This window comes from Tasmannia lanceolata, unplaced genomic scaffold, assembly GCF_043159265.1.
Source record: "Tasmannia lanceolata isolate RefF3 unplaced genomic scaffold, GAP_Taslan_0.1 ptg000007l, whole genome shotgun sequence".
Taxonomy (NCBI): domain Eukaryota; kingdom Viridiplantae; phylum Streptophyta; class Magnoliopsida; order Canellales; family Winteraceae; genus Tasmannia; species Tasmannia lanceolata.
The window spans coordinates 20,497,574-20,641,752 of NW_027518684.1; the positions used below are offsets into that span (position 1 = coordinate 20,497,574).

Consider the following 144,179-nt stretch of genomic DNA (forward strand, 5'->3'; position numbering starts at 1 on the left):
TCGCCATCCATGGATATGCCATGGAACCCTAAAATCAAATCCTCTGTGCAATGGATAACCAGAAATATATATGGGTTCGTGCCTGGTTACGAATGGGGAAGGTCTGAGAGCACCCCCAATTCGTCCGAGTGCAAGCACTTGGTCTCTTATGCCATTTTTAGTAACTCCAAAGAAGTTTGAATAAAAATCATGTGAAATGGGAACAATCCTCAGGACTCGTCTACCTAAGCATGCATTTCCTGAGAATAAAAATAATAAACACATATAAAATAAAATGAAAGATGTGTCACCTAAGCATAGCTAGGTTATGAGTGACAAGCCTAATGGGTGTCTAAGTTCTGATGTACAAACACATGCAAGCTATAGCTAAAGGTATAAGATCAGTACAAAAAAGTAAGAAAACATATCAAATTATACAATAACAACACAACAAAACCTAAGACTCTAAACGAATTAGCCCGAGTCCTCGGATGGTCTGGTATTCATCCAAAGAAGCCTAAGTATCCCCGCCTCCACGAGAATCAAGGCAACGTAGTTCTTCGCGCCTATTCTAAGCTAGGATGCCTAAGACACCTAGACCTCTATCCTAGACTCGATCTAAAAGACCGGACTAGTTATTAAAGTTTATTATATGATTATTTAAATTCCGATGAATTGTGGATTTTATGACACCCTATATGCCATAATTAAATGCAGATTAGCCCCAGGCTAATGCAGGAGGTTCCTACAACCTATGTGTAACTAGGCTGCGTTTCCTAAGGAAAACAAAGGGTGGACTAACGCATCATATTCTAGTCATCAGTCGGCGATATGGATCGCCAGCTGACCGGACGGAGGCGCTCCTATAACTCTAGGACATACCCCTAACTCTAAAACAAGCACACAACAGACAAACAATCAAGCAACCTAACAAAAGAAAATCCTAACTCTAAAACTCTCTATCTAGGAGAAACTCCTAACTCTAGAGGAAGATCTTTTGAAAACAAGATTAGAAAGGTTGCTTATTCAAAGAAAAAGATTTTAAAATGTTATTTACCAAAAGTTTGGCTGGACTTGGGATATAAATCCCAAGCTGCACTACGTACCTCGGAAGAGGATCAAGCCAACGTAGTTCGAAACGAACTCTCTACCTAACAAACACTTACAGCAAATCAACTATTTTTTATGTTTTAAGTTTCTAATGTTTTTGAGATTTTTAATGATTTCAATGTTTATGGATTTTAAAATTTCTGATGTTTTCACCCTTTTGGCCAAAGACCGGAGGGAAAATACAAAAAACAACACCCTAGGGACAAACCCTAGGGTGAATAAGGGAAACTATGCTCTAATAATACCGTTATAAGAGCAAATGAGTCAAAGACTCTCTAATAACAGCACAAAGGAAGCAACCGAGTCAAAGACTCTCTAATAAAAAACAACTAGAGGATAAATGAGTCAAAGACTCTCTAATAAGAGCAACTGGAGGATAAATGAGTCAAAGACTCTCTAATAAGAGCAACTGATAACACTGAAAATGAGATAACGGAGTCAAAGACTCTCTAATGATACTGCAAAAGGAAAGGCGAGTCAAAGACTCTCTAATAAATCCAACTGAAAGAACAAATGAATCAAAGACTCTCTAAGAAAACTGCGAAAAAGATAAATGAGTCAAAGACTCTCTAATAACATCACCAAAGGAATAAATGAGCCAAAGATTCTCTGAAAGAAATGGAAACACGATTCGAAGACTCTCTAAGAGAGAAGAACACACGAGTCAAAGACTCCACTGACAACAACTAAAGGATACACGAGTCAAAGACTCTCTAAGAGATGAAAACACGAGTCAAAGACTCCACTGACAACAACTAAAGAATATACGAGTCAAAGACTCTCTAAGAGATGGAAACACGAGTCAAAGACTCCAAAAACACCGACTAAAGGATAAACGAATCAAAGACTCTCTAAAAGAGAAAGAAACACGAGTCAAAGACTCCACTAACACCAACTAAAGGATAGATGAGTCAAAGACTCTCTAAAAGAGAAGGAAACACGAGTCTGAGTCAAAGACTTTCTAAAAGAGAAGGAAACACGAGTCAAAGACTCCACTAACACCAACTAAAGGATAGATGAGTCAAAGACTCTCTAAAGAGAAGGAAACAGGAGTCAAAGACTCCCCTATAACACCACCTAAAAGGCGAATGAGTCAAAGACTCTCTAATAACACTATCTAAAGGATGAATGAGTCAAAGACTCTTTAATCAAGGCTGACTCCTATGCGAATGGACTATCGATTAAGGAGAAGCTTACTAAAAATGGCATAAGAGACCATGTGCATATTTGGCAAAGGTAAAACACCCAACCGGGCCGGACAGCTACCTAGCCCTAGGGTGCAACAAATGTGCAACCTAATACCCATAAGGGTAAGGGTATGAAGCCAAGCCGAGTAGGGTGTTCTCCCAAAACCAAACAACGCACAAAGAGGAGGTTTAGCAAGAGAATGAGACCGGGCGGGTCTCCTAAACACACACAGAGATGGGCTCTAAACAACCTTATCATTGCCCTCAAGGGGTAAGCAAGGCTAAGACAACTAATTGACCAAATTGGTCTCTAATTAACAAAAGAACAAACTGAGGTGCAATCTCAGAGAGGATTCTACAAATGAGGCTTGCCTCCAAAGGAGGATTGCCTAACGAGACAGAGTATGTCTCCTAGTACAGGTTCTAGTATCTAAAGAAGTCTAAAAGAAATCTAGAAGACTGTGTTAGTCTAATCAAAATAGAGAAGAAAAAGGCTATCAGGTAATCTCAAATTTCCATTCAATTATTATAAAAACAAATCAAGTATTAGCAAAGTATGATTTACAGCTAAAGAGTGCACAATCTGTAAGAATAGCAATCATAAAATGATAAACAACATTAATTAGTCCAGACCAGCCGCTGGATAGCCTAATAAAGTAAAAACAATATCAAACACTTCAATGCCAACCACAAACCCCAATACGGGGACTCCAATGAAATCAGATGATGCCAAAGTAATCATCTGATTTCCTACACGTATAATATTTCTACAAACCGCCTTGAAATCAGACAGTACTCATGTCGATAATATCGAATAGAGTAGTCATCTGTTTTCCTCTTTCAATTAAACAATTTATTGAAATAAAAGAGAGATGAATATAATGAGCTTTCAAGATAATCTCACCTGAATAATCCCTTCATAACCATCTTCATAACCTAACTCAAAACTTTACATAAAAGAAGAGTATTAAAAATATCAAAAGATTATGATAATTCAAATTCGTATTAATTGTAGTGCGTAGCAGAAGGTATCAACTTGTGCAGATTCAAGTGCAAAAAAAAGAAGGTGAGCCACAAAACACAAAGACGGGCTCCAAGTAACCTTATCATTGCCCCGAAAATGATTAAAAACAAAGGCAACTAACAGACCCTGCAAGGACTCTGATAACCGGGATCCATATATAACATAAAGGAAAAGAATAAACGAGCTACACATCCAAACACATAGAGAAGTAAATCACTGTTATTTTGCAAACGTACCCCATCTCATAACCTTTATCATGGAATTACCATTTACCATCCAACCTCAATCAGTATAAACATGGATCTTAAATGCCTCTACAAAAATCTGTTACTCGTATGGGGCAAGCAGAGACGCACAAAATTAAATAACAACATGGACTCACATGCACCATAAAGAAATGATCTCAAACCATATACCCAAAACATATAAAAAAATGACATCAACATCAAACATTTGCAATAACCTTCCTTATCATTTAGTATTCATAAGACCATCAACTGATTCTTAGGATTTTTCCCAATGAACTATAACCAACTGAACAAAGAAATGAGCTTAACAGGAGAATGAATCTAAAGCATGTCATCATTCTTATGTAGAACATTAGCTCTTCATCTCATCTTATTCCTTTCATAAAACAACAGTACTATCAACTAATCAGCTCCTTCACTTGATGAGAGCTGCTATATCTCAAACGGGATAGTGTCCATTTATATATATATATATATATATATATATATATATATATATATATATATATATATATATATATATATATATATATATATAAATGAAAGCTAAAGGGTGTATAAACTTGCAGGAACAGCAGTTGTACGGTTACATAGACTTAGAGATGCACACATATGTACATTTTCCTTTTCAGTTTATCTACTATTACGGGTTCTAAAAAAAATCTAAAAACATGCCATCAACGATAGCAACCAAAGATCATGATTATTTTTAACGAAATTCAAACACGAGTTCTGCAAAACAAGGGATTAGAATCTTAAGCATTCTATCAATTGTAATAAGCACATCATTCTTAATATTTTCCAAACCCAAATTCTGAGAAAACCTTACATTCACACAATACCCTGCAGAAATTTCTTAGATAATTGTGTAGAAATTAAATCAACAGATCACACAAGATTATCAAAATTTTACACAACCATGACTATAAAGCATCAAAATGAATGCCCAGATAGAGCTTTCCTCTAGGTTACTGAAGCTCACGCACTGATTCTAAACCAACCACAGCCACATCTCACGCAATACCTCATCAAATGCCAAATAACCACAGAGCACAGGATAAGTAACACCAATTCAAAGAAAATTTCAATCACACAGTATTGAGTAGATTTCTAGAAGAAAATCATTACAAACCATGGAAATTATATAAAAAAAAAATAGAGTTTAAATGCCATTACCTTCTTCTTTTAGACGATTGAACCAAGATCTACTTGCATTTCCAAGAAGCGATGATATTAGCTTGAAGTGATACGAAATCGCTCAGATCTCTCTTTGCCCTTGCTTTGCCAATCAACAGCCTAATCCCTTGAGAATTTTCCATAGCTCCTTATTCGGATTTAGGGTTTGATGTTCAGGTTTGAAAGGAGAAGAAAAATAAAATAAAATGATGAACATCAAGATCTGAGACGTAGAAGATTAGAAAGAAAATAATTCCTGCAGAAAATAGAACAACAATGGAGCGGATTATTAAAAACCAGACAGAGCTCAGGTGAGTTGATCTGAAAAATTGATCGGAAAAGTATGACGATCTGCCGGAAGATGACCGGAGAAGAAGAGAATAGCCGGGATCCTCGAGGAGGATGATCGAAAAAATCAAAGGAATCTTGGAATTTTAGTTCGGGCCAGAACTAGGGTTTGAGAAATTGCAAGAATAAAGCTAAAAGGAGTTAGGGTGAAGAAGATGAAGAAATTGAGGAGGAATGGACAACCGGAGCTCCGGCAAGCTTAGCCGGAGAAGAAGATATCTCAGATCTGAGATTTCAGATCTCAGATCTGAGAATCTAGTAATGATTGGCCGGAGATGGCGGTGGATTTGGGGAAGAAGAAGATGTAGAGGAGGATCGTTGCCGGAGAACAAACGGAGAAGAAGGATGATCGGATCCGTGCCGGAATTTTGCCCGGAGGAGGTTGTCGGATTGACGAGAAAATGAAAACCCAAATCTCTGCAATTTCTCTCTCTCGGATCTTTTTTCTGTGAATGAACCCCTCTCTGTCTGTCTCAGATCTGAGATCCGAGATTTCTCTGCGAATGGGGTTTTGGATGCCCGGCTAGGTTCCGGTGGGATTTGCCGGAGGTGGAGGAAAAGAAAGAAACCCAAATCCCTCTCCCTCTCTCTCTCTCTCTCTCTCTCTCTCTCTCTCTCTCTCTCTCTCTCTCTCTCTCTCTCTCTCTCTCTCTTAGTCTCCCTCTCTCTCCCTTTCTCTCTCAAAACTTTCGATCGGAAGTAGGATCTCCGGCAAACGGTCGGAGAAGACGATCGGCGAAGGAAGAAAACGGAAAAGGAAAAAAAACCCACTCTCGTTCTCTGATTTCTGTTTTCAACGAGAAAAAAAACCACCGTGATTTTTTTTTTTGTTAATATATATCAAAGCATACAGGTTGATATTCGCACCCTCATTTGATGAGGCGCGCGGATTTTGATGAGCGCGCGAATCAGCTCCGTCTCAGACGAGCTGATTCACCCCTCTTATACACCAAAATGATATATTTACCTCCTTTTCCTCCATGGACAGCCCCCTTTTCATATTAATTCACTCCCCTCATACGCTCATACTACACCTCTTTCCTGGCTCGTCTTATTTGACCAATCGGATCGGATTTTGATGAAATTCCACGGGGATCTTAGGGAGACCTTAAGCTACCCTAGGGTTCAATTTGGAACCTCAGCTCACTGATTTGACAAAGCTTCTCACAAACAATGCAAACCTGGGTCTGGTCAAAATGGGGTGTCTACACTCGCCACCGGAATTAAGTAAATCTGTCAAATTCCATAAACTCGAAAGTTGCAGATTTCGCCGGAGAAGACAGAGTCACACGGAATTGCAGAAATTGTAACTTATGAAAAGGATCGTAGTCTCCGGAGATAGATCTGAAGGAATTGAGGTGCTAAATGGAATTGAAGCCGGATCTCTGGCGAAAATAACTGGCCGAAGAAGAAGGAAAGGCCGGAGGAAATGAATTCAGGTTTCAATTGAAGAAGGAATAGATCTCGGCCGGATCTGAGATTTGAAGTTGATTTAGAGCAGGTATAATGGTGATAAACAAGTGTGGAAGCCACGCCGGAGCCCTGATTTCATGACTGAAGATGGAAAAGCACCGCCGGAGAAGATGAAAAACCCTACTTTGGTGAAACCTCCAGATTCCGGCGAGTTGCCCGGAGAAGATGAAGCAAATACTCAAATTGATGAAGATATTAGGATTTGCCTAGTGAATGACGGTTGGATCTCCGGAGAAGAAGACCGTAGACCTCTCTCTCTCTCTCTCTCTCTAACACTCTCTTCTTTGCAAGTCTCGAAAATTCTTCCAATATTCTAGATCTGAGAAATTTCAAAAGGATTTGAAAGGGATCTAAGAAATATGGATGATGATATTTGATCTAGGGTTGAAATCTGATAAGTAGAGATGAAAAGTGAAGGATGTAGAGGTTCATGAAATGACCATCCCTTCCTTTTTATAGCTAATGCTTTCCCCCAAAAGAATCCTAGCCCTTCATCTAAAGAGATAATTGAGGAGTTGGCCCAAAAAAAATGATTAATCTACATCATCGATTATAGGTTATGGATCAGCCTATGTAGATGAATTGGGGCATGGCCCTCTTGATTTTCAGCCCAATTACCAATAGATGGTTTGGATCAACCTATGTAGATGAATTGGGGCATGGCCCTCTTGATTTTCAGCCCAACTAACACTAAATGGTTTGGAATGTGAATTGGCTGTAGTTGCTTGCATGGACATGTGGCATTATATCAAGCTTATGATTGTCTAATGCAAAATGATAAATTCACACCACCCTCCTTTCAATGGACAGCCCACCCTAATGCATTTTGACCACATTTTTACACTATAGGGGGGCTGAAACAACAATAGGGGTCTTTTTTTTATTTTGAAAAAAAACAAAAAACAGTAACAAAAGGGAAGATAATAGACCCTACGCCTTCTGTACTCGGGACAGCCCTCTCTAATAAATCTTGTTTAACTAATTTCCAAATTCTAGGAGGGTCTGTGCAGGAAATGCGGGTGAATATTTTCTTTCCCTCTTATTTTCCTTCCTAAAGAAATAACCTTGGTATCATTGTGCGTTGATATTGGCACCACCACTTTATTTTTTCCTTTTGATTGCTTCTTGTGAGTCACGTACTAATATAAGCACAACCATATTCTAATATTTGCACCATTTCATCTATGTCTTTTCAAAGAGGGCAGAAATGTAACAATCTTTGATAAAAAATTTAACACTAAAAAGACAAGATGAATTAGTGACAATATCAAAATAGGGTTAAAATCAAGCTTTTGGAGCTTGGGAGTGTGAATAAAGGAGTGCCACTACCAAAACTCAGGGTGTTTTGTAATTTTTGCAAATTTCAAGAAAATGAGGGAGGGAACTAAGGCAACTTGACGAGCGTCTCAATAGAGGTTCAGGGATCATTCGAGCTCCACAAAGGTTTCAACAATAATATGTAAGTGGACATTTTTCAGGTTGTTAGGTTCTTTCACGCTTGGAGCTCGATTCTTCGGGAATTTCAAATTTTTGCTTGATTTCGAAACTTAGGAGTTTAGGGTCCGGTCAAAATGGGGTGTCTATAGTATGGTGCGACAACATCAGTGCCATCTCTCTTGCCTCTAATCCAGTCTTCCATGCACGCACTAAACACATCGAGGTCGACTACCACTTCATCCGAGAGAAAGTTGTTCCTAAAGAGCTTCATGTCCGATATATCTCCACCAAAGACCAAGTTGCCGATATTTTCACTAAGGGGCTCACCGCCATACGTTTCATCTTTCTATGTGACAAGCTTCAGGTTCGTCTCCTCCCCATAAGCTTGAGGGGGCATAATAGCGAGACCTCTCCCACAAAGGAGATCTTGCTATCATAGGCAACTCTTTGTAGTTATGGAAGCAATTTTCACACAGCTTTCCCTTTCCAGTTCTGCATATTCTTTTTCTATATTTATTGCGCAATTACAGATTCCCCGCAATCAAGGGATATACCAGCTGATTGTAACGTATCCACAATGTCTATTTAAAGACACCAATAGTAAAGATCAAAGCAAGGGTTTGTTTGTGATTTGGGTTTACATCTTTTGCTCTTCTCTAAGTTTTCACAATCCACATGGACATAAAGCTTAACAAGGTTATCGGTAGTGCTTACTTTCCCTGGATCACTTGCCAAGCCTTGAAGGAGTGACTAGTGATGTAGAAGATCTTAAAGGAAACCTTCTAAATTTTTTTTTATGTGTTTCAGAATACAATTAACCAACATGTTAACTAATCAATTATGATATACTAGATTGGATTTTGCAGTTTTTTCTTCTCTACTACCACGACATGACATGAACATGAAAAAGGTTCAAGAATCAGTTTTCTTTTTGTAAGGGTTAAATAGTAATCACTTATTTTTGCCTTTTGACCCTATATTGTAGAGTTAGATCTCAAAAGATATGGAACATCTCCCACCAAACTGTGCATATGACTTTCATCGAATACGGCTATGTACATAACTCCATATGTATCTATGAGATTTTACTCACTTTAAATTGAGTATCCACTTCCATCGTTTCCCCCTAGGATTAGAAATCTTTTATTTTACATATCCACACGATTTACTGAATCAAATGAGGTTAAAGCAATCGAAAAGGGGGCTGGTTCTTCCTACCGATTCCGAACACTAGCCATTGAATAATTGCCATCAAAAGTAGCTAGGCTTCCAAAATACATGACCAAAAGAGTTGGGAGGAAGAAGGATCCCTCTTCCATAATCATCACATTATTAATAGCAGATTTGACTTGGAACTCATGTTGACATTTAATTCAAATCCATTTAGCCATATTACCACAAATAAATGAATGCATAAGGCAAAAAAACTTAGGGTACAAATCATGAAAAGATATATAAAATGTAATTCTCTTGAGGGAATGACACTACCATTCTGAGTTGTGAGTTTCTCTCTAAAGGGGTTGAAGGATGAGAGGTATCCCACAAGAAGGTCTGAGAGAGAGCATAATTGTAGGGGAATGAATATAGCTTGAGGAAATAGACATGGAAAACCTAGTGAGGATGAGGCTTAAGACAATCTTGTATTCCATCATGGACAAGTTCCTACCCACACATATCCTTTCCCCAAACCCGAAAGGCAGGAACCCCATCCTATGCCTGCAACCCCCATATAGCTCATCCTTAAACCTATCAGGTCGAAACTCATTAACATCATCGCCCCAGAGCTTCAGATCATGGTGCATTCCCACAACATCAATCCACATGTTTGTTCCCTTAGGGATGACGACATCTCCAACATGAATGTCCATTCTTGCCTGCCTTTGGGCGTTGGGCGCTGGTGAGTATAACCGCAAGACCTCATTCATCACCCATCCCATCTGGATAAAAGTTATTAGAGATAATTAGCTCATCACAAAAGACATTTTAAAGCTTAGCTACAAAGAAGTTTATCAACAAATTATATATTTATTGCTCGATTTATCTACTATAATTTGGTAATTATCGGTCACATACACACACACAATATTAAGGGCAATTTATCTACTATATCTGTGTGTGTATTAATATCGATATTTAATAAATAAATAAATATAATACTATAAAGATTTAATGAAAATAGTAGCAAAATGAAATATAATTTTAAATTATAAATCTATCGTTGTAAAATGGCTTAAGAACCTGTATATGTTGTGTTCTATAGGTGATGTGCTAAATAATCTTACAAAATGACCTTTCAAGTTGATTAGAGCCATCCCCAATATTAAGGGCAACCTTTTGATTAATGCTCAAAGGTCTAAATAGGGCTTCCATGCTAACCCTTAATTCATTCAAAGTTTTTCACAGAGAGAGAAGATACTACCTCCATGGCTCCAAGTAAGAAATATTTCTATCAAGAGGATATATTTATTTATTTTATTTAGAGTCATTATTGGTTTTAGAAGTTGCAAAAATGATAATGATAGAAGTAAAGGTAGTTGTAGCAACATCAACAATAGCAACTACCACAGTAGCAGCTGCATTGGAGGCAATAACAACATAAATATCTTGTTCTTCTCCTCATCTATTCTTAAATTAAAGCTTACCTTTTCTAGTTTCCCAAGCATGGCAAAATCCATAGGCCCTCCCCCTGTGACTTGCATTATCTCTTCCCTGAGAAGGATCTGCCATTCTGGGTGCAATGCTAGGAGGAGCAAGGTCCAAGAGAGAGCCAAGGCTGTGGTCTCGTGACCACCAAAGAAGAAAGTCTTACATTCGTCGACGAGTTCTCGAGCAGTGAGCTTTTTCCCCCTCATAGCGAGCAGGAGGCCCAACAAATCATGTTGGGGTTCACCCTTGTTTGCCTTTCTAGAAGATATGATGGATAGAAGAAGTTGGTCTATCTCCTTCCCAAGCTTTCTTGATCCTAGGGTTTGCGTGGCATAGATGAACTTGCTAAATGGGACACCAACCCAGCGATTTGTGTTGAAGAGCATGATTTGAAGAGCTTTGAGCTTCTCAAACACTTTCTGGCCATTTTGGTGGCTCATTCCAAAGCTTGTTTTTGCTATGATTTCAGCTGCATTATTTATGATGTCTTTCTCCACGTCTATTTCTGGATTGTTTGAGGCAGCAAGTCTACTCCATTCATCTAACATCTTGGTGGTGGATTCCACCATTAAGGTTATCATAGACTATATCAAATGAAAAAAAGAGGTTAGTATTCAATAGGGTAAAACAACAATTTTAGCATAAAAAACAGTCTATAACTTATGTATCCATGTGCGTGTGAGAGATAGATGGAGAACGAGGTCCCTGCTGGAATGTAATTAAATGGCAATCTATAGAGACAGTCTTACCATCCTAAGTGGGGGCCAGCCTAGATATGAGACTAGGTGGGACCCATCCTGGTATGGAACGAGTTTAAAGAGCAAGGTCTCAGCTCTAGAGCTTTTGGTACCTAACATTTGGTATCAAGAGCAGGGTGATCAACTTGTGGAGAGTGCTTGGAAAATGGTTACGTGGTAAAAAAAAGCTGCTAGAGTTAAGTTACCACCAAGTGGGTCGTCGAGGGCGGCGAACGCGAAAGTGTGATGGGGAATGTTACAGTCCTAAGTGAGGCACTGCCTAGGTATGTGACCAGGTGGGACACATCCTGGCATGGAACATGTTTAAATGCAAACTTCTCATGCATGAGAGAGAGAGAGAGAGAGAGAGAGAGAGAGAGAGAGAGAGAGACGTGGTATCATCCTAACAAAGAAGAAAAAGAAGAAGAAGTCTACCTTCAAATTGGTAGCAGTAAATGCTGGTGCAATGATATGCCTGTGGTGAGCCCAATCCTCTCCCTCCACCATAATCAATCCTTTTCCAAACATGGGGTTTCGATCACCCTTGAACACAGTCGGCTTACCCCATGTTTTGCTCAGGACGCCGGAATTTACTTGTTTCAAAAATTCCGGGTCTGCGATATACAAAAATGGCTCCGTCCCTAGCCAATAAATAAACACTTTTCCTGCAAAAGATCCTTCTAAGTTAGATTATACAGTTATGTTGAAGTATAAATGATTAAATATCACCAATCCTAACAGCTTAAGCTCTTGGAGTTATTGGTTGTTTCACATGGTAACGGAGCTATTGCCTCGCAGCAGGTCCTAGTTCAAAATCCACAACTCCTTGATATTAAAAATCCACAACCCAAGAGAGAGGCCACATGTGCCACGTGTTCGGCCAACCCAAAAAAGAAGGGCCACATGTGTGAGGGAGTGTATAAATGATTAAATAACGCCAATTCTACCCACTTAAGCTTTTGGAGTAATTGGTTGTTTCACAAGATATATCAAGAGATACTGTAGATAAAAACATGATTTTTTTTAGAATTTATCTAAAAAATTTAACCCCAACTTACCATATAAGCTTCTCCATTGAGCAAAGTAAGGGGAAACAGTTGAATGGATATCATGAGAGATATCCAAAGAGCTTTGAGTAGAATCAAACGGAGCTTTCTTTTGCTTCTTCATTTCATTAATGTTCCCTAAGGGGAAACTTGGAGTAGGGCCTGTAAAGCCATTCCTTCGGATTCTACGATACGCTTGAAGGGGCGAAAACCATAAAGCATAGAGAAGAATAGAGGACCCAAAGAGGAGAAGGGCTGTGATGGCTAAGCTCAAAGTTTGTAGAGATTGAATGAACTCCATGTTTCTCTATGTTGGAACTTGGATGGAATGTTGAAGATAGTGATTTGAATTTATAGAAAATGAGATGTTGCGTGGAAAGAAATGGGTCGAGTGGGATAAATAATTAAAGAGTTTCTAGACTAAGAAAAGTCATTCAAGAATGTCGGAATTTTGACCAAGAATTCGTCTCGTCGTTTTCCTTGCTTTTACTGTAAATAAACTTCATCAATCTAGATCCTGACGTGTGGGGCCCAACATAGATGGGGTTAATTCACCGTAATAGATGATACTAGCCGTCCAATCAATGCACTATGTGGGAAGTGTGCTTTTTATATGCAACACTCAAAGGGTTAAACAGATAGAGAAAGACATACCCAAGATAAACATAATCAAGGCAAGAGATAAATACAGAAATCCTATAGTAGATTAGCCTAATTGCTAATTTACTCTAGCTACATAATCTAGCTCAGCTGCCCCATGCAACTCGAAATCCTACGCACTACAATTAGCCCAATTGCTAACTTAATCTAGCTAAGTTACCCTATTTTACCCACTTGCCTAATTTACTACTAAGATGATCCAACGGTGAGATCTACACCAAATTCAACGGTTGGATCTTACATATCCTAACATGCCCCCTCATTCAATAAACATAGGTTTGATTGGAATGAAACTTGGCTCAGGTCGGGTCTGAGGTTCCTCAGACCCCTTGCTAATAGTCTAATAGCAAAGGGTGTGGCAATATCAATTACTTCTGAAAATAAAAAGTAAGCATGGAATTGATATTTCCAAACCCCCATACTCTTTGCTATTATAGGGGGTCTGAGGAAAGTTCCTCAGACCCCGACCTGAGCCAAGTTTTGTTCGTTTGATTGGAAATGAAATTATGAAACAACCAGTTTATCCAAAAGCTTAAGCTGTTGGATACGGCGTTATTTAATATTTTATACTTTAACACTCCCCCTCACGTGTGACCTCTCTTTTTATGGTTGGCCTACACGAGGCAAATGTGGCCCCTCTTTTTTGGGTTGGCCATGTGGATTTTTTTATATCAAAGAGTTTTGAACCCAAGACCTTTGCTCTGCTACCCATTGTTTAAAATTTCGGTTTCGGTACCGGTTTCAGACCCTAGAATTTCGAAATTTCAAAATTTCGGTCGAAATCCAGTACCACAAACAAAATGGTATTTTATTCAATATTAAATTTCGGTAAAATATTAAAATAATAATAATAAAAGGTTTTTTTGGTTTAAATTTCGACCGAAATTTCGGCCGAAATAATTGTTATGTTATCTGTTTCCAACGTGTGCCTAAACAAAAAAAACAATGTTCTATCAATTCAACGGTTGACAAAAATTGTCTACAATTGGATCAATCAAATCTTGATATGGATTTGGAATGGTTCGGGCTGATGAATCCATCCGTTTATATCAATGCGCAATAATGATAAAGAAAAGGAAGAGAGCTATTTCGGCTTTTGTTGATTTCGGTGTCGGTCTCCACCGAAATCCTCGAAATTTAAAACCATGCTGCTACCATGCAAAACAACCAGTTGCTACTTGCTCCAAAAGCTAAAGCTATTGGATATGGCGTTATATAATCTTTTATACTTTAACATTTTTAAACGTATTGTACGGCCCACAACATAAGATGATCCAAACCGTCCATTTGATGGGCCACAATGTAAATATATAGGTTGCGCCCCATAAGTCATTTCCATAGGATGATCCCAACCCTCCAATCTATAGAAATTTCTATAACATGTGGTTCCTCTAGTGTATTTACTTGGGACAGCCCCCACTTGTGTATTTATGGCAAGAGAGGGCTGTCCCAAGTAAAAAAAAGAAGGGGGTGAATACATCGTTCCCTAGAGATTTTATTATGGGCCCACTTTGTTCTTCAATCCGAACCATTCATGTGGATAGCCTCAAGGTAAATAGGCTGGGCCCAAAAAATTCATCTCCAAAGGATTTCTATAACGTGCCCTCCTACAGATCAGAGGGATAGGATCAGCTTTTTGAGATGGTTTTTTGGGTCTAATCTACGGTTAGGATGGTACAGATTGTCCCACCTAGGATGATTAGGTAATCCTATCGGACGGTACATATTGTCCCATCTAGGATCATAATTCTTCACTTCCGTTATTTTCTCTCTCTTGGGGTAGAAATATATATTTGCTTTCCCTTGTTCTGATAATAGTACTTCCTCTTTCTCTGATAGAAATTTTTATAAGTGCAAAATAAGAGTGCCATTATTAAATTGAGGGAGTACGTGATATTATTTGCCTTATACATTCTGTCAAATGAAATGACTAGTGTAGTAGTGTTTGACTTTGGTAAACGTTTTTGTAAACGATTGTCTCATGTATCAACTTTCGAAAGAGCCTCTGTCTGGGCTTATCTTTTCTACTGACGAAAATACCCTTCTGTTTAAGTTTACCGCGTCACTGCATGGGTAACCAAAGAGGGCCCTACCGTGGAAAATATGAGGTCGATTAGTAGGTTTACATGAGATAATGATGTTGAGTTTTAATTTCATCCTGATGCTTGTTATGTTGAGTATTCTCAGTAGAGGAGAGTCCTCCTTCATGAAAAGAATAAAGTCCAAAGATTAATATACTTGATTTAGGAACATTTTCCCTAAAGTCCAACCTCTGATGGCCCCACACGCTTGACGCAACTCTGTTGCTTTTCATATGCTCACGATCTCCAAGCATTCGAGCACATATGTGCTACTAGGCTTGCACTTGTCATGCACCCTATTCACCCAACTCCTCGTGATGGGAACAATAAGACTCATCATGTTGCTAAGCATTTTAATCAGCAATCAACTGTAAATTATGGTGAAACACAGTGCTAAAACCCACTACTATCCATAATGTTCTTAGCCTTGCTGTATCTTTTGGCTAGCTTAGTGGTAAAGCCTGTTACTATCTTTTTATATATAATTTTGAGTCCAATAATCGGATTTGCACTTACAATCGGTTCTCACAATCTAAAACAGACAGGGTCTAAGTATGCTCATGACATTTTTGTTCCACACGATTCCAGCCAACATGAATGCAGATTGGGCATCCATCAAATAGGAGGATCGATCGTCCTCAGCCTGCACATATATTATAGAAGCCTTTATAGATTGGAGGGTTAGGGTCATCCTATGGAGATGATTTACGGGGAGAACTTATTTTAGCTGTTGGCCATCAAATGAATGGTTTGGATCATCATAAAAAGTGCGCCCTATTGTGCTGCCTAGAAAATATTGAACTTCCCACCAAGACATCATATAAAATCACGAGCAAATAAATAAATAATATATTTTTCCCAAAAAAGGTCTATAAATAGTTTAAAATATTATGTTTTGTGGTCGGTACAGAGGCCATTTTGGTCATCTTAAAATGGCAGGCTTGTAAGTGGGTGCATGGTTTTGCTGTGGAAATAAATAAACAAAAGCACCAGCTTTAGGTCAAATATTTGAATATCCGTGGGTACTCAACTCCTCTTTGGCTGCTACTTTTCCACGCACGTTAGAAGAAAATGAAATGGGAACAATATCCCACTTCGTTGTTCTAATACCCGCACCCCTTGAATCATTTTATACTATATATAATTGGCTATTAAAGGGTGAAAAAAAACTACAAAATGTTGGGCCCCACACATTGCTGATGCATGGGCATAAAATGATGGCCTCACCTTATTAAAGGGTGATGATATTTTCACCCCCCCCCTGCAGTACTTGTACGCCCCCCTTATAACGTGATTTGACATAAAGTTGCCCACTTTTCACGTCAAATCAAGTTATAAGGGGTGTGCACGTAATGCGGGGTGGGGGTGGGAGGTGAAAATATCATCTCCCATATTAAAACATATCAAAATGATGGCCCCACCTATGTTATACATGAGGCGTAAACAAAATAATCCATCCTAGAAAAAATTCCGTTAAAATTTTCTATGGAAAAGTTTTCCAATACAAATTTTCGATAGAAAGATAACAATTTACTAACGTAATAAACAAAATTAGAAACAAAGGAATTGCGTGGTTTTAAACATCGGATCGAAGCAAATGATCTATAAGTTGCTGTCGCAAATTCAAACTTGAGTTTAGTATAATATTATCCACGCATGCTATGCATGGGCGTAAAATGGTGGGCCTCACCTTATCAATACATGTGTTTTAAAATGATCGCCCCACCCCATGATGTGGACGAGGTGTAAATAACAAAAATCCATCGTAGAAAAATTCCAGTAAAAATTTTCTAAATCCATGTGCTGTAAAATGATGGCCCCACCCATGCTATGCACGAGGAGTTAAGGAAAAAAAATCCATTTCAGAAAAATTCCTATAAAATTTTTCCATGGAATAAGTTTTTAATAAAATCCATGTTGGCATTTATTTAGAAATAAAATCTTTGTATTAAAATACGGGTCAATAGAATCACTAAATTGATTAGTTGAAAACCGGGGCCCAATTGGTTTGAAGATCCAAACCGTCCATTTGTTGCGCCTCAACTTAAATGAGTCATCTCCATTAGGGCACACTCATATCTACGTATGGCCCAACAAATGAACGGTTTGGATCACCCAAACAATGTGGGGCCCTCTTGTCAACTTAAATGAGCCTTGACTATAAAATTAACTCTTCACTCTACATATACTTATGATTGGTGACCATACAAACCGGAACTTTTCAAATAATAATGGTACCGCCCACTCCATAGGTTGATCCAAACCGTTCATTTGTTGTGCTTGTGGCCCAAAATGTATCTCTATATGATAATCCTAACCCTCCAATCTATAGACGAACTGAACATTATGGAAACTTCAATAGTTCGGACGGTTAGGATTATCTGTTTTCAACAGCTGATGCAACAAATTTAAAGTCTAAAGAAAGTCCAACCGCCAACAACTCATTTCAAAATTTAAGTTACATATTTTGAAAAGTTTTCGTTGGTTGACTTAGTTTCTCTGGCCATTCAAACTTTCCTTTGATGACGCACTGGCTTGCATAAGCTAACCCATCGGTTTTTTTATTTTTTTTATGGGTAAGCTGGGGTTAGGCAAGACCCCGACCAGATTTAATAAGAACAGATATAAATGTGTGGAGCCCCGCCTGGAGGATCCCGGCATGCACCCACGGGGTGTGTTTGTTTGTTTGTTCGTAGGCATTGCAACTTGTATGTCGGCGTTTGCTCGATCCGAATGTATTTGTATTTGATTTTCCTCGCTTTTCCGTGAACTAGGAATAAAAGTATCCGTATTTCACGCAAAAGGCATTGACCAGAGTCGCCACCTAGGTTGAGGCTTAGGACCCATGAATTACTCTGCGATCTAAGTCCGCGTTCCGATGAGATTGGGTTAGTTGCCTGGTTACGAGAACGGAAGGTGCTAGGCACTGTTCTCGCCCGGTCGGTCTTTATATTTGAGAACTTATTTATTTAAATGCTAACTAAAAGGGGTTAACGTGATTTATTCAGAGGAAATTAACTAACCTAATATTTTATTGGGTTATTTTAGCCGTTCACAGTTTATACTCATGCGGGCCAGGAGTTTCAGTCCTAAATGCCTAGCTAAGATGCCTAATGCCTAGCATGGGTCCTATGTAGCTAAATGTAATTGACTGAGCCTGAGAATTAGATGTTCTGGATACTAGAAGCTAGTGAAAGCTAATTTCTATATGCCTAATATGCATGTTCTATATGGTCCTAGAACTAACGCAAGGAAGTCCTAATGAGCCTAAGCTAAGGCTTGGGTAGATTTCTGGAGAGGGATTGGACGTCCTGGACTTCAGGGTCCTAGGTGGGAGGTTCCTAAGATAAGGTGTCTAGGATAATGGTTTTAGGATAAGGGATCTTAGGGTAATGGTTCTCGGATAAGGGTTGGGGTTTGGGTTTCGGTTCAGATTCGGGTTCAGGTTAGGGGTTTTGGTTTCAGTTGATTCGGTTTAGATCCGGGTTGGACCGGGTTGAACTGGGTTAACTCGGGTTGCACTGGTTTGGATTCGAGTTGGACTCGGGTCCAACTTGGGTTTTGGGACAAGGCCGAATGTGCTCTAAAGAACGTGGTTAGGAATTGTAAGGCTACTGTTAGCATATTTGCATTTTTCTTTTATTGATTTCATCATTTTTTTTTTTGCAAAGCTGCTGCTTGCGTTTGAAGTGCTTGATTACTGCCTTGTTCTAGTTTACCAGAGCATATTAATTTTTGGAAACTAGACAATTGTTATGCACCGGAGTGAGCAAAGCATTGAGGAATGAGACTACTTAATGCGGGTGCTTAAGAGGGAAGAAGAAGAAAATTATAACACAACTTAGAGAAGAAGAAGAAAATGGGAGCAAACCTCAACCCAATTGATATTCCATCAATTACATAAGTTTATCAACATCCAAAATCCCCTCTAAAGATGGTTTCTAACTCTTTAAATAAAAGAAAACCAAAGCAAATTCATTCAAGATCCTCCACTAGCAAGCTTAGGGACTAACATAACATTAATTGCATTGGAATTCACTAACTTTGACTGTTTTGGGAACCTACAGACACAGTCCACAAAAACTACCATAACTTTCTACCCTCTTGTCCAATTTTCAAGCACAAATACTTGTTGGAAAGATCTCAAAGAGACCTACAACTTTATAGTTTACCACTTTCCATAATTCTTCCATTTTGAAGCTCAAAAATCAGGTTCAAAACAGGCCAGCAATATTAATGAGGGACTGCACCTTGGAACTCCACCAAAACCACATAGGCATGACATGGCTACCATGTTGGCACTGCATCATTATTTACGGGTGAGAAAGAACTCGCCCACGAGTTCTCATCAAGCTCTCCATGATAAGTTGTCAAGTCTAAAACATTGAAGTTGGGTGAGTATTAATATTTGGAGGGAGCTCAACCTTGAATGCATTATCCCCAATTTTCTTAAGCACTTGAAAAAGGGGCATCCGCACGATCTTGAAATTTGCTAAACTTCCTTGGTTCAAGAAAACTCGCCCTCGAACCTTGAAGTATCGAAGAATGATCATCAATTGAAACTTCCCAAGATCAAACTCCGCTTCATAATCTCCATGAAGAAGTGATAACTTGTCTAGATTTTGAACATGTTTGAATATATATAAACATCAACTGTGAGCTTCAATGTATAATCGAATAAAAATGGATCGATGTAATTGGATGAAAAAATCGATGTAATATTTTTTCATTCACCCATCACTTCAATATCCATCGGTTCACCTAATATGCAATCGGATCCAATTTCTTTGGTGATGAATTTATTGAATTGCCGTTGAAGTTCCTCGTACTCCTCGTTAGTTTTAACAACAAGTAGAGCATTGAATTTACCATTATCATTGGTCTCTTGATCAAATTTGTTCTTGGAAATAAAAAAGTTACACTCATATCCTTTCTTGAACCATGCAATCCGATACTGCTTTAGATGTTGTTCGGTTTTGAGCTTGTGCTTGTTCACCATTTTATGAGATACGATGTTCTCACAACTCCCACCATCAATCACAATGGAGCAAACCTTGTCATGAGATTCGCATCGAGTCTTGAAACTATCGGAACGAAGCCAATCATCATCGGATTCAACCTTTGGTGTAGCAAGTGCTCTTTGGATCACCAAACTTTCTCCTTCTTCAGGTTCGATTTCTACATTTTGTATGCCATCCTCCTCATCATATATGGGTTGATTTGAATAGTCAATAAGATCCTCATCATATATGGGCTGATTTGAATCATCAACAAAATTATCATCATCGAAGGCAACTACTTGCCTCTTTGGACAATCTTTGAAACGATGGCCAACTTGACCACACTTGAAACAAGCATTTGAATTGTTGGGACGATTGGGCTGATTTCCAACTTGATATGTAGGGATTGATTTTGTAGAATTTTTGTTGAAATATTCGGACCTTGACTTTGTACCTCCACCATGTGAAGATTCGCCTTCGGAAGAAGGATAGAGACTACGAACATCCACATACTTTTTAGCACCACGACGAGAAAGCTTAGCCTCCACCTTCAAGGCTAGTTGATAAGCATCATTGACGCTCAATGATCGATGCATTTCCACCTCATCACGAATGAAAAACTTCAAACCATCAACATACCTTGCCACAAGTTGATATTCACCTTCTTGAATATCATTACGAGCCATGAGTTTGTAGAATTCTTCGGTGTAGTCCAACACACTCTTGTATTCTTGGTGTAGGTTGTTGAATTGAGAAAAGATAATTTGGGAAAAATCCAACGAAAGAAATTTCTCCTTAAGCCTTGACTTCATTTTCTCCCAAGATGAAATCTTACGCTTTCCTTTCCGGATTCTCATCTCTTGAACCTTATCCCACCATGTTGAAGCGTAGCCACGAAGCCTTGTAGCCACAAGCTTCAGACATTGGCTTTCGGGTGTCTCCTTGTAATCAAAGAACTTCTCAATGGCACTAAGCCATTCAAGAAACTCTTCGGGTTGTAGACGACCATGGAACTCCGGCAAGTCAATCTTGACAGTGTTGAAATCACAATAGAACCTTCCCAACCTAGCCTCTTCACGAGTATTGGCGAAGGGATTCACATCGGATTCATCACTAGAACCTCCACGGCTTGATCTACCATGCTCACTACGAGCCTCTTGGCGTTCAAGTAGCATGGTAAGTTGCTCAACTTGTCTTCGAAGTGCTTGAAGTTCATCATCTCTCAAATCTCTCAAATCTTCCATCATTTGGTTACCACGCCTTCCTCTACCTCTTCGTGCCGCCATGAAAATCAAATCGAAGCTAGCCCAAGAGAGTAACGTTAGCTTTGATACCAGATAATGCGGGTGCTTAAGAGGGAAGAAGAAGAAAATTAGAACACAACTTAGAGAAGAAGAAGAAAATGGGAGCAAAGCTCAACCCAATTGATATTCCATCAATTACATAAGTTTATCAACATCCAAAATCCCCTCTAAAGATGGTTTCTAGCTCTTTAAATAAAAGAAAACCAAAGCAAATTCGTTCAAGATCCTCCACTAGCAAGTTTAGGGACTAACATAACATTAATTGCATTGGAACTCACTAACTTTGACTGTTTTGGGAACCCACAGACACAGTCCACAAAAACTGTCATAACTTTCTACCCTCTTGTCCAATTTTCAACCACAAATACTTGTTGGAAAGATCTCAAAGAGACCTACAACTTTGTAGTTTACCACTTTTTATAATTCTTCCATTTTGAAGCTCAAAAATCAGGTTCAAAACGGGCCAGCAACATTAATGAGGGACTGCACCTTGGAACTCCACCAAAACCACATAGGCATGACATGGCTACCATGTTGGCACTGCATCACTACTGTTATGTAAACCATGACAAAAGCACAATAGTTCTTTAGAAATGAAACTACTGTTATGCATAGCATGACCAAATCATATTAATTTCGGGACAAGCACGACCAAAGCATATTAATTTCGGAAATGAGACTACTGTTTTGCATTCTCTTTGTTGAGTGCATCTTTTCACTTTGCCAAGAAATTATCATAGGTAATTACAAAGAGAAACTACTCATTCACTTTTTGCGAAGGAAATCATGGCATCTTGTTGCGCAAGCAGGGAGACGATAGTAGGCTTGTACTGATTCTCCCCCATATGAAGAAATGGGGCTCTTATTTATGGAAGCATCCACACACTCCTGCCCACCTTTGGACTCTTTGGGAGAAGATTGACTTTTCCAACAAAAAGACTTCCTATTAGTTGGAAAAGGATGAAGATGGAGAGTCCTTATCATTCTCAAGTTGGGGTCCATGGAAAAACAAGGTTTTAAAGTAGATGGTGCAACTGGCTTAAAGAGTGTATCAATTCCCCTTCATTTTCTATTCTGGTAAATGGTACTCCCCAAGGGCATTTCACATCCTCGAATGGGCTTCGGCAGGGAGACCCTTTGTCCCCCCTCCTATTCCGCATAGCAATGAAAATTCTCTCTAGAATTCTGGATGAAGCTTCTCTCGAAGGTAAGATCAATACGCCCTTTAAGCATGGTGCTGTCTCCATCACCCACTTACTCTTCACTGATGATTTAATGATCTTTGTAGAAGGTAATATGAAATCTGCCAAAGCAATTCTCTCTTGCCTTCAAAAATTCTACAATTGTACTGATTTACAAGCTAATTTTGAAAAATGTGAGATTTTCTTCTCTAGTACAAATTCCAGGGACAAGCGAAGAATTTTAGATACGCTTCACATGAGAGAGGGCTCCTTGCCGATCAGGTATCTTGGACTTCCTTTAACTTCTACAAGGCTTACAAAAAATGACTGCTACCCGATCATATCCAAATTGACTCAGAAAATCAATGGTTGGAACAATCGTTTCCTCTCTACAGCTGATCGGGTGGAGCTAGTAAAATCTGTCATCCAGTCTTATCAGATTTTCTGGTCTTCATCATTTAACATTCCAATGGGCGTTATCGACCAATTGGAGAAAATTTGCAGAGATTTTGTGTGGGCCAGGAGTGAAAGAAAGAAGAAAATCCATACTGTTGTGTGGGAGGTTATTTGTAGACCTAAGGAGGAAGGTGGGCTTGGACTCTGCGGATTAAGAGATATCAATTATGCTCTTCAGAATAAATTGTTTTGGAGGCTTCTCCAAGGAGATACCTCTTTATGGACGGACTGGATTCAAGCGAAGTACATCAAGACGAAGAACGACAATGAAGTCCCCTTCCAAACCCTCATGGGCTTTCCGAAACATATTGAAAGCAAGGGAGACTGTAAAGGAAAAGATCTGCTATATTGTGGGGAAAGAATCAGAAATTGATTATTGGACCCAACCTTGGCACCCGGATGGCATCTTAGAACAGAAATTCTCCAAGACTGAGTCAGATTATTCCCTATCCTCTGTAAAGAGCCTTGACGAAATTCACCACCACTCTTGTTGGAACCCAATTTTGAACAAACCTTCGCTCAAGGAGGATAAAATCTTTCTGAGGAAAGCTTTGTTTCAAGAGGAATGCAGTAACAAGGTCATTTGGAAGCCCGCTGTTGATGGTGAATTTTCTGTGAAGAGTACTTGGGACAGCGTAAGGTCTAAACACAGCAAAGTGCCATGGGCAAAAACAATCTGGTTTGTGGGCCACATTCCGAGACATGCTTTAATAGCCTGGAAGGCAATACAGGGGAGATTACTCACAAGAGATCATCTGATCTTCAGAAACATCTCTCTTGATGAGAAGTGTCCCCTCTGTAAAGCTGAGAGATAGTCTATAAATCACCTCTTCTTTAAATGTGGGTACTCCTCCTATGTATGGAGGTCTATTCTCTGCCGTTATGGAACCCGTAGAAAAATGAAGTGCTCTGTTAATCACAAAGAAGAATGGATCAGAAATGAAAGAAGAGGACGAGGTCAATACGCCACTGGTATTAGAATTGCTTTTGCTTTTGCCATTTACCACTTGTGGAGAGAGAGGAATCAACGAATTTTTGAAAACAAATCCGCTCATAAATCCGTTATTTTGAGAAGAATTCTTCAAGATGTGAGGGCTCGAATGAACTTTCTAAATCTTAAAGAGGATGATATGGAGTTCAAAGTTATAACAGCCAACCATTTCGGATACAAGCATATGGGAAACAAAAAAGAAATTAATTGTTGCAGGTGGACAGTATCTGGTGATCTTGAGTATAAATTGAACACTGATGCTTCCCTCACAGACTCTGGTGGTGGGTTAGGGGGGATCATCAGAAATTGGGGTGGGGGGAGAGGCAATCTTTGCTTACTCTATCAACACTAATAGTGCGGCAATCTTCGAGCTCAAATTTCAGGCAATATGCTTTGGAGTTCGGGCGGCAAAAAATCTGGGCATTTCAAAGCTGTGGATAGAAGCAGACTCTACTTTTGTTGTCAATTGTATCAATTCAGTTCTCTCCCCCCCCCCCCGGAGGAAGTTGCCATTGATCTGGAATGCTTGGAAGGATTTGGAAGACACAAATTGGCGAATCACACAGATTTGGAGAGAAGGAAATATGGTAGCAGATTACTTATCCAAAAGAGACTACATATGCAAAGGCAAAAACGTCCCGATTTCGAAATTTCCCACTGATCTGCTGAGATTACTCGAAAGTGACAAGAGAGAGATGATTTACTTTTGAAAGCCTAAGTGAATTTGTTGTCTGCACAATCCTCTTTTATGTATATCTCTGTTTAGGATTACTGATCACCTGTAGTTTGTATATTGTTGTTTTTCTTTAGCCCTTGGCGGCTTGTAGCAGCATGCTAAGTTACGTCCTTGGTGGCCCGTTCTCTGTATTTCTCCGTTTCTTTTAATAAATCTGGTGGGGGTCTTGCCTAACCCCAGCTTAATCATCAAAAAAAAAAAGGTGCCTTTGATTATTAATCTAATGGTTGTGAGGAGGGATTAGCTTAACCAACTTGAAAAGTGGATAGGAACAAGTTATTTGGTGGGGCCCACCTAGGTTGGACGAATTTTGGAGGGTGGGTAGAAATGGACAAAATTTGCTTTTTGCGGATCTACGGTTGTTGTTTTGGATAAACACAACTTTATGATCCCTTTGTTCAATCTTGATCCAAGGGTCTAGATTTGGTTCTACCAAAACTAACCTAGAAAGGGATGAGGATCACTAAGATTTTGTTGGCCCCACCATGGACGAATTTTGCCTTTTCTTTTGTTAGACCTATTACTCGAACCCTCTTCTTTGAGACCACATGGCATGCGAGAGTAATTTTGCCATTTCAAAAGAATCAGGGATGGAGACTGCAAACGTATTAAAAGGCTATTTGTTTGGTTATGGGGGAAAGAGAGAGAGGTGATTGTGGCTGCCATCAAATGGGTGGTTTGGATCATCCCATTTTGATCTGTACAAGGACTTCAATAATTAATGGATGGGCTCACAACTGAATGGTTCGAATCATTCTAACCCATGTGGGTGGGACCTACCTTGCTTGAAGAGCTTAAGAAGTTAATTGTGGGGTCCATATGGGGTGATCCAAACCGTTCAATTGGTGAGTCACAACATGTAAACCGGTTACGCCCCGTAAATCACATCCGTAGGGTGATACGAACCGTCCAATGAATGGGCCATATTGCAGATTGGCCGCACCCAGCAAACCTTTTCTATGGGACGATCCCAACTGTCCATTTGGTGAGCCTCAAGGTGGATTAGTCACGCCCCCTAAATTGTTTCTCTAGGCAGATATGAGCTATCCATTTGATGGGGCTGCGGCGTGAATTGGTTGCACTTCTTAAATAATTTCCTTGGGATGATCCGGACCACTTAATGAATGGGCCATATTGCAAAAGGGTTGTATCCTCCAGCCTCTTCTATAGGATGATCTGAATTGTTCATTTGGTAGGCCGCAATATAAATTTGCCGCATCCCTTAAACCGTTTAATAGATGGGTCACAATGTGTGGTGCAAAAATAAGGATGGGGGGCTACCTTGTCCGAAGATTTCAACAAATTATATGGTTGGGCTACCAAACGAATGATTCGGATCAGACATTTGACTGGACAGAGCATTGGTGAGCTATGCCCCTCAAATTTTCTTGAAATATTGACAGTTAAAAGGTAGCAAAATGGGGGTGTCTACAACATGAAGCAGGAAAAGCAAGCCTTCTACATGCAGAAGGCAACAACAACAACAAAACTAGCAAAACAAGACCCAAGACCGAGAGGGGAGCAGAAACAACCCCAATCACATATGAAGGGGGGAATAAAAGAAAGACAAATCGGGCAAAAGAGATAGCACCAGAAACTGGCCAAGCCCCTAACAACAGCTCCAAAACAAGAATCACACAAGGATCAGCTGCCAGCAAGGATCCACACCATTAAGACTTGAATCTTCTCTGAATGAAATCATTGATAATGATGGGGGATCGAGGGAAGAGAGGGAAGTTTTTCCCTTTTTTCCTTGGCTACAGATTGCAAAGGGCCATCCCCGGTAGAGTCGGAGATCAAAGGTGAACTTCTATCTTCGGGAGGGATCTCATTTTGAGATTTGGAACAACCTTCAATTATATCGGAACAGCCTTCTAGAGTAGACAAGGCAGCAAATCTATTTGCAGAAGGTGAGCTAATATTTTTTTGCCCAGCTTTAGAGTCATTGCAGACTCCCTCAACCGGAGGTGAGCTTTTAACTTTAATCGCTTCTTGAACAGAACCTTTGTGCTTTGGCTTCCATACTTGCCTATTTGGTTTCTAGTGAACATGATCATTTGCCGAGCTAAAACTGCAATTCTCAGGATCATGACTGAAGTCTTTGCAGAAATTGCAAGCTTGATGGCTTCCAATCGTACTCCACAGGTTGAATATAAGTACTTGTAGGGGTTTCAATTGTGATCGAATCAAGGAGGGTCTTTTCTGCATTTACTTTGAAACAAACTCTTGCATACAATATAATTTAGATGCTTCCGCTGACTGGGTATCCATGTATAGAGGGCGACCAAAGTGACTAGCAATCTTGCTGAGGCCTCTGTGAGTGCAGAACTTGAGATGAAGACCAGGAAACCTGATCCAAATTGGAATTTCTGAGATTTTTAGCCTTTCCATTTTCGATTCCGACGACCATTTTTGGAGGATCAAAACTCTCCCTCCGAAAGTGGTAGGGGGGGCTTCGAGGACTGAAGTGTAGTCCTCTTCGTTTTGAAATTTGAACAGGAAAAAGCCGTTGTTGAGGGAAAAGAGCTTGAATTCCCCTTTTAAGTTCCATTTGCAATGGAGAGATTCTTTGAGGGCAACAAAATATGGCTTTTTCCGTGGAAAATAACCTAACAAATAGTAACTCCATTTGTCTTCAACTTCCACGAAATCCTCATCTTTCAGAACAATTTTCTCTTCCTCATCAGCTAGCCCATCGTTGGTCTCACACTACTGAAAATGGCAGCGTTGTGACACGACATTTGTTTCAAAGTTTAACTTTATTTCCAAGGATTTGCTAGCGTCCATCGCAAAAGGCATTTTGCGGATGCCCTGTTGCATGTGAGAGCAGCCACCTCATGAATGAAGACTAAATCTGCCGAAAAGTGAGCCTATGTGGCTGTCCTCACATGCAAGTATGCAACAGGCCATATGCGAAATGCCTTTTATGATGGATGCTAGCAAAACCCCTTATAGCATGTTTGGCTACCATGAATTTTTTTTCATGATCAACTAGTGTCTCCAAACGGTGAGATAGGGGTAGGGCAAGTGAAGTGGCTAAAAATCATGACACAAAAATTAGGAAACCAATGTCTCCAAGTGGTGAGAAATGGCTAAAAATCGGGAAACAAAAAAAGTCTACTCAAAATAGCATCGATTCTCACCCTTGTCTCAATCATGCCCCCTTAAATTTCTCTCCTTCTCCCACCCGCCCCACCCTATCTCACCACTTGGAAACATTTATCATGAAAAAAATTCCTAGCAACCAAACATGGCCTAAGCTACATCCAAACTATATCCATTGGATTCTTATCTTAAGGTCCAAAATAATTTCGGACCATGACTCTGACGTAACCACAAGATCCAATGGGGTCTCCTAGAATTTATTTATATCAATTCATGAAGGATGCTTTTGCAATATTTGAAAACTCTGCTCGGAATGACAAACCACATTTCAATTTTTATTTTTTATTTTTGTTTCAGCGACGTACTTTATATGAGCCTTACTTGTGAAACTACCAGTTACTCCAAAAGATTAAGTTGTTGGAGAAAGGTGTTTTTAATCTTTTATACTATAACACTCTCCCTCACGTGTGGCCCCTCTTTCTTGGGTTGGCCTACACGTGGCACATGTGGCCCCTGATGGTGCCGGAATCAGGGTCTATCATCGTGCGGTGGGTAGAGGGCCTCCGTCCAGTATCTACAATCACAAACAAAAGGGTCAAGGGGTCAGGGGGTCCGGAGTGGGTCCCGGACGACCACTTCGACACCCAAGTCAGATTCCAGCTCAACCGTGTAAATAGACAGCAGGAGTAATGAAGGGGATAGCTAAGTTACCAGGATCAACACAGGGGCTTTTTCTATTACTTAGGTGGTCAAGTTGGCTATGGGGTCTAGGAGAGGAGGTAGCGGGTGTCCACACCCTTTTTTCACCCTCTTTCCTTGGATATGGTGGCTTTAATGGGCAATTAAAGCTTGCTTTTAATGGTGCCCTCTTGTCTGGTTGGATTTTTCTTTCCTCCCAGACCAGAAAGATCGGATCCCCCTTATGGGGGGCTTAGCAACGTATTTATCCTTTTTCTATGCACGCAATTCCTCTTTGTCGTGTGCCACATGGATCTCTTTAATCATTTGGGAGAAAAGGCCTTCCTTCTGCGGATTGGGTTGCACTCTGGTCGAAGCAGCGGCGGGCATGGCCTGTTAATTTTACGTGTAATCTTCCCCATAATCGTGATGATGGGTGATTATGACTGATATTTAAGTGATAAGGAACTGACATGTGGCGGGATCCTGTGGACATGCCGTGTTTAACACCCTTTATAATGACAAACGATCATGGACAAGATTTTGGTGATATGGAGATGCCACGTGGCGAGATCCTACAGTCGTGCCGTGTTTAATACCTATCAGCCCCTCTTTTGGGTTTGGCCATTCAATGTGGAATTTTGCTATCTTGGAGAAAGGTGTTTTTAATCTTTTATACTATAACATTACCTTTGTATATTGTAAGTATGACCTAGGGCATTCCGATGGACGGCGTAATTCGAAATGAATTGTGACCAAGACTCGGAGAGTAGGATTCAGAAACCATCCGAAAAGGGATCCCACCGACAAACAGATGCTAGTCAAGATAAAGGTGGATCTGATACTGAAATCCCACTAGGCAACCTAAGAGGGGGGTGAATTAGGTTTCTTTAAAATGCTTATCCTCTTTAAAAACTCTTCACCATAATTATCCTAGTTTTAACTTTTCTCAATTAAGTTAGTTTGATTAATTAAGTTTAATAGTAATGTTGTAAACTTTATTCCCTAGTTGATTTTATAACTTGATTAGAATAATGAGAGGCTTAATTAGCAAGAGATGAATATGCAATTTCAACTTAAGTGCTAATCACTCACTCAAGCAAGGATATGAATATTAAAGAACATACAAGAGAGAGTAAGAGGGATATGTACCAATCACCAATCAAGAGAAGGAGGTAGAGAGACACGAGGCTTTGACACAAGGATTTTTACAGTGGTTCGATCTTAACCCCAAGACTTCCTCCACTCTTTCCAAGTTGATCTCTTTAGGAATCCACTAATAATCTTCTTCGTCACACCGGCCGATTACAACGAGCATCACCGCTCCAAGGGACTTAAATACGGCGCCCCTTTTGCAAATACAATCTGAGTACAAACGCTCCAAGGAACTTAAATACGGCGTTCCTTTCATCAAAATACAATGAACAAGATGAAGAAGATGTAGTAGAACACTTGGCCTCTTTGTACGCTTGATACAATGTAAAGCTCACAAAATTCTCTCAAAAAATAATTACAAGTAAGGCTTAATCCACTCTCAAAAGGGTTTAATCAAGATCAAGGCACAAATAAGATGGAGAGAGATGTTCAAGGCAAAGAAGGTTTGCAAGTGTTTGTATGGGCATTAGATATGTTGGAAAACCTTTCTCTTGAGTTAAAATGCAAGTTTAAACTCATATATATAGCTAAAATGCAAAACTAGCCGTTACAGGGGCATTGCTGTAATTCTAGGCAACTTCCCAAAGGATCTATTTCCAGGGCATTTTTGGCATTTTTCAATTTTTGTTCCCGGTTTTGTAAAATTCATATCTCACTCGTTTCTTGTCGGATTTTGACGTTCTTATACTCTACGGACATGAGAAAAATGAGAGCTATCTGTTAAAAATATTTTTAAAAATATTAGAAAATATTTTGGATCTGTTATGATAGGATTTATGTGCTGGATCCATTTTTCAAGTACTAATTTCATGTCTTTCCATTTTTAAAACTTAACTTAGCACTTGGGCTTTGGGCCCACTTGATTTTGGGTCACTTTTGAAAATATTTTGGGGTGTTTTTTAGTGTGCCTTGACAAAAAAACAAGTCCTAAGAGAGAGGGATATACATTCTATCATTCGAAGCACTCTCTTGAATGACTTTTCTCATAGTCTTCATTTGATCTTCACTTTAAGTGCAAGGCTTGCTTTGGGATCTTCAAACTTGAGCTTCTTGCTTTGACATCTTACAAGGATGATGCCGCCAATGTGTTCAAGCTCTTTTCCCTTTGTCCATGTTGATCGTCAACTTTGGCCTTCATTGATCTTCCTTTTATTCTTCAAATGCTTGGTATGGTTAAAATAGAGCTCCTCCTTAGTTGTACCTCCAAGGAATGATGAATCAAAGTATGTTTCAGCTCCTTTGACTTTTGTTTGGTTCATCCTCAAGCATAGGCCATGTGATGTGATGTGCTAGCATGAATCAACCTACATCACAACACTCAAGACAACACATTAGTCCATAAAAGACCTAATCAATTTATGTTTGTTAATCATCAAAACATGGTGATTGGTTGAACCCATGGGAACCCTTTAGCTTAAGATGTTGGTATCAAAGCTAAAGGCTCTTATATAGATTTTTGAACTTTCAAATTTCTTCAAGAGAAAATATCTATATTGGCAACCTAATGGCTTGTAGACTTCCATATTTTGATGAAACCAACTATGGTTCTTGGTCGATCCGTATGAGGTCTTATCTCAAGAGTCTAGATTGTGAATTATTGAAAATAATTTAAAATAGTTTTGTACTAAACTTTAAATCTAGAAAAATTGGTGATCATGATAAGTTGTTTTCATTGAATTCAAAAGCTATGATTGCACTTTGTTGTTCTTTAGCATATGACATGTTTGAAAACATTTCATCTTGCAAAAATGCCAACGAAATTTGGTCTACATTTGAAAAGAACTATAAAGAAAATATTTGTCTTATAGCATTAGAAAATTATTTCAATAATGTACATGAATTCACTAATAAAGAATTGTTAATTGCATGTGAAAAACTTCATGAAAATTTGGATTTGCAAATATAAAAAAATAAGACTATGAAAAATTCTTTGCAAAACATAACTAAAGACTTTGACATTTTAAAGAAAGAATATGATTCGCTTGCCTCTACTAATGAAAACTTATTCTTGAAAAATAAATCTCTTAGTGATAAAATAGAAAAACTTTTGTTGGAACACAAGAAATTTAAACAAGTAAAAGAAGAAGAACTAAAGACAAGTTCATCTCTTGAAATTAGCACATTGAAAGAACAATTTGAAGAGATGAAACTACAAAATGAAAAACTTGTGTTGAAAAATCAAAAACTACAAGAAGAAAAAGCTAATCATGTTTGTTTTCATAACCATTCTTGTACTTCATCGCGTTCCTCATCTACTAACTCATATTCTTGTGATTTTTGTGGTAGATTTGGACATTAAAATCTATATGTAGACTTAGATTTGTAAAAAGTAACAAGTTTGTATGGATTAAGAAAGATTCGTTGTATAGGACAAACTTGGATGGACCCAAGTTGGTTTGGGTTCCAAAACCCCCTACTTGAGGCATTTTATATGCTTAGTAGATTTAGGAGTTGTGCTTATATTGTAAAATCTTTTGAAAAATCTCAAGAAGATACATGCATTTGAAGTTTATCATTATTTTGTATCCATATGCACTTGACTGTCATATCTTTAAAAAAAAAAAAAAAAGGTTCATTAGATACTTCACTTTATGCATCTAGCTAGTTTTTGCTAAAATGATAAATCACTTGAATCCCATTCTAGACATATAATAATTGAATATCATTTGTCTAACTATTTGTGATTAGTATTCACATCATTTGAAAATGAACTATAGAGACACACATGTTCATTGATTTATATGTATCTATAATTTAGTGTTCATACCATTTATGACATAATATATTTGATTGATTTCTATAAAGTCAAGTCTTTGTGCATAATAGATATTTTTCTCTTATAATGGTATGATAATGTACCTTGGTATATGTGTTTGAAAAAATTTGTTCATGCACTTAGTACCAAAATTGACCTATAGGATTAGCGTAGTTGATTTAAAATAGATCTCTAAATTTAGATACAATTAAAACTTAAATCAAAATAAGTCAAATGTATTGTGAAATGAACAAAAATGGGTTTAAATATAAAACTTAATGAATCTCCATACACTAAGTTAAAATCTTAAGGAGTTCATAAGTGAAAATAATTGTATTTGCCCAAGGTCTCACTCTCCCATGATTATTCATGAAAATCCTTGGCTCTTAAGAACATTCCCTATATCCTAAAGTCTCATTATTGATAAGGAAAGTTGCAAATGCAACTTAGTTCAATGAAAGAATCATGATTCATCTTGATTGAACTAAGTCATATGAAGCATGTCCATAACCTTAACTTTTCATCTTTGACATGCAAACCATATGAGAGAATCACTTGTTGAAAAGAACTCTAAGTTGAACCTCAAATAAACAAACAAATGAAAGCTGATTAAAGGATGTGATGTGCTAAGAAACTTTGATTATCTTAAACCCTTCACACCAAACTTATGCACACAAGAAAAATGAAAATTAGTTAGAATCTCAAGGTAACATTATGGAATGTATTTGCTATTTGTCATCTATATACATTATCCGTATGGCATTGATTAGTTCACAAAAATATTGTACTTGAGACATTCTAGATATGTGAACTTCAAACTTAAGTGGAAGTATCAAATGTAATGATTATTAAAATCCACTAAAAGAGATGCATGTGATTTAAAGTGATATATACACACACATTTGCCTATTATATGTGATTTATGTATATCATAGTAAAGACTCCCAAGCATCATAGTAAAGACTCCCAAGCTAGATCACCATAAGTTTGAGTTATTTGAAAATATTTTCATCATATACTCAAACTTGTACCTCATGAATTTCATTGATTGTGAACATCACTAAAATCATGAGACTATGCCTAAAAAGCCTAATAAGTGCTAAAATTTTGAATTATATATATAATTGGCTTTAAAAGAGAAAAATTAAAATGAAATGTGTTTTGATAATCACACTTAATTATTTCATTAGAATAAATCTATCAAAAAACACATCTAACAAACTAATAGAGAACATAAAAATAAAAATGACCATTCCATAAAAGATTACAACTAGCTTGCTTCTATAAGAAAATTTAAAAGATCTAGTTGTCCTCATAATAGGATAGAGTTGCTTATCCTATGATAGTGTGCGTCATCAAACTTATTTGATTTTGCTATCCTTGGTGTGCTTTGGTTTGTTTATTTATAACATTCTATATATATGTGATATTCCCCTTGTATGGCATTAGCTAAATGGTAAGATGTTGAACCTTAAAGTTAAAAGCTACTTAATTGGTGCTTTTAACCTTCTTATTTGTTAAGAAGGAGACAGTACCCTCACCTTTAATCAATACATCTAATTCCTTTGGCTTCTAGCCAACATCTTAACCATGATAAGTCTTATGTGCCTTGAATTGTTATTTATATATATACATTATATGCACATAGTTAGGGGGAGCATGTGTTGTTAGGATGTCTCATCATCTCATTTGACATCATTTGAATATCCTTAGCAAACATGTAGTTGTAGCCTAAGGGTTGTTTTTCAACTAATCACCTCTTAAACACTTGGTGACTCTGTATTAGACAGCCCTTTGGATTCATACTCTGTATGAGTCACTTACAAAGGGGGAGCTATACATGTTAATATCTGTCCTTCTATCTTATTATATGTTTTTGACATAGGTATTACATTACGTATGATAGGTACACTCATTTGGAGCCCAATTGCTCCATTTGTGTTATAGTTGGCACTTGTCTTATACTTTCATTTTGAGATCATCTCTCATTTATGGCAAGCACCCTTAGTTTGAGTCTCAGTGTCACATCATCTAAGGCTTTAGACTTATCTTGGTTGTACTCATGTATCCATCATCACTGCCAATGATAAGTATCTTATTTTAGAGTTCAATTTTGAAGACTCTCTAGAACTCTCATTCATAGGATAATGCTTGAGTTGATCATCTCATTTCCTATGAATTCATATACTTATCATGTGCATTATAAGTCATTTGCACTCAATCTCCATGATAAGTTTGTGCAAAATGAGCTATCATTGTCATATATCCTTAGCCATTTTGCCTTGTCATGCCTTGCCTCATAAGTTTTACCCAATGCCAATGCCAAATACTTAGGGGGAGAGCCAAATTGTCTCATCTTTATGTTTATATGGATCATAGTGATATGCTCACAATATCCATTGCCCCATTAGTTGTGCTTAAATTGCAAATCCTCTAGATCGAATAAAAAAACTGCTTATCATGAACTTTGTCTGAATTTCCTTGTTGAATCTATTATGATAAGCATTAGAAGAGCTTAAATATACATATCATTCAAGTTCTTAAGGGCCATAGCGTTAGTTTGTAGTATTTCTATATCTGTTGCATGTGCCCATCTTACATAGTTCTACATAGGACCAAACATAGAACTGTCTTGCAAATGCAAATCACATCTCTATGTGTTGCTTATCCCTTATCCCTATTCCTATCATGTGTATTTCAAGATGGATTATCCTATATTCATGAAAGTTTCATAATAGAATCATAACGTCATATCTTCTTAATCTTTTTACTTGTTATGACATGCATTATTCATCTATGTTCATGCATAACAAAATTTAGGGGGAAGCATAACTATAAAATCTTATATGTTTATATGCTTCATAGGATTGTGTTTAAAATGTTCATACTATTAAACACCTTTTGATTGTGCTTAAACTGCATATCTTTCTCTACTCACTCAAAAAAAAAAAAAAAAATGGGGGCATGTCATGCTATACCTTGAAATTGCCCTATTTCTCTCATGATAAGTATACAATGAACTATAACTTGTCATATCTATTCTAATTGAATGGGTCATAGGGTTACTTAACTTTAGATATCTTCATATACACCCTAAAACTAAGTTAAAATGATATATATCTCTTTGATTTTTCAATATAGGATTGGTTTGTCTTAGTTCATCTCATTTCCTATGTTCTTATGCACTTATCATGTCACTTATAACTTGTTCATCTAGCATCCATGATAAGAAGTTAGGGGAGTGCCTATTGAGTATCTCTTGTGTCAAGTATTGTGCTTAAATGGCTAGTCTGTCCTTTCTTGTGATGCCAAAAGGGGGAGAATTTGTAGAATTGATTAGTTGTCATTGATTTCATATGCATCACATACTATATATTGATATTTTGGACTTGTGCATATGTTGAAGGGGAGTGGTAAAATATTATCTTCTGCATATATGCCTCTACAGAGATTCCACTCACCTCCTAATCAATTTTGTTTGTCATCATCAAGCATAGGCCATGTGTTGTGATGTGCTAACATGAATCAACCTGTAAATACATGTCTATAGCACAACACTCAAGACAACACATTAGTCCATAAAAGAACTAATCAATTTATGTTTGTTAATCATCAAAACATGGTGATTTGTTGAACCCATGGAAACCCTTGGGCTAACAGATACAAAGTCTGAAGTGGATCCTCTGACACCGCTCGTCAATTTCATATTAAGAAAAAGGGTTCAAAGGGTTCAATAAAAAAAAATCATCATTTTCTTGGAAAATTGCAAACTTACTAGACCCTAGAACATTACTTTTCATGATTTTTTCGCAGATCCAAACTTTTTCTCCACAAAGTTGCTATTCTGATAGTTGATCATAAAATCATCATGAACAGAGAGAAGAAAGATGAGGGTGGGCCCATGTGAAGATTGTTAATAGATGCTGGCAATGCGATATAACGTTCCAATGCGATAATAGTGTAGAGAAGATATGAAGTGTTAAATTTAAAGTGTATTTTTCGAAACTCATTTTGTTTATTGCAGACTTCACCCGCGAAACTCCTGTTTTAAGGTTGCATGTCCTAAGGCCCTAGCGGATATGATCCTCAGAACCACCTTTCTAAAACACTCACAAGTCAACATGATCAGTGATTAGCTATACAATATCAGAATCAGTGAAGTGAGGTACCTCTGGAGAGAGGGACCGATCCATAGAAATACTCCAACACTCCACCTTTGTCATACATTCCATATATCACTCTAGATAGATATGATATTCATGGAATATGATTCACTTTCAAGATCCTGTTTTCTTGAACAATGGAACTGCACTCCCTTCCAATCGAGATTTCCATTTCTCTCATTTTCATTCCAAACAACCTAAATAGCAATTAATGTGATAGACACGACCTACGATGCTTGAAAGAGAACCGGTGTAGATAGAGGAACCGGTTGCTTCTCCCCACTTCCGATCCCTTGAGTGAATCCATATAGAGAATATAAGGGCCACGAAATCCCATCCTCACGGTGTCGTCTCGGTGGATTTCTGTCGGGACATTTGAAGTCAAGGCCTCCCCTTACTAATAGGGCTTCCTGAAAGAACTAGTGAAGCAATCAGTATCCCTCCCTCCGCTCCTTTTTTTTTTTTTTTTTTTGAGAAATGTAGTGAGGACAAAATTATAATTTTGTGTCCAAGGGCATTTTGGTCTTTTTTAGATTGGCTTGCACATGTGTGAGTCACACATGTTTGCTCTTTCTTTTCCCTACGTACTTCCCTCCCATTCCTAATTCAAACCCTTCCTTGAAACTCTAAACCCACAACCACTTGCCTAAGCCATTAAGTCTCCATTTTTCCATACCCACTACCAGTTGCTAGTCCCATTAATTCTCCACTTTCCACTAGCTAAGCTAATCTATTTACTTCTATTTTGTAGAGATTCCCCACTTGGAAGACCTCTATGTCATCCATTGTGTGCAAGCTTGTGAATGAAGAAAAGTGCTTTCTTGGCACCTTTTCTATGTTTTGAAGGTTTCTTCTTTCTATTGTTCTCATATCGTACTGTTATTCTTTGATCATACATTGGAGCACATTTGTTGATGTTTGTTCTTCTTCTACTTTGCTTGTGGATCTTAGGCTGTTGTGAATTTTGGTTTCACTATTTGAGAAGCGGATATTCCGGTGTTGGAAAATCCGTCTTTCTCTTTATGTAACTGCCCCACTCATTCCAGCAATCCCCGCTCTTTTAATAATTGCACTCTTCACTTTATTATTAAAGACATGTTGATGGTCATTTTTGGGAATTATAACAGCATTTTATAGCTACTTAAAAAACTGTAGGATAAAGATAAAGCGATGGAATGAAAGATCGCTCGTGGACTCTGGAATCAAATCGGTGGAATAGCACAGATTGATTGAAGAACCGGGCATCCGACTTAAGAATTAATGGCATTTGAAATTCAAAGACAAGGACATATGAACTATTCTTCTTGATTGGAAACATAAATCAATAGTTACCAATTCCAATGATGTTCCCCTCAACCGTGAAAGACTGATCTTCCCATATGTTTTCAGTGAAGCGGTTTTCGAACAGGAATGAATCCCTAGAGGGACACTACTCTTCCTTTTGATTCTCTAACCTGGCCGATCAACTATAGATGTCTAGGGACGGTGTATTTGTTCCACTCATTCCAGCAATCTCCGCTCTATTAATATTTTCACCCCTTGCTTTATTATTAATGACACATAGATAGTTACTTTGGGAAGGGAAATGATAAATTCACCCCCTTCTATGTACATGGGACAGCCAACTCCAGTGTACATGGGAAAGATCGCTCATTCTGATAGCTCCTCTCTTCCCCCTTTTTGGTAGGTAATTTTGGGTTGCACCTCCAACCTCCCGGTTGAAGAACAAAAGCCTTGACCATTAAGCTAGAGGCTCAATCCTATGATTTACCCCCTTTCGACTAACTAATAATGTATGGCTACTGACATTTGCAGTACAATGTCTTGATAATTGTACTAACTCTCCTTGTCCTTTCTTTTTAGAAGCTGTCAAAGGCTATTACTGTTGGGACTTGGGACTCGTGGAGAGCTTACCCTCAAAAGCTAGCCATTAAGGGGAGGTTGCCCAAGTCCTTATATCCCCCATCCACATCTATTACACTCCCGACTAGTTGGAGACCCGTGCGATGCACAGGGCGCGGAACAAAATATGCATTAAAATGTTTTAAAATTAGAAGAATTTCAGTCACATATAGAAAAATGAAGAAGGTTAAACAACAATAAAAAAAAATAGAAGAACTTCATTAATGGATTATTCCAAGTTGCCAAGCAGAGTGAAGGAAAAACATGACGATAGAAAACTTCGAAATGGACCACATAATTCTTGACTTAATATCAATCACCTTGAAACTCAAGTGAGCATGTATTCCTTTCAGGGCATGAGTGTTGGTGTAAACATATATGGTGTGAAGATAATCTGCTATGAAGGTTGACTTTCTATCAATCACCTTTAGACCCAAAAATATCTTTATAGATAAAAGGTAATTGTGACAAATAGGATAAGAACAAATTAAAAAATACATAAAGAAAGTGGCTTTTAGTATTCCAACTTTTCGTAGATACAGAAGTTACTTTTGGAATTTCGACTTTTAAAATTATTCTTAGATATAGAATCCGACAACCCACACCTCCAAGAACAGATGATGGAAGAAAAGAGAAATATAACAAAAGACAATAATAATATAGATAAGAAATTCAACCTTGAATAGCACAATCTTTGTACAATTCAACTCTGAAAAGCATATACCGTAATTGAATCTCACAAACAAATATAAGAAATTATACACACAAACAGAGATAAGGAATTATAGTATTAAAAAAAGGCGATAAGAAATTAACCTTGCACAATCAAATGTAGGTTATAGAGAAGAAACAAAACTGCTAAAATTCCACTTCTACCGCTGCAATTTAAAAAAAATCTATCGAAAAGACCCTCCAAAGATAACATCTAATATGAGGACAACTCGGAGCTAATGATATAAAAAGGTTTAGCAAGAACATACCTTTCATCTAGAAGGGCCTGAGTGATTTTTTGGGTTGTTTTTTTACCACACCAATACCATGTTTAATCGCTGAAAAAATGAAGCTTATCATAGGTGCAAAGACTAACATATATAAAAAAGAAAAGCATTACTATATCAAACGAAGAGAGTTGAGCCTTTCTTTGTGATAAACTATCTATGTTGACAGCATTCACACTGTTCTTGTATGTGAATTCCGAGTAATTACAGAAATATTAACCACACCAAATAAAAATAAAGTAATAATAAAGGCAAATGATCCATAATGAAAAAAATCTGAAAATTAAAAAATATAAATAGTCCTTAAGTCCCTGTTTGGATTGAAGGAATTTGTGGAAAAGTGTGGAATAGGAAAACTTAAAGTACCTGTGGGTACAAGTCCTTGTTGCCATGGAAGTTTGATAGAAAAAATATAGTACAACCACTTGCACGTATCTTTCTGCCCCTCTATAAACTCTATTTCCCTCTCACCAATCACACCACTCTTCTCTAAGCTTTCTGGTTAAAAAAAATGACAATGAAATCTCTCTCTCTCTCTCTCTCTCTCTCTCTCTCTCTCTCTCTCTCTCTCTAATCTTAGACACCAAAACCGAAAGTAAAAATTGTAGAAAAAGAATATCAACCAATATTCTTCCATACAGTACCAAATAAAAAAGAATTTATTCTGCAGAGAAGAGAATATCAGTAGAGCTAGCCGAATCCATTATAATGAGAGAGAGAGAGAGAGAGAGAGATATGGGATATATTTTGGTGTAACCCAATTTTCGTGGGATTGGGGAGATAATTTAGCATTAGCCACTATTTTGTAGGGATTTTTTCCTACTTTTCCAAATCTACGAATACATTGAATTCGAAAGAGATTGGGGATTCCTCCTTCACACGTTTCTAGAGGGGAGATATTTTTGGGGTTGGTGGAAGAGATCTCACCGTTAGATTAGTATTGTGCTTGAATGGTAAGTCAAGTAACTAAGATTAGTCATTGTAAAATTAGAATTATCTCTTTTAATAGGAGTCATTATCTTATTATTTCTTAAGTGCTTCTAATCGTGAATCGTTGGAGATATAAGCAAATAAAGAGCATATAAATAACGGGGGATAGAGAAGAGAGAGACAAGGAAGTTGCCAAAAAAATAGTTACTTTTTCTAATAGTGAATCGTTAGATAGGAGCAAATAAATAGCATATAACGTGGGATAGAAAAGACAGAAATAACGAAGTTGTGGAATTCCTTCCTATACACTGAAGTACGGTGAATATTACCGTTTCTCTTTAAAGGGGCTATACGTAGAAGTTGCGTGTATAGAGGGTGCCACGTGACAGCACCACGTTGTGGGACATTCCGTTTTACTTAGATACTAGTTGCAGTCCCGTGCATCCGGCAAAAAAAAAGCTTTATAACTTACTTTGTAAAAAAAATAATAGAAAAAACAGAAGAAAGATTCATAAAGATATAGAGAAAACATTCATAAGATTGTAATAAAGATATACGAAGAGAAGAAAGATAAATTGAAAAAGAGAGACTGAAATCACCTAATTCTTCACAAATAAAGGCATCTCAAACATAACTTATTGTTCTTCTTTTTTCTTATCAGGTCCATCAGTTGAGCATCAAGAGGTAACAAATAAATAAAATCTTGGTTTCCTCAGATTTTTAAGAAATGTGGAATTGGTCGGGAAAAGAAAATTGAAAAAAATACCTAGGAAGGAGACGAATAAATCTAAGATTAGAGAGAGAGAGAGAGACAGAAAATAAATCAAATAGAAAGAACTGAACAGAATATAATCGCATTTAACTGTATATAAAAAATTGATTAGAAAACAATGGCTATTAAATCACAATTTTTTTGCTCTTGGAATAATAAATGATAGACTTGTGAAATCCTGCGATGGTAGAAAACCGTAGTTAAATCCCAAAAAACTCTCTATATTCCTTTAATTTAGCATTTAAATCCCATAAAATCCCCTTCCAAAAAAAATAGCTACTTTTTCTAATCATTATGAGAAAGGAGAAAAAATAGCTACTTTTCTTAATCGTGAATTTGTGGAGAAAGGAAACTTGGTATAGAAGATATGCCATGTGGCGCACCCAAAATCACATCTCTTTAAAATCTTATTATTAGGGACTGAGAATTAAAATTAGAATTTCCAAAATCATTTTGGAAATAGGGAGAGAGATTTTCGTCTCTATCTTCTTTGTCTCAAAATACCATCTCTTTGAAATTCTTATTATTATGAACTAAGAATTAAAATTAGAAACGAATTGTGAGATATTTTAGTGTGGGAGAGATTTTAAAAAGATAAACTATTGAAAAGATAAATGAGAGATTTTAGGTAAGGGAGAGATTTTAGGGAGAAATAAAGAGGAAAGTGTAGAATTTGAAGGAGGGTGCAAAAAAAGAAAATTCTCGTTGGAGATAGTTTTACGTTTATGGAGGAGGGTGCCACGTGGCGCAACCACATCGTCCAGGATTCTGTTTTACTATTATACTAGTTGCAGACCCGTGTGATGCACCGGGCAAGGAAAAAATATGCTTTAAAATTAAAAATATCTCCATCCTTCCGTTAGTAAAGAAAAATAAAGAAAAATAAAACTGTTAATAAAAATGCATTATAAAACATGGTATTACATGAGATGTTTTATTATTCTTAAAACACTCAAGAATTGAAAACCAAAGGTATTACAATCTTCACCTATGACCATGGATATGGAAAGAAAAATAAGAAATGAAATCCAGCACACAACATCACCACCATCATCAACAACAATATCAAAATACCATCAAAATGATAGAAAAAAATAAAATAAAGGCAAAAAGTGCATAAATGAACCAATGAAAAAACCCACACAGAAAAGTACTCTCATCTGATATAATTCCGATGAATATTGAATACAAAATTTGTAAAATTTGTCTATAAGAAAAACCAATAAAAATATCTAGGCCTTAAAACAACCCAATAAATTGATCTGTTTAAATTCATAGTTCTAGCCAATTTGGTCATGTCCTGTCCAGCTCAACCCCCAAACTTGGAACGGCCAAGGAACCCTTTTTTCCCACCCAAACCTGACCCGACCCGATTTCCATCCCGACCAGACTTGAGGAACCCTTTTCTCCAACCTGACCCGAGTTCAACCCGACCTAACCCGAGTTTTTAAGCGCAAAAAAAAAACATCATAAAAAATGTAAGGTTTTCACTTGGGTACGGTTGCCCAAACCCTCAACCTGAATCCGACCCGAACTCAAAAGCAAAAACCGAATGAAGTTGTAATCATAATTGTACAACTTTTACTTGGATTTAGATGAGAAAAATTTTAGGAAGCAAAATTTGGACTACTAAAGTCATCAATTTTACTAAAAGACTTAGTTCTCAATGGAAGTCTTACATTTTGCATAAGTTTCTATGACAACTTAAAGGACAGCCTAATTTTCTAATTGCACAAGGGGAATTCAGCTTTCTTCTCTTTGTTTCAGCAAATTTGGTGCAATATTCTACAATAGAAATCACGATTGAACTATTGGCAAATGGTTTAGGATCAAAGGGAGAATGAACCAATTGAATGGTAGAGATTGCAAATTGATCAAACGATATAAAAAGGGTATGTAAACGAAAATGATCTTGTCCACAATAAAAAGATCATATCGAACTTATTAAAAAAAAGGGTAAGATTCACACCTTGAAGTCATGTTCAAGCAGATTCTTCTCAGGGCTAACCGTGAAAAAGCCTCGTTTTGCTGTGCAGATTGTTGTCTTACATGCTCTACAAAATGAAATAAGATCAAGTAAAAATATGTGCAGATTGTAAGCAATAAGAAAAGCTGCTGCATAAATGGGTTTTCTCACCAATTTGGACGACGAATCTGCAGCGAAAGACCCTGGGGTATTAATTGAATCTCTGAACTTGGAATAAAAGCAAGAATAAATTATAATCTCACAAAATGAAGAAAAACAAGAAATCCTCGCCTAGAGAAATCCTAGAGAAAAATTGAGTGTAAAAATCTCAAAAAAAAAAAAAAAAAGATGAGAAATTTTAAAGAAGAGAAAAAACCTAAAAAAGAAACTTACCTGTTCTTCTGAGTCTTCTTCCTGGATGTGAAAGTCTGCGTTCGCGAGGCTTGGACGGCTAGGTTTCTCGCTCGTGCGAGAGAGAAAGAGAGGCGGAATAAGAAAGAGCAGGGAAGATTGCGTATCTGTGAAATCATGAAATAGGGAAGGGTTACATATTATATCGGAAAACAAATCGTTGGGTTAAGATATACATTAAAATTGAGTAGATATATACGAAAGTAAAAAAAAAGCTTTTAAGAGTATTAAATACTAATCCTTGTTGCTTATTTTGAGGAGAGATTTCAATTTCGATTAATAGCTATAAATCAGGGATATACATGGAAAAGGAAACGTAAGTTGAGTGTATATTACCCTTTCTCTTAAAAGGGGTTATACGCAGAATTTGCGTGTATATAGGGTGCCACGTGGCGCAACCACATTTTCCAGGATTCTGTTTTACTATTTTAATCTGTGGAGAGATATTATTTTAATCAATCCTTGATTTTTGGCGATTTTTCCATTCCTTATTTTAGGCGTTTTAAATTTCGGGTGCCACATCCCCTTAATAGGTTTTTAAATTTCATTATTAAGGTTACTTGTGATAGAGGAATACGTGTGAAACGGTGTGCCACATCCCCATGCGTTATTAAATTTCGGAATGCACTTAATGCATTATTAAATTTCGGAATGCAGTGGGGGTGACACATGGCGCAGCCTCAGCTTTATATATATATATATATATATATATATATATATAGGAAAGTGTTTGTGAGCTTAAGCGCCCCAATCACATGGGTCCGACATTTTCTGTGGTGATCCAAACCATTCATTTGCAAGGCCCTATCATAGATAGGGTGTGTACCAAAAATCAGCTCTATAGGATCATCCTAACCCATCCATTTGTGGAGGACAAAAATGGGCAGATTTGTGGACAAATAATGTATGTCCATTTTGACCTCCACAAATGGATGGGTTAGGATGATCCTATGGAGCTGATTTTTGGTACACACCCCATCTATGTAAGGGCCTTTCAAATGAATGCTTTGGATCATCCTAACAAAGTAGGCCCCAATGTGATTGGGCGCTTAAGCTCACCATAAGTTTGGTGAGCTTATGTAAGAACCGGTAAAAAAATATATATATATATAAATATAAAAATGGCCTCATAGGTGGGTAATCATCGGCCATTACTCATTTTCCCCAAGTTAATCGGGCATGAGGACATCTGGCATAATGGGGCGTACACGATTCGAACCCAAGTCTAAGCTAAGATTGAACGGCTTCCTACCACTAAGCCACCGCCCCAGATGTCAACAAAAACGGAATAGATATATATATATGTTAAAAATTTCCAATAGTCACTATTCACAATTACTATTCACAATAGTCACTATGCGAGATTACTATGCAGAAATACTATGCAAGTTCACTATTGAGATACACTATTTAAAAGTATTATTCACAGTAGGACCCACCGAGTACTATTTACAAACGAGTCCCACCATCAGTAGGTCCCACATCAGCGGGCCCCACACCCGCAGGTCCCACATCAGCGGGCCCCACATCAGCGGGCCCCACACAAGTAGGTCTCACACAAGTAGGTCCCACACAAGCGGGCCCCACGACCAGCGGGTCCTACCACCAGCGGGACCCATCCCTAGTGGAAACGAAAATATCATCGCACCGACGAAAATAATAATAAAAAAATGCAAAAATACTATTGACCGACAAAATTAATAATAAAAAAATATTATTAACTATGCAAAATACTGTTAACCGACGAAAATAATAATTTAAAATAGTAAATAGTTTTTACTATGCAAAAGTACTATGCAAAAATACTATTGACCGACAGAAATAATAATTTAAAATAGTAAATAGTCTTTACTATGCAAAAAGTACTATGCAAAAAAATGTCTATAAATAGAGGAGGAGGAGGAGAAGAAAAGGAGAAGAGAAGAGAAGAGAAGAGAAGAGAGAGAGAGAGAGGAAGAGAAGAGAAGAAAGAGAAAGAGGAAGAGAGAGAGAGAAGAAGGAAAAAGAAAATCCACTACCAAGTAAGTCTTTTATAATAGTCTCTCTTTCATGGTTGGTTCTACCACCTAAATTATTTAATGATCTCTTTCAATGGTTGGTTCTACCACCTAAATTATTTAATGATCTCTTTCATGGTTGGTTCTACCACCTACCTATATTTTATTTGAAGTAATGGTTGGTTTTACCACCTATATGGATAAAGTAATGGTTGGTTCTACCACCTATATACTTAACGGTGAAATACTAGCATAGTAACCGTAAAGTAAACTTTATCAACTTATGGTGAAATGAATAGTGACATGATGGGGCCCACATAAATAGTGACATGATGGGGCCCACATAAATAGTGACATGCAGGGCCCACATAAATAGTGACATGATGGGGCCCACATAAATAGTGACATGCAGGGCCCACATAAATAGTGACATGATGGGGCCCACATGAATAGTAGCATGTGGGGCCCACATGAATAGTGAACACAGGGAACCTTATTTTAGGACATAAATGGACACAGAAAGGACAAGTGTTGTCTGTGTGATATTAAAAGGACCTAGACTAAAATAAGTTGACCTATTTCACTTATTTGCCTACAGGAGCCATCTCGTCCTACTGCGACTATAAGAAAAGGCAGGTGACAGCTAGACCTTGTCTTGTAATGGTATTCAATATAATTGTCTATGCAATGTAGCTCTGCTTATAAATTGCCTGATAAATACCTGCTTAGTGAATTTATACTCGCTTGCCTGGAATCAAATGAATTGAAATGAATGCTGGAATCAAATGAATTGAAATGAATGCAGGAAGAAAGGCAAAGGTAAGTAATTGCATACATGTTGCATACATGGGGGAGAGTGAAGGGGAACATAAGGGTGTGGTGGAATCATCCTGGGACCTAAGGTCCAAAGGCCAACGCGAGAAGCGTGTACTGCCTTTCGTTGGCAAACCAACCAAAAAGGGAAAGTATCCCCGAGGGATAGTATCCCCGGCTCGGCAAATGCGAGACCGTAATCCAAGTCCATAACGTCACTACCTTCAGACAGGGGTAGTGGTTAGCCGTGCGGCAAGGACACCGGCAGAAAAAAATAAAAGAAAATGAAAAAGTCAGAAAAGAACTGACAGAAAAATAAATGGGGGAAAAGCCGGATGTACCTGGGGAATGTGCTGTCTCATTTTATAAAATTGTTGCATACATGCATACATAGCATACATTGAAATTATTGTCACTCCTTTGATTTATATTGCCATGGGCATTGTAATCTTTATTCTAGACATTATTGAAATGTGGATTTTATTGTATGCACTGTTATTATTGTCTCTTTTACTTTGCTCGGTCTTTGGATGACCCTGCTTTGACGTTGATTCCTCCACCACAGGGGTTGAGGCATTAGATGGCGGAGCATTTGCAAATGAAGGAACCATGGGATAAGGGACTGTGTGATCAGAGAGTTCGTTCCTGGAGTCCTTGCATTTTGACGTCTTACGTCATGTATCATTTTTAAGTTGTAATAAGATTCTATCGGGATCGTCGTTGATGCTTGTATAAAAAAAAAAAATATTTCCATGATTTTTACTTTCTTTTGCTCGTAGCGACACGACGGAAATCGGGTCGTTACAGCTTAAGCTCACCAACACTTTCCTCATATATATATATATATATATATATATATATGAGGAAAGTGAAGCTACACCGCCTGCTTAAAATACAATGGGCCCACATTGTTTTGGTGATCCAAAGAATTCATTTGATTGGCCCTCACATAGATAGGGTGTCCACCAAAAATCAGCTCCATAGGATCATCCCAACCCTACGATTTGTGGAGGCAAAAATGAACGTGTAAAAACCTTCACAAATTTGTCCATTTTTGCCTCCACAGTTGTAAACACCCCATTTTGACCGAACCCGAGTTCACGTCGCTTGTGCGAAGCCTCGTCAAATCAGTGAGCTGGGGTCCCAAATTGAACCCTAGGGTAGCTTAAGGTTTTCCATAGGACTCCGTAAAATTTCGTCGAGATCCGAGCGTGTTTGCTCAGTGAACGAGCCAAGGGAGTGAGCGCAATGCAGACCAGAAGGGGGGTGAAGAATCTGAAAAGGGGGTTGTCCACGGAAAAAGGGAGGCAAATATATCATTTTTTCGTAGAAGGGGGGTGCATAATCCCGTCTGGGACGGAGCCGATTCGCGCGCTTATCAAATTTTGTGCGATCATCATTTGGGGAGTGTGAATATCAACAACCATCTTTTGTTTATATAAACCTGTAACGAATGAAAAAAAAGGGGAGAAATCATTTTCGCTGGAATTTCAGAGAGAGAGAGAGAGAGAAAGAGAGAGGAGGAGATTTGAAGAGGTAATCTCAGATCCAGATCTGAGATTTTGAGAGAAAATCTCAGATCTAGATCTGAGATTTTCCTCGTGATACAGAGGGAAAGAGATTGCAGAGAAAGGGAGAGTGTTTCTCCTCCGGCAATGGTGCCGGAGCTCCGATCGGCCGGCCATCACCTCCATTAAATCCGACCCTATTCTTCACCTATCGCCACCACCATCTTGAGCCGCCACATCCACCACCATCAACTTCCATTAAAATCTCCATCTTGCTCTGATACATTTTTTTTTCTCCAAACCCACCTGGAAACCCAATCTACGGCAATCACAAACCATTTCGGCAAAGTCTGTTGTCTTCTCCGGCCAGTCATCGTCTTTTCCGTTCACTACCCACCGGATCCCTCAAATCCCCTTTTCAACCTTCTTCCACCTCCTGTGTAATTCCGGCCAGTTTCCCCCAATTCTGATACCGTGAAAATTGTGATTCCGTGGCTGCAGTGATGATTACCAAATCTAAGAGAAGAAGAGTAAAGAAGGTAATGTATGTTCACTTCGTTTCTTTCCGTTCTATTAGATCTTATTATTTTCATGCTTGCTTCCCATGTGCTGATGTTCGACCACTTCTTCATTTTGTTTGGATCAAAGAAACCTTGTTTATTTTCTCTCTTCCAGCGCCATGTAATTTCAGCTATGGCATACAATCAGCCTATATTTCTCTTTTTATCAATCTATGTTTAGCGTCTATTCTTGTGAATTGTCATGAATTCAGTATTAGCCTGATGGGAAAGAATGAAATGGGTTTGAAACAATGGAAATAGCATAGAATTCTAAAGATTTGTTGAAAGTGTTCAGGTTGTCTCAATCTTATTTCTCACTGATTCATTGGACATCTTCTTAGTAGAGAATGTTTCTCTAAACTCAAAATGGTTGAACTGCTAACATGCTCATTTGGAGGCTCAGTTAGCATCATCTTTGGCATTGGAAGTCGTCTAATGAGTATCGCTAATGCCTCCTCTCTTATATGCGGTTTCTGGCAAGATGCCTGGTATCAAGGTGTTCAAATTTTGGATTGGAGAGGACTGCTCTCGAGATTTTTGAAACAGGATTTGATCGCATCATGTGATTACTTGAAGAAATAAATTTGAATGCACAGTGAGATTATCAAATACTGGTCTTTATTGGAAATGATTAGGGTTCTTAAATCATCACTTGTACAAAATTACGTATGCTTTTACATGATATAGTAATATTGAGTGTGACCAACTTCATGGAATTGTTAGGTTCGTGTACAAATTTTGTTTTGAGCAAAGGGGAGCTATTACCAAATTGGAAGACGCTTCATATTAAGTTGGCTGATATTCCATTAGTTGTAAAACTCAGTATCTATTATGGAATATCCAGGGGTGCAGAGGGTGTTAATGATGTGCTATAATAAAGAACCATGGAACAGGTATCTGAGATGAGATTTCCAGTCAGTTCAAAAGAGTGCAAATTATATGAGGAAGTTGGGGAAGGTGTCAGTGCTGCTGTGTACAAGGCTCTCTGCATTCCGCTTAATGAGGTAGTTGCTATTAAGGTTCTGGACCTGGAAATGTGCAATAATGATTGGGATGAAATCCGTTGTGAGATGCAAACCATGACTTTGACTAATCATCCAAGCTTACTTCGGGCATTGCTCTTTCCCGGCAGACCACAACCTTTGGGTTGTGATGCCTTGCATGTCTGGGGGATCTTGCCTTCATATAATGAAGTCTGCTCATCCAGAAGGTTTTGAAGAGCCAGTTATTGCAACTTTTTTTTTGCGGGAGGTTCTTAAAGCTCTTGTTTATCTCCATGGCCATGGGCATATCCACAGAGATGTTAAGTCTGGAAATATTTTAATCGTTGCTAATGGCTGTGGAACCAGATCCGGGACGGGCGTGAGGGGACGGGCCCCCGCGCGAGTCTCTCTAGATCGTCCACGTGAAGGAGAGCCCCACCAAGGAACTCTCGAAAGAGTGCCCCTCACAGCATGAGCGGCGATGTAAAGTGAGATACCTCTCGATTCGGGGACTAGCCCAGATTCGAGGCGTACCTTAAACAAAGAAGAGTCGCCATCCAAGGAAGTGGGCCCTGGATCCCATGCTGTGCTCTGTTGCAACGGATAACCAGAGATATAAAATAGGGTTCGTGCCTGATGACGAATGGGGAAGGGATTAGGCGCCCCCAATTCGCCCAAGTGCTAGCACCTGGTCTCTTATGCCATTTATTATTAATTTTGAAGAGTTTTGGGCGAAAATCATGCGAAATGGGAACGAATATCTCCGAGATTACGTCTAGCTAATCATGCATGTCTCGGAGATGAATAAGAAGCACACACAAAAGAAATGAAAGATATGTCGCCTAAGAATAGCTAGGTTATGAGTGCCATGCCTAATTGGTGTCTAAGTTCTGGTGGACAAGCACATGCATGTTACAGCTAAAGGTATAGGATCTGTACATAAAAATAAGAAAACACAGCATAACACACAACACGACACGACTCGACACACGACCCGACACGACAAACCCTAGACTCTAATGCAATACTTGACTCGGACCAGGATGGCCATCCATCCTAGCTGCACTACGTATCCCGGCCTCGGGAAGAATCAGAGCCAACGTAGTTCGGTGCCCTATTCTAAACTACGATGCCTAAAACTCTAGGACCGCTATCCTAGACTCGATCCACTAGACTCGACTGATGTTTAAAGCTTTTTGTGCGATTGCTTAAATTCAAGTGGATTGTAATTTTTAGGACTCTATATGCCCTAACTAATGCAAGTTGATTAGCCTTAAGCTAATGCAGGTGGGCCCTACATCCTATGTGTATCTAGGCTGTGCAACATAAAGAAAACCATGGGCTGACCATATGCTTCCTAGTCTAGCCATCGGTTCGACTAAGTGTCTGACCGATCGACTCGAGGCCTCCTAACTCTAGGGACACTCACACGACAGGACACACCACATCAATACAAATCAAGACCGACTCCTAACTCTAAAACACCCTAAATATCTAGGACAGACTCCTAACTCTAGGGGAAGATCTTTTTGAAAAGGTTTTGAAGTTTTTTTTTTTTGTATTTTTTTGAGGTTTTGAAGTTATGAAAAATGGTGAAAGTTGTGAGAAATATTTACAAAAATGGTGTCTAAAAATGGTGAAAGGGTGTAAAAATGGTGACTGAACTCAGGGTGCCAGCAGCACGCCTGAGCTGCCTACGTACCCCTCAGCTAGGGATCAAGCCATCCGTAGTTCGGAACGAATTCCTAACTACTCTGCACATGACTCAAGATTTTTTGAGATTTTTGATTTTGATTATGTTTTTGGATTTTGAATTATTTTTGAGATGTTTTTGAATTTTCAAGTGTTTTTTGGAATGTTTTTGTTGTTTTCAAGTATTTTTGAAATGTTTTTATTGTTTTTTGACACCAGAGAATAAAATCCTATCATCATACGGGTAGGGAGACTTCTGGAATCCCGCAAAGGTTGGATAGCATCCTATGCTTTGCGGGGGAACGAACAGGAAAATAACTCGGCAAGGGTTGGACAGCATCCTATACCTTGCAGGAGCGGGTAAAGATCACGACTTGATGAGAGGATGGACAGAATCCTAACCCCTATGATGATAGGAAAAACTCCTGGACTGACTGAAGGACTGACTCCTGTGCTGAAGACTGTTATAATTACTATTTATAATTACTATACAAGATTACTATTCAAAAATACTATTCATAATTACTATTTATAGGTACTATTCAAAACTACTATTCATAATTACTATTTGTAAGTACTATTCAAAACTACTATTCATAATTACTATTTATAAGTACTATTCAAAACTACTATTCATAGTAGGACTCGTTGATGTGGGACCCGCTGTTGTGGGACCCGCTGCGGGACCCGCTGTTGTGGGACCCGTTGATGTGGGACCCGCTGGGACCCGCTGATGTGGGACCCGCTGATGTGGGACCCGCTGATGTGGGACCCACTGCTGTGGGACCCACTGTTGTGGGACCCGTTGTGGGACCCGCTGTTGTGGGACCCGCTGTGACCCGCTGGGACCCGCTGTGGGACCTACTGATGTGGGACCCGCGGATGTGGGACCCGCTGTGGGACCTACTGCTGTGGGACCTACTGATGTGGGACCCGCTGTGGGACCCGCGGATGTGGGACCCCCTGTGGGACCCGCTTGTGGGACCCGCTGTGGGACCCGCGGATGTGGGACCCGCAGATGTGGGACCCTCTGTGGGACCCGCTGTGGGACCTACCGCTGTGGGACCCGCTGTGGGACCCGCGGATGTGGGACCCGCAATGGCGCTGTAAAGTTAGCAGACTTTGATGTTTCAGCATGCATGTTTTGATACTGACGGCAGACAGCGCCCAAGAAATACGTTTGTTGGGACTCCATGCTGGATGGCTCCTGAAGTATGCAGCAATTGCATGGATATGATTTTAAGGCAGACATTTGGTCTTTTGGAGTAGCAGCACATGAACTTGCTCTGCCATTTTGAGAGGCTAAATATTTAGAACTGCATTCTGATTGGTGTCAACTCTGAATTTCTGACTGATCTTGCGAGGAGAGGACATCCCGTGATTTACGCAGAGCAAATGATCAATGATATTAAAAGGTATAAATTGATGGGGTTTCAAGGGTCTAATGAGGAGCTGATCAAGGAGATTTTATAAGAAAATGTCTTGAGTATGAATACAATGCTTGGGTGATCGATGGAAATCTCCTTCCAGTTAGTGAAACTTTTCCTGATACGACTGATATTTCCCATGATTTCATGGCTGCAAAAGGCATTGAATTGTTGTTTATCAAGAGCTCACCTACCTCTACAAAGATTTGGGTCGATGATTTTATTTACAAGCGGGCATCTATAACAGATTCTTTGATGCATAGAGGTACCCTTGCTAGTGATAATAGGCACTTTGGGTATTTTGCTGCCAAGTGCTTAGAAGAAAAGGGTCAAAGGATCAAGAGGCTTGATGAGATGATCTATGGTATAAAAATAGATGCGAGTCGTGTTAATCGAACTTCTCTCAAAGGTGGGAAGAGGTTGATTGTCTGGTCTTCTTTTATGGGTTTGGATTTAATTCAGAGAAGACTTGAGGATGTGGATATTTGGGCGATGAAGGCGCTAGCCTAAGCCCGGCCTCGGGGGACTTGCTCAGTCTTAGTAGAGCTTCCCCTCTTTTATTTAGAGACTTCTCTAGTCTTTTAGAAACCTTTAAGTGGTAGTTTCTCTTCCTCATTTAGGAGACCATTGTGGTCTTATTAGCGAGTTCCGTGCTAGGAGACATGCTTTGTCTCATTAAGGTGTTTCTCCCTCGGAGACAAGCCTTGTTATTTTGGACCTACCCTTAGGGAGGTCGCTTTAGTTTGGTAGGGAGTATACCCAGAGGAGGCATGCCTTGCCTCATTTATTGAGCCCCTATTTGGAGACAAGCCTTGTCTCATTTAGAGCGTTTCTATTTTTAGAAGGCTTACCCAGCCTTATATTAGAGCAGCTCCTTTTAGAGAGTCTTTGACTCATTCCTCCTTTAAGTTGTAGTATTAGAGAGCCTTTGGCTCATTTATTTTCGTTAGTGGTTTTTATTAGAGAGTCGTGGACTCACTCGTTCTTTGAATAGCTTTGTTAGAGAGTCGTTGACTCCTTCGTCCTTCGGGTAGGTGTTGTTAGAGAGTCTTTGACTCAGTTGTCTTTAGGTGTTATTAGAGAGTCTTTGACTCATTTATCCTTTTTAATAGTTTTATTAGAGAGTCTTTGACTCATTCGTTCTTTTGTTGATGTTATTAGAGAGTCTTTGATTCATTTACCTTCTCTTTCGATAGTGTTATTAGTTGGGAGTTTTTCCTTAGTGTTGTCGCCGTTCTTCTCTGTTAGAGACTAGCACAGTCTCATTAGAGCTTTTCTTGTTTGTGATCTTAGATCATTCCCTCGTCTTTGGCGTTAGTTTATCTGGTTTAGGGGTTTCCCCTGTTAGCCCTGCGGTTTAACCCTAGAGTTTTGCTTTGTATATTCCCTTAGGTCTTTGACCAAAAGGGTGAAAACTCTTTAAACTTCAAAAACATTGGAAAAAGTTTTAAAATCCAAAAACATTGAATATTTTAAAACTCAAAAACATTAGAAATTTAAAAACATAAAAAACATTAAAAAAATATCAAAAGCCTAAATTGTTGAATGTTTTAGAATTACCAATTAGGAGAGTTCGTTTCGAACTACGTTGGCTTGATCCTCTTCTGAGGTACGTAGCGCAGCTTGGGATCCACATCCCAAGTCCAACCAAACTTTTTGTAAATAATATTTTAAACTTTCTTCAAAAACCTTTAAAACCTTGTTTTTCAAAAGATCTCCCTCTAGAGTTATGAGTTTCTCCTAGATAGAGAGTTTTAGAGTTAGGTGTTTCTTTTGATAGGTTGTTTGTTTGTTTGTTTGTTGTGTGCTTGTTTTAGAGTTAGGGGTCTGTCCTAGAGTTATAGGAGCGCCTCCGTCCGGTCAGTCGGCGATCCACATCGCCGAGTGATGACTAGAATAGGATACGCTAGTCCACCTTTGGTTTTCCTTAGGAAATACAGCCTAGTTACACATAGGTTGTAGGAACCACCTGCATTAGCCTAGGGCTAATCTGCATTTAGTTAGGGCATATAGGGTGTCCTAAAATCCACAATTCACTGGAAGTTAAATAATCGTACAAGAAACTTTAATAACTAGTCCGGTCTTTTAGATCGAGTCTAGGATAGAGGTCTAGGTGTCTTAGGCATCATAGCTTAGAATAGGCGCGAAGAACTACGTTGCCTTGATTCTCGTGGAGGCGGGGATACGTAGGCTTCTTTGGATGAATACCAGACCATCCGAGGACTCAGGCTAATAATTTAGAGTCTTAGGATTTGTTGTGTAGTTATTGTATGATTTGATATGTTTTCTCATTTTTTTGTACTGATCTCATACCTTTAGCTATAGCTTGCATGTGTTTGCACATCAGAACTTAGACACCCATTAGGCTTGTCACTCATAACCTAGCTATGCTTAGGTGGCACATCTTTCATTTTATTTTATATGTGTTTATTATTTTTATCCTCAGGAAATGCATGCTTAGGTAGACGAGTCATGAGGATTGTTCCCATTTCACATGATTTTTATTCAAACTTCTTTGGAGTTACTAAAAATGGCATAAGAGACCAAGTGCTTGCACTCGGACGAATTGAGGGTGCTCTCAGACCTTCCCCATTCGTAACCAGGCACGAACCCATATATATTTCTGGTTATCCATTGCACAGAGGATTTGATTTTAGGGTTCCATGGCATATCCATGGATGGCGACTCTGAGTTTATTTCAGGTATGTCTTGGTTTCGAGCCTTGGCTCCGGATAGAGACATATCTCTTTCTTTTTATATCGTCACTCGTGCTATGCTATGAGGGTGGCATCCGTTTTGAGAGTTCCTTGGTAGAGCTCTCCTTCACACGTGGATGATCCAGAGGGTGTTAGGGACCCGTTCCCTCGCCGCCTATCTCGGATCGGGGTCCACAACAGTTTGAAGGGTTGGGATGATCCTATGGAGCTGATTTTTGGTGGACACCCTATCTATGTGAGGGCCAGTCAAATGAATGGTTAGGATCACCAAAACAATGTGGGCCCATTGTATTTTAAGCCGGCGGTGTAGCTTCACTTTCCTCTATATATATATATATATATATATATATATATATATATATATATATATATATAGAGAGAGAGAGAGAGAGAGAGAGAAAACGGTTCCTACACATGTGTAGATAAGTTATCTACACACTAGCTTAAAATACAGTGGGGGCCACATTATTTGGGTGATCCAAACCATTCATTTTTAAGGCCCTCACATAGATAGGGTGTCCACAAAAAATCAGATCCATAGGATCATTCTAACCATTCGAACTGTGGAGGCAAAAAATGGACTAATTTGTAAAGGTTTAAAGACATCCATTTTACCTCCACAAATCATAGGGTTGGGATGATCCTATGGATCTAATTTTTTGTAGACACCCTATCTATGTGAGGGCCTTTAAAATGGATGGCTTGGATCACCCAAACAATGTGGGCCCCCATTGTATTTTAAGCTAGTGTGTAGAGAACTCTCTACACATATGTGTAGGAACTGTTTTCTCATATATATATATATACACACATATATACACTAGTGGGACACCCATGTGATGCACGGAGCGCTGAAAAAATGAGTTTTAAAAACATGTGTAAAAAGGACTGGAAACTATTATATAAATTAAAAGTTAACGGAAATGATATTTCCACCTATCTTGCTTGTCTTTTCCTAAAAAGAAAGAAAATGGTTTCATTTAACATACAATTAACATGGCAAATTGTAGAAGGCTGTATTTAAAGAGTTGGGCCAATTTGCACTACCTTCTTAAACTAAAGAAGGAATCGAGGCACCATCTTTAGAAGATATTGGATAAGTTTTGCTGATTTAGATTCACCATATTTAAATATGAATATGCTAAAATTAAAAGGGATGTAGAGGCACTCATTATCAAAACATGGTCATAAAAATATTAGCAGCTATCTATACATAGAATGTTATGCATAAAACATAGCAGATCTGTGGTGGGATTCAAGCTCATGCAGTCTCAAAAGTGAGTCTTAATGTAATGATTGGTTCATAACAGTCATGGTGGGCTCATGAATACTATAACATAACATGCATGAATTTCAGTAAATAATTCAAAGCTATAATCTTATTCATCAAACAAAAAAAAATGCCCTATAAAATAAAATATTGAATACCATGAAATGAGAAAAAAGACAAAAGAGAAAGGAATATGCCAAACTTGTTGCCTCAATGACCATACTACTGATCTTACTTCTGGGTCGTGGACTAACACAAAAGAAATTAAATTATAAATAAATAAGCAAATGCATATACAAGCATAAAAGAAGAAAATGAAATTAAAACAAAATAAGGTGATATGGAAACTTTCAAGAAGAATTGTTTAAATTTGCAATTTTTTAAGTTCATCCGGCGGCGGCTATGAGCAGTTACATTATCCAATTACTCCAAATATCAAATATCATCACATGAAAGGCATCCAATAAAAAGGCTTTGTGCTGATGAGAACTAATTATCTAAGAAATTCCTGACACTTCTCTTAAGACGACTGGTTCATGATCTAACCTACGTAATTAAATAAATAAACGAAGAGAAATAGAAGATTCAGTAACATCTCTTACATATACAACTTTAGAGATAAGAAAAAATTATTGGACGCAAGATCATGCCTTACATATACACCCACACTTCATGGCCTCTTGGTTTGCTCTCACACCTTCCTAAAATCTCTTTTTTTAAAGCCGAAGTTTCAGCAAGGCTTTGGTTTATTTAAAAAAGGGTTTTGGTGATAAATAGCTATATTTCATGCCACGTGGGATATAAGCGGGATGGGATCAATGCTAGAAATACGGCTGTGGTTGATGACCCTTCCTATGTTACATCCCTATCTTTTAGCAACTGAAAGGGTTGGATTCATGAAAGAAAGAGGAAATAAAATCGAAGTAAAACCCTTTCCCGTCTGGACACATAAAGAGACGTAATATCCTATTCTCTTATTAGAAAGGGTTATCAATTAAATGAAACGTTAGGATACTAAAAGAATTTGGTTGCCTTTTACAATCGAAAAATAAGAAAAAAAATGCCATAAATTTTAGAAACAAAATGGGTATAGAGAAAGTGTTGTTAGAGGTTTAGGTCAAGCAAGAGGTTGCTTGAAGCATTACACCCAGGGTATCTAATTTGGAATACCAAGTTTGTTGCCTCCAGCCCCTATATATAGAGATACACTAGGGTTTTAATAGGTTAGTGGGCTCTAGCCCAAATAGGCCCACTACACCGGTCCATTATCTTATTGGGCTTATATTAGAACATAATAGGGTTATATTATATACCCAACAATCTCCTTATATGTTCTACATATAGTACAATCCAATAGATAGATAATGTGATGTCCAAACAAAATTATTGAATCATCCATATCACCATATCAATAAAGATCTGTAATCCAACTGAAAACAAGAATACTTTAAAGAATAACCAAGAGTTTTAGAAATAATCTAAACTCAAACATAAGCAGTTTCATATGTAGGTGAACTATTTAATCAACTGAAAAGAAAATAATAGTTCCACTGCTCTATGAGGATTCACTCATCAAGTAAGTCATCATCATCAAGATCCAAATTGAGGAAATCTCCTCCATGTTCGCCAATTCCTGTAAATTACCAAATATGAATTTCATTAAAAATGAATCCAATCATTTGTGTGTTTTACTAAAACTATCTAGTTCTACCAGAAGAACTTAGTACAATTTTATAATGGCTGAAAAACAAATATCAATATCAATAAGCATCAATGTCAAGTTTCAATCAAGAACAAGACCTAAACAGTTTCTTTTATAAAGAACCATTCCATGTTTCCATTTGAAATGTTACAGGCATCATATCCAAATTGAGTTAAGCTGTATCATCAAGTTTGGAATGAAACAACCTTTCCCAAGAAGGACATGTCATCAAATGTGGAATGACATAAAGACAACTGTAAACATCATTGAAACATATCAAGTGCTTATCTTGGCCAAGAAAGGGAGATTCGAAAAATTCAAAATAACATGGATGTAGGTTAAGACACGTCTACACAGTCTTTAACCCCATCTCCCCCACAGTTTTGAATATTCGATCTTTGCTCAGTCCCTTCGTAAGAGCATCGGCTAGATTATCCTTCGATCTCACATCAACCAAAGTGATAATACCTTGTTCTATAAGATAATTCAACGTGGCATGTTTCAGCCTGACATGTCTTCTCTTACCATTAAAGAGTGAGTTTTTCACAACCGTAATTGTAGCTTGATTATCACAGAACAAACTTAAAGAGTTAATCTTTAAATGGGTCAATGGAATGTCCAGGATCAGATCTCTTATCCACTCCGCTTCATCTCCTGTAGAAGCTAAAGCATAAAGTTCCAATTCCATAGATGACAGAACAATACAAGTCTGTCTCTTTGACTTTCATGCAACAATGGCTCCACCCAGTGTAAACACATAACCACTGGTAGATTTTCTGTCTTCTAATTCTGAGCCCCATGATGCATCAGAATATCCTTCTAGGATAGGAGGATGGCCATTATAACATAGAGCATATCCTTGAGTACCTTTAAGGTATCTCATCAGCCTCATAAGGGCATCCCAGTGCTCATGGCCAAGATTACTAGTGAAACGACTCAGCATGCCAACTGTAAAGGCTATGTCTGGCCTAGTGCAACTCATAGCATACATGAGAATACCAATCAGTTTAGAATAATCTAACTGGTTCACACTGTCTCCTTCATTAGAGATCAGCTTCTTGGTATAATCAATGGTGTCTCAATCGGTTTACACTCACTGTATCCCCATGTAGAAAGCAGTTTTTCAATATAATGGGCTTGGCTAAGAGTAATCCCTTGCCGTTTAAAACTTACTTCCATACCAAGAATGGTGTCAACAACACCAAGATCTTTCATGTCGAATTATTTAGCCAAAGTGGTTTTCACGTCACTCACTACAGAGAGATCGGAACCAAGAATCAACATATCGTCTACATACAAGCAAATAATCGCAACCTTGTTCGACACAGAACGAAAGTAAAGGCATTTATCTGAGTAACTGGTCTGAAAACCAAAGCTCTTTACTACCTTGTCAAATTTTTGATGCCACAATTTAGGTGCGTGTTTAAGACCATACAAAGATTTGTGTAACTTACAAACTTTGTTCTCGAAACCTTCCATGACAAACCCTTCAGGTTGGTTCATGTAGATTTCCTTTGTGAGGTCTCCATTAAGAAAAGTCGTTTTTACATCCATTTGATGCACAACATACTTCTCAATAGAAGCCAAAGCAAGAAGAATTCTTATCGTTGCCAAATGACAGACCGGTGAGTAAACATCAAAGTAGTCTATCCCACTTACTTGAGTATAGCCCTTAGCTACTAAACGTGCTTTATACCGAGCTATGGATCCATCAGGATTAAGTTTCTTCTTCAAAATCCACTTACAGCCCACAATCTTAGCCCCTTTTGTAACAGAGAGCTCATTTCATCATCAATGGCTTCTGCCCACAACAAAGAGTCTCTAGATCTCATCGGTTCCTTATAGGTTGATGGATCATTCTCTACATGGTAGGTCACAAAGTCCTCCCCAAAGTTTTTGGGTACTCTATCTCTTGTAGAAACTCTTAAAGATTCTGATTCAGAAATCAGTGTAGGACGGGTGTCAGAAATATTCTGTTCAAACTCTACATGTGATTCGGTAACCATCTCAGTATCGCCAGGTAGGTTCAAACCATGATCTCTGAGAAATTTATTCTCAAAGAATACTACATCTCTAGATTCTATAACCAAATTGGTAGATGATCCAAAAATTGATCAGCAGCACTATCTTCTGCACCACCTAGATAAACACAAGTGTTGGTTCTAGGTCCTACCTTAGGCCTCTTAGGGTCTTGTATCCTCACATAAGCAATACAGCCCCAAGTCTTAAGAGTGTCATATCTACAAGGATGTTTATGCCATAACTCAAAAGGAGTAGAGGTCAACTTAGAGTGTGGTACTCTATTCAGGATGTGATTTGCAGTTAAAGGTGCTTCTCCCCAATAGCTAGTAGGCATGCCAGCTGTCAATAACATAGAGTTTAACATTTCAGTTAACGTCTTGTTCTTACGTCAGCTATGCCATTAGATTGAGGTGAGTAAGGAGCAGTAGTTTCAAGGATTATGCCCTGAGAGGCACAGAATTCCTTGAACTCTGTCAAAGTGTATTCTCCTCCTCTATCACTCTTAAATCGCTTAATTTTTAAGTTCAATTGATTTTAACACGATTCTTGAAAATTTGAAATTTATCAAAAGCTTCATCTTTCGATTTTAGGAGATAAATATGACAATATCTAGAAAAATCATCTATAAAAGTGATTAAATACTTCCGACCACCTCTAGTAGTGAAACTTTTAAAGTCACAGAGGTCAGAATGTATTAACTCAAGAAGTTGTGTGCTCCTAGAAACCGAACAAAAAGGTCTTCTAGTGATCTTGGTTTGTGCATACACTTCACACCTGTCAAATCGAATCTATGTATCTAAAGGTATATTATAAGTTGTAGCAAGTTTGACCATTTTCCTATAGTTCACATGTCCCAATCTAGTGTGTAACAACTTAGGATCAATCAAAATGGAACTAACCTGACTAACGGTTTCATTTGCTAAACTCAATCTATACATACCATCGATTAAGAAAGCAGAACCAAAATAATAAGAGTTAACGGTTAAAGTTACTCTACCACCCAAAAAAGATGAACACATGCCAGCATTGTCTAAAAGACTAATAGAAATTAAATTCTTTTGAATAGCAGGAACTACTTTAATATTTTTTAAAGTTAGTACTTAACCTGAAGAAAAGACCAGTTCGCAGTTTCAGTGTGAGTCAATTCTGCCTCGGCTCCACTAGCCACTGTAACAGTCTCTTTCACGCCAACAGCATCCGTAAGTAGTTTCTTCGAGTTGCAAACATGGCATGTGGCTCCTGTATCTAACCACCAGTCTGAAGGAGTACTGGCCTTACCGTTGCCCAACATAGCAACAAAACTCTTAAGCTCAGCCTTGCCCACCATCATATGAGCTTCCTTCTGTAGTGTGTCAGATTTAGGCTTCTTAGGTTGTTTACACTCTGCAGGAAAGTGACCCAATTTCCCACAGTTGTGGCACTTGCCCTTCTTTTTCTGAAAGATAGTCTTTTTGGCATCCAACTTGGGATGTTCACTTTTAGGTGACTTGAATTTTCGAGGAAATTTCTTGGGATATGTTACCGCGTTAGCAGCAGACTGTTGCTGTCTAACCATCTCCAAGTTATTCCTGGCTCGATTCTCATCTTCGATTCGAATGAATCGTTTAAGATCATCCAGTCCCACTTGCACCTTTTTTCGATACATCTCGGTTTTGAAAGAGTGCCATGCAGATAGTAACTTGTATATGATTGCACCCACAAGAAACGAATCACAGACAACTATTTTCTCATTATGCAACTTAGATCTCAAATTCTCTAGATTAGTGACTTGAGGAGTGATTTCCTTGTCCTCTTGAAACTTGAAATCCATGAATTTGTCCACTAGATGGGTCTTGGACAATTCCTCCTCCTTCTTGAATTGAGCATCTAAGTTGTCACATATTGCTTTAGCAGTGTTATATTTACTATAGGTTTCTGCAAGACGATCTGAAAGACAATTCAACAAGTAGACTTTGCAGAAATTCTCATCTCTAAGCCATTGAGATTAGGGCTGCAGCTCGAGTCGGGCGGGTCAGGTTTTGGAGAACCCAACCCTACCCTGGAAATATCTCGGGCCGGGTCGGGTCGGGTTTTTTTTCGGAAAACCCACGATTCTCAAACCCGGCCCTACCCATGATAAATCTCGGGTCGAGTCGGTTCGGGTCGGGTTTTTTCACGTTGACGCAATTTTTTAAGGAAAATTCTTCTTTGGCAAGGCAACTCAACTCATAGAAGTAGAAATTACACTCACATTACACTTGAATCAAACAATGATGTAATTACACTCACAATACACTTGAATCAAACAATGCTGTAATCAAACAATGTTGTAATTACAATCAAACAATGCTAAATCAAACACTTGAATCAACTCAACTCATAGAAGCAGAAATTACACTCACATACAATAACAGTGGGTGCGTGGGTTTTCACTTTTAACTTTTAACTAACAATAGAAAAAAATGTACATACTATAACTTATGTAACTCGGGTCGGGTCGGGTCGGGCCCCTTCAAACCCGGCTCGACCCGAGATTCATGCGGGCTTTTGAATGCTCAACCCGGCTCGACCTGAAACCCATGAAACATGAACCCAACCCAGGCTATTTTCGGGTCGGGTCGATGCGGGTCGGGTAAAACCCGGCTCGAGTTGCAGCCCTAATTGAGATTCATCAACTTCTTCATCCGTCTCAGCAAAGGTACTCAAAACGGTGTAAAAACAATTCATATATTTTAGATTGAATTGAGTCTTTCGCTTCCATGAATTACACTCAGACCCACCAAAGGATTGAAGTTTGACCATCTCAAACGGAATAGTGTTCTTATCCATTGTATATTTGTAGAGGAAATAAAATTGGAAAGAGTGCACCTGATTTGCGAATCGCGAGAACCGAATCGAAGATGATCTCCAAGAACCGAATCCAAGCTGAATCCAAGACAAGCCTCTGCCAATTCGTGATTGCAGAATTTTCTCTAAAAAAGGAATACAATTCGTTCACGATTGTTTCCTTTTTGTATCCGACACAAACACAGCCGAGAGAGGGATGCCGGCTATCAAAGATCCCTTTAGAACCCCAAGGTCGAGAGCTCTCCTCCACAATCGTGAGATCCTACCCGGATTTGAAATAACTGTCGTGAGTGAACTTAATATTGAAAACCAATATAAAATATCCACGAGAGAGTTACCAATTTGGTGGCTGAATAACTTAATTCTTCCAAGCGAGAGAGAACGTGGAATTGTTTGAACAAGTGAGATGGCTTCTAATCACCAACCAAGAAAGGAAGTGATTCTTTATATGTTTCTTCCAAGTTCCAACAGATGTCTCTATTAGATGAAAAAACCCACGTCAATGAAGCAGAGGAGTTAACGTGTCTATGGGATCAAAATTGAGATGTCTCTATGGGATCAATGAAGCAGACACATGTCTCTATGGGATCAAAATTGAAACGAGTTATTGGGATACAATCTCACAAACGGTGTTCAGAAACCGTAGCACATGAGATAAGATATTAAACACACGGTTTCACTGAAAGATCCCCAAATTGGTTTTGCAGATTTGTGAAACCCCAACTTCGTGAGAAACCTGCAATTCGAACTCCAAGAAGATAATCGCAAACGAAATTGGGGTAATGCTAATGCTTCAAGATTGTTAGAGGTTTAGGTCAAGCAAGAGGTTGCTTGAAGCATTACACCTAGGGTATCTAATTTGGAATACCAAGTTTGTTGCCTCCAGCCCCTATATGTAGAGATACATTAGGGTTTTAATAGGTTTGTGGGCTCTAGCCCAAATAGGCCCACTACACCGGTCCATTATCTTATTGGGCTTATATTAGAACATAATAGGGTTATATTATATACCCAACAAGTGCCACGTAGATCTCAAGCCGCATGGAGGGACTTTCCACGTGGGCGTGAACAGTGAAATTCCCTAACCTGTAACCTTAACTTAGCAGAAGAGAAATGGAAAAGAAAAGCACAACACATCAGCATCCTGAACAAAAACCATAGAAATTTTAAAGATCTTAAAACCTAACCTGAACTTAGCAGAAGAGAAATGGAAAAGAAAAAACCACATGATCTAAAAACCCCCTAATTCACATTTATTTATTTTTGAGGAACTAAAAAGTTGCATAGACTGGAAAAAATGTTCAGAAAAGAAAAAGACGTCAAAAAGATTGCCACCTTCAGCCATTTTATAAAAAAAGATTACCACCTTCAAACCTTGTTAAAAATAGAAAAATTACATCAGTTAAAAAAGAACAAAGGAAGAAGAAATACTTACTCGAGAGAAGTCGATTCTGATAGAATTATCTCAAAAAGTTGGAGATTCCAAGAATGATTAACCATTATTGTCGTGTTCATGTCCTTTTCTCCTAAAATGTCAATACAAACGATTAGATGTAAATTAATGAAAAAGTTGTCCATAAATTTTAAACATGGTTAGAAAATGCCTAATCGTGTCTGACCCTACAACCTTCATATATTACAAAAAAAAAGGAGAAAAAAACTCTAAGAATGATGATATGAATTGTTCCTAAACATCATTTTCCCTTTTTAACTATCCCAATATACATACATGTATCATCATCAACACATGAATCATACTTTCATAGAATCTTTCTTCCTAACATGAGAGTTGATGGCAAGAAGAGTTTCCAATGATTTGGCTTTCTTGTTCCTCGCTTGCTTACAAAAAAAAATGAAAAGAAGAAAAAGAAACAAAGAGACTATAATCAGGGAATGTTGAATCCTGTAGGCTAAAAATTGCACCCTGAGAGAAGAAAATAACTGAAAAAACACCTGAACATAAAATGAAAAGAAGCGAAAATGCAATACGATTCATGATTAGTAGCAAAATTCATTTAGAAGGGATAATGAGAAAACTCATTTCTTCTATTATTCCAATTTGTGAGAAGAATTTCAAGTTGTCAGAGTTTTTGTAGGGAAAAGAGTACATAAGCCCAGTGGAAAAAAATGTAAAAGCTTTCTAAAATTTTCCATTTCCAACAGTCAGCCACGAATTTCAATCAGATCCATATTTTCAAATAAAATAATTTGGAGAATTGGAACCCAAATTACCTTCCCATTAAAAGCGGTTATAAAAAACTCCCTCCGCTTCCTCCCATGAACTGAAAAATATAAACACATACGCTGTGAATGAAAGGGGGAGAAATCCGCTAACAACTTTGGATCAAAAATTAATTCTCAAAAAGTAAAACAAACAGGGCCTAAATGAATGACAGGAGAAACCTCCAAACAAAACTGAGATGCAAAAGTTAACCATTTGTGACTAATTAGTCAAATTAAAATTAAAATTTCTAGCAAGGAAATAGCTCAAAGGAAAACAAAAAAAACAAAACAAAACCTATCATGCCAGTTGCTAGGAGTCCAAGCCATTTCCTTGAATCGACCTGCATCGAAAACAAAGAAGAAAGGGAAAAAATTTCATACGAAAAACAAAAAAGTTACAAAAAATACTTATCTTTATACAACATTAAAGGAAATAATAAAACAAACACCCACTTTAAGAATAAATGTTGTTACATGTCCAAAATTTTATTACGATCAGAAATTTTCTTACATGACAAATTTACATGCTCTAATATATGAATCGCACACACCAACAATTGAGAATAAAAATGAATCCTAATCCAACAATTGAGAATAAAAATGAATCCTAATAAAATATAGAAAAGAAAAAGAAGAACAATATCATTTGGTATGGGTAGAAATGTGAAGAGATATTGCATAGTAAGCATTTTGTCACCCTTCTTCTTTCCGGACACCACCTTCCATGCCCTTGGATTGCACCTTGGGTTTTTGAGCTTTTGCTAATCATGAAAAGTAAAAATAATACTGCACAAAACCCACATCCAATCCAAATCAAAAGGTTAGAAAATCAATTCCTTAAAAACAGAATAAAGATTAGATCTTCCTTCAAAAACCATTAAAAATATCACAAAAAAAAAAAATTAAGGACTGAACATATGAAAACATGAGGCAAATTTATCATTCTGTTCTCGGAAACCTTGTCATATCAATTTATCACACTTTGGATCTTAGAATTTCTCTCGTCAAGAGCTAAAGAAGGGTTCGATACCCATCAATACTAACATGGAATATTCAAGGAGCCCTCTTGTGACCACTGCAATTTCTTCCAGTGGGGGGACAATATAAATTTATTTTGTGATAAGAAGCGTAGTTTTAGAGGTGAATTAGAAACATAAAAGAATTAGCCGAAAGATGATTGGAGAGAATTAGAAAGGAATCGTTGTGAAGATATTAATTGCTGATTTTAAGGGATTCTAAGCAAGTTAATTTGCTATTGAGTGTCGCACATATTTTTAGAGTGGAGAGAGAGAGAGATTTTATGAATATATTTTCTAGTTTAATTGCTGATTTTAGGGGAGACTTTTTAGGCATATGAGTTTTAATTGTCGACTTTTTAGAGATACAATTTACATTGCGTTTTTCTAAAGAGGGTGCCACGTTGGATTGAAGGCTGGATGAGGGAGCTGTCCACGTGGGCGTGAACAGTGAAACCCCCATCTGTAGACACCCCATTTTGACCGTACCTTGAGCCTCCCAGGTTTGAGCAAAAACCCAACCAAATCAATCAACTAGGGTCCCAAATTTCACCCCGAGCTAGCTTAAGGTTCCGCCAAGGCCCCTGCAAAATTTCGTCAAAATCCGAGCTCATTTGCCTAGCGAACAGACCGAAGCTTTGCTGTAGTGTAAATGCGCATAAGGGGGGTGGATTATCCTGGATGGGACGTGCCCGATGCGAATAAGACAAGATTTGCGGGTGCGCTCATCAAAATAATCGCGCGCTTTATCCAATTGGAGTGCGGATATCATCCTTCGGATTTTCGTTAAATATGGATTTTCTCATTTTTTTTTTTTTAAAAAAAAGGGGACGAGGAGAGAAATTTGTAGAGAGAGTTTTTTTTCTTTTTCGATCGAGATTTTCCGATCATCTTCCTCCTTAAATCCGGCTAGAATCCGGCAATATTCCGGCCGGCTTCTGGTTAACCATTTTCCATCTGCAGAGGGAGAAAGTTCGCAGAGGAGAGAAAATTCGCAGAGGAGAAGAGAGAGGTTTTCCCTTCAACCGAAACCCAAATTTCCTTTCTTCTCCGGCCAGATTCAGGCCAGATCCCGGCCAATCTACCTTCTACGGCAAGTATAAATCTCCGGCTGACTAGTTCTATTTTATTCCGAGGAGGGAAGAAGGAAAAATCGCGCAGAGAGCAAAGGAGAGAAGAGTTGAAACCTTAATCTCATTTCTCCTCTTCTCCGGCTATTTCTCCGGCGATCCACCATTTCCGGGGAGCTCATCTTCTTCGGCGAGTACATCTTCGTCCAGATCTTACATTCCGACCAACGGCTTTCTTCTCCGGCAAGTATAAAATCCGGCTGATCTTCTTCTTCTCCGCTTAGAAATCCTAGATTTACTTAGATCTGTGAGAGACAGAAAGAGAGAAAAAGCTAGGGTCTTATCTTCTTTTTTTTCTTTATTCTCCGGCAAAGCTCCGGTTATCTTCTTCGATTGCCTCTCCGACAATTTGCCAGATCTCCGATCTTGAAGTTTTTCCCCAAATTTCGAAGCTTAAATCTCAGATCTAAAACAACTCTTAAACACTAGCTCTCATTTTCTATTCTTTAATCTCATCAATTCTCGGCTCATCATTCTCAATCATAAGCTTTAGAAAAGGAGATCTGGTTTTAAGAAAATTAGAGGAGAGCAGAGAAAGAAGGAGAAAGGGAGAAGCTAAAAGTTCAGATTTAGATCAGATTTGAACGTTGAATAAAAAATATAGTGAATCTTGTTTTTCCGAAGAAGAAATTTCTGAGATTCGAGATCATTCGGCCATCTTCATCTGATCATCACTCAGGTATGTTATTTTCTTCTAATTTTTAATTTTTTTTAAGGATCTAAATGCTTCTAATTTTTATTTTTGGACTGCACAATTTTGCAATTTTATGTGTTTGAGTTCAGTTATTCTTTTTCCTTTTAATCTCTGATAAGAATCGTGAAAAATTTTAATGGAAGAAATGTTAATGTTTGCATTTTTAATCTGTCAAAATCGTACAATATCAGCTCGTTTTCATTTTATTTTATCAATAATCAGTGTCAATTATTCCAGATAGTTGCTGTTCCCATAGTTTTCTGCACATTTTGCTCTAGTGTGTCACTAGCTCAGCTCATTTTCTGCATGTTTCTCCTTGTGTTGGCACTAGTTTAGTTCATTGTTGCACATAACTGCTGCCCATTGATTCTTGTCAATAGCACACAGTTGTTGTCTATTGTGGTTTACTGTTTGAGGCTCATTGTTGCAAATAACTACTGTCCATTGATTCTTGTCAATAGCACACAGTTGTTGTCTATTGTAGTTTACTGTTTGAGGCTCATTGTTGCAAATAACTACTGTCCATTGATTCTTGTCAATAGCACACAGTTGTTGTCTATTGTGGTTTACTGTTTGAGGCTCATTGTTGCAAATAACTACTGTCCATTGATTCTTGTCAATAGCACACAGTTGTTGTCTATTGTAGTTTACTGTTTGAGGCTCATTGTTGCAAATAACTACTGTCCATTGATTCTTGTCAATAGCACACAGTTGTTGTCTATTGTGGTTTACTGTTTGAGGCTCATTGTTGCAAATAACTACTGTCCATTGATTCTTGTCAATAGCACACAGTTGTTGTGGTTCATTGTTTGATGCTCATTGTTGCACATAACTGCTGCCCATTTGGTTCTTTTCACTAATACATAGTTGCTGTCCATTGTGATTTACTGTTTGATGCACATTATTTCATATGAACTGTTGCCTATTGGTTTGTTTCACAAGCACATAATTGATATCCACTATTACTATTGTTCACCTACTTGCTGTCCATTAGAATAAGAGTAAAGGGCGATGAAGGAGTTATCCCAAGCCTATCTTTTAGGGCGATGTAGATATCATTTAATATGTTTCATTTAACCTACTGAATATTTAATATTTGTCTTTTATACTAAGCTTTGAGTTAGGGTTTGAAGACAATAATAAATGGATTGTTCAGGTGAGAATGTCTTGAGGCTTATAATACTTATTTATTTATTTATTTAAATAAATTGTTAATAGGAAGAAGGAGATCAGATGACTACTCTGATCGATATTATCGACATGAGTACTGTCTGATCTCAAGGCGGGATTAGAAATATTATCATGTGTATATGATATCAGATGATTACTTTGGCATCATCTGATTTCATTGGAGTCCCCGTATTGGGGTTTGTGGTTGGTTTTGAAGTGTTTAATATGGTTTTTACTTTATTAGGCTATCCAGCGGCTGGTCTGGACTAATTGGTGTTATTTATCATTTTATGATTGCTATTAGATTGTATATTCTTCTTTGCTTAGCACTTGATTTTTTTTTATAAGAATAGAAATAGAATTTGCGATTATCTAGAATCCCCTTTCATTGCAAGGGCGATGAAGGCGCTAGCCTAAGCCCATCCTTAGGGGACTCTCTTAGTCCGAGTAACCCTCCCCTCGTTTATTTTTTTTAAGACGTGCCCAGTCTTTTGAGATACCCTTAAACTTTGTCATTTAGAGCCTCAATTTAGGGAGACAGGCTATGTCTCAGACAGAGAAAGTTGTATCCTTTAGAGACAAGCTTTGTCTCATTAGTGAGTCTATCCATAGGGGACATGCCATGTCTCGTCAGCACCTCTCTTGGAGCTCATCTTTTTGTTTAGGAGTCTCACCCAATCTCATTTTTCTTCCTAAACCTCCTCTTTGTGCATCATTTGGTTTTTGGGAGAACATCCTACTCGGCTTGGCAACATACCCCTTACCCTTATGGGTATTGGGTTGCACATTTGTTGCACCCTAGGGCTAGGTAGCTGTCCGGCCCGGCTGGGTGTTTTTACCTAAACCAAACATGCACAAGGTCTCTTTTTCCTTGTTAGCATTTTTCTCTATCCTACCTATGTGTCTAATAGACTTACCCAGTCTCATTCTTTTACTAAACCCCCTCTTTGTGCATCATTTGGTTTTGGGAGAACATCCTACTCGGCTTGGCAACATACCCCTTACCCTTATGGGTATTGGGTTGCACATTTGTTGCACCCTAGGGCTAGGTAGCTGTCCGGCCCGGCTGGGTGTTTTACCTTTGCCAAATATGCACAAGGTCTTTCCTTATTACTTGTTGAGCTTTATCTTAGTTTGATTAGTCCACTAGTATAGGAATCCGTCCTTAGTCTAGAGAGTCAATCCTCTTGTTCAAGAATCAAATTCTATCATCATAGGGGTTAGGATTCTATTCTACCTCTCATCGTATCATGTTTTTATCCACTCTTGCAAGGTATAGGATGCTGTCCAACCCTTGCAGAGCTGTGTTTCTGTTCTTTTTCCCCGCAAAGTATAGGATGCTGTCCAACCTTTGCGAGATATCAGGAGTCTGTCCTCCCCTTATGATGATAGGATTTGTCCCCATTGAGTCAAAAATACTTAAAAACAACAAAAACATCTAAAAAACCAAAAATCTCAAAAATCTTGAGTCATTAGGAGTAGTTAGGAAATCTGTTTCGAACTACGTTGGCTTGATCCTCTTCCGAGGTACGTAGTGCAGCTTGGGATTTACATCCCAAGTCCAGCCAAACTTTTGTAAATAGGGTTTTAAATCTTTTTGAATAAGCATTTGATTTCAAAAAGCTCTTCCTTTAGAGTTAGGACTTTGTCCTAGATAGAGAGTTTAGAGTTAGGGTTTGACCTTTGTTTTGTTGTGTGCTTGTTTGTGATTGTTTTAGAGTTAGGGGTTTGTCCTAGAGTTATAGGAGCGCCTCCGTCCGGTCAGTCGGCGATCCACATCGCCGAGTGATGACTAGAATAGGATTCGCTAGTCCACCCTTGGTTTTCCTTAGGAAATACAGCCTAGTTACACATAGGTTGTAGGAACCACCTGCATTAGCCTAGGGCTAATCTGCATTTAGTTAGGGCATATAGGGTGTTCTAAAAATCCACAATTCACTGGAATTTAAATAATCATACAAGAAACTTTAATAACTAGTCCAGTCTTTTAGATCGAGTCTAGGATAGAGGTCTAGGTGTTTTAGGCATCCTAGCTTAGAATAGGCGCGAAGAACTACGTTGCCTTGATTCTCGTGGAGGCGGGGATACGTAGGCTTCTTTGGATGAACATCAGATCATCTAAAGACTCGGGCCTAGGTATAGATTAGAGTTTTAGGGTTGTATGGTATCGAGTCATTTTCTATGTTTTGCAGTGTTTTCTTACTTTATTGCGCAGACCTTATACTTTTTTGGTGTGTCATGCATGTGTTTGTTCATCAGAACTTAGACACCCATTAGGCATGTCACTTATAACCTAGCTATGCTTAGGTGACACATGTTTCTTTTATTTTATCTTGTGTGCCTTTGATTTCATCTCCGAGACATGCATGATCAGATAGACGTCTTCTCGGAGATATTCATTCCAATTTCATATGATTTTCGCCCAAAGCTCTTCAAAATTATTAAGTAAATGGCATAAGAGACCAGGTGTTTGCACTTGGGCGGATGAGGTGCTCTTTAGACCTTCCGAATTCGTAACCAGGCACGAACCTTATTTTATATCTCTGGTTATCCGTTGCAACAGAGCATAGTATGGGATCCAAGGCCCATTTGCCTTTTTCCTTGGATGGCGACTCTTCTTTGTTTAAGGTACGCCTCGAATCCGGGTTAGTCCCCGAATCGAGAGGTATCTCACCTTTTATATCGCCACTCATGCTGTGAGAGGCACTTCTTTCGAGAGTTCCTTGGCAGATCTCTCCATTCACGTGGATGATCCTGAGACTCGCGTGGGGGCCCGTTCCCCGCCTCTCTCTCGGATCGGGGTCCACACCATCCAGCTAGATTATAATAGATATAGTAAAAAACCCCTTGCGATGCACGGGCCGACAAAGAATTGTACGGACCACATCATAGGTTGATCCAAACCGTCCATGTGATGGAACACAACATCAATAGGTTGTGCCCGTAAAATCATTTCCATAGGCTGATCCTTGCCCTCCAATCTATAGAGGTTTCCATAATCTGTTGTTCGTCTGAAGGTGCCCAGAATTTGTAAATATTTTTACAGGTGTGCGGAATTCGTAATATCCTCAAAAAATGAATAAGGAAAAGTAGTTTTTTCATCATTGTCATATTTTGATACCTCTCCTTTGTAGTTTTTTCCGTAATTGTCATATCCAGGTACCCATTGTCTGTAATTTTCCTCCCAAACTTTACTAACTTTACTACTTAATGATTATTATTGCTAGCTTCTTTCTTTACTAGCAACATTTCAAGAAATAGTATTTCCGTGCAGTTTTTCATCACATCTAATAAGACAAATCTCTGAATACATACAATTGAAAAGGATGGGCGAGACATAGCGTTTGGAGAAGGTGGCTAGCAAATCAAGATTCAAAATTACTAGTGAGGTGTTAATGCCACAGATTTTGCAAATAATCATACCTTTTTTACCCTCACATAGATAGTATGTACAGATATGTAGGGAGGGCCAAAAAAAAGTAAAAATCATCCACATTGACGTGTTAAATGGACAAATTTCTCTCCTTTTCTCTTCTGCTATATAGTAGTACTAGTAAGAAACCTCGTGCGATGCAAGAGCCGACAAAGAACTGTACGGACCACATCATAAGTTGATCCAAACCGTCCATGTGATGAAACACAACATAAATAGGTTGTGCCCCAAAAATCATTTCCATAGGGTGATCCTAGCCCTCCAATCTATAGAGGATTCCATAATATGTTGTTCCTCTTAAATCGGATGGTTAAGATCACCTTATAGATTTTTTTATTAAAAAAGCATAAAGGAGGGGGGGGGGGGTAAGATTGAAATTATGTGGCTTTATAGGTTGATCCAAACCGTCCATGTGATGGAACACAACATCAATTGGTTGTGCTCGTAAAATCATTTCCATAGGTTGATCCTAGCCCTCCAATCGATGTAGGCTGATCCTAGCCCTCCAATCGATAGAGGTTTCCGTAATTGTTGTTCCTCTTTAGGTGCCCGGAATCCGTCAATATTTTGCAAGTGTCCTGCATGAGTAATAGAAGGTAGTTCTTTCGTCATTGTCATATGTCTTTACCTCTTCTAGGTAGTTTTTTTTTCCGCAATTGTCATAGACAGGTACCCGTGTCGGTACTTTTCGTATGTAGATGCGATTTTACCCTCACATAGATAGTATGTACAGATATGTGGGGAGGGAAAAAACGGTAAAAATCATCTCCATTGATGTGTTAAATGGACAATAATTCTCAATTTTCTCTTCTGCTATATAGTATTAGATTAGATATAGTATTATATATATATATATATATATATATATATATATATATAATTGTGAGCTTGAAGCTCATATAGCTTATATGAGCTTGAGGGCCCAAACACATGTGGGCCCACATTTTACGATGATCCAAAGCATTCATTTGAAAGGCCCTTACATAGATAGCTTGTGTACAGGTAATCAGCTCCATAGGATCATCCTAACCCATCCAAAAGTGGAGGGCAAAATGGACAGACACCGTTTGCCACAAATCTGCCCATTTTTGCCCTCCACTTTTGGAGGGGTTAGGATGATCCAATGGAGCTTTTTTTGGGTACATACCCTATCTATGATGAGGCCTTGCAAATGAATGGTTTGGATCACCACAAAAAATGTGGGACCCATGTGTTTGGGCCCTCATATAATCAATCTATATATATATATATATATATATATATATATATATATATAGAGAGAGAGAGAGAGAGAGATTTAGATTAGATTAGATTAGATTAGATGTGGGATCTTTGCTTTCACATTGAACAACCCCCCACCCAAATTACAATTCCCAAGAAGCTACCGAAAGCCAACTAAAAAAAGAAAAGACAAGGTGAGTTAGTGCAATTATCAGTGGCCCAGTGTATATATTAATTTTAAGTATTTAAGGAAATAGCCTCAAAAGCTGCTTTCATTGCCCTTCGATTACTCATTTGGGGACAGAAGCCCTCTTTTCCAGCAATGGAAGTTCCCAATTCTATCCCTCAGACCCAAAACCCCACATCCTCAACTCAGAACCCCCCTTCAACAAACCCTCAAAACAACAAGAGAAAGCTCGAAAATGCTGATTTTCAGAACTCCAAATACTTCAAGATACGTTCCATCATCAAAGACCTTCGACCATCTTTCATCGAGGTAAAGAAAAAATGAAAAAAACAAAGAACCCCAATTTGTACAGTTATTTTAAAATTCTTATAATTGTCTTTAGGGTTTTCTTTTTTTCTTTTTTTGTTGGTTTTTAAGTCGTTCTGGCTGTTCAATTTATCTGAATTCTGTGCAACGTTTTTGGTTATTTCCCTTCTGGGTACATTCTGTCTTGTGTTGTTTTGTGATGGAATGTGTTTTTCCCTCTGTTGGGATTTTTTATTGTTTAAAGTGGAAATGGGTTCTAACGGAGTCACTTTTTCATGGTAAGTTGAGAGATTTTGGTTTTTTGAGTCATGGGTTTGTGTGAATTCATGTTTGTTGAAATTGGTTTGGCTTATATTGATGGGTGGTTTTGACGTTTATAGATACTACCCACTTCAGAATTATATCCTCTGAACATTAGAATGACTAATTCTAAGACAAATGGTCGAGAACTCAATGCTGCTATTTCACTATTCCTGAACAATTTGGAGCCGGGCTTCCTTTCGCACTATTATGGAAACAAAAATAATGGAAAAATTGTTGCCAACTGCTCCTATTTTAATACATGGGATGAGAGCTGAAGCATGGTTGGAGATAATTGTTGTTTTGTGATTAATTTGACTTTAGATGATACCTATTTACACTGTTTCATTCTTTGTTCTGGGGATTTGTTACCATGGTGATGATTCTGAGATTTTTTGTTGCTTGATGGGTTGGTGTATACAGTGGCAGAACCAGGATTTATACAAAAGGGGGGCAGGTTATACATAAGGGGGGGCATTATACATGGGGGTTGGGGTGGGTTTTGGCGGGGGGGGGGGGGGGGGGGGGAGGGTGTTGATTATACATAAGGCTGTGCTCAATTGAGTTGGGCCTATTAAGGACTTTGGCCCAAGTCAACATGGGCAGCTACCCCCCTTATGCTACACTTAGCTCTGCCCCTGGGTGTATATGGTCATTAGTGATATTGATCGAGCGATCCTGATAGTTATAATACATTTCTTTTATAGTCAATGTCAAAAGTATCCAGTTCTCTAACTTTTAACAGAGTTATTTTTTTCATTGTAAGTTGAGAGATTTTTGGCTTTTTTTGAGTCATGGGTTTGTGCGTATTCATTTTTGCTGAAGTTGGTTTGGCTAATATTGATGGGTGGTTTTGACGTTTATCTATACTACCCACCTCAGAATTATATCGTCTGAATCTTAGAATGATGCCTATTTTAATATATGGGATGAGAACTGAAAAGATTTTTGTTGTTTGGAGATTAATTTGATCTTAGATGATTCCTATTTACACTGTTTCATTTTTTGTTCTGGTAATTTGTTACCATGGTGATGATTCTGATCATTTTCGTTGCCTGATGGGTTGGTGTATATAGTCATTAGTGATATTGGTCGAGCATCTTGATACTTATACTACATTGCTTTTATATTCAAATTCGAAAGTATCCGGTTCTCCAAATACCCAGTGAGTTCGAACTTCGAATTCTGAAGCGAAGTTTCAAAACTCCCCTGCGTCATTGTTGACTCGCCCTAGTCGTCTTTTTTTTTTACCTTGGCTGCGTTCTTGTTTGGATCTGCATTTTGCCCTACAACTGCATCAACCAACTACTCGGCTGCGTTAACTAATTATTTGGCCGCGTCAATCGAGTACTCAGCTACGTCGTTCCGAATCAATTAGGATTTTCTTCATCCTCGTTTTGACCCGCATCCACATTTTGAAACATTGGTAGGAAGTATAATAAGTTCATAGATTCGACAATGGAAGTATTTCTATAACTGAACTAAAATGAAGGAAAAAAATTGTTTACACCCCTTAACGCAAACTCATGGGCGTTCCAATCGTTAAAATAAGCTTTTTTTTACTGCCCACTGCCTGGAAATTATTTTCAAAATAAACCTAACTTTACAGTTAAGGGCCGTGAAGTAATTTCGTAGAAATCGGGATAAATTAAATTCCAAACCGATTGACTTAAGAGTCATCCTTCTCTCCATCCAGAAAACCCTTTCTACTTCTTCCTTGTGTGCAACCAGCCGACAGAAACACCAGTATTCTACTTGTCTTTTACCAGGTATGTGCCATCAAGGTTTGCTATCTGTCTTTTACCAGGTATGTGAATTAAATTCCAAACCAGGCGACAGTATCACACTGTTATTGGATTCAAGGGTGCTTTGCACCAATTTCCACTGAAGAGTTGCCACTTGTCTGGCTGTGATTGGTTCCTAGGATCCAAAAGTAGGGTAGAGTTGATCAATAAGGGGCTGCTGTTTGATCTGTGCACTTTTTGAAGCCTATGAATTTTTGATAGGCAGAGACAGAGGCATGTACACTTATTTCTTTCGCTCACTTTTCCATGTTCATCCTTTTCTTATATTTTCTTCTATTTTTGAGATCTTTTCTATAGTTGGTGATTCGCGTGTGTTCGTGGGAAGCTTCAGAGGGACATCTGTTAAAGCAGGTCAGTTTTTATCTGCTCTAGCAATTGGACTTGGTGTATGACCTGGGTGAGATAAGTAAAATGTAACATGTAAATTCTGGAGATTGTGTCTGATTTCCAATTACTTGAATCAGCGTTAAGCACAATCATCAAGCAGATGGGTACCTATCTAGGCTGTTAATGATTTGTGATTTTCAAAGTACTTCTAGGTTAGGAGCTTTGGGGAAGAGAGACGTCAGCTGTGGGTTTGAGACATTGAAAACAAATGTGGATCCTTTCTGGGCCAGTAGATATCTTATGATCGATACAGTTTCAATCGACTGATAGTTTGGAGGGACTTCCTAAGGCAAAACCATAAGTTCAATGAAGGGATTCATTTCAGATTATATTCGGATGATAGTATTAAATTATCACATGATAAGTGGTGTGAAGAATCTCCTCTCAGGGAGGTGTTCTTATATCTCTTTGGGGTAGCACTGGACAAGGAAACCTCCGTAAAAAGACTGCTTGTAGTAGGTGGAGAATAGAATTTCGTGGAAGATAAATTTTGGACCCAATTTCTTTGATAGAGAATTAGATTGAATCGCTTGGCTTTTGGAGAGTCTGCAATCCTGCTACATCAAAAACACTGGTTTCGATAAAAGGGTTTGGATCTGGAGCTCATCCGCGATCTTCAGTCAAATAATTTTAGTATCATATAGTCGCTTTCTTGGCAACCCTGCTTTTAACTAAAGTATGGAACATTCCTGCTCCTCCCTAGGTTTGCGCTTTCGGCTGGACCGCCTTCCTAGATAAAATCCTCACAGTGGATCACTTGCGTAATTGTCACACGATGATCATCGATCACTGTGATCTATGCGTGTTGTCAGGGGAGTCAGTAGATCATATGTTTCTTCATTGCAGGTTGGCCAGAGATGTATAGAGTTAGGTTCACTGGCGATTCGGCCTTGCATGAGTCTTCGAGCACGGCTTTCTGATCTCTTGGACAATTGGTTCTTTGTTCCATGGTGGAAGAAAGGGAATATCCCATGGAGTGTGGTTTTGATGGCTACTATATGGGTCCTATGGAAGGACTGTAATGCTTGTGTGTTCAAAGGGGCAGTCAAGAGTTCCCACTATATCTTTACGAAGGTGATCACCTTAACCATTTCTTGTGTCAAATTCTACCCACATTCAGGTTCGTCACTGATATTTGTGTTAGTGGCGATTAGGTGACGATTCCTTCTTTTAGGTGGGTCCCTCTTGGGCTAGGTCAGTTAAAGCTTACTTAGATGAGTCTAGTTTGGGCAATCTTGGGCCAGCTGGAGTAGGTGATGTTCTTTGAGACGAGAAAGACTTTTCAAGGTGGGTCTTTCTCCGGTCCAATTGGGATCACCGATTCAAATGAAGTGGAGGTAACAACGGTTTTCCAGGGCATCAGGATTATAGGCAGAGGTGACTTGGAGAGATTGATTGTTGAAGCAGATTTTCTCAACATTCTTCGATGGATGGATGGGAGCCACCCCCATTCGTGGAGATTTTCCCCATTTCATTGATGAGATTCAGGTGATCTTGGTAGGCTCCTCTACTTCTTTACAGCATGTGAGAAGATCAACCAATTGTGACGCTGACCAATTAGCCCGGTCGGGTGTAGGCAGACTTAGCTTGGTTGTCTTTGATCACCTTCCTCCTTGAGAGCTTCGTCTATGTTTCTGCTAGTAACTCATAGCTTGGCTTTCTTTGGTTTGTAGTGACCATCTTGGTCGCGGGTCCCATCTGCTCCCATCCCTTTTTTTTTTCCTTATTAATAAAAGTTTTCATCATTAAAAAAAACTTGGTGTTTTTCAGTTTTTATAATAAAATAGGGGAAATGATAAATGCACCCCTTTTCATTACCTGGGACACCCAGCTACAGTGTATCTATGACTGCAAAGGGGCTGATGTACTTCACATTTGAAGGAATGAACGAACCTGATTGCCACGTACAATGTAGGTGGGTGTCCTGATGAAAAGGGGCGCATTTATCATTTCCCTAAAATAGAGGGGTCACAAATTTTCAGGCTCTTATCACATACACGTGTTGTGGAGATTATATGATGTGATGACGCAGGTTTGACACTTGTTAACTTACCAACTTCTCCAATAGCTTAAGCTGTTGGAGAAAGGCATTATTTATCTTTTATATTTTAACACTCCCCCGCATGTGTGGCCCACTTGGCAAACACATGGCACATGTGGTCCTACTTTGGGCCGACCATCGCATGTGGATTTTTGCTATCCGGGAGGTTTGAACTCGAGACCTTTGGCTTTGATACCATGTTAACTTACCAACTTCTCCAATAGCTTAAGCTGTTGGAGAAAGGCATTATTTATCTTTTATATTTTAACAACACTCAAAGATGTAACATACGCAAAGTTCTCTGCTCCCTCTTGGCGTGGGAGAGAGCCGGGTGGGGTGGCGTGGCGGGGCGGAGGATTCTTCCGACACGATTTGATCCCCCCTCCGATGGGGGATCATGGGAAGTGCTATTGAAGTACAAAATAAGGATATTTTTCATGTAAAAGACATATAGTTTATGTGTGTTTGAGTGAAATTATTGAACTTGGTTTAGGGTTGGCACTCATATAAAGATCTTGGTTGTTGACCTTTTGGGTTTCTTTTATTTTGTAATCTTTGCCAACAAGGGAGGCTCTTGGATCACCTTCACCCATGGATGTAGACATGTAGTCACGCAACGTGATGAACCACATAAATCTCGTGCTGTCCATTATATTTTCTCTCAAATTTCTCTCTTTGTTTGCGTTTCCATCCTTATATCGATGGTTTGCGCAACAGTTCACATTTACCAGATTGGAGAAGATTGTTGTATTTGGTATTGACGTCTCTTTGACATGTTCTTGGTTAGATATTTTTATTTCCATTTGTCGAGATCTAGAGGCGGCACAACCTCATTCGCAAGGCTTTGGACTATTCTACCCCCATAAGATCCTAACAATGGATGACCCCATTCATCATTGGCGCTTTATTATCATCAAGTTCTCAATGTGTTGTATGAGGCTTTGGACTATTCTACCCCCATAAGATCCTAACAATGGATGACCCCATTCATCATTGGCGCTTTATTATCAACAAGTTCTCAATGTGTTGTATGAGGCTGAATTGTCGATCACCTTTTGATTCACTGTTAGGTGGCATCCTCTCTGTGGAAATTTATTTTTTCTCTTTGGGTACCGTGGGTTTCACCCAAGTCGATGCTGTTCTTGTTGGGTCTTGTGCTTTTGGACCTTAGCTGAATAGAGGCAAGGTTTTTTAGTCTTTTTGCATCCTCGCTATTTTTGGAATGTCTGGAAGGGAAGAGATCAGAAGGATTTTAGCGGGAATACCAAACTGGTTGGGGTGTGAAAAAGCATTGTTTTCAATTCCATCATCCAATGGCCTGAGGTTACTATTCTCGTTTCAAGTATGGGTTCTATTTTCTCTCATTGGATTACAGTCTCCTTTGTGTGCTTGACTCAAAATCTTCTTCCCCTTGTATTAGCCCCCCGTTGGAGGGTCTTGTAAGCTCAACTTTGATGGCTTTAGATTCAGCACCCCCGGCCCGACTAGCATTGGCGCTATCATAAGAGACCATAATAGGGAGATTGGGTTGGCTTTCTCAGGCCCTATTGGGTAAGTATTCTTATGAGGTGGAAGTGGTGGCTCTTTAGGTATCAAGTTGTGGATGCATTTGAACTCTGAACCCATCATTGTGAATGGTTATTCATGCACTTTAATTTGTTAGGACCAAAGTAAGGAGAGTTGCCTCTAGAGATCTGTGGGCTCCAAGAAGATTGTGGAAGGATCTTCTAGTCATGGGTTCTCATTTTTATCATATTTTTTTGATCAGCTAATGAGGTTGCAGATTTCTCTGGCTCGGGAACTTGTACCTAGAGTCTCTATTGCTATTTTCGAGACCTTCCCTCTTATGGATGTTGATTGTGGTTCTCTTGGTTTATTTTTCTTTATTGCTCCAATCCTGGAGTGCATCCTTTGTAAGCTTCTGTTTTTTTTCAATAAAGAGCCGGTTACAATTCAAAAAACAAAATGGATTTTTATAAAATATCTAGTTTGCCTTTGTGCTTCCATTGGTGCTGTCTGTAAGTCTTAATTAAATTCTAAAGAAACTAAATGTCTAGAACAATGTGCTTCCTTATGGTACCATGGAGTTGGGTGTGTCATTCATAAAAGGAGAAAAATAATTAAATTTTTATAACATGGCTTGAATGATGGATATTAGCTGTAGGTCCATCTAACAGTAACCATTCAGGAAAAAATATTGAATTGTAATAAGATTTATTCTCATTTTAACTTATTGCTAGAAATTCATTTTTTCGAGCCATTTATAAAATGAAATAATCATACCCTTCAAACTTATTATTCTTAGTTCAAACTCATTCTGTTGCATGCTGATCAAACTTACATAGGAATATGTGACTAGGATCCTATTTTCTATTAGACTTGTACTTAGGTTGTGCCTCCTTCCACAACTTAGATAGTGGCACAGTCCAGAATACTGGTTTTGATATGATATGAAATGGTTATGGGCATGGGTAGATGTATCGAATACCCTGCTCCATGTTCATCTATTTTCTAAATGTTTTGATCCAAAATTATTCACATACACACAGGCACACACACAAATGTGTGTGTTGTGTGTGTGTGTGTGTGTGTGTATTATAATAATGAGGAAAATACCTAAAGTCCTTGTTTCTTGCATGTTGGATTTTACTTTAACTCCTGACAAATTTTTGACTAATTTCTGGTTTAATAATTCAGGAATACCATGGCTCAACTTAACTCAACAAAGCCTTTGTCCCAAACTAGTTGGCGTCGGCTAAATGAATCCTTTAGAAAAATTTCATGGGATAAAAGTAAAACAAAATTGAACATATGAAATGAAAATGGAAACTTATATTTTAATGAAAAAGAGAGAGAAACTCATTTCATAAAACTAATTTTCACAATGTGGTAATTCCAAGAAATTTAGAAATAAATATTATTTAAATGTTAAAATAATAAATGTCTGTTCCATTTTCCCAAGTCTGTTTATGTTTTCTAATTTTTATTTTTGTTTCATGTTTTACCTCATGGTTCTGTACCCGTATCCTTTTTCTGGATTTTGGAAAATACTAACTTTTAATGTTATTCCTTGTATATATGCCCACATCTGGCCATCAGAGATTCTACTACATTATCTTGCATTAATGCATTTCAGCCATTTCCTTCATGCATGGTGGTGTTTTTTATTTATAAGTTGGAAGAGAATGCTCCCTCTTTTACATTTCATGCCACCTATGATTTATACAAATTTCAGAGTTAGACACTGGCTCACCTATTTAGCTTATGATTTTCTTGACATATTCTACTTTTAAGAACCTGACATTTTTCTCCTTGAAAAGGCTCTACGTGCTCCTGACTTCCGAAACTGCAAAGCGGCTCATGAAATTCGGAAACGTAAGCTCTTATCCATGCATTCTTGGCTGTCCATTTACTTTCGGAGAAGTTTTATCTCTATAAATATGTGATTAAGTTTTTGAATGCTATCAACTGTTTTCTCTTTGGATTGATGTAATTTTGGTTAGTCACATTTCAAATTATTGGTTTTAGTGGATTACTTACACAGATACATACAAATTGAATGTTCAATTTGGGGGCTCAACTTTGAGATTAGGCTTCTGATTTCCATGTTTGACACAGTTCAATGATTTTGTAAAATAATTGGTGGATATGTATATATCATTTCTTCCATTAAAAAAATGTATATATCATTTATGTATGTAGAACCTTTTCCTATATATATATATATATATATATATGAGAATAGTGTTCCTGCGCAGCTGCTCAGATAGCTTATCTGAGCAGCTGTTTCAAAAACTCATATGGCCCACATTTTTGGGGCGATCCAAAGCATTCATTTGAAAGGCCCTTCCATGGATAGGGTGTGTACCAAAAATCAGCCCTATAGGATCATCCTAACCCAATCAAAGGTGGAGGGGAAAATGGACAGACACTGTTTCTGACCATTTTTTCCCTCCACAAATGGCAGGGTTAGGATGATCCTAAAGAGCTCATTTTTTGTACACACCCTATCCATGGAAGGGCCTTCCAAATGAATGCTTTGGATCACCCCAAAAATGTGGGGCCACATGAGTTTTTGAAGCAGTTGCTCAGATAAGCTATCTGAGCAGCTGCGCAGGAACACTTTGCTCTCTCTCTCTCTCTCTCTCTCTCTCTCTCTCTCTCTCTATATATATATATATATATATATATATATATATATATATATATATATATATATATATATATAGGGATTTGCTAGGGACCATCGCAAAAGGCATTTCGCCGAGAGCGGCTGTTGCATGAGAGAGCAACCACCTCAAATGAATTAAATGATTGGGACAACATCTGAGCCTATGTGGTGCTCTCTCATGGTGGTTGCGTACATCTAGCCCTCCCCAGACCTCGCAATGGTGGGAGCCTCGTGCACTGGGCCGCCCTTTGTGTGTGTGTGTGTGTGTACAGGGAGGGAGGGAGGGATAAAATGTTGTTCATGTGTGGCCAGTTTGCACTATCTCACTCAATTTCTTCAACACTCCCCCTCAAGCTTGTGCATAGATGTTATTCATGCCTACCTTGGAGCAAATACTTCCATATTGACTACATGCTAGAGTTTCTGTAAATATTTCTGCCATTTGATCTTTGGACTTCCCATATGGTGTAGCTATCATTTCACTCCTCCTTTTCACGGATGAAATGACAATCAATGTAAATATGTTTGGTTCTTTCATGAAACATAGGATTGCTGGTAATGCATATTGCAGCATGATTGTCACATTGCATTTTCATAGGTTGAGAAACCTTGAAACCCGACTCTTCCATTAGTGTCTTTAGCCATATTAACTCACACTTAGTATGTGCCATTTTGCGGTACTCAACTTCTGAATTGGATCTCACGAATAAATTATGTTTCTTGTCGTGTCAAATTAACTAAGTTTCTTCCAATGAATGTACAATAGCCAGTAATTGATCTTCTGTGTGATCGTGATCTTGCAAATCTGCATCTGAAAAACTGTCCACATTTAAGTGATTGTTTTTCTTGGACACATGTTCTTTTCCCTAGTGCTCCCTTGAGATATCTTAAAGTAAGTCTTGGACACAAGTTCTTTTCCGTAGTGCTTCCTTGAGATAAAGTAAGTCGATCAAATTCCCAATGAGCAACAATGGGCTATTGAGTGAATTGGCTAACAGTACAAGGAAAGAACTATCTAGTCATTTGATAGTAGGGTAGATCCACTTTCCAACTAGGCGGAGGTATCTACCAAGATTTTTGAAGAATTTGCCCTTTTCCTTAACCAACTTTGTATTGAGAATCAGATCCATTGGGTGGTATCAATAGGCTTTGCCCCAAACATTTTTGTTTCCGAGGGATGAAGAATTTGCCCTTTTCCTTAACCAACTTTGTATTGAGATCCATTGGGGGTGTTGGAGAGTATTTTGGTCTTTATATGTATGTTGAAGGGTGTTGTAGTATTTTTACCATGTAATCCTTAGTTGGGCCTACATATACATCGTATTACATGGGGAGCTCCTTAGTGGAGACTCACCATCTTCTCCCTTCTAGTTGCCATAATAGCCAATCAAGATTTAGCTGCAACAGAGATAATGGCCCAGACATAGTTCAATTTGGCATTAGGTGCAAACGCTTCAGAATAGTCAATACCAAATTTTGGATATATCCTATTGCAACTACTCTTGCCTTCAAGTGTTCAATGGAACCATCAGATAAATACATCACCATATAAACTCATCAACCCCCAACTGCATGTTAGCTTCAGATAATTCAGCCAATTCCTAGGTTTGATTATGTTTTAAGGCACTCATCTCTTATTCTCCTTATCCATCGCTTTCCTCCATCCATTGTGAGGCATTGCCTCAACACAAGTGCGAGGTAGGGGTCATAGAAGAAAGAGGCAACACAGGACTTGTAGGTGGAAAACAAAAAAGAAAGGGACACAAAGTTAGCAATTGGATGTCAAGTGTAGGACCATATACCTTTTCTATTAGCAATAGGAAGATCAACGGAAGGTGAAGCACATGTAGGATCAACAGAGGCTTTGAGGTAGACTGAGTTGGTGTCTTTTGTTTCCACATATAGACTTATTGGTTTCCAAGGGACAATACTAAGATATGAGGAGTGAGGACTTCTTAAGAGTGGTAGGGGTATTGGTCAAAAGGACAACACTGTAGGCAATTGTAGATTGGACAAAGGAGGGCCTAGAATGAGCACCGAGGGGTGTATTTTGGACGGATGTGACATTAGCACTTGCTTTTTCCGTGAAGTTAGATTCTAGCATCGACACCCTTTCTGAGTGAGACTATCTCATAAATGCATACTTAACAGAATGAGAATCAAGCATATCCAATCATGGAGTAAGAGAATGGACGAAGTAGACATAACCAAAAACTTAGGAAGAATAAAGAATAATGGGATATCATGAAAAAGAAAAGAATTCAGGTACTTCTCCCCTAAGATAGAAGGCATCCCATTTATTAAATAATAAGCAGTAATCATTGCATCTACCCAATATTACTAAGAAACATTCATATTGATTACAAGTGCGGGAGTAACTTCAGGGAGATGACGATGTTTATTTTCACAGGAGAGTGTGAGAAAAAAATGTATGATGAAGGATCCCAAATTGTCCAAAGGTACATTGGAATTCCCTAGACACATTCTTTGGCACTCGGCAGTATCATAATGCAATTTATTTTGAATTTCCTTGTGAAAAGTTTGAAATATAGACCAAGCATCAAGGTGTTCTTTCATCAACTCTAATCATGTCATGCAAGAGTAATCATCCATTGATAACGAATATTTATGACTAGATAAAGTTGGAAGATGGAATGGCCCCCCAAACATCAGAATGAACAAGAGATATAGGAACTAATTTCTTCTTGTCTGTCTTAAAGGAAACGCCAAATGGAAACAAAATTTGGTGATGCTTTCCTAAGTGACATGTATCACAATTCAAACTAGAGACAGACTCAAGACCAGAAACAACTAAATGTGAAGTTGTGAACTACGCATTGATAGATGACCATGACGTTGATACCATAGTTGTGGTGAAAGAGTGTCTGCCATTTCATGATCTAGGTAGTAGAGACCACCAAACTTAACTCCTCCACCAATCTTCTATGTCTTGAGATCCTGAAAAATGCAAGAGGAGGGATAAAAGGTTGCCGAACAATCAAGAGATTGTATAAATTTACTGACGAAAAGTAAATTAAAAGGAAATTTAGGCACACAATAAAACATATTGGAATTTAATGGATTATTTGGGGCCCGTGCATCTACCACACCATCTTTTTTTTTTTGGGTATTAGTGCAACAAACGTGTCACCTATGCAGCTACCTAGGAAAATGGTTTTGGAGATTTTTTGAAGAAAGAAATCCTATGGCAAAATTTTAACGGGAACAAATATGGTTTTGATTGAGGGGGGTTGGGTGTGTAAGATAGTAAGAGCCTCCCTAGGGGTAGAGGCTCAGGTGCGTAGTGGTCCATTTGTTGCTTTTAAGTCGAACATTTGTTTGTTGTTAACTTTAGGTTGGATGAGGGAAAAAGTATTGTATTTTGGGAGGACTTATGGGTGGGTAAGTCATATTATGGTGTGCTTTCCAAAGTCTTATAGTTTAGGGGCCATAGAGACTAGAGCATTCAATTTTAAGTAGTGGAGTGTAATAGAATAGCTTTTTTTTATTGTTGTTGTGTCGTATATGCCATTTTAGCATGCTGTGTTAGTGTATCTGTTTTGAAAAGAGTCATCATAGTGGTGTGTATTCTTGCTTTGTATGAAATATGTGACTGTCCATTCTTGCACTCCAATATCCTGCTGCCAGAACTTCAAATTTGCCACTTTTTTCATGGATGATTTTAAAACTCTTTGCTTAACAAATTCCGTATTGATATGGCTGGAAAAAGAATAAATAGGATGCACCAAAAGTGGGATTATTTTAGTTTTGCTGATTTCCTTATAATTTGCAACTTGCAGAGATGCAAATTATGATAGAGTTATCTAAGCAATTGAGGATGGAGACAGTCACTTTAGGAAATCCAAAGAAACCATCTGGCGATCACTCTTTACCTGCTGAAATAACTGAAGTACCCACAGAGAAGCGGCAAAATGAAAAACCAGTGGAGAAGCCTCATCACGCTCTACCTACTGAAATAACTAATGCACCCGCAGAAAAGCTTCAAGTTGAAAAGCCTGTGGAGAAGCCTCAACCCGATAAGGTCCGAGAGAAGATCCCTGAGAAACTCCCAGAAGAGAAAAAGGTTTCAAGAGAGATCTCTGAAAAGAATTCAGACGAAGGAGTGCTTCTCGGCACATATGTTGTTGGAGGATCGCCCATTGGCTGGAATTTTACTATGTATCCAGGAAGTAAGCCAGTCTATTATGGCGTGACAAAAGAGAGCAGGGCGTCACGCCAAACAATAGGGTAAATCCTCTCTCACCCCGAAAAATCTAAAGGAAAAGAAGAGAAAAGAAAAGGGCTATACTGATCAAAACTACCATGAATTTGAAAATGGATTAGTATCCCTCCTAGATACCGAAATGCCTCTTTCGGGTTCCATAGCCGTGGTTATCTTTGCATTGGAGGGGATTTACTGTAAATTTTCAACATTAAGGCAGTTTGTGTTATTTTGGTATTAAGTAGCGCGTTTCTGAAATTTTTACTTTCGACAAATCACATCTTTTACAGTTTATCAGGTAACCATCACTACAACAGTATTGTTTTGCTGTTGAGCTATGATCTTGTTCAAGTTGTACTGGACCCAGTTTTAACTGAATTTAGCTCACAGACCTAAAAGAAAAGAAAATATTTCCTTTGAAGGTTCTCAGTTTGCATGTTTCTTTTGAATAGTTGATTATGCACCTAATCATGGAATTATCTATATGCATGATTAAGCATTGTTTAGACCATTGTTACCGGAAGCTTCGTAGTTGGGTAGGAAGCTCACTTCTGAAGCTAAATTCTTTTCGCTTCCCCCTTCCCCTTAATTAGGAGTACATTTCTTATTTTGGCGATTATTTTTCTTAAAACAGTTTTTTTTTTTTTTCTCCTTTTGATATTGTCAAAATTCATATTAAGTTTTAAAGATCTTTTCTTTCAAAAGCTTAACATTAAATCTGCATGAATAAAATATGTAAAACTACACCCTTCACTTTTTTAATTAGCTTGTAAGGGTTGCTACCATTCCCAAAATGCTCTCCAAGTAATAATTTCTGACCTTACTATATGGATCCAATGAACACATTTTGGTCCGTTGTTGTCACCCCAAGGGGTGCATGTTGCACAATTCAATTTTGATTTTTATCTGTAAATAAAATCAGTGTTAAAATCAGTACCTTCTCCAACTATGCCCTATATGATTAGACAGGCAAGATAAATAGTATTATCTGATCAGTGAGATTTCAATGCCGAGGCAATCATCCATGCTGGCCACACTAGTGAACGACCGTGCTTGTGCATACTACTTGAATAGGTAGTCATCTTTCACCACTACTGTTTCAGGGCTGATGAAGTGGCTCAAACTGGTCTAGGGTTTGGTCCAGAAACCTACTTCTTGGAGATGGAGAGATGGAGAGGGACCCACTTCCCTAGAACAGTGTGACAAATGTAATGCTTTAGGGGCGGTGATGATGTGGCTCTACAGAGTGCAGTTGTTTTGAGTAGGTATCTCTTCTGTGCTCCACAAGGCACAAAAGCATTCATATTCAAAAGATCTAATTGATTAGTAAGGGAAGTGTACATGAACCAAACTCTGTGGTCAATAGTGCTCTGATGGTCATTGCAGGGCTCCTCGGCACAGTGACTATCTTGTCGGTGCACTATGTTATATGGATTCTAATAATTTAGAATTCCATGAGATACTTCTAGGTAGGGCTGCAACTCGGGTCGGGAGGGTCGGAGTTTCTAGAACACTACCCTACCCTACCCTACCCGAGAAATTATCTCGGGTTGTGTTTTCTTTGAGAAAGCTCTAGATTCATAAACCCAACCTTACCTAGGATAGTTTCTCTGGTTGGTTCAGGTCGGGTTGAGTTTTTATTATTTAGCATAGGATAATGACTAAAGTCAAAGGTTGTAGAAAATGAAAAAATTTCCCCAACTAGTTTGGGACAAAGGCTTAGTTGAGTTGAGTTGTAGAAAATGACAAATTTTCACGCCAAAAATCCCTTGATTTATATCATCAAGCGCATAAATTTAAGAAAGAAACTATTTTTTCACCTCACAAACATGATCGGCCCAATGAAAATAATTATATCAATATATTAACAAATAATTCACCATCTTATTCCAGAGATATTTTGAGAAAGTCATAGTGCACCTATATGAGTTTGGTTGGGTTTCAGGTTTTTTTACTCTAAACCCTATCCGACTCAAGAGTAAGTCGGCTTTTTCAACCTAAAACCCTACCCAACCTAAGACCCATGATTTCTAAACCCTATTTTTGAGTCGCGTCGTTGCGGGTCAGGTAAAACCCGACCCAAGTTGCACCTCTACTTCTAGGTCTCTAATCTATTTTTTTCCCCCAACATACCACAGCAAATTTACAATTACCACATGTTTTGAGTTTTATCTTTCCTAAGGGATTTGCTAGGGACCATCACAAAAAGGCATTTTGCGGACCGGCTGTTGCATGTGAGACCAGCCACCGCAGATGAGTTAAATGAATGGGACAAATTTTGAACCTATGTGGCTGCTTTCTCATGCAACAGCCCGTCCGCGAAATGCCTTTTGTGATGGTCCTAGCAAATCCCCTATTCTAATATCAAGTTTTTATTTGGAAATGAAATATGATATTTACTTAACCTACCGAAATTCTCAATATATAGCTATATTACCATGTAAGAGAAGTAAAATGGGACAAATCTTCGAATTCATTATTTAGGTTAGCCAAATGGCCTATGTCGGATTCTGGCCTTTAACCACCCATGCAACTTAGACGGCTTGATTTTAGGAAAAATGTAATAATCCTCTACTTCACTTTATTAATCACCTTATAAAATTTAAAAGTAAAATGTAAAAATCTTGAAAAATGTAATTATTAAAGTAGAAAAGTAATATCTGCACTCTTCACTTTACTTTATTAAACACTTTAAATTTGCTGTTTCCTATCTGCAGTTTATTAGAAAAAAGTGTAAAGGAGAGGAGGTTGCCATAATTAGAAACAAAGGATTATGGAAACCATATTTCATTATTTCCCTTTATCATTAAAAAAGAAAGAAAAGGGGATACCATTTCCCTTAAAATAGGGATAAGCATCCCCACCATTTAAATAGGAAAATGTTATCAGCACTACAGTATTTTGATGAGGGCAATCCTCACTTTATTAAAAGTACGGTATGGCCCACACCATAGGATGATCCAAACTGTCCATTAGATGGGCCACATCCTAAATAGGTTGTGCCTCAAAAATCATTTCCATAGGTTGATCCTAACCCTCCGATCTGAATGTTAGAGGTTTGATCCTAACCCTCTATAGATCCGAGGATTAGGATCAACCTATGGAAATAATTTTTGGGGCACAACCTATTTAGAATGTGGTCCATCTAATGGACGGTTTGGATCATCTTATGGGTCCCATGACCGGTCGGATCCTAATCAAAGAATTCTCGGCAGCATTGTCAAATATATTACAAGTTTACAGCCCATAGCTAAGTAGGGGCATATAAGTAATTTCATCTAAAACTGATACCGACACGTGTCGTCTACTCCCGGTTAGCACGACACATATAAACGAAAGCTGTCCGAAGATTCATTCGAAGAATCTTTTACTTCTCTGCCGTGCACTTCTCTACTTCTTTTCTGACCGTCCGCTTTTTATCTGACGGTTAGATCTTCCCTAGGTTCTTTATCTTAGCTTTCCTCATTTATGTTTACTTCTTTTTTTTTGTGTGTACAGAATGTTTTTGGATTTTATCTTGGATTAGGAATTCTGGGTTGTTAGAATTTCTGAACCTGGTTTTGGATTTCTGTTGAATTGGTTATAAAAGTTCTTGTTTATTTTGAGGATTTTGAAGGTGCAATTGTAAATTTGGCTGAATTTTGTTGTAGATTGTTTGATTCTTCTTGGTGGGTTGATGGGTTTTAATCTGTTTAGCTTGGAATTGGGTTTTAATTGATGTTCTTGGTGTATAGAAAAACAAATTTTCTTTTTTAGGGTTTTGAAAGCTGTTTGGTTTCCTTTGGTTTTGTGAAATTTCTTCTTTGGGTTTGTGGTATTTTGTGATGGAGAAGGATTTCTGAGGAAATTTAGGAAATGGGTATGTGTTTTGTCCAAAGAAAATGGGACAAATTTGCCTTTTTTTTTTAGACTGGGTGTGAATTGAGTGGATATTGGAGGGAATTGAATTGGGGTTTTGAAGGCTGAATTGGTCTGATTTGGTGGAATTGGGAAAATTCAATAGAAATTCTATTTTGATTAGGTCAAATTTGTGGGATTTTCTGTATACTCAATTTGGTTCAACATCCCAAATTTTGAGTCAACCAATCCAAAAGTGAATTTCCTTGTGTCTGAAAAAAATTGATTAGGATTCGGAAAAAATTGATCTGATTTGGTGGAATTGGGAAAATTCGATACACGTTCTGTTTGGATTAGGTCAAATTTGTGAGATTTTCTATATACGCAATTCGATTCAGCAAACGCAAATTGCAAATCAACCAATCCAAAGTGGAATTCCTTGTGTTTGAGAAAAATCAATTAGGGTTTATAGCTGTTTGGTTTCAATTAGGGTTTGATAAAAATGGTGGATTCGATTTCTGCGACGTCTGTTCTTGGGCATCGGCCGTTGTATCTGAATTCTGGTTACAAGGATGGATCCAATCAGCGAAGATTCGGGGGCCGTCTATTTCACAATTCTGATTTCTTGGGTTTTAGGGTTTTCTCTTCTCAATCAAGAATTAAAAGGGGATTCAATCAGATTACAGTTTCTCAGACTAGAGCTCTTGCAATGGAGCTAACAAAAGAGGCAAATTCATTTAGTGAGGAAGAGAAAATACCCCAAAATTTTGATTACTCAATTGATACAAAATTTGGGAAAATTGGGTTATGGCCACCTTTGAATAAGGCTGATAACCCTTCATTACACAATCCATTGCTCCGGCAAGAGCGAATGGGATGTGGGTGGTTAGGGGCGATCTTTGAATGGGAAGGAGTAATTATCGAAGATAATTCCGATATAGAGAGACGATCATGGCTAGTTCTATCCCAAGAAGAAGGGAAATCCGCACCCCCAACTTTCATTTTGAGAAGAATTGAAGGGATGAAGAACGAACAAGCAATCTCCGAAGTTCTTTGTTGGTCAAGAGATACAGCCCAAGTTCGAAGATTGGCAGCTCGAAAAGAAGAAATATACCAATCTTTACAAGGCGGGTTCTTTAGATTACGGTCTGGTTCGCGAGAATTTGTAACAACTTTGATAAACTATAAGATCCCAACTGCATTGGTGTCTACTCGTCCGAGAAAGAACCTCGAAATGGTGATAGAAGCTATTGGATTTGAAGGTTATTTTAGTGTGATTGTCACGGCTGAAGATGTTTATAGGGGAAAACCCGATCCGGAGATGTTTGTTTATGCATCGCAGTGTTTGAATTTCATACCGGACAGGTGCATTGTGTTTGGGAATTCGAATTCCACGGTAGAGGCCGCACACGATGCTCGAATGAAGTGTGTGGCGGTTGCGAGTAAGCATCCGATTTACGAGCTTACTGCGGCGGATTTGGTGGTGAGGAATTTGGACGAGTTATCAGTGGTTGATCTGAAGAATTTGGCCGATATTGATTCGCCGGAGTTCGAGCCGGAGGTGGAGATGGAGGAGGAATAGGAATCATCTCAGTGCTGGTAAGTATTTGGTGTACAGTTGCTGTGCTTACTTTGATTCTTTGGAATGATATGATGATCAGAAGTTAGGCCATTAATCTTACTTTTATGTATCTTTCAATGCCATGAAATGGCTGGTCTTGCATTTAGTTGCCGTGTATAAAATGGGGGAAAGGGATGGTTGGTGGTCTAAATTTGGGCTCCCATTATGTCATTATATATGTATCATATGTACTAAATATATGCTTGGAATATATGTTCAATTTCTACATCAGTAGGGGTTAAGGATCAGTGTTGGTAACTTTTCAAAAAAAGAAAGAAAAGGATCAGTGTTGGTGAGTACTTGGTGTACAGTTGTTGGGCTTATAATTTGATTCTTTGTGATGATACCATGTCAGAATTTAGGCCATCAATCTCACTTTCATGTATATTTCAATGCCATGAAATGGCTCTTCTTGCATTTACTTACTGCATAAAATGGGTGGTTAGTGGTCTAAATTGGGCTCCCTTTATGTAATTGTACATGCATCATATTTCAGAAACACTATTCTCTTTAAATATATGATCAGTGTCTTGTGATTTGCTGAATCTAAACGTGCTTCCCCTTAAGTGGACCGCAACTCAGGCCGAGGTAGCATTACCTCAACCCTAATCCGACCCAACCTAAACCTCCTGTTGAAGAGAGTGAGACGTAACCCGACCCGTCTTTAAATCTCTCAACCCTAACCCAACTAACCCGATTTGAAAAATCGAGTCAAGTCGGGTTCAGGTTGGCCCGGGCCAAAAACAGAAATAAATAGGAAAAAAGAAAAAGAAATTGGGTTCAGGGTCGGCTTGGGTTCAGGTCTCTTTTTTTTTTTGAAAAAAAAATGATATCCACTCCTCATTGTTTTGATGATGGCAACCCTTATATTAGTAAACATCGTTGCCCAGGGTTTGTGTGGTTGTTGTGTTTTGGCAAACGGATGGTGATTGAAGAACATAGTGATAATTATTTAAGCAATAACAAAATCGCCACTTCCTAAGCTTGTATACAAACGACAAATTTCTCTAATTTTGTTCTACTTTTGGATTGCCCCTGTGCTCTGAGTGCATGTTTGGCAACCATGGAAAAAGATTTCACAGCTCTTAAACAGGGATTCCATGAAATTATTTTCATGGTTGCCAAAAGGAAAATGATAAATGCGCCCCCTTTCAGTGCTTGGGATTGGGACCCCCAGCTACGGTGTATCTATGACTGCAAAGGGTAAATGTACTTCACATTTGAAGGAGTGAACATACCTGATTAACACCCACAATGCAGCTGCGTAGTGGGTGCCCCAAGTGATGAAAAGGGGCACATTTATCATTTCCCTTGCCAAAAATGTCCTAAATGTCATACCTCTAACTTTGTACTAACAAATTTTAAACAAGAGCAATGATGAATGCACCCCTTTTATGCCCTTTTACTACAATGGTTTAGTAATCGAGTGGTTGATCCTAACAATCTGATCAAAGGAAAGTCCTACAATGTGATTGAACAATACTAAGAATCCAACCTTCTCATCTAAATTGCCACATTACAGATTGTCAATAGCTCAAATCAGAAAACAGCAGAGCATGCATAACCACAACTACGCAAATTTGACTCCAATAATCAGTTTTGGACTCAAATCAGTTCTCAAAATCGAAAACAAACAGAGCCTTAATTTTGAGTCCAATAAACTCTTCTTTTTCTAAGTTGTTTGGCAATGGGCCACCGCGGTAATCCAAGTCAGTGGACATGGGAATTATAATGTGGTAAACCACCACCTCTAGCAAATATATCCTTCCACCACAACACTCTCCTTTGAGATTCTTGACTTCAAATCTTTCAGTTTCATTGATTTTTTATCAAGTTTCTTCAATAACAAAACTGAACTCCCCTCACTTTCATCCCAACTTGGGCATATTTCCATCACCACCTTTTGCAACATCCCCTTCTCAAGACCCTCTCCAACAAGTTCTTTAAGTTCCTCAAAATCCCCTCTCAAATCTATCAATACACTGCACAATCCTTGCCCCCCACAATAATCCAAAATTGGACCCAATTCCACCCGATCCAAAACTACAGTTTCGATCCCCTGTTGATGCAAATTTGACTCTGTTGATGGGTCAAAAACTGTACTTCTATCTGTGAAGACTATCATTCGGCTGGCGGTCTGTGAGGTGAGTGGAGTAGGGAGATGAAATGGAGAATTAGGAGAGGTCGCTATTATGATCTGGAGAGGTTGATTGGAACCCATTTCTTGAGATGATGGAAAGGTTGAGGATTCAGCTAGTGAGGTGCCAGAAATGATGATCCCATCATGTTCTTGGAGTATCTGCGAGTAGTACCCACCGGACTCTTGTGCTTCTCTGCTGAGCTGATTCAGAATCCGACCACTGAATGAGAGTGAGTATCTACAGGTTATAGATAGAAGTCAGATTAATAAGAACATTCTTAATCTTAAAGGCATGAGAATTTTCATTTAAGTTCTGTTTCTTTCGATGTAAAATGGGAGTAGAACAAATGTTACACCCAATTTTCCAATTAAAAATACGCGTAAAAATCTGTAGGTTATAGCTAGAAGTGAGATTAATAGGAACATTCTTAATCTTAAAAGGCATGAGAATTTTCATTTAAGCTCTGTTTCTTTCGATGTAAAATGAGAGTAAAACAGATTTTACACCCATTTTATACTTAAAAATAGGCATAAATTTTGTTTTAGGCCCATTTTACGTAGAAAGAAACAAAGCTTTAAGCATGAAAGATGGCACGCACAATTCATGAAGAATTACAGAGCCACAAATGCACATCTATGATAAAAAATCACGGGCACAAGAAGGAGAAGTGTAATGCTTTTAAGAATCACCATATTCAGTTAAGAAAATAAAAGGTTCAAATAGGACCATATATACTTCTAATATGTAAGGTAGAATTCTAGGTTAACAAAAAAGGTGCTTCACATCACAAATCTCCATCTCATTTCTTTTTCTTTTCCGTTTTTTCTAAGCAATTAATTTTTCTTTTGAATGGTGATAAATTTTATTAAAAAGGGAAAAAACTCGAGGATCGAGGTCTAAGATGCAACATACCTAAGCCCAACTGCCTCTAACAAACAACATATATCCAGAGCAAAATAAAAAAAGAAAATAAATATACCATTTCGAAAAAAACTCAAAAGCCGATGCTTATTCCCCAGATACCGTCATTGCTTCTTCTCCGGGAAAAGAAGTTCACGACCCGTGGGCATGCTTTTCCTGGGAGTATGGCATGGGTTACTTCAGCGCCGTAGCGCCTGGTACTCGGACATTGGCTCGAGGCATTTTCTCTACCCACAGGTCCAACTAATTTCTCCCAATCCCCTCCCCCACACTAACCGAATCAGCGTCACTATTAGCCGATCCCCCGACATGCTGGAATTTGAGCATTTGCAATTTTATTAACGAAACCATGAAAATATCCACATGTCAAGGGCACTGAAATGTTGGTGTGTAGCAGAAAGAGAAGGTGTTGGTAGTTAGTTGGTGGTACGAGGCTTGATGGCGAACGAGTCAGCAAGCATCAAGCAGCAGTGGAAACATTGGCGAAGAGCCGATGTTGGAGAGTACCCGGAGCCAAAGGGTAGGTAGAGACTATTCTACTCAATATGTGGACCATCACAACCTCGTAATATATGTTATAGGTAGAGACTATTCTACTAAATGAAAAGGCACTTCAACATTAGTCATTTGTTTCTTCTAGCATGCCTTGTAACTATTCTACTCAATATGTGGACCATCACAACCTCGTAATATATGTTATAGGTAGAGACTATTCTACTAAATGAAAAGGCACTTCAACATTAGTCATTTGCTTCTTCTAGCATGCCTTGTAACTATTCTACTCAATATGTGAACCATCACAACCTCGTAATATATGTTATAGGTAGAGACTGTTCTACTAAATGAAAAGGCACTTCAACATTAGTCATTTGCTTCTTCTAGCATGCCTTGTAACTATTTTACTCAATATGTGGACCATCACAACCTCGTAATATATGTTATGTAGAAACTATTCCACTCAATGAAAAGGCACTCCAACATTAGTCATTTGTTTCTTCTAGCATGCCTTAACTCTGTCTAGTGAAATTCTGCAGTATAGAAAACAGAGAAATGCCATTCCTAATTCTACCCCGTTCTTTTCTTTGGGTGCTAAAAGATTTGTGTTCTGCGATTTACCTAAGTGTGACGAATGGTTTCCCAGTAAGTATTCGATGGATATAGGCCTCATTAAGCTTGTGGCACAATTCTTCCTCCACCCCTACTGTTACTCCAATTCCTGATTCTCTCAGTCTTTCAACTCCCTTTGAAGCTACAATTGGATTCGGATCCACCATTCCAACAACCACATTTTTCACTTTGGCTTTAATCAATGCTTCAGTGCAAGGAGGTGTTCTCCCATAATGATTACATGGCTCTAAGCTTACATAAGCTGTAGCATCTTCAGCCAATGTCCCAGCATCTCTCAGGGCAAAAACCTGCAAGTATCACCTCTTGCCTCAAATACTTCAGCAAAAAAAGTTGTACAGGTTAACAAAAAGAAAATAATTTTCTATTCCTTGTGTGCGAATACAACTCCAAAATTACATATATAAATATAAAACACCCTATCGTGGAGATTTTTTATATTGACTAAAAGAGAGCATGCAAAAGATAATAAAATGGCAAGTATTTGAAATTTCATGGTAAAGATCAAGAAAATAAATCAATAAACAAACGGTAAACACCAGAACTCCACAAGGATGCGAACATTATAATGCAGATTATCCAAGACTAGGAATTACCTATAAAAAATGATAGTACAATAAAGAGTATATGTAGTGCCTGAAATTGACAAGAGACAAAAAAAAAATCTGAAAAATCGATAAGGAAAGGCCAATAGCTCAAGAAATAACTGGAAGCTCAATGCAAAACAGGGATGGAGCACAAGCTTCAAAGACTCTTCTACCTGCATGAATGTTTACAGTCTTGAGAAGAACAACCAATAGCTAAACATTTAAAATGTTATGTAAGCTCATGGAAGGAATGTGCTGTTTTAATTGAGATTTAGACACTTTTATGCTTCTGAATTATTCTAAAAGAACCTCCAAACCTAGGGATTGCACCAACAGAACAGCTTTCACCCTCGATAGTTATGTGCAATAAAATTGGGAATATTAAAGATCTGCATCAATGATAACAAATCTCAGAAAATAATGAAACATGAGAGAGAGAGAGAGAGGATGAGAGAGAGAGAGATAGAGGCTGCCTGATATTTTTTTATTGCACAATCAAACAAAGGAAAGTGATGGGAACATGGAAAAGGTTTTCCTTTAGACCACTTTCTTGCTAACCAAATAGCCCTTAAGACAATATGAATATGTTGATGAACCACAAGCATGTTAACATCTTAATGAAGACCTCCCAAGTGTAGATACACATCCAAAATAACCTTTAAAAAAAGATGGCATTTTGAATTCAATGCCCAGATGGAATGGATTGGAGAAAAACGGCTAGTATTTGAAATAACCACAAGAAGATCAGAAAAATCAATCGAGACAATATAAAAGCCCGACATAAGCATTTTGACAAACACATTATCTGTGTCTAGGTACCCATTCAAGATTAAAAAGCACGACAATATAAAGTCAGTCTAAATTCAAGGCAAAGGAGAATACAAGGAAGAAAATGGGTAATATCAAAATTAAAAAGAGGAAAACCACAGATTTTCCAAATCTAAGTACAACTTCCAAAAGAAGATAGCAACTTGAACTCAATAGATAAGTAGAAGATGAAACCACAAAAAATGGGCACAGTCATATATTATCTATTGAGGAGCAACAACTTGAAAAACAAATAATGCACTAAGGCCCTGTTTGGATTCCAAGAATTTTCTGGAAATGTTTAAGGAAAATATATCTAAAATTTCCTACTTTTTTTTACACGCAAGAAAAAGTAACTTGAAAAAACCCTTTCAGAACTCTTGTGCTAATGCTGAGCCTCTATCCCTGGACACCCCATCTGTTGAAACACTTTCTCCAGACAACAATGTATCCATTAAATTTCCTCCTAAGATTTGGGGAGGAGGCTGCTGCTACAAGAGAATCAGAGGATGGAGAAAGAGAGCAGGATGCACATCAGAAGCAAAGCCAAGCCATTGATGGAGTCCCCGCCAACAATGCTTTCAGCACCCTTGACAATCTAGATGGAAAAGACTCCGATCAGGAACCCATCCCGCAGGAGCAACAAGGGCAGAATTCTAAGAAAGAGTCGGAAAAGGAAGATGGTGAAGAAGAGCACCCCCAACAGAAGAAAACCGAGTCCCTCAATCAAAGAAAAACAGAATCCCCAAAGGTTCAAAAGTTGAGGAAGAGCCACAGAGCAAGAAAGATGAAAGACCTCTTGGATCAGTAGTTTTAATGGGAACTGACTCTAGAGATCTCGTGTATTCTCTTATCTCTTGCTAGTTTATGCTATTCTAACAAGTTTTGTTATCAAGGGTATCATATCCTTGGTAGTTCTGCCCCTTCCTTAGACATTGTTCTAAGGATTGAGGAGTTGTCGTCTTGTTTCTTCTATTGTATCATCTTTCTTTAATTAATATACTGGTAGGGGTCCGTCTAACCCCAGCTTACCGATCGGAAAAAAAAAAAAAAACTTGAACAAACCCAATTCAACTTTTACTTAGAAGGACCTTCATGTTATTATAATATCCCACTAAATTAAGCATAATCATGTCATTTTCCATTAAACCATGTAAAGAAAAAAAGAATCTATCATAAAAGCTTTTTCTTGGAATCCAAACAAGGCCTAATGAAAAAAAGAGAGGGAAGAAATTGGGTTACCTCAGCATGAGGTTGGCCTGCCTTAGGATGAAACCCTTCACCAACAATCTTTCCGTTCTTAACAATCACACATCCAACCATGGGATTAGGGCTTGTGTTACCAACAGCTTTCTTTGCCAATTCAACACACCTTCTCATATAAAAACTATCATCTTTCTGGGAAAATGCCTCACATCTTATGCTTCTCGAATTGTAATGAATTCTCTCAACACAAGGAGATTTATATACCCTTTTGTGGAAATTGCAAAACCCATTTACAGAATTGGATTTTGGGACCTTACCTTTTGTGGGGAATGAGGGGAAGGTATAATTAGAAAATGCATAGATTTTTGGATTGGGGTTAAATTTGGGAGGGGTAAGGGTTATAAGATGCATTTTTTCTAGGGTTTTAGAGATAAGCCCAGATGGATAAATGTTGGATTCAAAGGATTTTTTATATAGCTCGGCTTGATGATGAATATGGATTCAAAGGATTTTTTATTTAGCTCGGCTTGATGATGAATTAGGGTTTGGGTTTGAGAGGAGAGAGAGAGAGAGAGAGAGAGAGAGAGAGACAGTTGGGAGGTGTGCCACGTGGACATGATCAAGTCCATTGATCAAATGGTGAACTGAAGTGCGGGGCCATTGCCGTTGGGCCCACCTTGATCGGATGATCCTAGCCCCTTGATATCCTTTCACAATGAGATCAGATCATCTCGATCGCCTCATGATGGTGCACCATATCAATGGTGCACCATAAATAAAGAGTGCATATTATGGGATTTTTATTGGGAAATGATATCAGCACAACCATGTTTTGATATACACACTAACTCATCTTGTCTTTTATTATTTATATAGTTATCAGAGGTATCATAGTTCCCGAAAAGCTCTCACAAACCAATTAAAAAAGAAGAGACAAGCTGGGTTTGTGCAATTAAAAAATCATGGTTGTGCTGATATCCTTTTCCTTTTTTTTTATGGTGTATGCAATCTTTTTTATATGGTGTATGCAATACATGTAAGTAGTACAGAAAAAAAAACTAAGGGGGGATCACATTATGGGATAATCCGAACCGTTCTTTTTTCAGGCCAACCCCAGCCTTTCATTTTTCAGGCCCTAAGTAAAATAGGCCGTGTTAGGGGTAAAATCAGTACCTACCGTTGATGAACAACACATGGTACTTCTGACTAATTAGGAACCGACCTACGGGATAAGAGAATGAGATATTATCTTCTCATTATAAATAGCAACGTCCATAATTGGGAAACCGTCCCTCAAAGAGGCAATATGCTCTAAGGCGGTGATCTTTCAATTATAGGAGTCACATTCATAGCAACTTACTTGTACAGGGAAATAAGATATCTTTAAAAAATAGATATAAACCTCTCGGGGAAGTCGACAAATAAGGAAAGACTCCTGAAACAGTAAGATTATAATCATCATAGACTCTATTCTCTATAGAGGAAGACCCTCACCTTCATAATGGAACTACGTTAGACTTGATCTTCAAAAAAGGCGTACGTAGGCAGCTTGGGAAGACCAGGTTCAGTCACAATCATCTCCCCCTCTTCTTCGTTGGTAATGCTCCTGAATCCCATCTCGTTCCCTTCAATTCACATGTGATTCCGATTTCTAGCTTAAATATTGAAGTATTATAATTCCGATACTACTAATATCTTTCTGTGAGTGCAAGTTGCTTACAGTAATAACTCTATCACTACTAGATCGTGTAGAGCTGATCTCGGCATCATCAGGCTGTGCCCCAAAAACCTCTACAGATCAGACGGTTAGTATTATTACCCTATGGAAATTTGTTTTCTGGGCACCACCTATTTTGGGGCCTAATAAATGAACGGTTTGAATCATCCAATAATATGGGTCAACTGAGTTTTTTTATTGTACTTGAATGTGGGGATACAATATAAGAACCAAGTCGTAGTATGGTGTGGCCGCAACATGCAAGTACATTAAGAAAATCAATGGGTCCCACATTATAGGATGATCTAAACCGTTCATTTGTTGAATTTCATCTTAAATAGGCCGGGCCCCAATCCTGGTATAGCCCGAGGAAGGGTTATTAGAGACAATAATGTTTAGGTAATATTTGCCTTTTCTCACTTCTATGATGTGAATACCAATATGATAGCTGAAGCTAGAACAATGAGAGATGGCCTTCACTAAATTGTTGCTTTAGATATTAAAGATTAAATAACACCAACTCTAACATATTAAGCTTTTGGAGTAATTGGTTGTTTCACAAAAATGGTTGTAAAATTTGATGTCATCTGATTTATGTCGAAAGAAATAGAGCCTAAATATAGATTCCTATTTGCCAAAAGTTACAACCTTTACATGTAAGCATTGTTTTAAAATGTGGACGCAGGCCAAAACGGGTCAAAGCAAATCCTAGTCGACTCGAGGTGATGGACCGAGTATTCGGTTTACACGACCGAGTACTTGGTTCACACGGTCTTAACTCAGAAGAGTCTAAGGAATTTTGATTGACTTTGTATGGCAAAATGTGGACTCGGACAAAAATTTGACATGGTAAAATAAAATTGACTCAGCATGTTGCAAACTGAGAGATCTCTAATATCTCTCAAAATAGAATCAGACTTGATGTGCAGCTAATAATAAGATAAAATGCAAGAATCACAAACACATAAACTACGAAATGCAAAATTTACTTGGTTCAACAGTGTGGCTATGCCCACGGGAGAAGAGTTTCACTATTTCAATATTAGCTCGACCAACATCTGTGTTCTATGATTCACTGTCAATATACAAGACGTCTACACAACACAGGAGAAAGTAGTAGCTGGAAACTCCTTGGACAGGTAGGAAACTCGTTTCCCCAAAAATGAATTTCGGAAAGGTGGAAACTCATTTCCGAAATGCATGAGAAACATATAAGAAATTTACTTGAAAAACATGAAAAACGTATGGAAAACTTGTAGAAAACGTTTGTGAAACGTGTGGAAATATGTGTGAAACTTACAAAAATCATTTTAAAAAAACAGAAAAAATTGTGGAATAGATATTAAAAAAGAAAACAACAACATATAACGTAATCAGGGGTGGAGGGACATATAGCCTCGCCCCACGCCAATGACTAATGCAGGCAATGCGTAAATTAGTCCGGCTCCTCCAAGTGTATATGCTTTGCTCCGCTCCTGACTGTATTAAAAACAAAAAGTAAGAAATATCCAAATAGAAATTTGAACTAAACAAAATTTAAATTTACAAAACCATATATTTCATGTTTTCCTTGTGTTTCGCATGCGTTTTCATTCATGTTTCTCTATCATTTCTGAAACGTTTTTAATGTCTTTCCTAAGACGTTTCTCGTATGATTTTTTCTTGTTTTCCCGTTTCTCGTTTCTCCTCTATTTTTTTTCTTGCGTTTCCCTTTTCTCGTTTTCCCGTTTCCGTTACCCGTTTCGCTTCCCGAATCTGTTTCCCACCCTGGCAACTATGGGCGAAACTAAGGATATAAGGGCAATCATGAACCAAGAATATAAACAAGAAGTGATTAATATTAATATGGAAGCTTGTTGGAATTGCAACAAAAAAAAATTAAAAGTGAGAACTGGCACTGTCAATCTGGTAAAATCAGTAACAGGTGCAAAATCGTTCTTTTTTCACCGTAATAGCATGTTGAAAATTATCAATGCAATGTGCAAGACATTGGAGATTTATTTCCTTGTTCTTTTATTCGCCTTAATAGCATGTTGAAAATTGTCAAATGCAACGTGCAAGACATTGGAGACGTCTTTCCTTGTTTGGATAGGAATGAATGATTCAATTATAAAGAACATAAAGGTACTTTAATTTATATAATTCCTTTTAATGAGAAAGTAATATTCCATGTATAATTCAATCCGCCTAAATGCTGCATTCCTTGCAGTTGCTTTATACAGTTACAAGAGATCAGAGGCAAAGATACCTTGTTCTGCTTAAGGCAGAGATCTTCACCAGCTTTATCAAATAATAAGAAAGAATAATCTATACTACATGAATCAGAACTTCATCAATGAACATAGATATTTGATTGGGATGTGTATATCCCAAACCCAATTTGTTTCTCTATCAAGTCCTTCATTTGCAAGCCAGTTAACAGCTTCATTACCTTCCAACAGGTAAAGATCCTAAATTACTCAAATCCTTCTCTACTCCTTTTCTTCTCCAAGACCTGCAACCATTCATAATTAGCTCTCCGATGGATCGGCAGCAAAAAAGAGCTTTGTAACACTTCTAAGCTTACAATAAAACTTAGGTTCGGGTTCACACGTAACATCATCTTCAATAGTTTGAACACTTCTGAACTTACAAGAAAATATTCAATTTTTTTTTAGGAAAATATATATTTCTCTTTTTAACTTCTCTACCTATCAATGGATTAAGATAGCAAAGTGTATGTTTACCCAGGATTTGTATAAAAAATAGGGTTTTGGACAAATGAATTAATACTTATTCCTTGATCTATAACCAAACAAGAATACCTGCCTTTTGTGTTGATGGTATCAGGTTGTGACAGGTATTGTCACAGGGATACGGGCAGTCGATTTCCTTACCGACCTTCCTCTCGAAATACCAATCGCCAACAGCCTCTGCAATTGTCTGCATGCAGTAACCAGGCGATTACTCCCCACTAAAATCATAAGTTCTTAAAACAACAAACTTTCGCAGGACTCGGCAAGTTAAAAGTTCAGTTTCAATTGGTAACAAATTTATTTTCTTGTAACTGTGGAAAAGATTACATATGTCAATTTTCTCCATAAAACTTATGATTTTGTCCATGTTCTCTGAACTTAAGTTGCATGGATGGGAGCAATCTGCAGATAACCAGAAATGCTACAAATACTAACATCTGTGACATGTAGGTTAATGAGATCAACATGTAACAACTAATCAGAGTCCCTATGATTTTAAATACCTTGTTGTGTACTCTTGGAGAATCAGGTGCAAACCATGTCTCTTGCAACTCACTCTGACAATGAGCAAAACATGAGTTTATAAACATCCCTCCATTCCTTGAAACTTCAAAGACTCTTAGAGCTGCAAGCATTTCATCTCTGAAACCTGTAGGACAAGAATTTTCATTAGTTAATGAGGAAAACCTGGTGTTTTACTCAAAAAGTAATGGTGAAATGGACAATTTGCGTATTGAATTTGTGCAGTGGTATGACAGTTATGGTATAAGAATTGGATGACTGATGCCAAAACACAAGTACATTTGGAAGTAGATAGAAGAAATCAATTCGCACAAGATATGACCAAGATGAAATGAAATCTTGAGTTAATTTATTCATGTTGTTTTAAAGTTTTTATTTTTGGGAAAAAGATCCATATAAGTTTCATATGATACTTAATGAGTTTTTAAGTTTTAAATACACTCTGTTTCTAAATACGCTCCTTTCAAATTATTAAAATGACAAATACTCTTTTAGGAAAAAATAATCACATAAATGCAACACGTAGTCTTAATTAAGAAAAAACTCATAGAAGTGTATTTTGGGAAGCGAGAAGAACTTAGCTTCAGAAGCGAGCTTCCCATCAAACTAGGAAGTTTGTGGGGTAACTGTGTTGCAAACCATCTTAATACTCTTTAATGAACATGATAAGATTTGGATTTGGTAGGAAATGAGTAAGCAACAACAAGAATGATGTGTAGTTGAATTTCACTTTCTGTCATAAAAACTGGCATGACTTCACTAAGAATTTAGAAATGCCTGTGCCTTCAGGATATTTGAATTGAATCAATGGAAAGACAAAGAAAGTTTCAAAACTTGGTAATTAAGATCATACAACCTTGCAAGATGGTGATTTGGTTTGGAGTACATGCTGCAGGATTAAGCTTGCAGTAAAGCCAATGTCCATGGGAATCGGCCGATGATGGAACTAATATATGATGAAACTACAGGCACAAAAATATTTAAACCTTTTTAGTAGTTGCAACTTGCAAGAACATTTAGAGATTACATGAACAAGGTGTAGTAATCTTAAGCATGAAAAGAAAAAAATAGTAATCAAAGTGCAAGATATTTGCAAGCAACACATAAATATGCATGGGAGTGCTTACTTGGTATACATCATATGCTGAATTTAAGATAAAATAAGGAGTCTGAATAAATTTCAATGCATACTGTGGGAAGAAGCACTGCATAGAATTGAAAAGATCAGTTAGGAGTTAGAAAGATCAAAGTCTTGGTAATCAACTATTTATTGGGGTCAGATATGAGAATTCAAACCATAGATGGATTGTCAAGAGAAGTGGTGCAGTTTTTATCCAGATTTTGTTCAACCCCCTGCATAATAAAGTTTTCATTTGTAAAAGAAACATTAGAATCAACACTAAAAAGAAAAAGAAATATAGTATAACATGGAAGAGGGAAGAACATGAGACTAGTGTTTCGAAATACGGATGTGGGTCACAAAGCGGCTAAAGAAAATCCTACTTGACTTGTCACGAAGAGGTTGAGTACTCGGTTGATGAAGTTGAGTGCTCGGTTGACGCAGTCATAACTTGGGAGAGTCAAAGAAGTTTTGATTGACTTTGTAGGGCAAAATGAGGACTTGGACAAGAATGCTACCAAGGTATAAATGGGAGTTGACTCGGGGGAGTACACGATGACATGGGGAGTTTTGAAACTATGCACAAGAGGCAACACTTAATGGTTAATATAGGAATGGGTTTTAGCAGATAGTAACAGCTTAACATAGTTTTTTTTTTCACTTTCTACTTATCATCACATTTTTTCTTCTATCAATTTAATGTAAATATGCAATGTACTTGGACTCAACTTGGAGCTCTCCCGGATGCCTGGTTGAGTTATTTCTGACTCGAGCAAGTCGAACAGATCTCCAAACCATTCGCAGGAGAGAGGATACTCTGCGAACATTGTTATAAAGAATTGGGATACAATTTTGAAAGGTAGTGTTCCTAAAACTAGTGGTAGCGAAGTGGAATCCTCCTCCTACTAATGTCATCAAACTCAATGTCGATGGTTGCTCCCTGCAACCCAGGCATGGAGGGCATAGGGCGTTTTTAGGAATTCTTTGGGCAACATCATCTATTCTTTTGCTAGACCTATCAGAATTAGTGGTTCTACTGAAGCCGAGGTTCGTGCTCTCCACAAAGGATTATCTATCTTTATTAACCAAATGGAGGGAAGGTTGGAAGTGGAAAGCAACTCTTCAAATACAGGTTTGTGGGCTAAAGAGATTCACACCGGTCCGTGGAGACTCGCCAATCTATTGGACGAGATAAAAGATCTTTGTGTGTATGGTTCTATTTACTTTTCTCTTGTACCTAAAAGTACCAACGATTAGTAGCTTCTAGCGAATCTTTGTTTATGGGGCAATATTTACCCTCGGAAGTGCGCTTGTAATCCATTTTTATTGTTTTAATAAATCGTTACCTTTGTCAAAAAAAAGCAAGTCGAATGAATCAATGAATTACCTCGAAGAAATGCTATATATAAGATAAAACAAGAAAAGAATGGGGATTGTATATGAGATTTTTTGGACTCAGCCCAGTGAATGAAAAACTCGGTCGAGTCATGTACACTTGTGCTTTGTTGGGGCCATAACCGAATTGACTTGGTGGAATTCCAACTTGGCCAGACAAATTTCCTAATGTTGAATGTACTTAAAACTAGAACACTTTTCTTCATAATAAATGGCATTGTTGTATGTCACACCTGTACAGTAACTAGGCTTCCAAAGAAGGATCTTATGGAGTGAATCTCGGATACATCTCGCCTGAAAACAAATTCCAAATAACTCAGTACATGAAAAAAAAATCTTAGATATAGGATTTGAAACACTTGACAGAAAAATAACACTTGTAACACTAGATTAAGAGCATTGATGTTATGAATGTTTGAAGGTGGAAAAATTACACATCAAGGAAAAATCCAGCATCACTTAGGCATTTCACACTGGCTGTTTTGGGTAGAATCCTTGTGAAATTATGACAGTGCAGAAAAGTTGCTAGACCCCCAGCTGAACAACCTGAAAGCAGAGCCTGAAGAGAAAGAAGGTTCACAATTCAGCATTTAAAAAGTCAGACTCAGATGAGAACTCGGCCAATGTAAAAAAGAGTCGACTCGGGCGAGTCAATGCTTGATGAGGCCAAATTTTCAGTTAATTCCAATGGATTAAAAGAGATATTGATTGATTTGATATGACAAATCTCATAATCAGACTAGAACTCGGCAAGGTAAAACTGAGTCGACTTGGGTGAGTCGATGATTTGACTCAAGGAGTTCTTACAATCAGATAGTGGTATATACATTCATGTAATGATACAAATACATAAAAAATGTAAAACATATTTGTATATGTGTGTATACGTATATACATGATGCACAGATAATATACATACATATATTCATGATATACATGCACAATTATGCAGTTTTGTGGTGACTCACTGTTCCTACTTTACAATGAAATTAGCAAGAACTAGACATTAGTTCAGCAAGGCCCTGTTTGTTTTGTATTTTGAGAACCGACTGACTCCCAAACTGATTATTGGACTCAAATTTATGTTTTAAGGCCGTGTTCGTTTTGGATTTTGAGAATCGATGTTGAGTCCAAAACAGATTATTGTACTCAAAATTGCATTCGTCAGTTTTGGACTCAAAATTATCAAAATCCAAAACAAACAGTGTCTTAATTTTGAGTCCATTAATCATTTTTGGACTTGCAGTTGGTTCTCAAAATCCAAAACAAACAGAAAGGTAAAAGAGAGTCTACTCGAGTGAGTCGATGATTGATTCGAGGAGTTCACATACATGACATGATGCAAATACATTAACAAACGTAAAGCATACATGTATATGCATGCATATATACATGTCTGATGCACAAATAATGTACATACATTCATGGATATATATGCATGGATGTATACATGCATAATTATGCCGTTTTTTGGCCACTCCTTGTTCCTAGTTATCTACATGTACAATGAAATTAGCAAGAAACAAGCTATCAATTATTTCATGGTAGTAACTATGCATATGGTATACTAGGGCTGCAACAGGGTCGGGTTTTTCAAAACCCTAGCCCAACCCTGGATCCCATTATCTCGGCCCTAACTCGCCCTGACCCAGGGTCAGGGCTGGAAAACCGCAACCCATTGCCCGCCCTACAGGGGTCAGTGCTGGCCCTGGCCTGCCCTGATTGGCCCTAATTGGGCCGGACCGGGCCGGCCCTAATTGACCCCAGTGCAAATACCTGTTAAGAGTGCCAAAAATAAAGCAACCACTTGTCATATAGAACAAAATGATCAGAGAAAGGGAACAAAATAAGACAATATGAATTCAACAACATGACGGACAACAGAGACAATTAATAATAATAATCTAAAGAAACATCAATCCAAGATAATAGAAAACATTAGCAAAAGAAACATGCACAGATGGTTCAATTCTATAATAGAAAACTTAGGGTCGGGCGGGGTCACGGTACCCGAGGCATTAACCCAGAACCCGACCCGACCTGAGTAAGGGTCTAAAAAAATGAACCCTGACCCTCCCTCAGGATTGGAAAATCCAGTCCTGACCCTGTTCCGGCTCAAGGCGGGTCAGGGCTGATAGGGCCAAATTTGCACCCATATGGTATACTAACATCTATGTAATGGGATTACGTATATGTGCATGATATGTATGCCTACATAGACAACATGTGTGTATGTTGTACATGCATTTTGTTGGTTTAATTGATATGTATTTATTTCTGCATATATGCATACAACATGATGTGGAAATATAAAAAATAAAGGAAAGGGGGTCCCACCTTATGTGCAAGGTTCAATCCTTTAGGGAGAAGATCAAGAACAATGGCATGCCAAATCCTTTGCCCTCTGAAATAAAGTGATGTTGTCTGTTCACACACACACACACACAAACAGCTCATTTCAGTCTGTGAAAAATAGTCTTACAATATAAGGTATGATCTTAAGGGGCTTGTCATGCCAGCTACATGGTTTTGATTTTGCCACCAATCTCTTTTATTTGGAATTTTTCTCACTGGAATTGAGCCCTGTTTGGATTGCAAGAAAAACATTTCCGATGGGAAATTTTTTGTATAAAAATTGAATAGGGTTGGTTCAAGATATCTTTTTTTTTTTTTTTTTCTGTAAAAGACATAGAAAGTTTTGAAAATAAATTTCCAGCTAAATGGTAGCTTGCCCAAGCAAAAATTTGGCTCGAAAGTGACGACAATGACCCTTCAACTATAAGATTTTGTAAGGGTATTTTGGTCAATTGAAAGGGATACAGAGGAACTTACTCTGTTTTGAAAGAGGGAGTCACCAGCAAAAGAGGCCCCATCGCAGTACCGAAGCTTCACTCGGTTCCAATTGTAGAAATCTACACAAAAAGATAGCTAAATTAGTTTTTAAGGGATTGTTGCTTATAAATATGTAATTTTTAAATTATTTTTGGATTAGTCAATGAAAATTATGAAATAAAAAAGTAGTTTAAGGGCGACTTAGGATAGCCATAATAGTTTTTTTTTTTTTTTAAAAGAGCAACAGAATATATATATATATATATATATATATATATATATATATATATATATATATATATATATATATATGTAAAAACAGAATCGAGGTGGTCCTGAAGGAACAAAGATAATACAAAGATAGCAGTACAATAATTCAAGGAGGTAGATAGTCAAAGCACTCAAACGCGGCCCGAAAGACTCCTTTCTTGGCAAGGGTGTCTGCTTCCGCATTGGCTGATCTCCTGACATGGCGAAAAACTATTGAGGAGCCCTTAGCTCTGTCCTCTATTTCCTCTAAGAGATGCAAAAATCGCCAAGGGGGAGAAGCGTTACCCGAAAGCCAGCGAATAACATTTAAGGAATCCCCTTCGACGATAATTTTGTCGCACTCTAGATGAGGCATCGAGAGAAGCCCGCTATGAACGGCTCGGGCCTCTGCCTCGTTTGAGTCTGCCACTCCGATAGGCCCCGAGTAGGCCCAGAGGACTTCCCCTTTGTGGTTTCTACATAACCCCCCTACTCCTGCCATTCCTGGATTGCCGATAGACGATCCGTCAAAGTTAAGTTTCAGGGACCCCGGAGGAGGAGGAATCCAGGAGGGGAGGATTTTCACTTTGGTAGCCGATTCCAAGCATATGATTGACCATCCTTCCCAGAGGTCGAAAGCTGAAACAAAACGAAACAGGGGAAGGCTTCGAGCCCAGGATATGACCGCAGCTATCAACTGAATATAAATCCAATAGGGAGATCTAGCCTTCCCTTCAAAGATACGAGCATTCCTCTCTTTCCACAAGAACCACCATGAGGCCAGGAGACACATCTTCCACAGCGTTCTGCCTTTCCTTTTCCAAGGAGTCCAGGCCCAACTCTGAATGAATTCAGCCATAGAGTTGGAGGGGACCCAACTGATTCCAAAACGAGAAAAAATAAGACCCCAAATATGGCGAGCAACCTTACAGTGTATGAAAAGGTGGTCAATGGATTCCCCAGCGGATAAACATAGAGGACAGTGATCTACCAACCACATTCCTCGTTTCCTCAAAAAATCCATAGTTTGAATGCGGCCCCAGCTAACCGACCACCCAAAGAAAGCAACTCTCGGAGGGCAAGATTGTCTCCAAACCGAGGAGGACACATGCTCCACTAAAGAAGGGATCAGATGGTTATAAAAAGATTTGACTGAAAATATCCCCGAAGGATTCCAAATCCAAATCCGACGATCTACGCCCGAAGACTTGATGAAGCAAGAATCCAATAAGGAGAGGAGGGCGCTGTAAGAGTTTAACTCCCTAACAAAGAAGTCTCTGCGAAACTTAGGAGACCAAGCCACCTTCCATGTTCCCTTGCAAAACATTCTGATACCCAGGCCTCTTTCTGAGATGAAACGATGAATAAGTCAGGAAACATCACTTGAAGATGATCGTCCGAACACCAAGGATCCTGCCAGAACCGAATCCGATCCCCCTTATATACTCTGAATCGGACGCCAGGAGCAAATAACGACTTCAACTTCAAGATGTCCCTCCAAACCGTGAGACCTTTGAGTTTAAAATTATCAATAGAGTCCCAATGCCCATGATCTGAACCATACTTACTTCCAATGACCCGGACCCACAAAGAGAATTGTTCTTCGCCAAATCTCCACAGCCACTTGCCCATAAGGGCCTGGTAAAACTCTGAACCCTCCTGATACCCAAACCTCCATTTTTAGTAGGCAAGCAGACCATACTCCATTTAATCAGGGAGACCCCCTTGGAAGACCCTGATCCGCCCCACAGGAAGCGTCTCTGAATTTGTTCGATGCGTTTAGCAACCGAGGCGGGACATTGAAAAAGAGATAGAAAATATATCGGCATATTGGATAGAACGGCCTTTATAAGCACTAATCTACCTCCTTTGGAAACCAACCGGCGCTTCCAGGTGGCCAAACGTCGCTCAATCCTTTGAATAATAGGAGCCCATAGGTTGTGTTTCGGTCGACCCACACCAAGAGGAAGACCCAGATAGGTTGCTGGAAAGACATCTAATCCACACTCCATAATTCCGGCGAAAAATGATGCATCGCTCTCAGAAACGTTGATCGCGAACAACCGAGATTTTGTGAAATTAGATCTTTGACCCGAAACCATCTCATAACAACGAAGCATAGCTTTAAGGTTAAGAATCTGGGATATGACCGGAGAACAGAACGGAAGAGTGTCATCCGCAAACTGAAGAAGCGATACTTCCACCTTACTCTCGCCAATAAGGAACCCTTGATATAGCCCCAACTCACTTCCTTTTTTCAGCAGTCTGCACAGTGATTCGGCCACAATCAAGAAAAGAAAAGGAGAGAGAGGATCGCCCTGCCACAATCCTCTAGAAGATTTGAAGAATCCTTTTGCTGATCCGTTGATGAGGACAGAAAACCAGGCGGACGATAAGCAGTTCCGGGTCCACCGACCCCCAAAGCCCATACGACTCATGAGAAAATCTATTTGTTGATCAAAACCATTCATTTGTTGGGCCCAGCCTAGATTGTCCATCCTCTTCAAATCTTCTTCATAGGATGATTCTTTAACCCCCAGGCCCCATCTATCGAGAAAATCTATAGAGAGATGACACATTTAAAAATCTCATGGAGATGATATATGATTTATGGGCCCGCAGCCTATTTACCTTGGAGACCAACAGATGAATGGTTTGGATGGTTGATGTGTGTGCCCCAGTGTATTTCTTTTTTAATATAGGCTCATAGCAACACCATTTAGAAATTCTTGTAATTAGTGTATGTTCGCAACCAATATACCAAAAAACCCTAGACTTATGTAACATGTTAGGTTAGGCCTTTGAAACCTTTCCGGTACTAGCATAGTTCCTTCCTATACCTAGGCAGGGCACCACTTAGGACTGTAACATTTCACTACGTTTTCGTATATGCATTCTTTGGCAGCCCACTTTGTGGCGGCATTCACTCCTACTTTTCTTTTTCTTTTTTTTTCAGGTAGCCCTTTCCACAGGTTGCTCCTTAAAGCCTACTTTGTTGCAACTTTACATCAACAGCTTTCACTCTGGCTTTTTAATCGGGTAGCCCTTTTCAAGTAGTCTTCTTCATAGGTCATCCTAACTTGAAATTATGGTGGGGACTATATTATTGGGTGATTTAAACCGCTCATTCCTTGAAAATCATCATAGATAGGTTGTGCCCCAAAAATATTCACCATGGAAAGACTCCAATCCTTTGATATGTGGAGGTATAAAATGTATGGCCCCCTGTAAAAAAAAATCCCTACAATTTGGAAGGTTAGGTTTATAAGATTTTTGGGGAACGACCCATAGACGTGCTGAAGCATAAAAATAGATGGTTTAAATAGAGAAGTGATGATATATATTCGCCCCCTTTTTCACTTGGGACAGCCCCTTGTAGTGTATTTATGACTACTCTTTTACAATAGAAGCGCCGTCCCAAGTTAAAAAGGGGGCGGGGTGAGTTTGTTATTTCCCTTTAAATAGAGCATTAATACGGGCCCCACCATATATTTTGTTGCACTTGCATGGACCGCCCTTCACCCTAAAGACTAGACCATTAAGGAGAGACTTTATATATGATGTTGGGCGTGTATTTCAGCAGAAATACAGTGACTCAAAAAAGCACACAATCAGCTCAGATTTGGGTTGTTTTCGGATCCTCCTTCCCGTGCCTGAATAATGATTAATTTCAAATCGGACGGTCAACCGGAGTATCCTTGTGAGTCCTACCTACATTGTACACAATTAAAAATTCTCAGAACAAGGGGAGAGTTGCAGAGACTTGGGAGTAAGGGTGTAAATGAGCCGAGCCGAGCCGAGCTCGCGAGCCTTACTGAGCTCGGATTATATTAAGTTCACACCCCTCATCTTCCCCGGACAGCCCTATCTAGTGTAATTTGACTACTTTTTTTACACTATTGGGGTGGTCCAAGTAACAAATGGGGTTCCAAAAATGAAGTGACATATTTTGCCTCCCCCTTTCACTCCCTGGACAACCCTTTTAGTGTATATATTAATATATAATATATATATTTAAATATATTAAATTCTTAACGAGCCGAGCCGAGCCGAGCCTGGCCTGGCCTAAATCGGGCTTGACTCGTTAAGGATTCGAGCCGAGCTCGAGTGAGCTTCCGAGCCAGAGCCAAAATTGACACCCTTACTTGGGAGAGATGAATAACACAATATTGAAAAGTAAGAGTAGTTCAAAAAAAAAAAGCATGCGGCTTATTTTTACTAAAATACTCCTGAAATAATATTAAAAGTTATGAATATGGAGTTGTTTGGATCAGATTGGAAATGATTTCGGATTCTGAAATGTGTTCATGGATCTTAATAATGCGTAGAGATCCTGCCTATTTAAACGGCTTAGATCATTCAAAGATGTGGCCCCAATTACTTTTTGTTGGTAGTGAGGATGTGGGTCCCATCTCCTTTAAATTGGCACTTATTATATCCCTCTATCAAGAATCAGTGTTTTTTTCTTCTAAAGGCTTTGTTTTGGGCCCACCGAAGACAAGTCAAGCTATGTTGGTTTGTAGAGGCTTTTAATGAGAAATTATTTTGTCGGTTGGGGTTGTCGTGACTCGCGCATGCAGAAACGAACAGCGAATATACTTTTCTTGTGTTGCTCGTAAGCTCTTTTCCGTGTCAGACAAAGTTGCAGGTTGTGTGTCTCGATTCGAACTTCGTTTTACATGTTCTAAGTTCTCTAGGCTCTGTTCACTTGCATTCCCGGGAAAGCAAATCCCAGAAAAACAACCTCTTTTTTCCTTTTATAAGACAGAATTCTAGTGTTCACTTGCTTTCCCAGGAAAATAGAATTACACTTGTGGCATTTCTACAACAAGTCAAAAAATGATATGGAAAAGCTCATTTCTCCCCCTATAGGCTCTGTTCACTTCTTTTCCCCGGAAAGGAAAGGAAAAGATTTCGTTTTCCTTTTCTTTCCAGGTGACATGACAGAAGGGAAAGGAATGAAGAGGAAAAGGCTTCGTTTTCTCTGGAAATTCTCTTTCTGATATATTTAATCGGAAAGCAAATCTCAAGTAAGAGGGAAAAAGTCAATTTCCACGTCATTTTTAGCCTTTAAATAAGAAATTCCATATCCGATAATAGTTTTTCCTGGAAAAGAAGTGAACACAGAAATTCTGTCTTGTCAAGGTCATGTCATGGAAAAAAAAGGCTGTTTTCCAGAAAAACAGCACCAAGGAAAAGAAATAAACAGAGCCTTAGGGATTTCATTTCCTACAAAAAACACTTGGATTTCGTTTCCCAAAAAAACTAATGCAAAAGGAAGGGCAAGCAGTTTCCCTGGAAACTTTTTCCTGCGCAAGTGAATAGTCCAGGGAAACCTTTTCCTGCACAGATTCCTTGGATTTCTTTTCCTAATGCCATGTCAGATTCTCGGAAAAATTTTTATTTTCCTTTCCTAAGAAAACAAGTGAACATAGCAAAGTTCTAAGTTTCTAACCCCACCGCCAAAGGAAAATGATAGATTTGCCCTCTTTTCTCCCCGGACCACACCCTCTAGTTTACTTTTCACCACACGAGTCCCCTAGTGAGTTGGGGTGTCAACGGACTCAAGCGGTCCGATTGAGCATCCTAGTCCCAACTTGGACAGGATCTAGATACATTAAAAGGATCCATACCATCGGATCCAAAAAATTTCCAATCGCACCTAGACAACTACAAAGGCCCTCTTGACTGTCCTAAATCCGAATTTATTATATTTCTTACTTTTAGTATTTTGTCATTCATCTCTGTCAAGTCAGGAGTTGTCCTGTCGTCTTCCTTCTAAAACCATTGACCCTAATGTGGATCTCACTTAGCCTTCTTATAAGAAATTTAATTGTGTGCAATGTAAGTAGCACCTACTAGGATACTCTGATGGACAGCCCGATTTAAAATGAATCGTGACCGAGACATGATAAGTAGGATCCGAAGAACATCCTAATCTGATCCCCGATTGATGAGGGATTTGAATGGACGGAGACATGGGTGGATCCAATCTATTTTTCATATAAATATGAAGATTTCTTCAATTGGATAGATGGGATTGTTTGTAAGAGTAATTTTGAGATTTTGTCATCGTAAAGGGCCCATCAAATGGGCGACTAAGATCTTAACAACATCATCTGGGTGGACCCAATTGCATTATAAGCTAAAACCTCGATTGTAAAATCCAGGTTTTAGCTAGGTAAATCTAGGATTTTACAATCCATGTATACAAACAGACCCTTTAAAAATGGTGATAGAAGAAAACGTACCAGGATTTAATGAAGCATTGTTGCTTAGGATTCCAGAGAAGACCTCTAACTTGTTCATATGACGGGTGGATCCTCTACGTGTTCTCGCTCTTTCTAAGCAAGACTCTATATCATTACACCACCCACCTCCCTACAAAAAATCAATAAAAAATAATTAGTAATAGAAGAAAATGATATCGGCACTCCCATGCGGCAGCTGTTTAGACATAACAGGCATTGTCGGATGGGCCCCACATATATATATATCTGCCTATTGGTAGGGGAGATGATATCGACCCTCTTGTTTTAATAATGACACTCCTCTCTGAGCTTATACTTTTCTTTTTTTTTTTTATAGGTAATCAGCATGGATAGAAGCCCCTTAACTACCAAAGTTGGTACTCCAACCTCAGTCCAGTCTCTACCTTGCACATGTGGGCCCCAAAAAGAATGGATGCTCTACTCTTTTTCTTAACAGACTTTTACTTTTAGCAGCGGAAATAAATTCATAGAAGAAAAATGAATACCACTTGTCAAAAGGTCCAAATGTGCTCCTTTTGGCATAATGTAACTTTACAAATTTACCCTCATTTTTTAGATCGCAGAGCTTCTTTAAGAGTACATTATATAAGGGTATTTTAGACTTCTCATATACAAGAGACCACTTGGGTTATATTCCCACTCTATTTAGATTGTCTTTTCCAAAAGTTGGTGTATTTCTACACTCTTGTTTGTCTTTTCTATGAAAAAAATGGCAGTACATTTAGGAAAAGACAAATGAAGGTGTAAAAAGGAGTGGAGATATCATTTCCCTCTATGTACAAATAATATTTTTTTCTCACCTCAAATTGCAGAAGCCAGTTATGTGCTCCTGATCCACATCCTCTGTCCAAATGATAAGCAGGCAAGCTTCCATCCAAACAAACTGCAAACAAAAGAATAATTTCATTTATTAACTACTGTAAGGCTTACACAATAGGATGATCTAAACCGTCCATTTGATGGGCCACAACTAAAAAGTCGTGCCCAAAAAAATCATTTTTATAGGATGATCCTAGCCCTCCAACTCCATATTATGAAAACGTATATAGATTCCAGGGTTGGAATCATCCTATGGAAATGATTTTTGGGGCACAATCTATTTACGTTGTGGCCGATCAAATGGACGGTTTGGATCATCCTATGTGTAAAAGCCGTACAGTACTTTTCGAAAAAAAAAAAACTATAAATCCTCTAAGAACTCAAACATCCCTGTTGCATTGGTACTTTCCACCCAGTCTCTTGTTAAGAAATTTTAATTGGTTAGTATGAAATAAATCAACAGAAATAAATGGAAAAAAAAAAAAAAACTAAATAGGAGAAATGGGTGGAAAGTGCCAAAACAAGGGGAGGAGAAAAATACAAGTATTTTGATTTTCTAAATATCTTGCCTGCTCCTCTAGCTTCAGCTCCTCTAACCAGAGTCATGTTAACCAGAAGCATCTCCGAGTAAACTCTCCAGGGATATAAACTCAGCAAAATCAACCAAATTATGGAGAAATGATTTCTCATTTCAGAGAAATTTATCCTCATTTCAATGAAATTTATCTCAACAAGAAGAAGGAAGAAGAAGAAGATGAAGAAGGTAGACAAAATGACAACGGAGAAAAAAAAAATATGTACATATATAACTTTAACTAATTTGAAACTGACATTATTAGTGTATGAATTTACAGAAAATGCCACTCCTTCGTGCATGAATTTTCATTAAATTTTGTTACAAATGGAGAGAAAAAAGAATCAGACCTTATCCTCAAGGATAAGCCCACCACGTTGTTTTTCGCACGCGGAAGAGAGTTTTGATACAAACTACACGAGAGAGAGAGAGAGAGAGAGAGTGTTTTAATTAAGAGGGCAAGTTGAGATGGTCCAAAGGTTATGGAATCTGTGATTTGACAGGTGGGTCCCACAAATTTTGGCCAATGGTAATTTGTTGAAATTTAGAGGAATGCTAAGGATGCTCGCTCAGGGTTCAAGAACTTTCCCTGGCTGTTGAAAAACCTGAAACACAGGCGAAGTGTTTTTTTTTCTGCAAACTTAATCTTCTCTACGAGATTTTATATGGTGTGTCGCTGAGGGTGTCAATTTTGGCTCGGGCTCGGAAGCTCGCTCGAGCTCGGCTCGAATCCTTAACGAGCCGAGCCGAGCCCGATTTAGGCCAGGCTCGGCTCGTTAAGAATTTAATATATTTAAATATATATATTATATATTAATATATACACTAAAAGGGTTGTCCAGGGAGTGAAAAGGGGAGGCAAAATATGTCACTTCATTTTAGGAATCCCATTTGTTACTTGGACCACCCCCCATAGTGTAAAAAAAGTAGTGAAATTACACTATATAGGGCTGTCCAGGGAAGATGAGGGGTGTGAACTTAATATAACCCAAGCTCAGTAAGGCTCGCGAGCCTGACCGAGCCGAGCCGAGCTTTTGAGCTTAACGAGCCGAGCCGAACCGAGCCTGGCCAAGCTCTGCTAGGCTCGTTTACACCCCTATGTGTGGCCTTCTAGTACAGTAATTTTTAAAATTACTATATTTCCCACTTCATAGTATAATCCAAACCGTTCATGTATTGGGCTAGAAGCCTAGAATGTAATGCTATAGAGGTTTCCATGGGATAAATATGTGGAGTCCATCTATAGATGGCAAGGTTAGGATCATCATATGGAAATGATTTTTTGGGCACAACCAACCTACTTACGTTGTGGCCTAATAAATGAACGGTTTAGATCATCCTATTACTTTTTGAAAAATACTGGACCATAGAGAAATTATATGGTGGTCGCTCGGGCACATGTACACTGGCCGGGCATCTGCCGTTGATATTCGATCCAACAGCAGCTCCTTAAAGAGTTGAAAAAGTGGGCTGTTGTTGGATCAAATTTTAGGCGTGGATACCCCGCCAGTGTACATGCCTGATCGGGCACCAATCACCATATAAAATCTCCACGCACCGTTGAATTTCTCCTTTTCCATTAACAATCATAAAAACTTTACCTAATCCCAAATTTTGTTGGTTTTATGATTTGTATCTAATGTGTATCAAATCAGGTTTGGAAATCAATATCCAATCCTGAAAATCACACACCATCCATCTCCAATTAATTTACTAGAGAAGATTACAGTAAAATTTGTATAAGAAGCTATATTACTGCTTTTTTTTCTTCACTCTAGATTTAGGTTGTTGGCGACTCGAGAAAGCTAAGGTTCAAAAACCCATGCGAAGCACACCCGAGAAAGCTGCGGAAAGTGAAAGGGTTGGGTCTAAAATAGAGTACTCATCCTCCGTAGAAGAGGTGGAAGAAGAAGATGGTGAAGAAGAGCGTCCCCAACAAAAGAAAGCAGAACTCTTACACATAAGAGTTCCCAAGTTGAGGAAGAGCCAGAGGCTCCTTACAAGCTAGCCAGACATTAAGGAGAGGGTGCCCAAATCCTTATAAGCCTTTCCGCATCCACTCACTTTTCTTATGTGGGATCATTGCTTTTCCGCGTGGAACAAAATTGAGAATGACCTTCCCAATATGGGTTACAACCATACTTGACAAAATTCCTTGTATTATTGGGTCTTCCCAAAACGTGGACACACATTCGCATTCTATATATTGATACTCTCCGGGTGCAATAATGGGTAAGAGAGAAGTTGCAATCTATAGTAGAGACAAGTTCCAATCTATTCCTTCTACTTTTACACGGTATCAAAGACCCAAGGTAAGGTAGGCCTAAAATCTGGATTGTGCATTTTCGGGATAATAGAATCCAGGTTTTAGCTTACAAAATCCAAGGTTTAGCTTGTAACTGAATTATAAAAAATCCATGTATCCAAAAGGCCCTGAACAAAAAACTGGAGCACCCGCCTGCCTGGTCATAATTTTCATTGGTATCTCAAGTTAACAAAGCACACCATCTTTATATCGTGTCCCACTTAACATTAGTACTTGACTGCTGCTCTTCTTTACTTATTCTAACTGTCTAGAACATGGAACTACCATGGTTTTAAATTTCGGATTTCGGTCAGGACCGAAACCGGAATTGTCGAAATCTAAGAAATTTACCAAATTTTGGTCGAAATTTTGGAAATTCAGCTAAATTTTCAATAAAATATTAATTTTTATTTCTTTACAAAAATCCGACATTCCGAGCGCTTCTACCGAAATTTAAAACCTTGGGTACTACTTAGAGCCATGTAAAAAAACTTCCATATCCACTTAGAACTTTCTAAGCACAGAAGCATCAGAGATCAGAAGTTTGCCCCCTTTATCAAACATGCTGGACTGGAGACTGAAATGCTCACGAGTCCTCGGACAAGGGTAATAACAATTATATCTTGCATAGCGCTTATAATGTATGGTAATTGTGAGTAAATACTAAAATGTATGTGTGAGGATGCAAACTTTAAATCTTCTTTCTTTCTTTCTGATATTTAACCTTTGGTGAAATGCATGCTTGTTAGATTAAACCTTGCTCTGTCTGGTTACAGGGTTTTTTTTGGTTCCTGGGATTTATGTGGGAGGAAAAAAATCCAAGGAGATTGGTGGGAGAAAACAAGTCCTAGAAGTATCCTGATAAAATAAAAATCACATGTTTGGTTGACCGGACTATAGTGGGGGAAAAAAAAAAAAAAAAACCTTTGTTTGGTTGCTTGAACTGTTGGGAAGAAAAAAATTCTTCTCAAGCTTATTTTTGGTTCCTGGATTATCTTGGTTCCTGGGATTATTTTGGGATGGGATGAAAAGGCAATCATTACAAGAGTGGGATTAAAAAAATTCTAGTGCTAAAAGGCAACCAAACATGGGATAGGACCAAAATTTTACTAAAACTTCGTAGGACAAAAATTTTATTGGCAACCAAACAGAGCAGGGATTCCACGTGAAAACAAAGATCTGACATCGGAAAAGTGATTGGATGTGGAAGGGCTTATAAGGACTTGAGCATACTCCCGTTAATGGGTAGCTTTTCAGGGTGAGTCCTACCTGGATCCCAACAAGTGGTATCAAAGCCGGGGCGTGGTAACCCTGGCGTACCCTTGAGGACTGAGAAAACCCCTCGGGGAAGATCTCATAGTTCCCATGTCGCTTCCTTCCGTAAGGTGGGGGAGATTGTAGGGGGTTTCACACAAGTGACTGGATGTGGATTACGTCACAAATTTCATTCTCAGGAATTTCTCAACAAGGGAAAATCTCAAGATATATTTATTTATTTTTTACTTTTTCAGGTTTATATTGGGAAAAATGATAAAAATAAAATTATTTAAAAGATATATAGATATATTAAATTTAAGAATATAAAATAAAAATATCAGGTTATTATCAAGATATTTTATGATAAATTGAAAATATCACTATTTTTAAAATCTCGGAATTATTTTGGGATGTTGTCATTTTATCAAAATATAATGATAACAACACAATATTGAGATATTTGTGACATAGGATGTGGAAGGCTTATAAGGACTTGGGCACCCTCCCGCTTTTAAGGGTGAGTTCTACTTGGTCCCAAAAAGTGGTATCAAAGCTGGAGCGGGGTAACCACGGTGTACCATCCTCAAGGATCGAGAAAAATCCCTTTGGGAAGATCTCATAGTTCCCCACGTTGCTTCCTTCCGCATGGAGGGGGAGATTGTAGGGGGTTCCACGCTAAATTGACTGGATGTGGAAGGGCTTATAAGGACTTGGCACCCTCCCCTTAACGACTAGCTTTTAAGGGTGAGTTCTACCTGGGTCCCAACAAAACCTTTTACATGTCTTTCTTTATTCTCTGTTTCTTCTCCTCCTTGTCAGGAATTTTTTGTCCAAGACAAGAAACAGCTCAAACAACAAAATTACAAATCATTACACTTGGAATGCATCCAATAATGTACTACAGATTTCCATTGTGAAGTGTCTAAGGGACTTGTTTTTAACTCATCTTCTTATCATACATTCAGGCATAAACAAGAAGACTGAGTAGAAAATGTCTGAAGCAATTATAGAGCAATGAGCATTACTCTCAAAGAGAAAACCCAAAGATTTACACATGCTAAGCAAGACAGCTGCATGGACTGGCCACAAATTTCAATTACCAGAGAAAACAAATTCTAAGAACAGGACCAACCGTATACCTATCAATGCATTACTAAGAGATCCATTGACATATCAAACATCAGCACTAACCAACAACTCTCTGAAGTGCTTGTTTGATCATCCCAGCCGATGCTACTGCTGCTCCCCTAAACTGCAAGCAAATTACTCAACAAATCAGTATTTGAAACTGTTGGGACCACCTGGTTTGGTAAATAATTAAACAGTGGAGACGCAAATAATCAAAGTAAGAAACACAAATAGGGTTAGCAATGAGAGTTGGAAAAAATGGGAGTAGGCAAGGCAAGGCAAGCCAAAGCTTTCTCTTATAGACTCTAATTTCCCTACTTATGCAGGTGGATACCAGGAAATAAGTCCCGAGGGTACAATGCCAACACCAAGAACAAGGGCTCCACCCCAAGTTCAAGACAACCAGTCTACCCGCAGAAAAAGAGAGCAGTCAAAGAGGAGAGAATCATATACTGAAAATGACACCCCAAGCTGTCTTTTTAACAGAAGATAAAAAGATATGAAGGCACCCTTTCAAATTCAATAACACCTTTTTTAATGGAAATACCCATCCACATAAAAGAAGTGTCTCTTTGAAAAACTCATTTTATAAATTTCAAAAATAAATATTTTGAAAATATCCAACAGAAACCCTAGAAACAAACCATAAAGCAGTACACAACAATTTTGAATAATCCAAACCTTAGATCTTAGCGTCAGAGAAAGAATGCCATCAGCAGTGGATGATTGCACTGAGTGGACGTCTAAATGGAGATTGCTTATTGAATCCACTATTTCAAGAAGTAAACATTCCCTCCATGGACAACGCATCTCGATCATTACTTCCTTGTCAACTATGGTGACAGTCACATCTGCTAAACCATCTTTGGATAAAACCCAATTTAGCTCAGCATCAACCTTGTCTAAGTCAGATGCCTTCCTCTTGTTTATGGAAGGCTTCTTTCCGTTAGCAATCTCGTTATAACCATAGTTGTCAGATGTTCTCTCTACTATATCTGGGTGTTTCCTTCTTTCCCTTGCATCGGACCCAGCAGACTCCTTGCAAGCTTCCAACTCTTCTACCCTTCTCTCGAGCTCTTTCACATACTCTATTGTGTCACCGAGGATAGATGCCTTATCAACCTGTGCAAACATGAATATTCATCACGAAGCAGTATTGAAAAACCCCCAAATAGCAATCTGCGATTTCAATGGCAAAGAAAGACAAAAAAACCAAACACAAACAAACGCACAAAGACACAAAGATTTACGTGGTTCGGCAAAGCCTACATCCACGGCAGAGGAGACAAGAAAATCCTCTATTTTCCCAAAAAATACAAGATTTTTTCAGATATATATTTAACATTCTATATAACTAGTCACCTTTATATATTACGTTAGGATGCAGAGGAATTGACCGAAAAGAACAATGGCATAACAGTCGCCTGAGTTTAGAGTTTAGACAAGCAGTCGTAGCATGTATCTCTATTTTTTTTCTTTCCAATGGCACGATGCAAAATGGGATGGCATGTTAACTTCTCAAACAATATTTACTTTGCTATCCTATGATCTTACCAATGATACTAGATTTTTTCCATTAGAGGCATCCAAGCTCAATTAGGACCGGATTAAGTGGTTGAAATATTTTTGAGCTTTTAATAATAATAGTATTTCATTAAAAGATTAGCTAATTCAGCCCACTTTATCCATAATTCAGAAAATGCCAGCATTGCCCTGTTTATGCGAGTCATTATCAAAGTAATTGAACAGCCTTTGGTTTGGAGCATTATGAACCAAAATAAATGGCCTGTTCAAACAATTTCTTGATTGTATCAACCAATTTAATGAATCATTCAAACTGGCTAATCGATTGAAACATTTGAACGGGCTTCCTAATTTAATTTTCATAGTATTACTATGAGAGACAAATTAACTGGGGAAATGTTATCAGCACTATCGTATTTTGATGAGGGCACACTCCTCACTTTATTAAAAGCACGGTATGGCCCCCACTATAGGATGATCCAAACCGTCCATTAGATGGGCCACAACTTAAATAGGTTGTGCCCCAAAAATCATTTCCATAGGTTGATCCTAACCCTCCGATCTGATTGTTAGCGGATTGACCCTAACCGTCTATAGATCGGAGGGTAGGATCAACCTATGGAAATAATTTTTGGGGCACAACCTATTTAGGCTGTGGCCCAACTAATGGACGGTTTGGATCATCCTATGGTGCAGGCCATACCGTATTTTTAATAAAGTGAGGAGTGCCCTCATCAAAATACAGTAGTGCTGATAACATTTCCCATTAACTGTTATGTTTTCTTTACTGCTTTTTAAATTCCTTTTTAAATTAAAATATTTAGGCCATTTTTGAAACTTAAAAAGCTAATATGAAGCAGCCCTAATCTAATAGAAACTAAAAACATGAAGTAAAAAATACTCCATAGAAAAGATGTGGATATAGAGTGGAGAAAACATAGAAAATTTGCAGGAAGAAAGAATAACAAAGGAAAAAAGTACTCTTTTTAATGCCCGACTTTTCTATAATTCATGAAAAAAACCAACTCTCTGAAAGACTAGGTGTTACGAACCCGAATCGGTTCACAGCAGATTTGATCTTCTTAGAGGGAAGATCGGCCTCTTGATCCACTTCGAGGGAAGGATCAATCCTCCATTGTGCAGAAAGACACAATTTCTAAGATATTTTCTTCATTGATGAAATAGAAGATTACAACTTATTTATATCCCATAATCGTACATACTTTCCTACATAATAAGATTCCTACCCAAATCTACTTCCCAATTAAATAATAGCTTACTATTCTAAGAGTAGCCAATATGCTAAGAGTCCCATCAAATATCCCTCTCCTACTGAATATAGATAACTACTAAAAATATTGTCAACAACCACATTAATTAATATCAAAAGCCAATTTAGATATTGCTAAATCCTAAGTAGGACCCATCTAGGTACGTATCACTAGGAACCAATCAATGCATCCTTCAAAAACTTCCCTTGAAGAAGCCCTTACAGAGCTTCAATGGAAAATTTCCTTAGATATGAAATAATTGTGCATCTGAGTTGTGACAGCATAAATAGAAACCCAATGCGTGAAAATGAACAACTAATTACAGTCTAAGATGAGATTCAAGTACCTTGTCGATAGAAGGAATCAGTGATCTAAGAATCAGAAACTTCTCATTCAGTTTCTCTCTTCTTCTCCGTTCTGAAAAAACATGGTTCGCATTAATATCATCCCCTTCCAATTTCCAAACGCTGTCCTTGTTTCCAATTTCTTGCTGGAACTTCAGTGAACAACTTCCATGCATCCAAGCCACATCAAACAAAATCCTCTTTAATAATCTTTGTGACGCGCTAATCTGTGCCTTCTGAGTATCCAAGTCCTTCCTCCAAGTCGTAAAGCTGGATCCACAAGAACCCTTATAAAAGTACGGTTTCACAATTAAACGGTGGGAATTTCGAAAAATGGCTGAAAGAGTTTTCGAATAGTGCGAGTCATCATCTTTGAGATCCAACGAGCTAAATTTCGTGTGGTTGCAATCTTGTAGCTCTTTCAAAAATTGATTATTTATCTTTTCACCTTTTGGAGAAGAGAGCGCCTTTTCGGGATTTGCAAATGACTGAGATATGCAATCACTTGAATTTATAGAACCATGAAGGCAATTGCTAAATTCGTCGTCCATGAACTGCAAGCTCTGAACTTGTGAATGACCATTAAGCCCCTCCAACATGAAAGAATCATCAGTGTTATGGTGAGGACCACACCCATTAGAGCTGTTGTCAGAAGAACCAGTTTTAAACTCCTCGCAGATATTAGCATGCAATTCTTCTATTCTATCAGGGTCCAATTCAATTTCTTGATCTAAGAACCCATTAGTGTTATGGTGGGGACCACCCTCGGATTGCATTTCACATTCTGCCATTGAATTAAATTTCTCCAAAGGTACATCTTCATCCTTGTCGGCTTTCTGAGGGCTTGAAGCGGACTGCTCAGAGCATTCAGGGTTTGGAAACTCCAAAAAGGAGGTCGTAATGTGTTGAATGAGAGTGGGGTCTTCCAATATCTTTAGATAATAAAATCAGATAGAAGTAGAATAAGTTGTCTAATTAATGCAACTGGCAAAATATTATAGTGACAACAGTAGAATTTAGCTGGAAAAATCTGACACAGGAAGTTACCAGTTCAGTTACACCCAATTCTAGCACACCACCCAGAAGGGGAAAGCATACCACAGTCTGCAAATCAATTTCAAGCGTGGTGAATAAAGTGTTTTCAATAGAAAGAACCCAAATACATCTAATCTCATAGAAATTAACAGTAGGCCAGTGCCTATGGGTAGAATTGATGCAGGATATGTATAATCTATGCAGCAACATAATGGTAGTGTGAAACTACCAGTTACTCCAAGCTTAAGCTGTTGGAGATGACATTATTTATTATTTTATACTTTAACACTCCCCATCATGTGTGGCCCCTCTTTTTTTGGGTTTGGCCATTGCATGTGGATTTTTAACATCAAGGAGGTTTAAACTCAGGACCTTTGCTCTGATACCATGTGAAACTACCAGTTACTCCAAAGGCTTAAGCTGTTAGAAATGGTGTTATTTATTCTTTTATACTTAACAGGCAGAAACTATATCATGCATGTCTAAGGCATGTGTTGCACGCTACATGCATGTATATTGTGTAGGGCTATGTCACAAATATCGCTCTCGGGAATTTCTAGGCAAGGAAAAATCTTGAGATTATTTAAATATAAATTAAGGAAAAAATAAAAAATATCGTGATCTTATTGTGGTAAATGAAAATATTGCTATATTTTTTTAATTCGCAATAGTAAGTTGAGATTTTGTCGTTTTATCAAAATATCACGATAAATTTGCTATATTTTGAAAATATTGGAGATATTTGTGACATGAGTGTAGGGTTGGGCATGTAATTGTAAAAATATATCTTGCATTCCCTATGCTATTCATGTATGTAGGCCTTATGTTATTTAGTGTGCATTGGGGTTCAAATTGAAATAGGTCTTTCAGTCGACCATAGTTGGATGCAACTTGGGCTCATATATCCATGGTTGACCGCAACAACATGGATTTCTAACATACCTCATTGCACCTATATCAGTTGTGATAATTATTAACATAGTTTCTCAAATATCATTGATAAATGAATAATATAAATCATACCTGAATAGATGCGCTCTGGGGGTTACAATTGATACCGGTACAGTGGTTGAACAGAAACCAAATAACAAACAAAAAATCATCAGCTCAATATGTTGTACTGTTCCAACTGAAACTGGGATCAGGTAAAAAGAGAATGCATTCAAGGAACACTGACCTTTGCTAGAAGTGAACGAGTGAAGACTTTGCTTTCCGCATAATGAGCATTGCATAGCCAGATAAGATGACCATTTGCTAATGCCCTTCCGGGCAATCTGGGGTGAATACATTTAGAACATAAAATGAAGCCCAATATATTATAACAAACAGCTAAAAATTGAATAAGCCACGAAACTTTAGCCCGTTAAAGACACTATGTTCATGGGAAACAAATGTAAAGAAGATGCTAGTGAACTGAATAAAAACTGATTTCTGACGAGCCCTAAAAAAGAAACCTATCCAGAAATAACATTTAATAGACTAATTTGAAAGAGTTCAAGGATGACAGTCATAATGAACAGAGAAAAGTAAAGCGGAACTTGCAAATTTCTTATTTCTCTGACAACACTATATTAGAAGAAACAAAAAAAACACAAAAATTGGTTATATGGCCAACATTAGTTTTGAGGCTGCATAGATGAAGAGGAGAAAACTGAAAGACTTGGCCATGACAATCTGTTCCAATTCAACACGCATAGAAGCAAGCATGATCTCGCTAAGACAAGGTTGTCACGCCCCAACCCCACTGTGTAATTATTGTCCGATTTTGGGTCTTCTACCCTCCCCGGTTTTGTTTTCCAGCAGCACTAACTGTGCCCGATCCACTCTGCAAGCCCGCACCTTGGAGATGCTGAAAACGCATCCACACAAGAGAAGGGGAGTTCACATATATATAGCCCAGGAACTTTCTCTCCCTTTCCGATGTGGGATCTTACAAAGGTGAAGGGCACCTTTTGAGTTACCAACAGCACTACCCCTCTTGCCATAGTTGCAATGGATCTGAATTGAAGTCAAGTATAAGCTCTCATGGCCAGGGTACTTTTTTCTTCCTTAGTTTTTGGTAGTTACTTGTATTTCAAATAATTATGTAGACCTTCCCTTTTTAGGTGAAGGCCACCTTTTCAGTTACCAACAGCACTACCACTCTTGCCATAGTTGCACTGGATCTGAATTGAAGTCAACTATAAGCTCTCAAGGCCAGGGTACTTTTTTTTTTTCTTCCTTAGTTTTTGGTAGTTACTTGTATTTCAAATATTTATGTAGACCTTCCCTTTTCCCATTGGCGACTGTATGCAATAGGTTTAGCATTCCTCATTTGTTAATGAGATAGTAATTTCCACGTCAGTCTGTCACAACAATGCAAAATGAAATAATAACAAGTTGTTCCCCAGGAAGTACAGGACTCTATCCACGAAGTTCCATCAAGCATTTGTGGAATCTACTATCATTAACCATCTAAAATGTTTTATAAACTTTTCACTGTTTTTATGTAGATTGGATTATACAACTATAAGTCCAAGGTGTGTATTGCAAGGAAAACATTTCCGACAGAAAATTTGTTCTTGTGAAAATATTTTCTTTCTATGACTTAGAGGAAAATGATATGATTATGGCTAATTTAGAGGGGTATTATCATAAATTTAAGAAATCTCTAAGTAAAAATTGAATAAGTTGTGTTAAAGTAATCATTTTTCATGTGTAACAAAAGTAAGAAATTCCGGAAATATTTTTTATTTCCAAACTTTTCCATAAAATTCCTGCAATCCAAACAGGGCCATGATGCCAAGATACTGATCCTGTTGTGGAAACAATTGATATAGGATTCAATGGAAATGAAAGAAACAAAGAAATTAAACAAAACAAAAATTGAGAACAAAAGTGATTTAAGTGGATCATTACACTGTTTAAAATCTCTCCGAGTCATTCATCCACTCTCCAGAGTCAACTCCCATTACTTTGGCTAAGTTCTTGTGTCTGAATCTGAGTTTTTCACTACCAAATCAATTAAAAAACTCCTTTAATTCTCCAAGTTAATGAAATGTTGACCATGTCAATAATTGATTCAATTGAGTCAACTCATTTTTATTTTGCCAGAGTTCTTGTCCGACTCGAAGGTTTTAACCACTAGTTGATCATGTTCTGTGATTATGTCCACAGAAAAAGACAATCAGGAGCTTCCATTATAAACGAAGATTACAAAGTATAAGAAATTGGAAATGCCTACAACCAAGACCAAATATAGAATCCCAACCCCGCCGCTCTCTCCTCACCCACGCCTTCTAGACCCCCCAACAAACTTTACACGAGGGCCCTTCGGGCTCATATTGTAATCATAGGGTCCAATAGGAATATACATGGGATAGAACTTGAGATATAAATATAAAAGATCTCCAGCTTGGCTTGAATTCTAGCTTCCTTCACTCACTCATGCAATGCCTTGTTCTCTGCTTTTAACATAGACAACGCAACCGTCGATCATAACGTCGACCTCCAACTCATAGCACCTGCTGCAAGAGTGAACATAGAGTCCGTAGATGACACCCTCGTATCAAGTCTCCAACACATAATTAGAATCTGCAAATCCGACACAACCTATATGTGCCAATATCCCTATCAAACACTCAGGCCAACATCTAATGTACCCTTTAGCTACATGAGTATCCATTTCACTCTGTGCTAATGTCTTCTCCCTAGATTTTCCATACACTTGCTAATCGCATTGACTAGTGGATTGCAAGCCATAGAATACCTGATTGATGTAGTCCAAAGCATAGATGTCAATGAGAAAAGTTTACATCCTAACAGAGAGGAGGGCAGTTTTGCTATTTGCCGTGCTAAAAGGGACATAATGGGACAGCACAAAAGAAAGGGCAGAAAAGGCAATTAACATAATAAGGCATTTTCCAAATGTTGAGTGCATTGAAACCATGAATGTGTTGCTTTTTTCCATGCATTGTAGATTGTTCCTAAGTTGAATGCGTCGAGTACTTCACTTCTCCGTGCATTGTAGGTTGTTCCTAGGTTGTGTAATTTAATTTTTCATCATTTCTATGCATTGTAAGTTGATCCAAATATTTGCATTGATAACAATCCCTTCATCTGTGCATAACTTCTTAAATTGCTTCTCTTGAACTTCAGTACCATTGTCAGTCCTCAATCGCTTGGATTTCATCCTAGCATGCCTCTTGACCATACCTTCAACTGCTTGAGTGTGACAAAGACCTTAGTACCCTTAGCCTTCAGTGTATATATTATAAGCCTTCCCCGAGAACTTGTCCACAAATGAAACTGTTAAAGTATAAAAGATAAATAATGCCTTTCTCCAATAGCTTAAGCTTTTGGAGAAGTTGGTTAGCTAACATGGTATCAGAGCCAAAGGTCTCGAATTCAAACCTCCCAAATAGCAAAAAGTTGGTTAGCTAACATGGTATCAGAGCCAAAGGTCTCAAATTCAAACCTCCCAGATAGCAAAAAACCATATGCAATGGTCGACCCAAAGTGGGACCACATGTGCCACATGTTTGCAAGTGTGCCACACGTGCAGGGGAGTGTTAAAGTATAAAAGATAAATAACGCCTTTCTCCAACAGCTTAAGCTTTTGGAGAAGTTGGTTAGTTAACAGAAACAAACACCAAGATCCCACTTTTGGAGAAATTGTGGAGTGATTCTATAGATTTGAGTGGGATGTAGTTGAGCTTAGCCTTCACGCAATGCTAAATTGCATTGAGATTTATCCTGCACTGCTTCCCAAATACACAGTGCTCACAAAAGTCATGTCTCCATAGATCAAACCATGTTTCCTCATCTCAATCAAACCTCGATCCCTCATGTTGCTCGGTCGCATGTGCCAATGCCACAGTCGTTTCAAGTCAAAATCAAGATCCTCCAATGATTACACATCTACTCCACTCAGAACTATGTTCCCTAACAGTAAAGAGATTTTTACCTTTAATTCAATACCTCTTTCTTTTTCCCTACTTCAGGTAACCATATCTTCCGCATAGGTATCGTTGTTAGGAACCATTTTTTTCCAGTTCATGCGAGAGAAGGGTTGTTATGATGTTCTCCATACCAATCTTATCATTGTCATAAGGCATAGTGTATAAGATGCTCATAAAACAAATGAAGAGAGGACAACAAAATTAGGGCTTTATGCTCATCCTCAAGCCTAACGTTAATACTTCACAATTAACGAGAAATTTGTTAAACTCATTCGATAATCAGATACTGAAGTACTTTCTTTCATCCACACAACAGTTTCTTTAGATATAACAAATTTACGAGTGATTTTGCATGTAGGCTGCACAAGCTTCATTGAGTGCTTCTCCCCAAACTCCACATTTATGATGTATATAACACATAACCCGCAAGACACAATAGGATCACACTCACAGCCCTGAAATCATAATATATCAGTTTCAGCTCATTCTATGGGATATCGATAGGCTTCTTTGATCTCCCCCTCACTTGTGTAGACCCATCAGGATCAACAGATTTCAAACCTTGACTTGCCATAAGGAAAAGTTGTTCTTCTCATCGAACTTCTCCACCTCGAACCCCGCGTTCGAAACTTTTATGGCCATCGTAAAACCCAACCATAGCTCTGATGTCAATTGTTGTGAAAATAATCGATCTACAGTTTGACGGAAATGCAACAAACAAAGAAATTAAATGAATACACAAATCAAGACATAACATATTTATGCGGTTCATCATTATGTGACTGTCCTGAAGAGAAAGTGATCAAGAGCTTTCACTATAGGATGGTGACGCAAAAACAGATATGGGGAACAAAGATATGACTCAGATTTTCCTTAATTTCCCAGACACAATCACAAATATGGGTATCAAATGCCATTAGAAAGCACAAAGAAAAGAAATATATATAATTCGAAATTTAATTAGATTTAACTTAGAAAAAGGAACCAATAACATATCGATAATAGCATCCATAAGGCACATAATCAAAATTTAAAAATGCAAATATGCAACACTAATAGACAAGAAGCATGATTACATCGGCAAGAGTGGCATACATTGGAAGCATTAAATTAGTTCAGCACAAGAATTTGGTTCATCCTGGTATGTGACAGACGCCAAGAACTTTTACGAACATCTGTTTATCCAAATATAAGTCTTGTACGTTCAAGATGATATATATCATTTTGTTCTAGTGTTCAATTATGCTTTGCGCGGTAGAGCCAATAAGAGTGATTGAAATGCCTTAAATTTCAAGATGAGACCAAGCTATAAACAGATTGACAGAGCACAGTAGAAGCTCAAATATGCTTGAGCTTGGGGTGAAGAAGCATCAAAAGCTTAAAGAGACTAATTAAGTGGATTTTCATCATAAATAGAACCATATAATTGCCACAATAACTGTATAAATGTCTTGAATTGATTGATTCAGTTAATTGATACTTCTTGGCTCTGGCTCTGGTAGATAATGATGTGAAGCCAAGAGCAAGGATAAGAGCGAGGACGAAAGCATGAGCAAATTGATAACAGCTAGGGACTAGGGTTCATCACTAAGAGGATCTCAGTGGGAGGATCTGGCTAAGTAATAAAGAAAAGGATGAATTGACTTATGAAAAAGTCTGCAAATGTAAGTATATAACCCGTGCCCGTTTCCATTAAAAAACAGGTTGGGATATCAGCTATACTGGCCTCATTTTTTTCTTTTGAGAAGATGCTATAATGGGCTCAATAGAATTTGAGATTCTAGAATAGCAAAGATTAGTGTATGGACTATGGATATTCCATAAACTCATTTGTGAAGTGAGTGTAACATATAAGAAACTTCGGTGCTATGTAAATCAAGAAATTGTAAAAATGGATAAGGATTAAACCCCTTGAAAATTTGCTTACATAGGAGACTATCTAGAAACATTGAAAAACCTATTATGTACTACCCGGAAAAAATGACAGTACCAAACCTTAAGGGTCTGTTTGGACTTTGGATACTCGTAATATATAAGTAGAAGGAAATGAGTATAGATTCCTATTTCTTTACTTTCCCATTCCTCCTGATTTGAGGGGAAATTCAAACAGTACAAAATGGCTTGCATTTGGAAAATTTACAGCCAACAAGGACTGCCATGTGAATAGCAAACGGTGTTGGGGGTTCCACCTGAAAGCAAGATCCCACAATGGATAAGTAATAGATGTGGATGAGCTTTCTAAGGACTTGGGCACCCTCTCCTTAATGGCTAGCTTTTAAGGGTGAGCTCTACCCGGGTCCCTACAAACGGCAACCAAACAATGCTAGGAAATGTAAAATTTGTCCTTTTACTTTGATTTTCCCACTTTTTGGTGCATACAAACAGACCCCGAAAAATAAATGAGGGAAAACGACAAGACTGATGCATAATATCTGAATAGTTATAATAGGAGACTAAATATAACAAACAAATTCAACAGAACAAAACCATTGACTAACACATTACATGCAAAAACCTCAACAACAACCTGAAATGTGAAATCAATATTAAGCACTAAAAGACCCAGTTCATCACTTGGGAAGAAAGAATTACCCTTGGCCAGGATTGAAAGTGAAGGACATGCAAACCAAGTAGTACCATTCTAGGCCTGTTAGATCTTCCGGAGATAATGCTGCAGAAGGCCTCTTAGACTGTTGATTGTTTTCACCTGTTGAAAGAGATTCATAAAGATCTCTTAACTGCTCACTCCTCTGCAATCCCAGCTGGTCAGCATTAAGCTCCATTGGCTGCACTGTCTTTCTTGTCTTTATATCGCCATTGTAATACCCAGCGCCCCATTCCAGCATCCTAGGAAACCAAATTTCCACCAAAAAAGTAAGAGAGCATTTACAATCATAACAATACAAACGAATTTTCTTGTGAAATACCCCTCTATATCAATCTGAGATTTCAATGGCAAAGCAAAACATAAGAACCAAACACAAGCAAACACACAAAGAGACAAAGATTTACATGGTTCGGCAAAGCCTACATCCACAGCAGAGGCGACGAATCCACTATAAGAACAAGAGATTACAAGAGAAGATCTGTATCTCTCACCAAACCCACAATAAACCATAGCACACCTTTTTTCCCTTTTTGAGCTCTCAGCCCCCTTCTCAAAGACAAGAAAACGAAAATAAGCCCTACAATCCCTTCATATAAAGCGGGCCAAAACTCACTCAAATCAGGCCGAAATCACTTAAAAGGGGGCGGGCCAAAACAGGCCGCATCTAGGTCACACACAATTTAAGACACCCAACTCAACAAATCTAAAACCATTTCAATAAATCAACTACAAGCATTCTTAAATGTATACACATCAAAGGATAGCTCATGTTACAAAGTAGTTGCTCGGTGAAGGTTACATCTTTTCAAAACAGGAACTATACAGAATAACAAAAACAAAAAAAAAGAAACTAGGACTGAGTTTCAATTCTTGGAAAGTTCTTTGAATGTCATACATAGTTTGAGAATACAAGTAATTGCCGAGTTAAAGCACCGGAAATTGAAAGAAAGTGACCAGATAATGCAAGAAAGTGTAGCAATTGAGTAGAACTGTAATACAAGAAAACAAAGCAAGATGGATTATACTAACTAAATTTTCATTTTTCAAAAGACCCGGTCAAGCATTATTAGCAGTGTTCAGTGCCATTGAAGTGAACTACGTTTAGACCTACAGCTTAGAAAGAGATGATGGATTCAACAATTTCCACCACTCATCTCCCACATTACACATTATGTTGCAGAAACACAGCCATTTACTTCAAGAAATCTGACCCTGATCTATATACAGAAAGAAAATTCATCTCCGTTCACCAAACTTGAACACAGCCCATTTAGTAGCAGTCATCCAAAAATTAAACTGACCCACATGCAAAAAGAAAATTAAAAAGAAAAAGAAAAAACACTACCCATGTTACATCAGTCCTCTGAAAATTAAACTGACCCACATGCAAAAAGAAAATCAAAGAAAAAAGAACACTATCCATTTTATATCAGTTCTCTGAAAATTAAACTGACCGACATGCAGAAAGAAAATCAAAGAATAAAAGAATACTGCCCATTTTATGTCAGTGCTCCGAAAATTAAACTGACCCACATACAAAAAAAAAAAAAAAAAGGTTAAAGAATACAGAGGTTGGAAGTTAAAGATTGTATACCCTTGTTGTCTGGTTGAGATGGACCAAAAGACTGCATAGCTCCACTGAATGCTCCTCACAATAGCAGAAAGCTTTCTCTTCAAATGATTTCCAGACACTCCTTCCTGGTTTTGAAGTCCAGTAGCCATAGCCCAACACATAACCCAGGCTTCCACTAGAAAAAAAACTAATTCAAAGCAGCATCCACAGTAGTTTCTAAGTAGAAATTCTGTTACTACACCCTTTTTTATGCTCAAAAACCCAAACCCAGATAAAACCCAAACCCAAAGAGAAGTCAAGAAGAACCCTACCTCAAAACCACCTTTATTTTGGCTAAGGAGGCTGAAACTTGAAACTAGACTGCCTGATTTCTTAGTGTTTTTCAGCTAGAAAATCAGATGCAAAGGAGAAAACATGAAGGGATTTTTGTGTTTCTCAATCTAGAAGCCAAAATCCAACACACAAAAGGTCTAGTTTTGACTGAGAAAACTGAATCATAGAGAAAAAAAGAACTTTCTTATTTTTTTATTTTTCTAAGGGTGGATTTCAGTTATTCCTCCACAAAAACAGGAACCCAGCTCAAATAATGCCTTTAACACAAAGAAATGAAAACCATTTATTGAACAAAGGTTGAAGACAGTACCATCAGTAGTTTTCTACTACTGGTTTGGAGCCTCAAAAAAAACCCAACAATTAAAAATCTGATTTTTGGCTGAGAAAACTGAAATACCTGGGTCCTACACACCAAAAAAAAAAAAACACAGTTTTTTTTCTGGGGTGGGTTACTGTTATCACTCCACAAAAAGCATTACCCAGTTTAGATAATGGCTTCTTGCACAAAGAACTAATTATAGAACTGATTAAAACATGAAAAATAGAGGACTAATGGTCTTCTTCAATGAGTTGGTATTTGTGGCAGTTCTTTCTGGCTTTAGAACTCAGCCGTCAAAACCCACCAACAAAAGTCATTTTTTTTCTCTCTTCTTGACCTGATTGGAGGAAAAAAGGTAATGAATGATATAAAAAACCAACAGAGAAATCTGATTAGCAAAACCAGTTGTAGAAGCTCTTGTTAGACTCTTCCAAATGGCAGACAAAGCAGGAGGACCCCCTTTTCAGAAAGGGTCACATGAGAGACTAGCCATTATTACTCAGAATTTTTACTTGCAGGAGGAAAGATTTTCATTGGGAAATTACCTCAGAAATTGTTCTTTATTTCTGAAATGACCGTAGAATGGCTTTGAAATTTGAGTTAACGTTCAAGTGGTGCCTTATGGATAAAAAGACCAGATTACCCTCTTCGTCTTCTTTTACTTTTATGTTTTTCCATGTCTACTACCATTGTCGATGATCATCGCTCAAACTCTTGAAGAAAAGAACCATAAGAAGAGGAAGAAAAGAAGATGAGATAAAAAAGAAGAATTAACATCGAAAAAAATGAAAAAGACGACGGCAAAAAAAAAATCGAGAATAAAAAAAATGGTGGAAAAAAGGGGAAATTTGAAGTCGAATAGGAAAAGTATGTGTCGTGTTAGAAAATTTGGCAATTCGCCCTGTTGACCCTTTGTTTTTTTTATTTTCGTGACGCCTCCTAGTTTTCCACCATTGGTTCATTTAATTCTTCTTCTTTACATTTTTCTAGTATCTTATATATTTTTTTCAGACGTTGATTCTTCTTTCTTCTTTTTCTCCCCCTCCTCTCATTTTTTTTCTTCTCCCTCAATTGAGTTGGTCATCAAGGGCTGTAGAGATGGAAAAAAATAGAAGAGGGCATTTTGGTCTTTTCCATTGTACAACCTAAGATGATCATAAAATCAAGCAAAACACCATTCATATGTCATTTCAGAAACATAACACAATTTCTCCATCAATTATTCCTTTTGATTTTTGAATCTCTCTCTTCTCTTGCCTTTATTGCATGTGAATCAATGCTGAGATTGGTTGGATTACTGAAAGGACAAAGAGATTAATGAGCCCAGCTTTGGCTTGGCTTCAAACAACAGCTAGCTTCTCATTATTCACACCTTCGTTTTCTATCCCCCTTGTATTCTTCTATAATGACAAACAGGTCCGGTTCATGAATTTGTTATTTGTCTATAAACGCAATCATAAGGAGGCAAAAATTACCATAACCTCCCTAGTTCTCCAATACTGATTCTCGGTTAGGGGGCCCTTCTGTGAAAGCATTGACGGAATTTTCTAGAAAAGTTTGGAAAAGAAATCTTTACCACAATTTCTTCTTCTTTTCCATTGTTTGATTACACATGAAAAATAAAATAACTTGAACCATTGTAGTTCATGTTTTATTCAGACGCTTGATATTGATATCTGGAAACCAAAAAACAAATCCTAGGAAAAAAAACTCCATAAGAATTATTGTTTCTACAATCCAAATAGAATCTAGAGAATGAATCTAATTTTTGCCTTAATTCTTCTAATGATTTGATTCAACCGCGATTAAGAAATAACATGCATTGCTTATATTTCACCTCCTCAATAAGTTTAGTCACATGTAGGACAGTTCTAGGAGAGCTACTAAGGGCGTGTTTAGCAAGGCTCCTCATTCTCTCCCGACTGAAAGGGCAAAATGTATTAATGAGAATCTTCGGAAGCGGCTCGTAATCGCTCAGAAGAATCTCATTTTTTAAGCGCACAGAAGATAAAACATGTGAAAAATTGGCTTTGTAGGTCAAGGTTGTTGAATGCCATTTTTTTATTTTCAGCTTTTCTTATTTACCTCATCGAGTCTAAAGAAATGTAAGTCTAAACATCAACAAAGAAGAGGGCACCTATGCTATACCAAAAGAGGAAGGAATAGAGAGTGAGGAGGACACTGAATCAGAGGAGTACTCCGGCCTTGAAGAGGTTTCCTCCTCATTGGAATCCTCCTCAGAAAAGGAAGACGATCCAACAAACACAAAAGGTCTCAAAGAAACTCGAAAAAGGAAAGCATCCTATGCGGATGAATGTCGCCTAGTCCACCTGTCCCAATCGAGCAAGAGGATAGTGAAGAATAGAATCCAGAACTTGAGGACTCAAATGAATCATGGCAGGAAGTTCACAAGATAAATTGGTCAAGACGCTCACAAAGAGCCCAACATACCCCTACCAAATTAGTTGATTATGTAACTCAAAAGAATTGAGGCTTAGTGTTCGTCACTCATATGTGCTGAGCCTTGGTTCTCCCTGTCTCACATGTACCGAGTTAAGGTGGCTTTTGTGCCTTCAATTATCATCTTTCTCTTTATCAAATAAACCAGCAGGGGTCCCCACTAAACCCTAGCTTGCCCATAAAAAAAAAAGGTTGGGAAAGCAATTTTAGGAATGGTTGTGGAGCGTCCCCCATCCTTTTTATAAAATGAATAGCAACTAGAAGAATTTGGGACCGTCTCCCCCCATTTCTATTGTTGAAAAGAACTCTTTTGAAATTTTCTAACAAAAAAATCTCATGATTAAACAATCCTAACCATCTAATTAATAGCCAAAAAAAAAGTTAGAATAATTGTCATTAATTCAGCGAACAAATATCCATGCATGAAATGAATAGTATTGTATGACCAACGTTGTTTTTCCATTGGATCTAACTACAGACTTTGTGTGAAACAAGCAATTACTCCAAAAGCATAAGCCATTTAGAGTTGTCACGTGTAGCCCCTTTTTTTGGGATTGCGCATACATGTAACACATGTGGCCCCTCTTTTGGGTTGGATATACAAGTTGATTTTTAATATCAAGGAGTTGTTGGGTTTTAAACTCTGAATATTTATATATCAAGGAGTTGTTGGGTTTTGAACTCAGGTCTTGTCATGAGGCAACAGCCCTAATACCATGTGAGACAACCAATTACTCCAAAAGCTAAAGCTTAAGTCCTGTTTGTTTTAGATTATGACAACCGATTGTGTGTACAAAGGATTAAATAACACCATCTCCATCTGCTTGAGCTTTTGGAGTAACTGGTAGTTTCAAATGGTATCAGATCTAAAGGTCCTAGTTCAAACCTCCTTGATAGCAAAAATCCACATGCAATGGCCAAATCCAAAAGATGGGCCAAATGTGCCACATGTAAGCCAACTCTAGAAAGAGGGGCCACGCGTGAGGCGGAGTATTAAAGTTAAAAGATTAAATAATGCCATCTCCATCATCTTTTGGAGTCCAATAATAGGTTTTGGCCTGACAATCGGTAGGCTTGGGCTGTTGGAGTTGGTGCTATTCAATCATTTATACTTCAACACTTTGGTAGTATTTTTCTCCTCTTGCTCCTTTCTTTCCGCATAAAATGGGTGGAAAACAAATTTTCACCCATTTTGTAAGTGAAAAAAATGGTTGTAAAATTGTTTGGGTCTATTTTTTGTACTCCAATGTTACGTCTTAAGAGACGCAGCCTTTAATGAAACAGATGCCAACAACCTCTACGAAAAGGGTGTGAAACTGATGTGATGTTTTATACCTGTGTAGCATTCTAAGGACCAATAAATAGTATTTCTACCAATGATGGATTATTTCTCGCCCCCCCTTGGCGAACGTTTTCCCACCATTTGACCTCTCTCTCTCTCTCTCTCCACACACAACAGGAACAGTTGGTGGGCCCAACAGAAACAGTTGGTGGAATGGTGGGCCCATCTTTGAACAACGTAGGCCCTGCCCATACCACACCATAGGATAATCCAAACCGTCCATTTGATGGGCCATAAATGTAAATAGGTTGCTTCCCAAAATATTATTTCCATAGGCTAATCCTAGCCCTCCGATCTAAATAAAAACTACATCTTATGCAACATCTATAGATTGTAGGGTTGTGATCATCCTACGGAAATGATTTTTGGGGCACAACCTATTTACATTGTGGCCCATCAAATGGATGGCTCGGATCATACTATGGTCTGGACGGTACACTTCATTTTCAAAAATATGGGTGGGGCCTAAATTGGTATGAACCACACCATAGGATGATCCAAACCCATGGTTTGGATCATCCTATGTTGTGCACGGTACGCTTCAATTTCAAAAATATCGGTGGGGCCTACGATTGGGCCTTAATGTTAGTGTACGACCAACTCCATAGGATTATCCAAACCATGGACGGCTTGGATCATCCTATGTTGTGGACGGGCCTTAATGTTAGTGTACGACCACATGATGATCCAAACCATTCATTTGATGGGCCAACCCTTTTGGGGGCACAACCCATTTACGTTATGGCCCATCAAATGGACGGCTCGGATCATCCTATGGTCTGGACGGTACACTTCATTTTCAAAAATATGGGTGGGGCCTAAATTGGGCCTTAATGTTACTTTACGAACCACCCCATAGGATGATCCAAACCATGGACGGCTTGGATCATCATATGTTGTGGATGGCACGCTTCAATTTGAAAAAATATCGGTGGGGCCTACGATTGGGCCTTAATGTTACTGTACGACCAACTCCATATATAGGATTATCCAAACCATGGACGGCTTGGATCGTCCTATGTTGTGGACGGGCCTTAATGTTACTTTACGACCAACTCCATAGAATGATCCAAACCATTGATTTGATGGGCCACAATGTAAATAGGTTGTGCCCCAAAAATCATTTCCACAGGATGATGACAACCCTACAATCTATAGAGGTTGCATAAGATGTAGTTTCTACTTAGATCGGAGGGCTAGGATCAGCCTATGGAAATGATATTCTGGGACGCAACCTATTTACGTTTATGGCCCATCAAATGGACGGTATGGATTATCCTGTGGTGTGCTATGGGCGGGGCCTACGTTGTTCAAAGATGGGCCCACCATTCCACCAACGATTTCTGTTGGGCCCACCAACTGTTCCTGTTGTGTGTGTGTGTGGAGAGAGAGAGAGAGAGAGAGAGAGAGAGAGAGAGAGAGAGAGAGAATAAACGGGCGTAAAACAAATTTTACACCTGTTTTTTTTTCCAAAACTTGTTTTACGCCAATTTTGGCTTCAATTTGTTAAATCTCAAGTTGCTGAAACTGGGTAATTGGAATCTTGACGTGGTCCAATAGGGATTAATTGTCTAGTTAATTAAAGATTAGGTGACTATCCTTGTGTAAGATAATGTGTAGCATATTATTTTGAGCACATGGGTGGCATTACAAAGTGGGGAAAAGCAAGGAATTGAAAGAAAAATTTGCATATATGATTGAGACTGTTGTATGCCTTTCATAAAGCAGAAAGAAAAAAGAGAATTGAAAAGAAAAAGTCCTCATGTGATTGAGATTGTTGCCTTCCTCTTGTTATGCTCCACTTAAAATGACCAAAAAATTTGTCTTGACGCCCATTTTATGTCGGAAGAAACAGAGCCTTGGACATAAAATAGGTGTAAAACAAGGGAAATGATTTCAACGCTCCAATGTTTTGATAAAGAAGCGTGTAACATCTTGTCGTGTAGTATTTATAGGGCTGTCATAGGAATATTACAGTTCTCAAAAAGCTCATACAAGCCCTTAAACACTACACGACAAGATGATCCACGCATCTTTATCAAACATTGAAGTTCTGAAATCATTTCCCTAAAACCCGTGTGTGTGTGGCCTTTGATTTTTTGCTAATATGCCTCTGGGTGTTTGTCGCCTTTGAGTCTTTGCAAAGGCCCTGCTTGGATTGTAGGAAAAACATTTCTTGGGGAAATTGTTTCCTAAGAATTATTTTTGTTCCACAATTTAGAGGGAAATTATAAATAATCGATATCATTATAAATTCAAGGTCCCCGTAAATAAAACTTGAACTGCGGTGCTTCAAGTCACTTTTTATCATTTGTTAGCAAACAATGGAAACACCAGAAATTTTCGAAAAAAATTCCTTTCCAAACTTTCCAGGAAAAAAAAATTCTTCAATCTAAACAGGGCCCACTGATTCCATAAAATGGGCATGAAAAAATATTTTACATCTATTTTTCCAAGGGTAAAAGTTGTTTTACACCCTTGAAAGAAATGATGCCGAAGGATTGTAGTAGGAAAAGGGGAAATTTTTCCCTCAGTCTTTGATAGAACGAAGGGCGCCCTGCAAAAACCAGCTTCAAGGGCGTCCCCATTGGTCAATTTCAGCAAAAAACTTCCACTTTCTGCCTGGACAGTAGATAAGCTTATCTTGATATTATCTTGTCCATTGTTCACCAATTTTTGGCTGATAATATTTTATCCAAGAACCAAGGTTGTCCACGTGAACAGAGGATAACAACCCTATAAAAGATTAAAATAAACCTCGGCTTGCTATCCTATCCTAGGGAGAACAACCTTATTAGTTGAGAGGCATGATCCCAATTCACATGCCACTAACAAAATGTACAAATATATAAAGAATATTTCCAAAAGAGTCTAAATCCACATACCTTTGGGTAGATGGTGGACCCTCCTGCATGCCACATACCTTTATGTAGATGGTGGACCCTCCTGCATGCCATCTTCATTCAAAGGCTTTTAAAAAAAGGGAAATGATATCTCCCCGCCCCCCTAAAAGGATAAGATTCCCCCCTTAATGGTTTCTGCGAGAATGAATAAATTCACCCCTTTGATCCTTAACGTTAAAGGGGGGTTTTATCCGTCAGAGGGGGGGGATATCACTCCCCTTTTTAAAAAAAGGGAAATGTTATCAGCACTACTGTATTTTGATGAGGGCACTCCACACTTAATTAAAAGTACGGTATGGCCCCACGTCCGTTAGATGGGCGGAACATTCAGATTGGAGGGTTAGGATCAACCTACAGATATGATTTTTGGGGCACAACCTATTTAGGCTGTGGCCCATCTAACGGACGGTTTAGATCTTCCTAGGTGCGTGGACACTACAAAAGCATATATTTTTTAAAAGTTCACTTGGGCCCACCTTGTTTGAAGATACCAACCGTGTATTTGTTGGGCCGCAACATAAATATTATAGCTTTGGATCTTCCAACAAGGTAGAAGACTATAGTGTTTCTTTTAAAATGTAGGGCAAACCAACTATGAGAGGTCATAATAATATCTCCTCTTTTGTGCCATATAATAGGAGGGCGCCACGTTATTTAGTTGTCCACATAGTAGGGGTGTAAACGAGCCGAGCCGAGCCGAGCTTGGCCAGGCTCGGCTCGGCTCGTTAAGCTCATAAGTGAGGCTCGGCTCGGTCAGGCTCGCGAGCCTTACCAAGCTCGGGTTATATTATGTTCACACCCCTCATTTTCCCTGGACAGCCCTACTAGTGTAATTTGACTACTTTTTTTACACTATGGGGGGTGGTCCTAGTAACAAAT

The 144,179-nt window shown here is 38.3% G+C and overlaps 6 protein-coding genes, 2 long non-coding RNA genes and 1 pseudogene across 10 annotated transcripts; 3 read left to right on the plus strand and 6 right to left on the minus strand.

The window, feature by feature from the left end:
- Positions 1–9,488: 9,488 nt before the first annotated feature.
- On the minus strand, positions 9,489–12,712 carry LOC143881129 (cytokinin hydroxylase-like). The gene is made up of 4 exons (XM_077384125.1): positions 12,424–12,712; positions 11,801–12,030; positions 10,625–11,212; positions 9,489–9,919 (listed from the first exon to the last, which is right to left on the minus strand). The coding sequence occupies exons 1-4, from the start codon at positions 12,710–12,712 to the stop codon at positions 9,494–9,496; spliced, it is 1,533 nt and encodes a 510-aa protein (XP_077240240.1). The 3' UTR covers positions 9,489–9,493.
- Positions 12,713–29,867: 17,155 nt separating this feature from the next.
- LOC143882244 (uncharacterized) lies at positions 29,868–40,079 on the minus strand. Its single transcript, XR_013252144.1, has 3 exons — positions 39,943–40,079; positions 39,559–39,627; positions 29,868–31,062 (listed from the first exon to the last, which is right to left on the minus strand). It is a non-coding gene; the product is annotated as an uncharacterized LOC143882244 (long non-coding RNA).
- A 2,920-nt stretch (positions 40,080–42,999) lies between these two features.
- On the minus strand, positions 43,000–43,890 carry LOC143881130 (uncharacterized). The gene is made up of 3 exons (XR_013251867.1): positions 43,638–43,890; positions 43,416–43,467; positions 43,000–43,332 (listed from the first exon to the last, which is right to left on the minus strand). It is a non-coding gene; the product is annotated as an uncharacterized LOC143881130 (long non-coding RNA).
- A 5,527-nt stretch (positions 43,891–49,417) lies between these two features.
- Positions 49,418–52,506, plus strand: LOC143880656 (serine/threonine-protein kinase BLUS1 pseudogene; annotated as a pseudogene).
- A 21,687-nt stretch (positions 52,507–74,193) lies between these two features.
- LOC143881131 (uncharacterized) lies at positions 74,194–87,899 on the plus strand. Its single transcript, XM_077384127.1, has 3 exons — positions 74,194–74,555; positions 82,406–82,460; positions 87,057–87,899. The coding sequence occupies exons 1-3, from the start codon at positions 74,382–74,384 to the stop codon at positions 87,506–87,508; spliced, it is 681 nt and encodes a 226-aa protein (XP_077240242.1). The 5' UTR covers positions 74,194–74,381; the 3' UTR covers positions 87,509–87,899.
- A 2,962-nt stretch (positions 87,900–90,861) lies between these two features.
- LOC143882245 (5-amino-6-(5-phospho-D-ribitylamino)uracil phosphatase, chloroplastic-like) lies at positions 90,862–93,230 on the plus strand. The gene has a single exon (XM_077385741.1). It carries the CDS (start codon positions 91,818–91,820, stop codon positions 92,895–92,897), a length of 1,080 nt encoding a protein of 359 aa, XP_077241856.1. The 5' UTR covers positions 90,862–91,817; the 3' UTR covers positions 92,898–93,230.
- Positions 93,231–94,408: 1,178 nt separating this feature from the next.
- Positions 94,409–100,279, minus strand: LOC143882246 (Cytidine/deoxycytidylate deaminase family protein). The gene is made up of 3 exons (XM_077385742.1): positions 99,760–100,279; positions 97,115–97,413; positions 94,409–95,314 (listed from the first exon to the last, which is right to left on the minus strand). Exons 1-3 carry the CDS (start codon positions 100,132–100,134, stop codon positions 94,687–94,689), a joined length of 1,302 nt encoding a protein of 433 aa, XP_077241857.1. The 5' UTR covers positions 100,135–100,279; the 3' UTR covers positions 94,409–94,686.
- A 2,154-nt stretch (positions 100,280–102,433) lies between these two features.
- LOC143882247 (Pectinacetylesterase family protein) lies at positions 102,434–118,351 on the minus strand. 3 transcript variants are annotated; one of them, XM_077385743.1, is made up of 13 exons: positions 117,954–118,351; positions 117,366–117,448; positions 116,545–116,674; positions 110,045–110,124; positions 109,550–109,636; positions 107,647–107,771; positions 107,446–107,506; positions 105,994–106,050; positions 105,825–105,902; positions 105,554–105,659; positions 104,679–104,824; positions 104,245–104,362; positions 102,434–102,915 (listed from the first exon to the last, which is right to left on the minus strand). In XM_077385743.1, exons 1-13 carry the CDS (start codon positions 118,258–118,260, stop codon positions 102,746–102,748), a joined length of 1,548 nt encoding a protein of 515 aa, XP_077241858.1. In that variant the 5' UTR covers positions 118,261–118,351; the 3' UTR covers positions 102,434–102,745. The 3 variants fall into 3 exon arrangements, with proteins under 3 accessions (XP_077241858.1, XP_077241860.1, XP_077241859.1); XM_077385745.1 differs by lacking the exon at positions 102,434–102,915 and adding an exon at positions 103,543–103,934 and having other exon boundaries at positions 117,954–118,347; XM_077385744.1 differs by lacking the exon at positions 102,434–102,915 and adding an exon at positions 103,543–103,934 and having other exon boundaries at positions 104,249–104,362; positions 117,954–118,344.
- A 4,019-nt stretch (positions 118,352–122,370) lies between these two features.
- Positions 122,371–137,037, minus strand: LOC143882249 (transcription factor GLABRA 3-like). The gene is made up of 9 exons (XM_077385746.1): positions 136,255–137,037; positions 135,965–136,118; positions 134,355–134,609; positions 128,000–128,096; positions 127,846–127,860; positions 126,835–126,891; positions 125,790–126,719; positions 123,330–123,770; positions 122,371–122,772 (listed from the first exon to the last, which is right to left on the minus strand). The coding sequence occupies exons 2-9, from the start codon at positions 136,102–136,104 to the stop codon at positions 122,707–122,709; spliced, it is 2,001 nt and encodes a 666-aa protein (XP_077241861.1). The 5' UTR covers positions 136,105–136,118; positions 136,255–137,037; the 3' UTR covers positions 122,371–122,706.
- Positions 137,038–144,179: the final 7,142 nt, after the last annotated feature.

Bases quoted from the DNA above. Each gene is read 5' to 3' on its own strand.
- LOC143881129 (XM_077384125.1), bottom strand. From the start codon at position 12,712: ATGGAGTTCATTCAATCTCTACAAACTTTGAGCTTAGCCATCACAGCC. The intron at 12,031-12,423 runs GTAAGTTGGGGT...GATCTTTTGCAG, and splicing joins TCAATGGAGAAGCTTATATG to GAAAAGTGTTTATTTATTGG. The intron at 9,920-10,624 runs GTAAGCTTTAAT...ACTTTTATCCAG, and splicing joins TGCTTGGGAAACTAGAAAAG to ATGGGATGGGTGATGAATGA.
- LOC143881131 (XM_077384127.1), top strand. From the start codon at position 74,382: ATGGAAGTTCCCAATTCTATCCCTCAGACCCAAAACCCCACATCCTCA. The intron at 74,556-82,405 runs GTAAAGAAAAAA...CTCCTTGAAAAG, and splicing joins TTCGACCATCTTTCATCGAG to GCTCTACGTGCTCCTGACTT. The intron at 82,461-87,056 runs GTAAGCTCTTAT...TGCAACTTGCAG, and splicing joins GGCTCATGAAATTCGGAAAC to AGATGCAAATTATGATAGAG.
- LOC143882245 (XM_077385741.1), top strand. From the start codon at position 91,818: ATGGTGGATTCGATTTCTGCGACGTCTGTTCTTGGGCATCGGCCGTTG.
- LOC143882246 (XM_077385742.1), bottom strand. From the start codon at position 100,134: ATGCATCTTATAACCCTTACCCCTCCCAAATTTAACCCCAATCCAAAA. The intron at 97,414-99,759 runs GTAACCCAATTT...TGATACTTGCAG, and splicing joins CAGGCCAACCTCATGCTGAG to GTTTTTGCCCTGAGAGATGC. The intron at 95,315-97,114 runs GTAAATCGCAGA...TATAACCTGTAG, and splicing joins AAACCATTCGTCACACTTAG to ATACTCACTCTCATTCAGTG.
- LOC143882247 (XM_077385743.1), bottom strand. From the start codon at position 118,260: ATGCACGAAGGAGTGGCATTTTCTGTAAATTCATACACTAATAATGTC. The intron at 109,637-110,044 runs GTAAGTTCCTCT...GTGTGTGAACAG, and splicing joins ACTCCCTCTTTCAAAACAGA to ACAACATCACTTTATTTCAG. The intron at 105,660-105,824 runs GTAAGCACTCCC...TTGTGCCTGTAG, and splicing joins CAGCATATGATGTATACCAA to TTTCATCATATATTAGTTCC.
- LOC143882249 (XM_077385746.1), bottom strand. From the start codon at position 136,104: ATGTGTTGGGCTATGGCTACTGGACTTCAAAACCAGGAAGGAGTGTCT. The intron at 134,610-135,964 runs GTATACAATCTT...TTGGTTTCCTAG, and splicing joins ATCTCAACCAGACAACAAGG to GATGCTGGAATGGGGCGCTG. The intron at 126,720-126,834 runs GTAACTTCCTGT...TATTATCTAAAG, and splicing joins AATTGGGTGTAACTGAACTG to ATATTGGAAGACCCCACTCT.